We start from the raw sequence: 144,179 nt of genomic DNA, 5'->3' as shown, positions 1-144,179 counted from the left end.
ACCTAAAAATGGTCATCTAGACTATTAGCCCCCTTCTCAGCATTTTGGCTAAATTAATTTAATCATTTACCTAGACCAAATTGCTAATAATCAATTTATTTGATTGTAACCTATAGTTTGACTATGCTATCCTAAGTTCATTATTTGATTAAAAGAACATTTCCCCTTTTAGTTAAATAAAAGACCCCATTCTTCTAACCCACTTAAAGTGCACACATAAAGTCCTTTTTCTATTTTGCAATTAAAAGAAAAGGCTTTGTGACTTTTGTCTTATATGAAAAGTCAACTTATATTCTATTGGTTGATTTGTGTGTGCACATGGATCACTCCTATTTTTGAATTCAACAGTTGATCATCCACCATCTTCATCTTGATCTCCACCGTCCATACATCTTTAAAAGGGAGAGAGCTTTCCCCCTCAATCATCCATCTTTTGAACATTGTTATGCTGCAAGTTTTCTAACAGGTTTCTTTGGAGCTTTGTGGAGAACTTCTATTTCTTGTCTACATTCTCTCATCCATGGCATCATGGCATTCTAGCTTAGCTTAGCTTTCATTTTTACATGTAGCTTAAATCATATAGTCTAATAGTTGGATTGCAACACTCTCATACATGCTTAGCATAGCTCCACTTTGCATCTCATTCTAGCTTAATCTTTATTTGCATTGCATCCTTGAGGAACTCCTTGGGACATTTGCATTCTTGCATCTTGTCTTTGGAACCTCCCATTGCATGGTTTACTAGCAAGAAGAGTATCTCTAAGGCTCATCTGAGAGCCTTCTTATTCTTGAAGTATACTCTCTTGCACTCCATGGATAGGGAGCTCTAAGCCGGCATCCAAGCATTCCAAACTCATGGAATCGTTTGGATAGAAGGGTTTAGAGTGTGACACAAATCAAGTGTACAACAAGAGCTCAATATTTTAAAGAATCATTCACATATAAATATTTCACAAGAAGGATGGAATTTAGATAAGATGTTAAAGGGAATGCTAACATTCACGATGTCACAACTTCAAGGCATTTTTTAGTGGCTAATATTCATAAATTGGCTAATTTTAGAATTTTTTGGCTAGTGGTTTGGCTAATCATTTAAGATTTTATACTGTTGGTGTTTTATTTTGATGTTAACAGTACTAAAACTACTAAGCGACAAAAGGCTTAGTACCTAGATATCAGTACATACACAACCTAAAGAATAGCCAATTCTCATTATCACTTGCATATGCAAAGTATTAGGGCCCAACTTCAACAAAACCTTAGACGGTTTTCTACTCTTTTGGCTCTGTAAAACCAGGGCGGGTGCACCCGGGGATGGTTCAAAGATGGAATAATTGTATGAGAATTATCCTTAGTTTCATTTTGATTCTCATCTCTAAATCCTCAAACATATAGGTAAATAACTGATAAACACATCCCTTGAACAGATATGGCCAAGAAATCTTTTATAGCTCTGCAAATGTTTCCAACAACAATGGCTAAATGAAGCTAAAACAATCCAGGCAGGCAAGTGCTGGCCAACTTTGAAAATCTTACAGGAAAGATAAATGAAAATTGATTTTATGATGTATTTTGAAAAAAGCTAGTTATAATATACTTCTCTTTTGGGCTGAAATACTTTTGATCAGTGCCTAATCCATTGGGAATTCAGAGTCAAGTAAATTCTTAGATCTAATTTGTTGCCTTGCAACGAATTTTCATCAGCAATTCTTACCCGAATTTATCATTCAAAAATCCTTATTAACACCCAAGCAACCTCATCACATTCATCAAAGCCTTTATTTAATCCATTGAATTAACAGCAATAACAAATGGATGTACAATCTTACTAAATTGCAATCAATTGCATAAGCTTTTACTCACACAACATCAAGGTAGTTCAGTATTAAAAAGGAGACAAAATTCAGAGAAGAACAGATATGGGGACAGTTCATAATTTGTATTCATTTCCTTTGAAAATGATATATCCTTTACAAAAGACCCAGAAAAACCTTCAGAGAAGAAGCACAGTTCTTTTTACATTCATCCATATCTCAGAAATTTTGACAGAAAAAGTATACTATAAATTTCTTTCCCAAAATGTTTGGACCAAAAAAGAACTAAGCACAATACTTAGTGAAAACCAAATTCGGACCCATCTTTAGCCTTGGGATCTCACTTAAATAATGTGAGATGCAACAAGCTTCAGGCTACAGTAGGTGACAGGTGTCCTTCTTTTGAAAATCAAAAAACAAGAATAACAGAAAGGTTGATTACAATAGCACTTCTTGGCGGGTCCCTTTCTGTTATGCTTCTTGGTTGTTATGATTTTCTCTCGCAATCATTCCTCATCTTCAGAATACATACCCATAAGGTCTGTAAGTGATGTATCATCTTCTGTTACATGCAAAATCACTTTAACCTGGAGATTTTCTATGTCATCATTGCTGACTACAAGAGTAACTATTACTCTTACATCTTCCTCGTCATCTTCTCCTGACATCTGTTCACTAAACTGGTCTTTCCATCTGTTGAAAGTATCATCATCTGGCCAATCAAAACTTAGGGTTTCTCTTTGTATCTTTATTAAAGAATTGGCATTTTCTTCTAAATCATCGAATTCCTTTCTTATATCAGCATAATACAATTGTATTTTTACCAGCTCTTCATTTGTCTTTGCCCAAAACCAATAGCCAGTCTCACTGATGATGTTTGTTATTCTGTTATCAAATAATTCATCCATTTCCTTTTTCCATTTGTCCTTTTCCTTTACTGTATCAACAGATTCTAAGGCACAAGGAAATAGGGTGAATTTTTTAGCAAGGTATCTTGAAAAACAGAGTATCAATTTCCTCTGTAAAGAATCTCTTTTATTTTCAAAATTATCTAATTGATTCAATAAATCAAAAATCCTCTCAACCTGATGATAAGGCATTTGAACTGTAGATATACAAATAATTGTAACATCATTATTCCTCTGTCTCCACTTCTGTGCAAGAGAGTCTAGTCCATTCTTTTCTTTATTTAACTCATCTATGAGGGTTACAATCCTTGTCAACTGATCATAAAAATTTGACCATTGTATTTTATCCCTCAAGTATGTCACACCCTGCCTCCATTTCTCTTCCTGCTGATTTCTAAATTCTATCTGCCACTCATGCAATTTGGTTTTTTCTGCTTCAAATTCCTCTGCAGTATAGAATTGGGGTCTTTCAGGGGTGTCAGGTATCTCAATAATAGGGGTTAATCCCACAGATGACTGTGGGGGATATTCAATTCTTAGTGTACTGGATTCTCCCACTTTTCTCTTTCCAAGTACCTTTTCCAATTGAGATACCCTATTTTCTAACTCAATTCTCCTCTTTACCTCTTGATTATAGGCTTCCACCACTAGTTCATATTTATTATGCATATCCATCATTTCCCTCTCTTCTCTTTCCGCAGTAGCCAGGGCAAATTTAGAATAATCCACATTCATGTGGGCTACCTATACATTTGAAGTGTCAGCAACTCTTCTTACAATGATATTCCCTATTAATCCTGAATCATCAGGCTGTGATGAAGTAACTCTGGATCCTCTTCTTAGGGACCACATAACAAGGGAAGCTTGATCATTGCTGAATGTTGTACCCAAGAATTCTTCTTTATTTGGATCCTGGAGGCCTAAATTATTTGAAACAGAATTAAAAATTAATGCGTCAGCAATGTCCCAATTGGGCAATAATAAAACATTAGCATTTTTTACCATCTGTCTTCCCTCATCAGGGGTTATATTTTGGAACTCTTGAACCATTTGTTCCTTTATTAGATTTTGAATGGAAGTCTCATCCATTTCTGGATGTTCTGCTCTCATATTATTGCACCTTTGCTCAAAAATGTGCATGTTTACTCTCCACGCAAACTGATGGAAAGCCCTAGATCTTACAAAATTGTTATCAGACAAAAAATGCTGACTGGCTTGTTCCAAAATAGGGTCCAATTCCCTTCCTCTGAAATCTGCTGTAGTTAATTCAAAACTTGGTACAGGGGGTTCCTGAGGGTTCCCTTCATCAATCTCTGCTTGTGTAACAAAAATTTCTCCTTGTGACCCCATTTGTTCGAATTGCTCATTGGTGAGCTGTTCTTCCTCAACTCTTATTGGGGTTTGAGAAGGTGAGCCACTTTCATCAGGGGATTCTTCCTCCCTTATTATTCTCCTTCTTTTGGGGAAAGGTTCAGGGGTCTTTCTTCTAAGACAGTGCTGGAGGATCCCACAATCTGTTTTTCTTTATGCACAACGGGCACCTGCTGTCGGACAATAGTATATCCTGTTTTCTTCCGTACCACCAGTGGACCTATTCCAATGTTGGGAGTGAAACCCAATTTTCTCATAATTTCTCTGGCTTTATCTGGAAAAGAATTAATAAAATGCTGTTTCTTCTCATTCATTACCTCCATTATCTCAGAGAAATTACTCATGAGCTTATGTATTTTATCTGCATTGTTTGCAGCATTACTAAGAGGACTGAAATTTTTATCAAAACAATTAATGAATTCCAAAACTTTTGAATAGACTCTCCATTTTTCTTTCTTTATTTCTTGCTCATGGAGAGAATATTCATTTCTTATTATATCTTCAGGAAAATAGAATTCATGCTGAACTGGACGCAACTTGATTCTCAATCTAAGGGCAGAGTTAAAGAAACCTTCTGTATCACAAAAACGAGAGTGAGACACTGCCATTTTGTATTGATCCAAAAATTTATGGAGAAAGACCCACCCTTCTTTAGTTATCACAAACTGGTGGGGTATAGTACAAGTAGGAAAAATTGATCCTGTCCCCCTTTTGTGCAAAAAGGCCTCCTCCACTCCTCCCAAATGCCACAAAAATTCAGCTATCCCTACCTTTAAAGGTACCTGATAGGGTAACACATGGGGTGTTCCTTTGAAACCATAGACCCTGATGACCGTTGAGACTGAATATGGGATAATATCTCCCCAATTATGTGAAACTTTTAGATTGTGGGTTTTGTCCATAGGCCTGATAAGGTGCATTAATGCCTTAGGGATTCTGGGATTGTCACTCAATATGAGGCACCTTAGTTTGGAAGCAAAGTGCCTATCAAATCTAACGAAGCTAGCATTTTCTGCTTCCCAGGTCATGTCTGCACTCCATAATTGGACTGGCAGTGCTTCCCCTTCTTGCTCTCTATTTAAAACCATTTCTTTACCAAAATAAGTGGCCCCTTTAAAAAGAAACATATGCATCAGTAAGGAATACTGACCCCAAACCTTTTCCACCTTGCCCTGTGCAATCCCCACCAATCCATGATGGATCTCATTTGCCAAGTAAGATGCAAAATAAAAAATTATTTCCACACCAAAAGAAGAGATTTGGGTGATCATATACATGAAGCTCACCGGAATAAAGTCTTCTTCGCCCTCTCCGAAGACTCTGCACAAGGTCCTATATATCTCCACTGCCCTGGCATTAAAACATGATTTCTTGAAGGGCTCTTTAGAAGATGATGTTATGGTTGGGAGGCCTCCAATTCGGCCTATGTGGGCTTTCAGTGCACCCTGTCTAACTACATCCCTCTTGGATATATATTCTTTTTCTAAATCTATCAGATTAATGGGCACATGATACATGGTGAGGGGTCCCAGACTGAAAACCTTCCTAATCTCCTCAGGACTGATGGTAACTAAAGCCTCACCATCTATTCTCCTCACTACCTTAGTGGCTTGGTCATAGTTTTTTGCTATGGCTTCAAGCAGGTCAAAATCCATAAACACACTGGGGACAACAAGCTTCCTAAGATCAAAATTCCAAATGTTGGCATGAGGGGCATATAACTTTCTCTCTACAAACCATTTCTTGAATAAACTCAAACCAGTTTGAGCAGTTTGAGCATCTCGGACCCAATTACCCTTATCATACAATCCATCAGCTACCCTAAGCCTAGGGTTGAGTGAGGTTAACCTCTTAACTTGCACCGTTTCTACAGTGGACTCAGGAAGTAACTCAAGCAAATCATCATGCACATTTCTATCCAGGTAGTTTACTGCACCTGTAAATCCCTTCTTAGGAGGCATCTTGGGCTATCCTTTTTAAAACTTAAAAGCTCACAAAGGTGATGGCAGCTTTACTTACTTGAATTCTGTCTCAATTCTCCTTTGAATTCCTGCAAAATTTCAGCGAACAGATAACTTGACAATTTTTTATCAACCTTGGCACACTTTTCTTTCAGTAATAGCTTCTGCACAAGAATGGCTTCAAATCTTTTCTCGCGTGAAATGAAACTGATGCAATCTCTCTGTATTATACTCTGTTTTTCCTCACGGACGAAGCTTTCTTGTCTAATTAATACAGAGAGTGGCACTACATTTTTTATTTAAAACTGCGCCGTCGATCTTCAAAGATCCTACGATCATGCGGTACAAAGAGAACAACTAGGAGTTATATTTGCCATGTCAGTTATTTTACCCAATGAGAGCTTGCCACGTACATAATTCTTTCTTTTGATGGCGTTTACCTTTAGACCCACTGACGTCGGAGAACACGTGTCAGCATGTCGCTACTTCGTTATGCATAAAGAACAAGCACCTTGCCATGATGAGGCGGCGACAACCGTTGATCGGATCAAGAAATGATCGAAAGATACGCTATAGGACTTCTTAAGAAAGAAGGCAGTGGGCCCATCTCGCTATGTCGCGGTAATTATCTTCCTTGCAACTCTTCATAGCGAGGTAGCGAGCTCCGTTGATCCACTTCAAGCTGACGTTCCAGATTTCTTGTACATTTGGTCAGGTAGGTATTAATGAGAATCGGATCTCTGCATAGCTGGCACATGTCAAAATTTATCACAGTCATCTGTCATTACACGTCATCAAAGATCTTGCCGATCTTTTGCCATTTTATGGGGCCTCGCTAACTCGCTAACGGTGAAGCATCTGAATTTTTTGATAGCGAGGTAGCGAGCTTCGACACTTAAAAGGATTCCGTGCCGAAAAATGCAAGGGGTACCCAGTAATTACTTCTGTTAATTAAAACTGATTCTGACAACGGTATTTATGACTGGTCATGCCACCTGGTGTAATTATGATACAAGCAAGATGCAATGTCATCATTTTTAGATTTTCACATGGCCTCGCTACTTCGCTAACGGTGAAGTGCCTGAATTTTCCGATAGCGAGGTGGCGAAACTTCCGGAAAGATCAACATTCCGGCTCTGATGTCAGATATTCTAGTGGGTCCTTCTCCTTCCCTTTTTTATGGCGAATTGCAAAGTGTACCTGCACACTAAAACATTTAAAGCAAATCTCCGATCGCCGCACCTTCACTTCATGGTCCCACCGCTTAAAAAACACAACACTCGCTATCTCGCTATACTTAATGAGCATGCAACTCTTAATAGCGAGGTAACGCCAGCGGTAGATCTAATTGGATCTGACGGTTGGGACAAATAGGAAGAAAGGTAACCCGGGAGAAAGGAAAAGGAATACGAAAGCATATTCGCTTCTTTTGAAATTTGAAAATTTCGCGCCCGACCATTTATGAATAGGGATGAATATAGGGCTTATATGGCGAATATTTCTTACAGATGGTTTATCCAAAACCTTATACTTCACTTAGACATAGAACATCTGACTTTTCTATGGTTTAACTGAAAAAAAATTTTACTGCAGAAAAAGTCAGACCAACATATACAATATAAATCGCCATAGTTTTATATAATTTAGTTTTTTTAGAATATTTAAAATCACTCAATAATTTATTTTATTGAAAAATTTAAACCCAAATATTCACCACAATATTCGTTACATGATTAGATTTGAGTCACCTAAATATAATATATTATTGGAGAAGTTTAATTGAACCAACCATTAATTATCATAATTATTAGTTACTTTAGGGATATATCACCAATATTTAGTTTTCACTATTGATTTAAAGTATGTGTAATGATCCTCATAATATTCCACGAGGTAAAAAAAGTTCAATTTGATCTATAATATTCTATGGTGATTAATGAACTTCCTATTATTATTGAGATTCGTCAATATTTTATACAAAAAAATTACGATTCCAAAATAATCGCCAATATTAATCATATTTAAAACAAAAATTGAGAGATTCGCCAATAGAAATAATTTTTTTTTTCAAAATAATGAAAGATTCGCCAATATTTTATATCTTTTTTTGGAGGCAACATTCTTAAAGTTTACCCTGTACAACTTGAATGAATTAGAGTATCTCGACTTGTAATCTACATGAATAGTCAAATTTTCACTTGTAATTAAAATAGAGATAAAATCCAGGGATTCAAAGAGAAAATCTCAAGAAATTCTATCCAATCAGAAGAACTTGAACCATGAGAAGACACAATAAGGGTTCTAAGATTGTTCCTTCATTTAGATTTCAAAGGTCATTGACAACATTCATCTAGATTGACTGTAAAAATAAAGTGATGTGCCAAGAAAGACATGAAGGACTTTTGAGAGATCTTGACAATACTATCTTGCATAAGACTTCAAAATTGCTAGCCTCTCTCTCCACATCTTGGGAATCCTTAAATAGACTAGGATTGCAACAAGCTTTAGATGGGAGAGGCACATGTCATAAAATTAATGGAAAAGTAAAGATATCTTAGAGAATTACATTCATCATTAAGTTTGACACCTCTATTATGGGCAACACCAAGAGAATAATCATGAAAAAGCTAGGTGCTACATGTTGCAGGAGTACCTTCATTGCCCTTTGCTCCTTGTGGCATTCAAAGATCAAATCCACAACCACCCTGCCGACACAACATTAACAATCAAAACTTGAAATTAAGAAAAGATCATATATTTCTTGGTGATTGTCCCACTGAAGCGATATGATCTTATCTCCACCATCCCTATACTCAAATAAAGATTAGACATTTATTAAATTAGGCCATCTGGATCACCAACTTGTCTCCTCAATCAATGCCAACTTGTGTTGCTTCATTTTTGCAATGTTATTGTGACACCTTGGGGCAAAACCTTAACTGACTATCAAGATGTGTCCATGTGTTGTAACCTGATAGGTTGGGTATGCCACCCTTGGTTAGTTTAGCAAGGTCATATACATAATTGATAAGTCAACCTTAATGTTGACTCCCAATCTCTCAACATTATGACCTTACTACATGCTGGGAGAAAGACCCCTTGTAATATCTTTCCATGAAAACTATAGCCTCACAATCTTACGATCGTGAGAAATTATCCTTGTATCATAGCATCGTGAGCCCATGAAAATGGTTCCATGACCATATGATAAGTCATGTGTTGTAGTATTAGAACATGCCCTTTTGGCCCCTTATGACCTTATAACTACTCCCTTCCTTTGCTGGTGTAGCATTGGCAGCTTGATGTTTAACCTCCACGATCTTGCAACAAACAACAATTGTAAGATTGTAACCTACGTGAATGACCCTTGAGATCTCATGACACACCACTTATCATAGTATCAAGGTCTTATCGTAACACATGCACCTTCTTTTGCTTAATGTTCCTGGGCTCACCTTGCCCTGTCACTAATGATCTTATGACAATGCATTGTCATGCCATCAGACCTCTTTGTTCTAGCATTCGTAATCCTACGACAAACCACAACCATGACATCGAAACCTGGACACATGTCACCTCCTTGCTTTTTCTCTATAGATAAGGATCTTGTAGCTTCCCAGAGTAGTAAAGTGACCATTTTTTATCTAATGAAGATTGAGGGCCATCGTGATCTGTCTAATTTCGTGGCACAAGGAGACCTGTAGGCATTAATAACTAAAGTTTTCCATAACCATAGGACATGTAGATTTATAAGATTAAAACCTAGGATATAATGATGAGACATGGTCAATATTTTATGTATCTCCTGATTGCATGGGTATTTAACGAGCTAGAAAATTTATTCTCACCACCTTAGGGAATATGGCTGGTCAACTTACGCATTGGTGCATGGTGATAAAAAAGGGTAACATTTCCCTTGTAGTAGCAAAAGGTATGAAAGTAGACACCTTATATATTTGTATATGTCATATTGTTCCTTCTACTTTAATTGTTTAAGAGAAAAATGAAAGTTCGGGAACAGTTGCTGCAGTTGAGCAAGGAGAACAAATAACTGCTATAGATTCTAATATAGCGTTGTGGCATAACAGACTTGGGCACGTGAGTGAGAAAGGTATGAAAGTACTTCATTCAAAGAAAGTTTTACCAGGTTTGAAATGTGTAATATGGATTTCTGTGAAAGTTGTGTGTGTGGAAAACAAAAGAGAGTGAGTTTTGTGAAGATTGGAAAGGAAAATAAAAGTAAGAAATTAGAGCTTGTGCATACAAATGCATGGGGACCGACTCAAGTATCTTCCATTAGTGGCTTTCATTATTATATTACATTTATTGATGATGCAACTAGAAAAGTATGGGTTTATGTCCTTAGACATAAATCTAATGTATTTCAAACTTTTAAGAAATAGAAATGCTTGGTTGAAAATGAGACTGGTAAGAAATTAAAATATCTTAGATCTGATAATGGTGGTGAGTATTGAAGTCATGAATTTGAATATTATTGCTCCACTAATGGTATTAGTAGACATAAAACTATTCTAATGACTCCACAGGAAAATGGAGTGGTTGAACACATGAACACGACTATAATGGAGTGTGCAAGGAGCATGAGGTTGCATGTTGGGTTGCCCTTAAACATGTGGGTAGAGGCTATTAATATTGTTGTATATTTGATTAATAGAGGTCCCTCTACTCCTTTGGGTTGTGGTGTTCTAAAGTAAGCACAGAGTGATAAGAAGGTGAGTTATTCTTTTCTCAAAACCTTCGGTTATGAAGCATTTGCTCATATAGCTTTTGAAAATAGAACCAAGCTAGAAGCTAAGTAAAATAAATGTGTATTTATTGGATATGGCATTGATGAATTTGGTTATAGGCTTTGTGATTTTGAAAATTGTAAAATTGTAAGAATCAGGGATGTCATATTCAATGAGAAAGTGTTGTACAAAAATCTGTTGCAGCAACATGAGAAGAAAGAAAATGATTATTTAGTGCTAGATGATACTCCAAAAATTCCTCATGATGTGTAACAATCACAACAACAAATACCACACACACCAATGAATGTTAGATGACCAACAAGGCTAAGTAGACCTCTAGAAAGATTTTCTCCCTCTTTGTCTTATATTTTACTAACTGATGCTGGTGAACTTGAATGTTATGATGAAGCTATGCAGGTAGATACTAAGATTCAGTGAGAGTCTGAAATGAAAGATGAAATGGACGCTTTGCTAAAAAATAAGACATAAGATTTATGCAAATTTCTTGTAAGTAAAAGGGCTTTACAGAATAAATGGGTTTACAAGTTGAAAGAAGAGGATAGAGGTAAGAAAAGGTTTAAAGCCAGGTTAGTTGTAAAAGGATTTGCACAGAAAAAAGGCATTGATTTTGATGAGATATTCTCTCCTGTTGTTAAAATGACTTCTATCTCTATTGTTTTAAGTATTGTGGCTACTTAAGATTTTCATTTGGAGCAGCTTGATGTTAAAACAAACTTCCTTCATAGTGATTTGGATGAAGAGATATATATGGCTCATCCATAGGGATTTGAGGTTAAAGGTAAGGAAAACTTAGCGTGCAAATTGAAGAAAATTTTATATGGCTTGAAGTAAGCACCTCGACAATGGCATCTAAAATTTGACAGTTTTATTCATGGGCATGGATATAAAAGGTGTCATTTAGATCATTTTGTTTATTTTAAGAGGTTGGATGATGAAAACTACATTATTTTATGCTCATATGTTGATGATATGCTTGTAGCTAGGTCTAAGATGGATCATATTAAGGGGTTGAAATGCCAGTTAGCACATGTATTTGCTATGAAGGTTTTAGGGGTAGCAAAAAAAATCCTTGGTATGAAGATTTGCAGATATAGGAAGAATAGGAAATTGACTTTATCTCAGGTTGATTATATTGCAAAGGTGTTGCAACGTTTCTCAATGGAGAATGGTAAAGTTGTCAGCATACCTTTACCTAGTCATTTGAAGTTGACTATGGAGATGTGTCCCAAGATACATGAAGAGAAAAATAAGATGTCCAAGGTACCTTGTGCTTTAGCTATAGGAAGCTTGATGTATGCTATGGTATGTACAAGGCCAGATATTGTACATGTAGTGGGAGTCGTTAGCAGGTATATGAGTCATCCACAAATTGAGCATTGGAAAGTAGTCAAATGGATTATTAGATATTTGAGAGGTACATTTAATAAGTGTTTATACTTTAGGGGCTCTACTACTAATTTATAGGGATATGTTGACTCAAATTTGGCAGGGGATACTGATACCATGTGGAGTACTACAGGTTATGTATTTATTGTTGGTGGGGTAGCAGTGAGCTGGGTCTCTAGGTTATAGAAGATTAATGCTTTGTCCACTACATAGGCAGAGTATGTTGCTACTATAGAGGCAGCCAAGGAGATGATATGGCTTCAGTTCTTCTTAGAATAATTGGGACACTCTTAGATGGATAATTATTTTTTTACAGATAACCATAGTGCCATTTATTTTGCGAAGAATTCTGCTCTGCATTCAAAGACAAAATACATTCAGTTGTCGTACCATTTCATTTGGTCAATTTTGGATGATGGACAGTTAAAGCTAGACAAGATACATACAGATGGAAATCCATTAGATATGTTTATAAAGATAGTGACAAGGGAGAGGTTGAATTCTTCTTCAGCTTTGGTTGGTCTTCTAGACTAAACAAAATAAAAGAATAGTAGAGTCCAGGGTGGTTTGATCCAGTAGGAGCCCCATGTGGTTGTGGTATTGCTACCAAATCAGTCTCTAAGTGGGAGATTTTTGTCTAGTGTGGAGTCTGATCAGTCCCCAAGTGGGAGATTGTTAGTTTGTGGTGATTGATCAGGGAAGTATTATACATACTTCATAATTTTTTTGGCTACTATTTTCCAATTGGCTATTATTTATTCACCAATTTATGGCCAACATGTTTTAAGTAATTCTAACCCTAAAGTGACAAAAAATTTTGTATAAAAGGGCTTAGAGTTAGGGATTGTTTCATAGTGTGTGATGCAAAAATTGCTTCTTGTGGTAGTATTGAGCTATAAGGGTTTATAGATTGTAATCAAGTTGTAATCATTGGATTGTAATAATATTGGACTTTTTGTTTGGTAGACATAGTCCATGGTTTGGATGAACCACATTAAATCTTGGTGTCTTGTGTTCTCTTCTATGTGATCTATTATTTTCTAATATTATTTATATTTGCATGTAATTTTTATTTTTTTTCCATGGTTGAATCCTAACATCTTCTACAACATTGGTACCCAACCCCATGAACCATCTTAGAGCAACTTCTTTAAGGGTAGAAGGAAGCAACTTCAATTTGTGGGCATCAATTGTACAGTCATAACTTCTACACAGTATGTCAAACTCAAAGAGAAAGGTTTCAAGGTCTTCAGTAATCAAGCCATAAAACTTGGGGAGTGTAGTAGCAAGTATGTTCTTCAACTTTTGGTTACCTTGTTGAGGAGGGATAGGAAAAGGGAATGTTAGTTGAGGCTGAGACTGAGTCATTCTTGGAGGGGAATTGACAGCGGGATTTGATAGATGACAAGAGCAAGTGGATTATCTTGGTATTCAGGTTCAACAAAGAGATCATTCAGATGCAAGGATTCATTAGAAGATGAGGGTATTCATTCTTGAGTAGCGATGAATGGATTTTCAAAAGGTTCTTTATTCTCATTGTGAGGTTCTTCAAGTTTAGGATTAAAAATGTCTTCCTAAATATTACAGGGAAGAAATCTCCCAAAGGGGTCTCTTCTTATATGCATGTAAGATAATGTGAAATCTAATATAACACAATGACTTTAGGGTTGAATTAGATTGACACCTTCCCTGACAATGACACAAAAAAATGGTCAGTTAGCTAAATACCTTAGTAACAAAGGATTGAACATCCTTTCACATTGGCTCTATGATTAGACAGAATCATGTGTTTTCCTAAGAATAACACACTAACTTCATTTTATTTGTCAACTTGGGAGTGTAAGCTTGAGAGAGTAGTTGCAAAGTATATGCTTTGATTCCTCTTTAAGTCATTACAACTAAAACATAAAAGAAATGCTAAAGGAAACTAAGCTAGGAACTAAACTGACATCTTGTCTTAAAGCTTAGAGTAATGTTGCAAATAGTAATTCTATCTATGCACCTATGCTACAGGAATAGTTCAATGATTCTATTATCAATGGCTATAGGAACAACATAAGTCTACTTTGATAAGAAACAAATAAGGAAATGAAATCTATTCTAGAAAAGCAATTCACTCACCAAGCAGGCCCCCTTGGATGAGTGAATAGAAAAGATGGTAAAGACAAAAGGTGGAAACTTGAACTTTGTATTCTATTTATTCATAATAAGAGATTACATCTGATTAAAAATAAGATTACACACTGTTGATATGAACAAACAATCTATTATATCTTCCTCCCTAGTAAAAAACTTCTTTCAAAGCTACAGTGAGCATTATTTAAAGGAAAACTATAACAACTTCCTACTTCTATGATCACTCCATCAACAAGGATCAATTACAGATGATAAAGTTTACAACAAAAATATCATTAATTGTGATTTAACTTTTCCAAGAATATAGAAGGTTGAGGAAGTTATATTTGTGCACTGCCATAACAAAAATCACACAATAATTTGCTTATTGCGATGATTCATCAATTTGGTCGATTTGACTTAGTGTTGAAATGTTGACTTTGAATATGCATGGCAAGTACCTACAAAACATTGAACACAATGACTTCCACATACATATATATTCACTTCATCAACAATGTTAGAAAAGATATATTGTTCAAACTATCACTCTTCACAAATCCTATGGCCGTAGGAAGGAAGAAGGAATTTACCCAAACATAGCATGGATGAGGAAACATTTATCAACATGTAATATTCCTTCATTAAACCATATAAGTCCATAGATTCAAGCAAACACAACATATATGAACTATCTATACTTCAATCTTCATGTCTTAACATACATATAACATATTCATAAAAACATAAGTTCTTTTGCTTAAGCCATAGAGTCATAAAATGCTTTTGCAGGATAATTGTCTAAAAACAAGGTAGAAGGTTCTCAAAATAATGGCCTTTTAGAGGCTCATTAGATATGAAAAAGTAAAAGAAGAGGACGATGTAGAATAAGTTGCAAAATTGTTGAGGAAATCAGGCAACTAGTAGAAGGGTGTGAACAACAAGATGTTGTTACCATTGTAGAAAATCCCTGTTTCATCATCGCACGATCAAAATGTGTTTACAAAAGATGACTTGAAAAATGTTGAATATGATACATCTCCACCTAGCACCAATCTAATTTTGTTACAAATCATAGATTATCCAAAGGTTGATAGTGCTAGGACTGATAGTTCTGAGGTTACATCAATTACTAAGGATACAAATGTTGAGCAACAAGGCAAGGCTATAATTATGTTTCCACAATTCACTTGTATGCCTATATTTCAGACAAAGTGAAGATTGCAGAAGTCAAGGCAACAAAATTAGTAGAAGAGGATAAGAAACTCAATGAATAAGCAGCTAACAAGTCTCTTATATAGTTTCCAAGTGCAAAACCATCAAGACCAATGATTGGAACACTTGAAAAATAGGTAACAACTACTCAACAAGAGCAACAACATGTATCTAGATCGATCAATAAGGGTAAACAATTGCAAATATCACTACCTAGTGTTACAACCCCACAACCTTAGATTATGACTCAATTAGCAGAGAGGATAGATGAGTCAGTAAGTCTAGATGAAGTAATCACTTTACCCATGTATGACTTGAACAATTTGACATTGCAGCAGATGCAGAAATTGCAAACTTTGCTGAGCTGCAAGGCAAAGCAAGAACAGCTAAGGCAATGGCACAAAAAGAAATAGGTACTACATACTGTTAAAGATATTTTTGTTGATGCATTTGGAATAATTGATTTGAACAATCAACATTATTTTTTTTAATCAAATAGTCTATATAATTGATAAAGTTCAATCAGAATATATTGAGACCAATGAAAAATTAATGTAATGGTCTAAGAGAAAATTTGAGCACAAAGTTTTGTAGAAAGTCTCTCGAGAACTTGTAATTAGACTAGTAGAGATTTCAAATTTAGTCACATAGTTAGAAGCAATTTTGAAGACTATTCGTTGATTGTATATGAAGCTTTGTGATGTTGAGTTCTTCACATTGGAAAATCAATGATCTATTGATTTAATACACGTTGACATAAGGGCATGTACAATATCATTGAGCAAGAACATAAGTTTAAGATTACCATCATACAATAAATTAGCATTTGGACAACAAAGGTTAGTCGAGCTCATAGCTTGAGATAGTGACATGAGGAACAAATTGATATTAATTCAATTCTACTTGCTACCACATTTGAAGATTATTTAGAAAGAAGTGTCTATAGCATAAAATATCATGAAGAAAGACACATATTTCTCAAATATTGAAAGCCTAATTGATCTAGCTATCAAGTTAGAGATTCAAATTCAAGTTTTGGAGAAAGTAAAGGAGCAATGGAATAAAGGCTTAGCATAAATTTTGGCAAAACATGAGAATTTTTTTGACAAATATATGATAGCCCCAAAAAACCCCAGTCCATAAGTGACAAAAACAAGGGGAAAATATGTCATAGATTCATCAAATGGAATAGTATCAACAAATTCAGATTGTAGATCTAAATTATAGTCTCACTGTGAGTACTATTTAATGGTATGATAATTCATGAAAAAGTGCTTTTGCCACTAATGTCAAAGGGGGAGATTTTTGATCTCTATGCCTAAGTTTCCTATTAGTGTCCAAACACTTAGTTATTTACTAGGCAAGGTTGAATGATCATCACTGTGACTGAGTCATCTAGTAAAGGATGAGTATATAAGGACTTGTTTATTTTTGCATTACATGTCAACCAAGTTAGATATTGCCAAGCACCCTAGTAGAGACCAAGCACATATATAAGTCAAGCTTATACAATTGAGGCTGAGTGAATTGTAAAATAGTTTTTGTCAAGTGAACAAAATAGATCTAGTGTGTAGAAGCTGAGTGCCAACAGGAATGATAGTTATGACTGAGTATCTAAACATTCAAATGTTGAGCAATCTAGTTTTTCCATATGAGTTTGTAATTACACAGACACCTATGTAAACTATTTTTGGCCAATTTATTTATAATAATATTTAATGATTATAGAGACAATTAAGATGGATTTTATGCATCTTTACATAAGGCAATGATCCCAAGGAAAGCAGATCAATTGATCAAAAAATTAGAAGGAAAAAGACAAAAAGGATGAATTGTGAACCATTGATTATGATCTAGAACTTTCAAAGATCATCTATTTAAAGAGGGTTCTAACCTTGAGATCATAAGTATCTATGAAGGGATTGAAGAACAAAAGGATGAGTAATGAATGGGTGAATACACAAGTGAAAGAGTGAACAAGGATAGAACAAAGCAAGAAAAGCCAAGTTTGAAAGGAGATCAAATAAATCAATCCAAGCAATGAAGGACAAGAATAGAGATATCAGATTGAAACATTGAACATAAGAGATCCAAAATCATCTTTTAGAGTAAATTGAGGGTCAGATACTGAATCATTTTAACAGATTGAGTTAGGAAAAATCATTTAACAAAGTGATCCTAATAGATCCATGCAAATCTCCTAATAGAGTCTTTACTTGATTGTAAGTGTAAAATCCTTTAACAGGGTAATACCTAATAGTCTTAAAGATTTTAACAAGGTAGGCCACTCACAAGGTAGATCATCTATTATGATCAAACATTGTAACCCTAATGGGTTAACTTTATTATTGCAATAGTGAAGATTTGTGGGTTTTATCCCCACCTCAAATTTACCTTCACATTGAAGTGTTTTTGGGTAGCTAAATCATTTGTGTTATGCATTGAAACTTTTCATGGATGTGATCATTAATTTCATTTCAACATTACAATTTTGATGTTAGATCCAAGATAGGAGATGAATCAGGCACAAAATTAGTAATTTGTTTTTCCAAATAAAAGTCTAAGATTCTAATTCACCCCCCACCCTCTCAATATCTTGTTTCCCATTAAATCATTCCAACAATTGGTATCAAAGCACATTTCTCTTGGAAGAAATCTAACAACTTGAGAGGATCATATCTTGAAGATGGAGGAATACTTGATGGGAAAAGTCATTAAGAACTAGATGATTGAAATCCATATCATATTGCAACAACTAGAAAGAGTGAGATAAGAGTTAAGAAAATCCTTGACGAAAAGGAAAGACATGACAATTCAACAAAATGACACACAATACTAGGAAGTTGATACAGAAGGACTATTTAACAATGGAAAAATTGGTGATAGTAATATAGAAATAGAAAAATAACTAGAGAAGAACAACATTCTAAGTAGAGAGGTAAAAGGACTCAAGAGAGAACAAGAAGCTCAATCAATAAGACTTTGTAAAGTGACAGAGCAAAATAAGAAAGTTGAAGAAGACAAAATCATGGCTGGTGAAGATAAAAGATAGAGGGTAGCCAAACCTAAAGAAAGATAATTTGAAGTACAAAAGCTCACAAACAATCAGTTAGATATGATGAATATGTTGATAATTGCTACTTAGGTAGCAAACGAGAAGGAAATGGCAATCAAAAGTTTAAGGTTACAAAATGAGCAACTAAGAAATGAGTTAAGGACTGAAAATGAACTTTTGGAAAGAATGAAAAAACCAAGTGAAGCTATAAAATACTTTAAATAACTAATGAGATACACTAGATCAACAAGAGATGCTGCTAGACTAGGATACATCAAGCACTTTTCATTTATCGAAGAAGGAGAATCATCAAAGAATGAAGAATGAAGAAATGTAAAATTCAAAGGCAAGCCTACATGTAATCATTGTGGCAAACTTGGACACACATCCAACATTTGCAGAAGCAAGGATGGTATGCAAACTTCAAAACCTAAGTTCTTTAGTAATTTTTTTAATTGCAAGAAGGTAGGACACCAAGCACATGAATGTAAATCAAAGAAAGGTGATTCACCCACTACATCTAGATGTGAAGGACATTGCTATAATTATTTAAAATATGGACATAGAGCTCATGAGTGTAGATCCAAGACAAAATCTAAATAGACATCTGAAAACATGCACCAAAAAAAAGGTAACTCTCATAATTGGGATTACAATACATGGTACAATTATCATCATTGTGGAGAATATGGGCACATTCTAGAGAATTTCCTTAATACACATTTAAGAGGAAATTACAAGAAATGGTTGAATGGAGAACTAGTTTGTTTTAGTTGTCTCAAAGTTGGACATGTTAGTAGAAATTGCATAACCAGAGCACCGACACCAAGCAATGGAAATGAAAAAGGTAAAGGAAAGGTCGAGGTAAAGAAAACATGGAAAAAAATAGTGGAAGCTAGAAGTATTGGATCAAGAAAAGTTGAGATAACCCAATCCAATGGATCAAGTGATCACACCACAACCAAGTGAAGAAGGTATGTAGGAATTGTATATTCAATGATACATCTTACATCAATTCCTAACATAAATGTGCTAAAATTTCATATCTACATAAGAAAGATGTATCAAGAACATATCTATAGAGACAAAAGTGAAAGAATCATTTGCAACATGAAGTAACAAGCATCAACAATACAATCTATATTGAACGAGCATTACTATAAAGATTGAGTGATTGACTGAGGTGATGTGTTGACCAAAAGAATTGGTATTGTCAAAATAAGGTAACGATAACCAAGTGTTTTTAGGTAAGCATGGAGACCAAGATAGTTGTCATGCACTTGCTGGATATGAATACATTTATTGCAGACCTAAGATGGCAAATTGAATGCATTTTATCAAATTCAAGCATTCATTTCAATTCACCAAGTGATTTTAGAGTTCACAAGTGATTCAAAGGTGATCAAGGCAATTTTAGTGACAAAAGAAGCGAATCATAATGAAGCATTGGAAAATTTGATAAATTTAGTAAGTATTACTTTTACTGCTGAGTTAATTATTTTCTATGGCTATCATAAAATATATTTTTTCTTCGAAAAACCTTAGATTGAAATGGTATAGCAAGTGAAATGTTGAAAGTAAGAAACATTTAAATTATGAGTGACGAGAGGTCACATCCCATTTTATACCATACTTTAGATAATTTCATACACCTTGACCCTCATTTCCACATTCTATTTCTATTCAATATCACTATTTTAGGTCGCATACGATTAAATATTAGTAAGTAGTATTTTTATACTTTTGAGATGAAACTATGAAAATTAATTATTGATTGTTATTATTAATAGAAATTATTATCTTCTCTCTTGGAAGATATATTTTACAAGATGAAAGTTTAAGGGTGCAGGTCCTCCTATCATTTTCTAGCTAGTAGATGATGCGTATTAATTTGGGACATGTATAATTGCTTTCAAGATGGCATAGTTGTTGACTATACAGTATTGGTAACCCTCCTTTGGTTCTTTTTGTAGCCATTCTATATCCACGTTGGTTTCTCTTCATCATATCTTATTATGGACAATGCAAACTTGTGCAAGATGTATTTTCCAACTGCATAAAGACCTTTAGTTCATTTGTTGTCAGGAGAATATATTATTTTCATGACCAATTGAGATCCCATGATTTTCTATAGTAATTAATGGATCTACATGGATAGTGATGTGTGGGACATGTTCTCTATAAAGGAAATGATAGTACTAGTTTGGGGTGAATGTATATGTTTGACAAAATCACATATCTCCTCGTACTATTCCTGCTCATCATTATAATAGATCTATTTTTTTATTCATAGATAGAGTTCATCAAGTTTTCTAAATCATTAATATTGAAACAAACTCTTTATTATTCCACATATTTGTTGTTGTAAATTGTGTGTACATAAGTTATGCAATACAAACTATGAAGGGAGGGTACTATGGAGAAGATTTACGAGTGACAATACTATATCAAAAACTATATTTTTTTTATGAATAAAGTGATATTTTACATGAATACAACAACATAGAAAATCCATTCCACTCACTATGCAAGCCAGGGAGTAAGGGCCCACTTTTTGGTAAAATAGGGTGATTCATGTTTATTAGTATGTTTACTTTATTTATGTAATTGTCTACTTCTTTCTTTCGTCAAATTATATGTTTATATCTATATTAGTTAATGAGTTTTAGATTAATTTCCTTAGAGACTTTAGAGTATAATAGAGTATTTCCATCAATATTTATGTTACTATTATTTCTTCTACAAATTGTTGTCTTTATTGTTTTTATAGATTGATGTTTATTTCTATTTCTGATGTTCCTACTGCTAAGAAGTGACAAGTCCTATGACTGGGATTTATTTGGTTTTTCATAGGTTCAATTTTGCATGTTGTAGTTGCATTCATGATCCCTCATCTTGTAACCAACATCCCTTGATGGCTTATTGCCCAGACACCTTTCAAAAGCTTATGCCCCCAGATTAACATGAATAGACCAAGCTCAAATTCATTATAATTTATGTTAAATCTTTTTTATTATTTGCCCTAGTGTTGGCCTACCAATGAAGAATGACCAGTGTGCTCCACCGAATTTTAGAAATGGTGTAAATTTTAAGGAGACTAAAGATGATATTGGTGCCCACCAAGGTTTTGACTATTTGGGATATGAGATCCTGTTAAATGTATAAAATAGAGAAATTGGAGATTTTGAGATAAGATCAACTTATGAGAAGCTATGCAACAATGGAGTACTAAGGGATGAATACAAGATCATTGCTAAGAAAGGGCTTACCTGTGCCCTAGGTTTTCCAAAGGTTTTCAAATTTGAGTGAATAAAGATTGTCCTAAGTCATGTTCATGATATGAAGGTATGGTTAGGAGGACCAATCAAAATTAACAAGGCCATAATACATCAAGTTACTGGATACCCTACCTTGGACAGACTGGAGAGCATAAGAAGCACAACACAAAATGAGATTCAAAAATCAACTAAAGCAAAGTGGAATGGTCGTGGAATGTCAATTGATAGGTTGAAGATCCTATGATTGAATTTTCAATATAAGTAATTGCACACAAATCTTCTAGTCTAACAGATTGAACAGTGTGCTTTGTGTTGTAGTAGACCTAGGTTACAAAATTGTCCAAAATGATCATACTTATGATCTTACCGAGTTGCAACTACAACAACTAATAGAGAATTTGGGAGCAATCAGAAAAGCAAAGACCACATCATGCAAGTTTGGATCTTTGTTAGTTTGTACTTTTTTATGTACAAAAATCTTTTTCATTCAATTGGTACAATACTATGAGATAAGAACAAGCCAGCTATAGAACAAATAAATGATTTGATAAGCCAGATGGGAGAATTTTGAAGAAATTATGGATAACTATTTTGAGGAATTCAAAAGTAAAATGAAAAATCGAATGAGGATTCCCAAATTTGTGGTAGATAAATATTTTGAAGAGATATGCTTCATGGTAGACACTAATTTTGTTTATGCATAGGAAATAATACCTAGAATTGCATGGTTAAGGCCTATGCCTTATGAAGTTAATGTTAATGAAGTCAGATTAGTGGAGAATGCACTTTTATTAGAATATGTTGATGAAAATGTTGAGCCATTCAACACATATGACTTAGTAAAAGATCAAATGAATGTAGAGTCAAGTGAGCCCAAGATACGAAAGAAAAGGAAGAAGAAAAGTCTCGAGGAAAAGGATGATGCAGAATAAGAAGAATCTAAAGATATAGCTGGAGCCAAGGAAAGAAAAGGCAAAGAGCTAGTTGTTGTTGAGCCTAAGGCAACCAAGCAAAAGAAAGTAATAATTTGTTATCACAAAGTTAAAGCTAATCTCAACAATGACATGTAGAAGGTTGCTACACCTTAGAAGCCTAAAAGAAAAATTATAATGAGATCAAAGATAGTCGAGCCCCCAATTGTCAAAGCAAAAGGAAGTCAAGAAAAGATAAAACATGTTAGTTCACCTCAAAAGAAAATTTCTAGGAGGACAAACAAAAAAATAGTTGTAGCAGATGAGGAAGAAGATTACGAAGAGACCAAGTTAATAATCTGAGTAAATTTTAGATTATGCTGAGATCACCTCTTATAGTTGTAGATAAGGTATATCAAGAAATTACTAAACTAGAAAGCTTGACAGGATTCAAAGATGTCAATTTTGATTCCTTAAACAAAGAAGATCAAGAAAAACTTGAAAAATCTTTGATAGAAATGATGATACAATCTAAGACTACACCTATAGAGTTGGGAAAAGGCATTCTAGAAAACTTGTATAGTAAGGTTGATGCTAAGTGGAAAGGGGCATTATCTACAGAGAGACAAATCAAGGAGACCACTTTAGCACAGACAATGCTAAATTTAGGGAAGACACATATGTCTATTACCCTAAGATATTTTGTGAAGAAATACATGCCAAAAGAAAGGGCATACAAAATTTTGTTGAATAAAGCTCATTAAATTGAACAGGAGAGCATTAGCATATGGAGAGAAGCATTTGAATTCGTCAATCCATCAATTAATAAATAAGATTAAGAGGAAGAGGTAAGAGATGGAAAAGTAAAAGAAGAAGAGGATGATGTAGAAGAAGTTGCAAAACTTGTTGAGGAAATCAGGAAACTAGTAGAAGGGTGTGAACAAGAAGATGTTGTCACCATTAAAGACATTCACGTTTCATCGCCACATGATTAGAATGTATTAACAAAAGAAGATCTAAAAAATGTTGAATTTGATAGATCTCCACCTAACATCAATCCAATTTTGTTACAAATCACAGATTATCCAAAGATTGATAGTGCCAAGACCGATAGTCTTGAGGTTATATCAGTTGTTGAGGATACATGTGTTGAACAACAAGGAAAGGCTATAATTGTGTTTCCACAATTCACTTGTATGCCTATATTTCAGACATAGGTGAAGATTTCAGAAGTCAAGGTAACATAGTCAGCATAAGAGGATAGGAAACTCAATGAACAAGAGCTATTAAGCTCTTATATAGTTACCAAGTGCAAAACCATCAAGACCATTGACTAGAACACTTGAACAACAGATGACAACTACTCAATAGGATCTGTTGGTGTTTTAAAATGCTGGAAGTTTTTAAATTACCTTGATGAGAATATGACACATCTAGGGGTACCTAATTCCCATTTTTGACATATCCTTTTAGACACTGAGCCAACTATAAGGCTAGACTCTTCTCAAGCTCTACAAAACCTAGGCGGGTGGACCTCAGATTTAATTGATATGGTACTAGTGCAAAAACATATTCCTAAATCTCACAAAGCAAATTTAATCCTTATTTCTCCTAATAACTCATGTAATGACATAGATCTATAGTAGCTAAATGCAAATTTATGACATTCATAAGTTGAGTGAGGGCATTACATTTAGGTTCTTCAACATGAAAGGGGAAAAATGTTTGATTAATGATGTTGAGTTCAACAAAACCTCAAATATGCAGTAGTATGACAAGTGATCCTATAACTGATCAGTGCCTTAACCATTGGGTAATTTCATGGATTCAACACATATATATGTGATATCAAGACATATTTCATATATCCAAACATCAGATCTATCTAATCACCTTGTGATGCAGATATCCGTGTTCATTTAGACCTCATTCCCATGAAATATCCTTCTCAACATAACCAACAATCCTGTCAAACACATCAAGCATTTACTTGGTTCTTTGTCCCAACAACAAAACCTATTTGACATACAACTTTAAAGGGATGCAAATGGATCTCAGATCTTTGTTCCTAGACCACATATGACTGCAAATTATTGAGACATGAGATGAGAATCAGAATGAAACTAATGGAATTCTTGCTCACTTGTATTTATTTCCTTGAAACAATACAATCAAAAACATGAAAAACCTAACAGATCTGAACTATTTGTATTATCTCTACAACTGCTATTCATACAAGAAGAAATGCTGAAGAATGGTGTCACAGTATTGGGAATACATCAAGACTGGAACCATAACTTGGTATCACAGCAATGAGCAATTTTTCTCCAAAAATTGGAACCCTTACAATGGATGAAAGAAAGAAAGATATAGGAAGAAGATGAATTCCTAGATCTTATCTATGCCTGACATGTGTCTACTTGGAATTCCATCTTCTGCTCTTGAAAACCTCTTTCATCTTTCTACCATTTTGATCTAATTTTGTTTTCATCATTACTTTTTAACAAACTTGTGTATATCTCTACTCAATGATGAAAATCATTCTGCAACCAAAAAATATGAAAACCTTATGAAATGCTAGTGAAATCCCCATCTAACTGACTCAAAAGTGATAAAATTTGATCCCAACTACATTTTCACTATCTTTTATGCACATTCGGGTTATTTCTATGTTTTTCATTTAATGTATTTTATTGTATTGTTTCAAGGAAATGAATACAAGTGAGCAAGAAAAAACCCTGCGCCAGTTCAAATAGGAAGCCACGACATTCAAGTAAAAACCCTGCGCCAAGTATGAACGAAAAGAGATTCATGTTTTGAAAGAGGAATGTGAGATTTCAATATTGGAAACATTAGTCGTGTTTGAGTTTCTTGCATTGAGATGATGAATTTGAGCGTGTGAGGAGGGAGCAGTTCACATGTAATGAAGATGGAATCTAGCTAGGAAGAAGGCTCACATCATAAAAATAGAGCAGTTGGCCCATAAAAAGAATAGAATAGACCGTCCCATAGCTAAGTCAAAGGAAAAAGTCATCATGACTGCAAGAAACCTCCAAATGAGCAAGAACAACTCACACGTTAAAGGCAAAGTGCACACCACATGGCATCCACAGATAAGAAGAGGCAGGGCAATTTTCAAAATGTAAGCCACATCCAAGAAAAGAGGCATACCATGCAAGCCTCCATGCCATTTAAAAAAGGGCATCTCTACGCTAAATGTGAAAGAACCCATGCCATTGTTCAAAGAAGGAGCTATTTCAAAGAAGGAGCATGTAAACAAATAAAAGAGCATCCACACTCACATAAAAGGGCAACCCATAGTACAAAATGTGAGCAGGGGCAAGAAAAAATAAAAACAATATATCCCACATGGGTCGTGGGGGAGAAATTTCAAAAGTCTAAATACAATTCCACACCGCAAGCTTAATGTCTTAAGACAAGCGATTTTTGTGAAAGCCAACTTGTGTGCTTGGGTCCCAATTGAGAGTTGGACGATGATGTCAGCTGGAGGAAGCATGCATAATTTTAAACAAACCAGCAAGGATGATGACATGGTGGATCCATACAATAGTGCATGAGATTGTGACATGTGTTATGATCTGACGGTGGGCGCATGCATGAAAAAGCAAAATGCTCAAATGTTAGATAATGTGAGATTGTAGGATGTTGCCATGTGGCACAAGTCCCAGTTGGTGATGAGGTGGCACCATAGATTCAAACCTACATGGATGTACCAGATTGTGACACGTGTCACTATCTGACGATTATCACATACCCGCATTTCGAAGATGCACACTAGTTAAGGAAAGTGAGTAAGCGGGTTGCTGACACATGTCAACGGGCCCCACCCAGGCAATGATGTGGCAGATGCAATGGGTGGGCCAATCACATCGTGACATGTGGCACTCACTGGCAAGGGTTGACCAATCAGAGAGTGCCATGTAGTGCTCGGTCAAACCATGTTTGACTTGAATTCAGAGGGGTAGGGAGAAATTTGAAAAATAATAAAAAATATTATTTTTATTATTTCTCAGAATAGTGGATGCATGTCACTGAATTTTAAATTCAGAAAGGGCATTTATTTTCTAAAGTTTTGACTTTAGAACATTTTAAATTTTTGAAAATTTAAAATTTAAAGGTTGCAAACTAAGTTTTCTAGCAGAGGGGGACATTTTCAAACTGGCTTTCAGGGGGTTTCTGGTAGGCTAACATAGCGATGTTATATATCACCAGAACTGAGAGAAACCAAATTTTCCAGTTATGGAGTTCATTTTTTGCATAGGAAGCCGTCTGTTTGAGCTATAAGAGGTTTTCTTCCATATTCTGAACTTGTAACTATATTCAAGTGTCGAAGTTCAAAACTATTTTATAACATGGAAATAACATGAATGTGCATAAAAGACAATGAAAATGTAGTTGGGATCGAATTTGATCACTTTTGAGTTAGTTAGATGGGGATTTCACCAACATTTCATAAGGTTTTCAGATTTTTTGGTTGCAGAATGATTTTCATCATTGAGCAGAGATATTTACAAGTTTGTTACAAAGTAATGATGAAAACAAAATTAGATCAAAATGGTAGAAAGATGAAAGAGGTTTTCAACAGTAGAAGATGGAATTCCAAGTGGACACATGTCAGGCATAGATCAAATCCGATAATTCATCTTCTTCCTATATCTTTCTTTCTTTCAGCCATTGTAAGGGTTCCAGTTTTTGGAGAAAAATTTCTCATAACTATGATACCAGGTTCTGGTTCCAGTCTTGATGTTTTCCCAATACTGTGACACCATTCTTCAACATTTCTTCTTGTATGAACAATAGTTGTAGAGATAATATAGATAGTTCGGATCTGTTAGGTTTTTCATGTATTTGATTGTATTGTTTCAAGGAAATGAATACAAGTGAGCAAAAATTCCATTAGTTTCATTTTGATTCTCATCTCCTGTCTCAATAATTTGCAGTCATATGTGGTCTAGGAACAAAGATCTGAGATCCATTTGCATCCTTTTAAAGTTGTATGTCAAATAGGTTTTTTTGTTGGGACAAAGAACCAAGTAAATGCTTGATGTGTTTGAGAGGATTGTTGGTTATATTGAGAAGGATATTTCGTGAGAATGAGGTCTAAATGAACACCGATGTCTGCATCACAAGGTGATTAGATAGATCTGATGTTTGGGTATATGAAATATGTCTTGATATCATAGATATATATATTGAATCCATGAAATTGCCCAATGGTTAAGGCACTGATCAGTTATGGGATCACTTGTTATACTATTGCATATTTGAGGTTTTGTTGAACTCAACATCATTACTCAAACATTTTTCCCCTTTCATGTTGAAGAACCTAAATGTAATGCCCTCACTCAACTTATGAATGTCATAGATTTGCATTTAGCTACTATAGATCTATGTCATTAGATGAGTTATTAGAAGAAATAAGGGTTAAATCTGCTTTGTGAGATTTAGGAATATGTTTTTGCATTGGTACCATATTGATTGAATCTAAGGTCCACTTGCCTAGGTTTTGCAGAGCCTAAAGTAGAAGAAGGGTCTAGCCTTATAGTTGGCCCGGTGTCTAAAAGTATATGTCAAAAATGGGAGTTAGATACCCCTAGATGTGTCATATTCTCATCTAGGTAATTTAAAAACGTCCAAGGTTTTAAAACACCAACAAAATGGTGACTCTGCTGGGGAGTGCATACAGAAGAAGCTAAAATCTCTGGCATGAAATAGATTGGATACAACAAATATATAGCAAGAGGTGTTTCTTATTTCCTTGTTGAAGTTTCATGCACCCCAGTAAGTTTTTATCCATTTGTAGTAGTAATTTCAAGGTTGAATCCAGATTATGTTACTAAGTTTTATTCTCAATCAATTCAGTTGGTTTGGTTTTCAAAATACTACTGTAAAATCAGAGTCAGAATTGTTTAATGGTGGTTTCTCTCTTCTAAGTTTTTGAAGTTTTGTAAATTCTATAAAGTAAAAATCCAGTTCAAATCTGTCATGTCATAAATCATATGTTTTAAATCTTTCTCACAATTGTGAGTGGCAACTCTCTAAAGGATCTCTGTATTAGTGTAGATCGGTTATGTATAAATGCTTTCAAAGAGTTTTTAGTTGAATTAGGTAGATTTGAAAGTTGTGTTTTTTAAACAAGAAGAGAGATCTATATGAGTTCTTGATTGATGAGTTTTAAAGTTTTGTTCGATCTGTTGTCATAAGATTTTTGAATGAAAAATGAATCACATCAGTGATTTCATTTAGTTCTCCTTAAGGAGATGGTGACTCTATAAGGATTTGATCAGTGGTGTAAGGAATTGAGATCAGCACCAGGCCAATCAACAGATCAATGTTTTCATACATCAACACTAAAGGTATTTTATACTTTCATGTGATTTCTTTTCCATGAAAATAAGTTTTACGAAATATGTTCTCCGTCAAGTGAAGTTTCAATACTAAGAAGAGGAGAATAGTTTTAAAGGTTGCATACACTTCATTGGATCAGTTTTAGCTTCTTGTATAAAGTTGTGAAGTGTATTTGAAATATTTATTTGGTAGAAGGGTATAGATCTACTGCAAATTACAAATCAGCATTTAATATAGGTAAATGAGTTTCATATTTTGGAAGGATGTCAAGTTTCATTTCATCTAGTGTGCAGCCAATCAGTGAAATTGCTAGACCCATTTCTACCAAGCGATATATGCCATTATGTTTTAATGGTATTCATGGTTTCCCAAATCTCATTCCTAATGATATTAGAAAATGTTTGCCTAAGTCCAATGGAAACCATCTTGTTTCAGCTAGTCATCATGTTGAATTGTTTAGTGATTTGATGGCTGACTATGAGATTGCTCACGAGGACGTGCATATGAAGCTATTTGTTCAAACCTTAGAAGGTGATGCTAGAGACTAGTTTTCTTTTTTACCAGCATGTTTCATTTAATCTTGGGGTGAGTTGCATTCCTCCTTCATGAAGCAATTTGGAGAAAGAGTAAGCATATATGATTCTTATGATAAGTTCTTGAAGATTCACATTGAGTGTGACAAACTTGTTCCTCAATTTAACATCAAATTTGCAAGAATTTTGAATGAAATCCCTGAGAGTTATAGACCCGATGATCAAATGTGTCTATCTATTTACTTTGATGCATTTGACAAGAAAATAAACTATCTACTAAGGGATAAAGAACCACAGACATTATATCAGGCTTTTATGACCACTAGGGATATTGAAAACAATTTGAAATATGGATTGACTAGAAGTCATTTTGCTAAAAATGTGTGTCGGTATAATGTATCTAAAAGAAAGGATGAAGGTGGTATTGATGCTTCAATTTCAAATTAGAATATCAACACCCCTGTAGTAAGTTTTAATTAGATTGAAAATTCAGATCAAAATGTATGTATGAGGAAGGTTTGTTCAGTTACAAATGAAGATACGTATATTTTTGATGCTACAGTAGTAAGATGTATTTCAGAATTTGATAAAAATGAGCAATGTGTTGATATTGTAGATCAAGGATTAGGTGTTGGAAATGATTGAAAAGATCATAAGGAAGATTTTTGGAATGATCATATGGAACTGGTAAAGAATGTTCTCAATCATTGTTTTGTCATTGATGTCAAACTTGCTACTTGCAGGAATGACAATTGCTTTAGTGATCCAAATACTATCAATTAGTTGATTAACAAGGAGGAGGAAATCAATAAGATGTAACTAGAAAACCTAGAGAAAGGTTGAAGTTATGATGTTGGAATGAAGTAGAAGGATCAATCAAGCCATTGATGAAATAATGTACTGATGACATACTCTAAGCCACAGAGAATGGGCACACTGAGACATATCAAAGATATAAGGTTTTAGCTAAGACATCTGTAAAGCCTAACTAAAGTTCATTAGAGAGAAGGAGCCGAGCAAGCTAGTAGGTGTCGAACAGATTCTTAGTTGAAGCTGAGCAAGTTCAACTTCAAGTGCCGAGTGATACAAAATTTATCAAGTGCCGAGTGAACTTCAGATGCTGAGTGATACAGAGTTTATCAAGTGTCGAGTGATCTAGAGTAATCAGGTGCCAAGTGATACAGTTTTATTTAGGTGCTGAGCTATCCAAGAAATAGATGTTGAGCATCAGAAAACCAATAGTGTTGAGTAACACAGAGATTCCGAGCATCACTAAACAAATAATGTCGAGTTGCTGCATTATTTTGATAATCGAAGATTTGCTAGATCTAAGTTGACAAGGTTGTTATCTAGAAGTCTATGAATTAAATGGAATATAAGAATGATGAGTTGGTGGCACAGAACACCATGTAGAACATTTTTGAGGTTACAACTGGAACCTAGATGAAGTCTCTAGATAAGAACAAGATATGAGGTAGATACATTGTATCCTACCTAATCCATTTGAAACCCTACAATTGGAGAGGGAGAATTGAGCGAAAAAGGCAAATTATATTTCTATTTAAGGAGTCATAAGGTCATGAAGCAAAGAGAGAGAGGTGGTCAAGCATGAAAGCATAATTGCTAAAGAAGGTGCTAAGGAGAAGAAAGCACAGAAATACTATTTGGATAGACGACCACAAGGATGATTGCATTGGCATGATGAGTAAGAAGACTCAAGGAGAAGAAGCTTGAGAGGAAGACAAGTTGTCAGAGCTGAAATGATTAAAGCCAAGCAATAGGACTAAACTGAAGAAGTGATCTAAAATATGCAAAGTATGTTGTAAGTTGTATTAGATCAAAAAGCCATTATTGTTACTCTCTAGCAATTGTAACAAATAGTTTAAATCCTATGGACTTAGGTTGGTTTAATAGCCATGAGGTAAATCCTTTAACAAGGTGACACTCCAAGTGAATGTTTAGAAGTCCTTTAACCAAGCCCATTCCTAACAGTTTGGTGAAATCCTCTAACAAGGTCACATTTAATAGTGTGTTGTAAGCCTTTAACAGGGTAGGCTTTTAACAGGGCATCACTTTAGAAGAGTGAAAATCAAGTAGCATGTTACTGGTGGTTTTTCCCAAATTGGGTTTCCACGTAAATCATTGTGTCATGTGTTGATCTTGCATGTTGATTTACTGTAACTTGCTAATATGGTTGATTTAAGTCTGGATGAATGAAAAGTGTATGGATTCATTAAAAGTAGTGAAAAAGTGTTATTAGGGCATTTGGACCTTGGATAACTGATTCACCCCCCCCTCTCAGTTATTCTAAAAGAATTCTAACATTAGCTGCATTAGTGAGTTCTTGTAATGTTGATTATGTACCTAATGATGTTGCTAATGAAATTGTTGCTTCGAGATCTCAGTCTTGTGCAAGTGAGAAAGATGAGAATTATTTCTTTAATCATGAACCTAATGTTGTTGATCTAACATGCCATGGAGAGATAACATAGGATGAAGAATGTAAGTCACATTCATCTTAGTCACAATCAGAAGAACATAATGCATATGTTTATAATGTTTCAACAATAGATGATAAGGTGGGTTCACTTGATCAGTTGGATATGCAAGAAAAGCATTATCTTATTCATAGGTTACATCATGTTGAGAATATTATTAAATCTAAAGTTGAAAGATAGTCATCTCAATATGAGGATGAAGAGGCTAGAATTGATTTGTTAAGAAAAAAAGGTGAATTTGTTGATCTGACATATTGTGAAGATGCATCATGTGAAGACAATGGCAAGATTTATTGCTCAAGTAAAGAAGAAGATCATGATAGCATATGTTCATCTTCATGTGAATCGGATGCAAATTGGGAGGAAGAAATTAATGACATAAGTGAATACTCTTACGTGGGTAAAAGTATGAGTTCTTCTCTTAAATCTAAAAGTAATGTTCCAGTTCAGAGTTATGTAAGTCAGCTTGAGGTTGAAGCTTGTGAAGAAAAAATGTCTACACAATATGAAGATAAAAGGATTGTTTATAAGGATGGATTGACTAGTTGTGTGGATAAATGTCATAAGGGTGCATTCAGGAATAATTAGTAGTACATGAGTGATCCTAAGATCAATGCATCAGCACCTATTGGCAAGATATATAGTGATAGGTTTGCAAGACATTTGAATTATCTTAATGGAGACAATGAAAGCAACTTTGATTCATATTCTGCATGCTTCATTGATGGAGTTAATGATGTGTCTTTGAATGATGATTCTGATTCTTTTTCTTCACATGATGAAAGTGTTCTTAACAGTGGTGTAAGAAGTAGTTTTAAAATGTACACTAACACTTTGTATGATGAAGATCCTGATGATGATCAACTTATTTTTTGTCAAGATGTTCAACAAGGATCACTACATGAAGTTATTAATCCATTGTTTGAAGAACACATGGAAGTTTCAGATTTAGTTGAGAATGATCTTAATAATGATACATTATCCTACTATTGTAAGAGGTTAGATGATTCTTCTTCCAATCGTGATGGTAAAAGTGTTGATGAGATTGCATCTCATGAGGTTGAGAATAAGGTGTTTGATGAGGTTGTCAATGAAAATTTGATGCACCTTGCAATGAGTTTTATGATGAACTTTCTAATGTAAAGACTAATCTATTTGCCTATTGTGAAGAACCATTTGAATATTATGGATTAGTTTCAAATTATGATATTGATGGCATGTGTGAGTACAAGTCAGAGTGTTCATTTGAGTACCATCTGGTTATGCATAAGGATACATTTTTTCAAGGTATGTGTGATCCCTTTCCCCATGTTGAATATGAAGCCTTCATATTCAAGAATGATAGCATGCATGAGTTATTAAATGAAGAGAATTTTAGTTTCAGTTTGATATTTTTAAGCATGCTGATTAGAACTTTCGTAATGAGCAAGTTGAAGAAAGAGAATCAAATTTTTATATGCATTGTGAAAGTCAAGGTTTACATTCAGTTTTGCTAAGTGAGTTGATTCAGAATGATAATCTAACTAGTGAAGCTGATGAGGGAAGTATTTCCAGTTTACCTCATGAAATTTTAGATGAGAATCAAATTTACTATAGAGGTAAACAATTTTGTTAAATTTCGATGGCTCGGGGTCATCATGTGTACATAGTAGAGGTAGTACTTTCTTGTTTTCAATAGAGTTGTTCGAGAGAATTTTTTGAAGTTTAGGTATGTGGTATGCTTCTCCTAGATCTAAATCCTTGCCATGCCCGCAAGGGACATGCATCCCCAAATAGAGCCACTGCTGGGACTAAAAATTGCATGTTCAATTTTGTGTACCATTGAGAAAATCAAGCCCTTTAAACACTTTTAAATGCATGCGTACCCGACTGTCAATATGTGGCCTAAGAGGTGTTTAATGTTTCTAATACCCTACATTCAACACATCTACCTATTCCATGAATTTAAATTGTCATTCTGAGTCATTTCATGAAGTCCCATTTTGAGCAATCATCAAATCTACATTTTTGCCTATGTCAAACAGTGACAGGAGGCTGTGTTTGCAAGTGAACATCTCGCACCTAGGAATGTTTCATGATTCACCACTTTGGGAGTGTCTAGTGTCCATATCTAAGAACCTATGTTTCAAATTTTGAGTTGTTTTGAATCTGTTTGACTAGGTTTTGAATCCCTCAAAGTTGGTCATTTATTGTTTTCATGCTGATATAGTTTGTTCAAAATTCTGGGAAGCCTTGTTTGACGAGTTATAATTTTGACCTAGTTGATCAAAATGCTAAAATTCCTTTTGGGTTCCATTGTAGAGGTCAGAGACTTGTTATGTTTCAAGTTTTAGCTTATGATGAATCTATTTGATTAGTTTTCAAATGTGATTCCAAACACAATTTCTAACTTTTACTAGTGTCAACATATGCAATTTTTTCGGAAGCCCTATTCATGATGTTATATCTCCTCATCTGTGATAGGTGAGATCAAATGGATTGTACCACTATGTTGTACTCCAAAAATACTTTTAAGTGTGCCAATTTTCAAGTCATGATGAATCCATTTGCACACTTTTCTAGGTCAATTCAATTTGCAAAAATTGCTTTTCTGTCGTGTTTCCAGTCTGCAATTCTGAGTACCTCATTTTGACTGCTTTCCAAACGTGTCTTGTTATTTTTCATGAGCCCAAATCATAGATCCATACTCTCCTCATGATAGTGAACCAACATCCCAGTTTTTGTCCTCCCAAGTGTTAGTTTGTCCTATTTTTAAAGCCAAATTCGAACCTAATTTATTGTTTTCTAACATGTTTATGTGTAGGCAATTCTAAGAGGTCAACTTTGATGGTCAATATCTTTTGACCCCGAATTCATCATGAGATAAGATTTGAAAAAGTGCAAGAGTGTGGAGCAAAGAATCAGTGTTCCAGTTTTCAGAGCCCAATCAGGTGTTCTAGTCAATTTTTAAGGCTAATCAAAGGATCTCCTGACACGAAATTGACAAGTTGTAGAAAGAGGTGAATTAGAGTTTCAAATGTTGGTTCAGTGATTGAACTTGATTCTAATTAGTTCAAGATGATCAACAGATCAATATGAGATTTTAGTTGCTTGGAAACAATTTTTTTTATAGCCGGACCCACTTTGGGGCCCGACTAAATTCATCAGATTTGTTACACTTGAAGAGGATTAATGATGTTTTAAGAGGACTAATTACAATGATGTGGATTTTTATATGGTCCTAATGTATGGTTATTGTCATGCAAAACCAAATGGATATGCGGGAGCTCTACACTCTGAATTATAATACAAACAAGGCAAAAGGTTCAATGAAGAACTAGATATGAAATTTGATCATTGATAGGGATCACATAAATCATTTTAACATGAAATCAATATGGGCTTTGTCATGATTGATTATATTGCCTAAACAACTGATATATCTATTGATTTGGTTCATTGTGAGGCACTATGTAGAAAAGGCCATATTGGTGATATATAATTTTCCTTGCTAAACCCCAAACTTACATGGATCTGAGTGGAGAATCAATTGGCTCATTTGTAGAGTATCATTGAATACCTCTTCACAATGTGCTTCTGATGTTTTTAAGGTATGATTGAGAATGTTTTGGATTTCAAGGGAACTGGTATAGAGCTATTGGAAATGTTAACAGGTGGTCACCTTGCACATGAGCATGCTTATTTTGTTCCTTATTTCATGCAAAGCTGGAAATTACCGAGGGAGTTCAGGATGAGGAAGGTTCACATGGAAATTGTTCTTAATGAGTATGGGGATACATAATAGGAAAGTGAACAAGAAGAATGAGAAGATGAAATTTTGCAAGGTTTAATGGATTCAAGTGTTGTTAATGGTAACAAATTTTACCCCAATAACATATCCTGTTCATGGATTGTTTATGGTGATTTGAAGTTTATTTGGGGCATCTATCTGCGGTAGTTAAAAAAAGCCACCTACAAAGAGGCATCCCTAGAACAACAACAATATAAAAGAGCCTCCATACTAGGAAATGAAGACAGAACAACAACTGGGCAATCATGGAATCCCATGTTGTGACCAGAAGCAGAACAAAGGAGCTCTCACGCAATGTAAAAGGTAGTCCATGCATTAAAGGTAAGCCATGACTTATAAAAGGGATGTTCTTTTCATTTATAATAAGCCACCAAGTTCAAAAAAAAAGAGGCCACAGGGCAATCCAATGGCATGGTAGTCCACGACCAATCAAGGAGCTCTGCCCATGCATGAACCAAGAGAAACCCAACACCAAAAGAAGCAGGAGAGAGTCACATTGAAAGCGTGGTTAAGAGGGCTCATAGTAGATAAAGAAATCCACAAGGAAAACTCCCACGCAAAGGTAAAGAATGTAGGCAATATGAAAAGGAAGTTGCTCAAGAGTATGAAGATGCTTATGAAATTGCACAACTCACTCACGCCAAAGAAAAACACAAAAATGATGCCACTGGAGATAAGACAAAGCCGTAGAGCATCAATCAAAGAAGCACCATTAGCATTCAATGCCAATTCAAATAGGAAGCCACAACATTCAAGTAAAAACCTTGCACCAAGCATGTACGGAAGGAGATCTGTGTTTTGAAAGAGGAATGTGAGATTTCAATATTGGAAACATTAGTCATGTTTGAATTCTTACATTGAGATGATGAATTTGAGCGTGTGAGGAGGGAGAAGTTCACATGTAGTGAAGATGGAATCTGGCTAGGAAGAAGGCTCACGTCATAAAAATAGAGCAGCTGGCCCATACAAAGAATAGAACAAACCGTCACACAGCTAAGTCAAAGCAAAAAGTCATCATGACTGCAAGAAGCCTCCAGATGAGCAAGAACAACTCACATGTTAAAGGCAGAGTGCACACTATATGGTGTCCACAAATAAGAAGAGGCAGGGCAATTTTAAAAATGCAAGCCACATCCAAGAAAAGAGGTAGACCATGCAAGCCTCCATGCCATTTTAAAAAGGCCGTCTCCATGCTAAATGTGAAAGAACCCATGCCATTGTTCAAAGAAGGAGCCATTTCAAAGAAGGAGCATGTAAACAAATAAAAGAGCATCCACGCTCACATAAAAGGGTAGCCCACAATACAAAATGGGAGTAGGGGCAGGAAATAATTAAAACAATATATCCCACATGGGTTGTGGGGGAGAAATTTCAAAAGTCTAAATACAATTCCACAAGGCAAGCTTAATGTCTTAAGACAAGTGACTTTTGTGAAAGCCAGCTCGTGTGCATGGGTCCCAATTAAGAGTTGGATGATGATGTCAGCTAGAGGAAGCATGCATGATTTTAAACAAACTAGCAAGGATGATGACATGGCAAATCCATACGATAGTGCATGAGATTGTGACATGTGTTATATCTGATAGTGGGCACATGCCTACAAAAGCAAAATGCTCGAATGTTAGATAATGTGGGATGTCACCACATGGCATGAGTCCTAGTTGGCAATGAGGTGGTGCTATAGATTTAGACCTACATCGATGCACCAAATCATGACATGTGTCATGACTCGATGGTTAGCACACACTCGCATTTTGAAGATGCACATCGGTTAAGGAAAGTGGGTAAGTGGGCTGTTGACATGTGTCAGCGAGCACTACCCAGGCAATGCTGTGGCAGATGCAATAGGTAGGCCAATCACATCATGACATGTGGCACTCATTGGTAGGGGTTGACCAATCAAAGAGTGCCACGTAGTGCCTAGTCAAACCAAATTTCACCTGAATTTAGAGGGGTAGGGAGAAATTTGAAAAATAATAAAAAATATTATTTTTATTGTTTCTCAGAATAGTGGATGCATGTCACTAAATTTTAATTTTAGAAAGGGCATTTATTTTCTAAAGTTTTGACTTTAGAACATTTTAAATTTTTGAAAATTTAAAATTTAAAGGTTGCAGACTTGAGTTTTCTAGCAGAGGGGGACATTTTCAAACTGCCTTTCAGGGGGTTTTCGGTAGGCTAACATAGCGATGTTATATATCATTAAAACTAGTAGAAACTGAATTTTCTGATTATGGAGTTCATTTTTGCACAAGAAGCAGTTTGTTCGAGCTATAGAAGGTTTTCTTCCAGATTCCCAACTTGTAACTATATTCAAGTGTCGAAGTTCAAAACTATTTTATAACATGAAAATAACCTGAACGTGTATAAAAGATAGTGAAAATGCAGTTGGGATTGAATTTGATCACTTTTGAGTTAGTTAGATCGAGATTTCATGAGCATTTCATAAGGTTTTCAGATTTTTTGGTTGTAGAATGATTTTCATCATTGAGCAGAGATATTTACAGGTTTGTTACAAAGTAATGATGAAAACAAAATTACATCAAAATGGTAAAAAGATGAAAGAGGTTTTCAATAGCAGAAGATGGAATTTCCAGTGGACACATGTCAGGCATAGATCAGATCTGGGAATTCATCTTCTTCCTATATCTTTCTTTCTTTCATCCATTGTAAGGGTTCTAGTTTTTGGAGAAAAATTGCTCATTCCTGTGATACCAGGTTCTGGTTCCAATCTTGATGTATTTCCAATACTGTGACACCATTCTTTAGCATTTCTTCTTTTATGAACAATAGTTGTAGAGATAATATAGATAGTTTAGATCTGTTAGGTTTTTCATGTATTTGATTGTATTGTTTCAAGGAAATGAATACAAGTGAGCAAGAATTCCATTAGTTTCATTCTGATTCTCATCTCTTGTCTCAATAATTTGTAGTCTTATGTGGTCTAGGAACAAAGATCTAAGATCCATTTGCATCTCTCTAAAGTTGTATGTCAAATAGGTTTTTCTGTTGGGACAAAGAACCAAGTAAATGCTTGATGTGTTTGATAGGATTGTTGGTTATGTTGAGAAGGATATTTCATGAGAATGAGGTCTAAATGAACACCGATGTCTAAATCACAAGGTGATTAGATAGATCTAATGTTTGGGTATATGAAATATGTCTTGATATCATAGATATATGTATTGAATCCATGAAATTTCTTAATGGTTAAGGCACTCATCAGTTATAGGATCACTTGTTATACTGCTGCATATTTGAGGTTTTGTTGAATTCAACATCATTAATCAAACATTTTCCCCCTTTCATGTTGAAGAACCTAAATGTAATGTCCTCACTCAACTTATGAATGTCATAGATTTGCATTTAGCTACTATAGATCTATGTCATTACATGAGTTATTAGGAGAAATAAGGGTTAAATCTGCTTTGTGAGATTTAGTAATATGTTTTTGCACTGGTACCATATCGATTGAATCTGAGGTCCACTCACCTAGGTTTTGCAGAGCCTAAATTAGAAGAAGGGTCTAGCCTTATAGTTGGCTCGATGTCTGAAAGGATATGTCAAAAATGGGAGTTAGCTGCCCCTAGATGTGTCATATTCTCATCGGGATAATTTAAAAACCTCCAGCATTTTAAAACACCAACAGGGTCAACAAAAGGTATCTAGATAGATTGATAAGGGTAAACAATTGCAAATATCACTACCTAGTGATACAACCCCATGATCTCATATTATGACTCAATCAAAAGAAAGGAAAAATGAGTTAGTAAGTGTAGGGGAGGTAATCACTTTACCCATGTATAAATTAAACAATTTTACATTGGAGCAGATGTAGAAATTGTAAACTTTGTTGAGTTACAAGGCAAAGCAAGAACAACACAGGCGAGAGCACAAAAAGAAATAGGTACTACATATTTTCAAAGATATTTTTGTTGATGTATTTGGAATAATTGATTTGAATAATCAACATCAAATTTTGGATCAGTTAGTGTATACAATTGATAAAGTTTAATTAGAAGATATTGAGACCAATGAAAAATTGATACAATGATCAGAGAGAAAAATTGAGCACAAAGTTTTGGAGAAAGTCTCTTGAGAATTTTTAATTAGATAAGTAGATATTTCTATTTTAGTCACATAGTTAGAAGTAATTTTGAAGACTATTCATTCATTGTATATGAAGCCTTTTGATGTTGAGCTCTTCACATTGGAGAATCAACGATCTATTGATTTAATATACACTAATGTGAGGACATGTACAATATTATTGGGCAAGAATGCAATTTCAAGCTCACCCTTAAATAATAAGTTAAAATTTGGACAATAGAGGTTATCCAAGCTCACAACTCAAGACAATCACATGAGGAACAAACTGATACTAATTCAATTCTAGTTGCTACCACATTTGGAGATCTTTCAAAAGGAAGTGTCTATAGCACAAAATAAGGAAGTGTCTATAGCACAAAATATCATGAAGGAATACACACATTTCTCAAATATTGAAAGCCTAATTGATCTAGTAGTCAAGTTAGAGATGCGAATTCAAGTTTTTGAGAAAGTAAAGGAGCAATGGAATATAGGGTTAGCAGATATTTTGGCAAATCATGAGAAGTTTTTTTTTATAAATATAAGATAGCCCAAAAAAACCCCAATCCATAAGTGACAAAAACGAGGGGGAAAATAGAAAGAAATAAGAGAAAATAAGTGAAATATAACAAGGGTGAACACAATAGATCAAGTGTGTAGAAACCAAGTGCCAACATGAATGCTAGTTATCACTGAGTGTTAGAACATTCAGATGCCGAGCAAACTAGTTTTGTCATATTAGTTTGTAATCACATAGACACCTATGTAAACCATTTTTAGCCAACTTCTATAAAAATTTAATGATTTTAGTGATAGTTAAGATAGATTTTATGCATCTTTATAGAAGGTAATGATCTTGAGGAAAGAATATCAACCAATAAAAAAATTAGAAGGGAAATGACAAAAGGGATGAATTGTGAACCATTGATTATGATCCAGAACTTTTGAAGATCATGTATTTAAAGAGGTTTCTAACCCTAGGATCAAAAGTGTGTATGAAGGGATTAAAGAACAAATGGATGAGTAATGAATGAGTGAATGTGCAAGTGAAGGAGCAAACAAGGATAGAATAGAGCAAGAGAGGCTAAGTCTGAAAAGAGATTAGATAGAGCAATCCAAGCAGTGAAGGACAAGAATAGAGATATCAGATTAAGAGATCAGATCATGATGTTGAACAAAGGAGATCCAAAATTATCTTTTTGAGTAAACTGAGGGACATGTACATAATTTTTTTTAACTGATTGGGTTAGGGAAAACCTTTGAACAAAGAGATCCGAACAGATCTATGTAAATCTTTTAACATAGTCCTTACTTGATTGTAAGTGTAAAATCCTTTAACAAGATAAGACTTAACAATCTTAAAGCTTTTAATAGGACAAGCCCCTCACAATGTAGATAATCTATTATGATCAAATATTGTAACCCTAATAGGTTAACTTTATTGTTGCAATAGTGAATATTTATGGGTTTCATCCCCACCCTAGTTTTAACTTTACATCAAAGTGTTTTTGGGTAACCAAATCATTTATGTTATGTGTTGAAAATTTTCATGGATGTGATGTTTTAATTTCATTTTAACATTACAATTTTGATGTTAGATCTAAGATATGAGATGAATTAGGTGTGAAATTAGTAATTTGTTTTTGCAATCAAAGTTTAAGATTCTAATTCACCCCCCCAGTATCTTGTTTCCCATTAAATCCTTCCAATAGAGACAGGGCCAATCATAAAGGAAAGATCAGGATGTGTGTGCATTAGGTACAAAAAACTACCCATAAGTTGTCTATATGAAGTGGAATCCACTAGAAGAGTAGAGCAAGTGGTAGATAAAACAACACCTGATTGAAAAGGTGTGAGAGAAGGCTTGAAATTAAGCATGTTCAATCTCTGAAGCATATGAAGACCATACTTCTATTGGAGTATGGCCATTTCATTTGAAGACTAAATAACCTTTATGCCCAAAAAATAGCTTAGAATTCCAAGGTCTACCATTTCAAACTACTATCTTAAAGCTTGTTGAACAATTTGAATCATAGAGGGTGAGCTACCTACAATAATGAGATCACCAACATATAGCACAAGTATCAATAGATTGGCTCCATAACATTGAATATACACTATAGGATCAAAATGATAGTGTTTTAAGTGTGATGCAAGAAAGAAGCAATCCATATTCTCATACCAAGCCTAAGGAGCTTGTTTGAGACCATATAAGGACCTCCAAAGTCTGTACACCATAGAAGAGTCCTGCACAAAACCATGATGCTACTCCATATATATCCTCATGTGGGTCTCCATACAAAAAGACAATATTCTTATCCATATAAAATATTGTACATCCCTAAGAAACTACAAGAGTCATGAAAAGGTGAATAAAATTTATCTTGGCAACATGAGTAAAGTGTTAGAAATAGGTAATACTGGGGGGGCGGGGGGGGTGTGAATCAATTTTTTTTCCCACAATTGAATATTGTTAATTACTGTATATATTGAATATTAAAGTAAACCAATAATGTTGAATAGTAAGTATAACCATACACATAAAAAACTCATAACACCATTATTTTTTAACTAGGGAGACCATAGCCAAGGGAAAACCCTGGTGGGGATGATACCCACTAGATGATTCACTAAACAATAAGATCCAGTTATGGATATTGACCCTGTTAGCATCTGATGAGACTATAAAATTTCATATCTATATCCATTTATTATAATACTTCATCCCATTATTTCAATATATTCCCAAGTCATTTTCATGTATTAACTTGATTTGTGAAGCATTAACTATGATAAATGATTTATTGATTAACATTTGTATGTGTAGCTAGTTGATGCTAAATTATTATGATTTATTGTGATAAATGGTTATTATTGAATAATAATAATTTTAAGGTGATTAAAATGTTTTTTGTGAGGTATTTGAGTCATTCATGTAGCTGGAAAGAAGGAGAACCAAGTTGACACTGTCAACATTTTGCAGTTGTAGGAAATGGAGAAAAGTCAAAAGTCAATTTCAATAAAATAAGCATATCTATCTAAATTATTAATGAAATTAAGAATAGATTATGGTTTTGGAAAGATGAATACAAGGATCACAAACCATTTTGGGAGTTTGTTCTAGTTTGGAATAGTTAATGAGCACCATGGATCAGAAGTTGACTGAGTAAAAGGTGGCACATTTTCATGCAACATAAAACCACTTTCAGTAAAATGGTCATAACTTCCACATTTCCTAATAAAATTAATATTTTCAAAATGATCTAGAAAGATGAAAAAGAGTAGAATAACATGGTAAAGGAGTTTTATCTAATTTATAATAATGAAGGAGAACCATGCATTTGAGTGGACTGATGAAAATGTGGAGCAGAAAATTAGCACACTTAGTCATTAGTTTTGTAATAAATTTCTTCCTTGTTTAAAGGAATGATGAGACGCTTGTTAGATGTTTGTTAGAGAGTTAATAAGTTTATATATTCAAAATTTTAATCAAGCATTTGATAGGCAGACATAAATGAAAAGTTGTAGTTTTTAGTCTATAGCTCCTACAACCATTACTGTATTTTTAGATTTATTTCTAGCATTGTTATAGTTTATATTTTGCAATTATAGAATAGCTTAGAGAGTTTCATGGTGCATATACCTTGTAGACTTGTTTCAAGTATACATCCTTGGGTTGACAATTTAAATGAACCTTCTCTATTAGAAAGATAATTGCTCATTTTGGATGTCCAATCCATGAGTTGTGTTTCTAAAACCAAGTCATTGATCTAATTGGGAAGCCGACATTTTTGGTGCCGTTGCCAGGGACAAGTCAAGCTATGAGAGTCTCTAAGTTTTTAGCAGCTCTTTGTAATTTTTATAGAATCTTAGTTTCTTTTAAAAACACTTAGGATTAGAAAATTTTGCAGCAACACAAATGGGTTTTAGATCCATGGAGGATGAGAATGAAGATCCAATATCATTTTCAACAAGTTTGGAAATCAATGAAGACATGTTCTCTAGCATAATAGAGGAATTTTGTTCACATATTGATGAAAAAGTGCTGATTTGTGAGGAGAAAAATGAATACAACCTTATTTTGCAAAATGAAGAAATCACCATACACGGAGTTGTTATTGAAGATGAATGTGATGTCAAATCAAAACTCCTACTTCAAGAAGAGAGTTGTAATAAAGTGAAAATCAGTCCTCTCATGTATAAAGGTAAATAAGATATTGAAGAAGATCAGTTTTGAGATGATTTAGAGGATTTTTTCTTAACATTAGATGTAAAACCAACATTTTTTGTAGAGAAAAACTATGAGCCTTATGAAGATGGTGCAAAAATTCTTGTACTTTTAACAAATCAGCCACACAAATTAGTTTTTCAAAGTCAAGAAGAGGATGAAAAAGTAGCTCGTCTACACAAGCCAGCAAGGAGAGTTCAAAATTTGTGCTTTCACGAGGGTGTCCTATTAGAAATCTCATTCATATAAAGGAAAAGGTGCTATCACAAGCTATGGTTGCAGCAAAGGAATAACTTACAATTAAAGACAAAGCTACATATGCAACTGCACCTAAAGGGGAAATATTTCATCTTACTTATGCACTTCAAAATGACAATATAAATTGTCAAGATGGAGTAATAAGTGATTTTGTTAATGTATTTCCAAAAGTATTGTTGTTTGTGAAGTTTCTATTGATGTTGCAACTATTTCTCATTGTTCATAAGCATGTGAAGCATTGGAAGATTTTGAGAAGAGGAAGATACTTCAAAGAGCCAGTGAATGGTTTTGTTTGAGTGGGTCTTGTAATCAGGTTAGTGTAGGTTAGGATAGGTTAGAATAGGTTTCTCATTCAATAAGTGTTGTTACACAATGTCTTAGAGTTAGTAGCTGTCTAGTTTAGTTTGTTTCTTGGTTCTTCTTCTCTCAATGACTATTTTGGAGGAGTTTACAATTGGTTGGTTGCTCATATCTCAAATCATTTTCAAGGGTTTGAGTGAGTCAAGTTTCTAATTCTAGAAGAGAGTCTTTGCATACATTTAAAAAAGTTCCATTGAGTAGTTGAGTCTTCATGATGTCAGGAATGTTCTATTCAATGATGGTGTCTAGTTGGTCTTATCTATAGGTTTCATGTTGTAACAGTCAATCCTACAGTAACTACTGTCTAGTTTTAACAACCAGTCTTGCAACCACTACTCTTTGATTCAATAGACAATCCTACAACAACTACTATGCGATTCAAAAGATAACTTTCAGAAAGTATGAAGATAGTACTCATATTAAATATGCATCACTCTTGGAGGGACATGAATATTCAACAATAAAGGGACCTGTACTTTCGACTATTTGAAAAGTTTGAATCTTCTCACGACAACAGAAATGGTATTGTATTTATGATTTCCATTTATTCATAATATTTATTAGTTTTAGTAATTGATTATCTATGCATTGCATTTTGGTTTTCAATTATCATTTTTGTAATTATATGCTTCATAAGTAATTTGATGCTACCCTCATCCATACATTCTCATTTGAGGACAAACAACCTTTTAGCTAGGAGGAGCACATGTATACTTGGTTTTATTGTCATAGACCATAGAAGGATGAACTTTCATGTATAATTTTTATACCACCTTTGAAATTCTTGATGATTGATTAAAATTGTCACAAGATTTCATGCCAAAAGCTTTCATGACTAACTAATGCCTATCCCTTGCTTAAGGACAAGCAAGATTTCAGCTAGGGGGAATGATGAGACTATAAAATTTCATATCTATATCCATTTTTTATAATACTTCATCCCATATTTCAATATATTCCCAAGTCATTTCCATGCATTAACTTGATTTTTGAAGCATTAACTATGATAAATGAGTTATTGATTAACATTTGTATGTGTAGCTAGTTGATGCTAGATTATGATGATTTATTGTGATAAATGGTTATTATTGAATAATAATAATCTAAAGGTGATTAATATGTTGTTTTTGAGGTATTTTAGTCATTCATGCAATTGGAAAGAAGGAGAAGCAAGTTGACACTTGTCAACATTTTGCAGTTGCAGGAAATGAAGAAAAGTCAAAAGTTAGTTTTAGTAAAATAGGCATATCTATCTCAATTATTAATGAAATTAAGAATAGATTATGATTTTTGAAATCTTAAAATGAGGAGTAAAAATCCTTTTGGGTGTTTGAGTTAGTTTGGAATAGTTAATGAGCACCATGGATCATAAGTTGACTAAGTAAAAGGTGGCACATTTTCATGCAGCATAAAACCACTTTCAATGAAATGGTCATAACTTCCATATTTCTTAATGAAATTAATATTTTCAAAATTATCTAGAAAGGTGAAAAGGAGTAGAATAACTTGGTAAAGGGGTTTTTATCTAATTTGTAATAATGAAGGAGAATCATGCATTTGAGTGGACTGTTGAAAATGTGGAGCAGATTATCAACACACATAGTCATTGGTTTTGTAATAAATCTCTTCCTTGGTTAAAGGAATGATGAGACACTTGTTAGATGTTTTTTAGAGAGTCAATAAGTTTATATACTCAAAATTTTAATCAAGCATTTGATATGCAGAAATATATGAGAAGTTGTAGTTTGTAGTATACAACTCCTGCATCCATTACTGTGTATTTAAATTTATTTCCAGCATTGTTATAGTTTATATTTTGCAATGATAGAATAGCTTAGAGAGTTTCATGGTGCATATACCTTGTATACTTGTTTCAAGTATACATCCTTGGGTTGACAATTTAAATTAACCTTCTCTATTAGAAAGATAACTGCTCATTTTGGATGTCCAATCCATGAGTTGTGTTTCTAAAGCCAAGTCATTGATCTAATTGGGAAGCCAACAGGATCTATAAAATACATATAGTTCCTCATGTCCTTGTTAGAGGACTAGGCATTTTTAGAAGCCTCAACCCTTTTATTAGTTGTTACAACCCTGTTAGGAGTTGGTAGATCAATTACAATATATGCAAGAAGAGTCCACGGCCCTAACATGCGATTATACAATTTAGTTCTTTCGCAAGATAGATATACATACAATACTTGCGTTGCTACTATAACTCACACTTTCTCTTATTTTACATCAGATTTCATATCACAATAGTTTTCATTTCACATCTAATCATGCAACTTCCACAATATTTGTGAATCACACACATTCACTACACAACTCACACTCACTCATTGCACATCATAAGATCTTTACTTATATCTTGTGCATTCACAAATTATTGTTCAGTCGGCTTCTATGTCTTTACATGCTTGACATAATATAAAATGATATCCACATAGTCAACTTAACATGACTTAGTAATTATTTTGAAACCAAAAATAAAACCCAAATCCGTACAACTTTGTTTTCTACTATGATTTATTCTGCACTATTAAATACCATCACAGTTAAACTTACTGTACTTTTGTTGTATAGACCAACACACATGCACACTAGTACATGTCATCATGATGATATCACAAGCCTTTCCTCAACTATGCATAAGCTAACTCTTTGCACATCATCTATACTTTTAATATCTATTCACTATATTGCTGCAAACTGTCTAATACTTAGACAATTTTCTGTCTCTGAATGCATAAATGAAATGCTGAGTATATGTTGCCATAAATGAAAACCATCAAGACATCTATCTGACCATATTTCCAAAAATCTCCCCCTTTTTCATTGATGGCAACATTTGGGAAAAAATGGCTAAGTCCCAAAATGATGTCATACATAACAAAAACAAAAAATATAACTATACAAAAATTGCCTTCAAAACATAACAATTTTATTCATGTTTTGATGGATCATTACATTCCTTATTGCTCCTTTACATTGGTACATACATAAGCTCCCCCTTTACATATACATTTACATCTATACAATTTCCCTCTACATAATAACATAATACTCCCTCTTTGACATAAATGACAAAGGTGTCCAAAACTGTATCACAAAAACTTGTTGCCTATTGTTGATCAACTCATCATCCTAGAAATGTAATATGCAAAATCAATATTTAGTATATCAAATTCCTTCTTCTAGTTGATTTTGAGTGTGTCTGATATACTGATGAGTGCACAAAGTGCATAGGATGCCACTTCAACTGGGCTCAAGTCAGTATAGGCAAATTTATCTTAGGAATTCTTTGCTAGAAGACATTCCTCCAATTGCCTTTGAAAAATTACAACCTTGGGTTCCAGATATTTTCTAAGAATAAAGAATCTTCTTATTTCCTTCTCCTTGTCAAATTCAATGCTTTTGATATCATTATGGATCTTCTCAATCTCATTCATAGAATCTTCAATTCTGATCTCAGGTTGCTACAATCTTGTAGTGAGTGACTGAAGCCCACTCATATGGCCTTTGATCTTTGTATCAAAATCAAATAAGTAAGTGTAATACATTGTGCACTATCCATATAACTTCTTACCTTCAACAATACACAATCTAAGTTCCTCGATGTTTTCATCAAGTGCCTTCAAATCATTGTGCAAATTGATGCACACTATGTTAAATAGGGTTGCATCATGATTATTATGTGCTTATGTTGCTACTACCTCAACTAAGGTTGTGAATTCCCCATCAAAGGTCTTCACCAACTCTTTTTCCTTGGCTTACACATTTGGATTTTCTGTAGTTTTGGAAACTATCTTCTGCATGCACTCCAAGACTTTAGCAAGGGTCTTCTCCAAAGACTTTATAGATTTGTTTTTCTCAAACAATTTGCTCGAAGTGCCCATTAGCTCTTTCTAATCTTCATCATTAGATAGAATAGGTACTACTATTGATGTTCTAGCTTTTAATACTACTAAAGATATAGTAGTCTTTATCTTCTGTTCCTCTGCCTTTTTCTTTTCCACAACTTCTTTCTCTCTTCTTCTTTTCTTCTATCTTTTTATTTTCTTCTTTTTCCTTCTTATCTTCTTCTCCCTTCTTCTTTTTCATGTCTTCTTCTTTCTACTTCTTCTCCTGTTCTTCTTTTCTCTTCTTTTCTTTTCTTTTCTTCATGTTCCTTTCTCTTCTTTTCTTCTTCTTCCTTCTCCTTTTTCTCTTTCTTTTCATCATCAGAATTAGTATAGGCAGTGATATTGCCAACAATATTTGCCCCATACACTACAAATGGATTCTTCTTTGTATCCATAGTTATGTGTATACTATTTGTTAGTGTAAATAATTATTATTTACGCTTTACTTAAGTTTACTTAGGATAAATGTATTATTTTACTATTTCTTAGGTTAGACGCCTAGGAGTTTGCGTACTCATTTGAGTTGTCATGTTGACAACATTGGAGTAAGCAACTCTAATTTAGCGCATGGTGTCTATGATATTGGAGTTTGCATAAACAACTGAGTTGTCATATAAACAATACAGTTGTTCGCACTATTCTTCTAGCACATGTTGTCTACAACGTAATTATACGCACTACACCTTTGTAGGCTTATCCTCTCACCATCACACTAACTCCTATGCTTAATAGAGGATAATCCACACCTGGTGGACATGTGCTTGGTTGTAAGACTTATCATGTTGCTAACTCCTAGGCATTCTAGATGCATCATAGATGCCTTTATATACAAGCACCTCTAGTGTACTATACAAGGAATCCAATATCCAATATCTAAGAACATTATTCATTCTCATATCATTATTTTGATCATACTTTTTTGGTCTATTTCGTGCTAGCTATTGTGCTTCTTGGTCTTGGGTTAATTTTTCCCTAAGGAAAATTCTTACATGGTATTAGAACCATAGGAGTGTCATTTCATAGCCATTAGAGATCGTTCTTGCTTCACCTCTCTAAGGATAACTTGATCTAGATCTAGAGTATCCACATATATTGAGTGTCTAAAGTGAAAGTGGACATTGTAATTGCATCTAGAGCATCGATTCAATGAAATTTGGCTATAAATTTGTCTATATTGGGCCATAGTCAAAATTGAGGCAATTTTTTTTTTTTTGCAAACTGACACCTAAAGGCTGGATTTGTAGAATTTGGTATGATCATTTCAGATCTCTAAATTTAAATTTCAAATTTGTATACTTTATCATATCATTTAAATCTCTATTTTTTTTGGATCTGCATTATTTTTCATAAAGCATTTGGCCATCAGGCCAATAGGAGATATTTTTTGCAAGTAAGTATTGGAGCTTGCTGGTGCAAATTAGATATTTGCATCACATTTAGAAGGTCCAAAAACCCCCAAATTGACTTTTGTTTCACCAAAATCGGACATTTGAGGTGAAATCTAGAGTCATTTCATTTTTGGAGGCGCGACAACAATGATTCAGGAAAAATAATTATAGCAACAATTTTCAAACAACGATATCTCCCTCATACGAACTCCTTTTTGCGAGCAATTTTTTGTTTTGTTTTGGGATAGAATTTCATAATCTACACATTGCTACAAGTGGTTTGAGATTTATATTCCTAAATTTTTTTGCAACTCGCAAATCCCAATTTTTGCCTCTTCAAATGCTTAGTACAGGCTCATTTGGACACATATTCAAGTTCCATTTTTTTAAAGTGCATATTCTTTTGTCTATTTTCTAGATCTGCAATTAGATTATAGGCTTTTGTGTTTCTAAATTGGCTATTGTAATTGCACTAACTATAAAGTGCCAAATCATACATTAGGGGGGGTTGATTGATTATTTCTGCATTTTGGGGGGTGCATACATACATTAATCTCATGGTGTTTTGATTCACATGTCAGTGTGGAGTTAGACCCCTGTTGACAAAAAGGAACTATCACAAATGGAGTGCTTTAATCATTGATCATCTAGGAAGAGAGCATAAGGAAGTATTTCCTTATTTATGTTCCAATGAACTAATCTCTTCTGCTGAAGAACATCCACCTATTAATAGACTTTTGGATATCATTATAAGGTATGTCATTAAAAAGCTCATTCACCCTTATGATATTTGGATGGATCTTTGGAAAGAATATGGAGATCCATGAGTCCCTCCATTTCTAGAGAACATTCTATCTTTAGTCGCTTCAATAATGGTTCCTTCAACTCCAGATGAGATCTCACCTCTTTATGTTCCTATTGCTTCAACTAATCTAGTTCTAGCCATAGATGCTTCTGATTCAGTGTAGCAGGTATTACCATGTTTTCCTACTTCAGCTTCATAAGATGAATTCCTTTTAGACATTGTAGGGTTGTTCATGGAGTCTCACATTGAAGATGTGGGAGACATCATCGATGACATCAATATTCTCTTTGTTGAGGAGACTGCTTCACTCATTGTGAGGGAATACTTTGACCCTCAACCACTTGATCATTCTGACATGATTATGGCTTCTTTACAATAGTTGGAGGAGGACTCATTCACTTATGAGGAGACAAATTAGTCTATGGAGATTGTATTCTAGTTTCCTCAGACATCATATTTTCTAAGGATTCTTCCTACCTGTTGGGGAGCATTCTCTACTACACCTATGGCACCATTTCTTCCTACAGGAAGGACCATCATTGAGCTTTCATGGTGTAACTTCTTCAGTCATCACAAAGTTTCTCTCATAGGTGTGCCTACATTATTAAGGGGAGGTGACATTGCTTCTCTTCCTCCATTTTCCTATCTGGATGCTTCCTCATCTATGGAGTTTGATTTAGCTTCATGCATGGACATGTTACCTTGCTTGCCACCTTATTTTGGGTATCCACTAGATTGGTTTGTGGCATCTTCATTCATCAAGGACTTGTCAACATTTGAGTAGACTTCAGAGGTAGCATCCACAACATACTACATCTAGATCCCTCTTCCATCTTCCTATCCATAGTGGGAAGCATACTTGCACCTATAGTTGGTGTTTCTTCTTCTAAAAGGGAGAAACGTTGTTTATCAACATTGGATTTTCTTCTATCTTTAGACACTTATCATTACGAGATCCTTCTCTAAGGGGGGGATTTCATCGAGGGACTCTCTATTGTATATGCATGATGTATGCCATAATGGGGGGATCTTGATTACTCCATCCATACAGGCATCTTCTATATTATACATATCTCTCTTTTTAGGGGAGGGTTTTTCCCATGAGGCTTTCCCTCTTTCTTCGATTGCAGAGAGATTTCATGCATTTCAGCATTGCATTGTACTTGGGTACCTAACATGGCCTAGTAGCTAGGACCCATTATGCATTTCATCATAGCTTTTGTGAGCTTAAGTGCATTCTCCTAAGTTGCACTTAAGGGGGGGTGTTAGTGTAAATAATAATTATTTATGCTTTACTTAAGTTTATTTAGGATAAATGCATTATTTTATTATTTCTTAGGTTAGACACTTAGGAGTTTGTGTACTCATTTGAGTTGTCATGTTGACAACATTGGAGTAAGCAACTCTAATTTAGCACATGGTGTCTACAACACTAGAGTTTGCATAAACAACTGAGTCATCATGTAGACAACATAGTTGTTCACACTATTATTCTAGCACATGCTGTCTACAACATAATTATATGTGCTACACCTTTGTAGGCTTATCCTCTCATCATTGCACTAACTCTTGTGCTTAATAGAGGATAATCCACACTTGGTGGACATGTGTCTTTTGTAAGACTTGTAATGTTGCTAACTCCTAGGAATTCTAGATGCATCATAGAGGCCTTTATATACAGGCACCTCTAGTGTGCTATACAAGGAATTCAATATCCAATATTTGATAAGATTATTCATTCTCATATCATTATTTCGATCATACTTTTTTGGTCTATTTTGTGCTAGTTATTATGCTTCTTGGTCTTGGGTGAATTTTTCCCAAAGGAAAATTCTTGAACTATCCACTTGCATGAATTCAGTACCCATAACAATGTGAGGTGGACATAGTGCTTGTTGTGTTTTCTCTACTTCTTGCTCTTTCTTGGAATGTGTATCTACTTGTACATATACTGGACTATTAGCCTTTACTTGCACACTCTCCTTAGGCACTAAGGACATGTAATTTACTATAACCTCCTTTGTTCCTTGCCTAAGCTCTTCGCAATTGCCTCCCATCAGAAGAATTAATCTTCTTTTGTTCCTCAACAAGGGCTCAATACCCTTCAAAACTTTGTCAGATTCCTCTTTTGATCCAACATCACATAACTTATTTATGGATGTGATCCTCATATTCAAGTCTTCTTCTACTACTCTTCTCTTCCTATTGATCAACCTATTGTATAAGTCTTCAAGAATTTTATTATGAATGCTATCAAATCTCTTATATCTCAGAATCATGTTTCTTATTATAGCATTCTCTAATTGCCTCCTATCCATACTGCTATACATGCTATAAAATTTATTCAACTGAACAAAATTGTTATCATTTATAATCTGCATGTTTAGATTCTCTACCTTTGGTTTCCATGCCTTCTTGCCTATGACTATCTTGGCTTCCTACGCATCTTTCTCAATAGGTTTATCTTCATCAGCATTTGAGCTTTTAGAACTTCTCACTTGGATGGTTTTCCTCCTTTTTCTAGGCCCATTGTTGGTACACTTTACTCTTTTCTTTGCTTGAGGTGTAGGTTCTTGCTTAACCTTCATCACTCTCCCTGACTTCCTTTATGTAGTAAGTGCTTCCACCTCATACAACCTCCTTGATTGCTCATAACTGACTCTAACCGATTGAGCTTGTGCAACTGCTACAGATGGTGCAATAGGAGCTTATGCACATGGTTGTGCCATTGTTACACCTTTTGAAGGTCCTACCAACCCTTCTATCTTCCCACTAGCCTTCATTTCTAACACAATTCCCTTTAGCTCATTTCCTGCCTTGACATGGCAGATTCCTTGAGGATAGAATCTATCTCCTTCTCTACTTTCTTCTTGCTCTCTTTGTTATGAAACTCAAATTCTACAATCCTTAATCTTTCATCATATTTTCCTCATCTAGGACATTCTATGTCTTTCTCAGACTTGAGTATGATCTACACATACCCTTCAATTAGTTTTACACTCATCTCATAGCCTACAGGTTGAATAAACTTCACTCCAGGTATCACTACTTCCATGCAGATGTTGTCAGTTTCCACCATGAAGCATAAATCATCCTTATATTCCTCTACCATAAAGGGAGGTATCATATACCTCAATTTTATCTCAGGCTATAAATTCTTCATCCTATCAACATCAACATCAATGTCTCTAACATTCTTAGGTTTAGATCTATAGCTTTGAGTTACAATCTTCACTGTGTACTCACTACTATCCCAATTTATCACTCCAGGAAACTTCCTTGTAACATAGAACAACAAATGAGTGAATAGGGACTAAAATCCAAATACTGTGCTCTTTGTTTTCTTTATCTTTACAATATTGTCCAATAACTGTACTTTGATGATGTCGCACAAATTTACTTTTCTCCTTTCAAGAACCATTACATATGCTAGATGAAGGAATCTAGTTGGTACAAAGTTTACCCTTGATCCATAGTTCAACTTATACCCTAAGATTTTGGTCAACAACTTGACTCCTTTATGACTAGTATCCATATCCTTCTTTTTTCGTGTGTTCTTACCAAAATGTTTGGTAGGTGGCATGAAATGCTGATTTTCCTAAGGATGGAATGCAAGAAGGATGATGCTAAATGTATATGATGAAGTGATTTGCCTAAGTGTGACTAGGGTGGATTGGTTTCTTGAGATACAAAAAAAAGTAGGTACAAGTGTGTTTAATGATACCCAGGAACCTAAATGATATGGTTCTAAATGAAGGAGACTATATTTCCCTTAAATGTGATCTTGAACAATGTGGTGGTGGTATTAAACTCTAAGGTAGCCAAATGCCTATTTTTGGAAGATAAAGGAGGATCAAGTGTGTAACCTAACCTTTGGCTCAAGGTGATATGGGACACAAGTGACAACCTTATTTGATAAAATGCTTAGTTTCAAGGATAACTATGATGGTGAGATGGATAGAAACTATTTTTAGAGAAACAAAGTTTTAAATAAATGATGCTAAATGTTTCTAAGTAAGTGAATAAATTGTGGAAGGTGCTAGGTCTTAATGATGCATGCAAAGGATTCTTTGAAAACCTAAGGTTGATGCAAAAATGGGAGGAGGTGATCTTATGTTAAATGCTTGTATGGGGTAGTGGTTCCTACATGAAAGACTAAGCCTATGAGGAAATAAGTGCACAAGCATGTGTGGAAAAATAAAGACCTAATTAAAGTGAGTAAGACTAGAGTTGTTGATAAGGCTATGGTTGATACCTCATTGGAGAGTTAGGTTCTGAATTTTGTAGTCCCACTTAGTTTGTAATGCAATGTCTGCGCCGTCTTTCTCAATTTGGTCCAGCTGGGCAATCCTTGGGTTGGGGGTATGTTTTTTGTGTTCTACTTCTATTTCCTTGTAAACTGGTATTTGTGGAAGTTTAGCCTTTTTGAACTTAGTCTTGGGTTGGCCTGACATGAGATAACCTTAAGAGATTTGATTGCAACTATGGGGTTTTATAGGTAGTGACTACGCTAAGTATACCTTTTTGACCTTGGGTTGGGAACACAAATCAATTGAAAATAGCTAAGTTTCTAAAAATAATGGTAAAGTAGTGAAGTGGAGCAAATTAGGCTTTAGGATTTGTTGTAAATGAACTTGCTAACAATCCTTTGGTCAAGAGTAAGGAGTACCTATTTTGAAGACAAATGTGTTATTTTTGGTCAAGTAGGATAGGTAATAAGGATAGTTTGAAAGAGACATATGTAGACTAGGGAACAAAGGTTAAATTGCAACTGGATTTTACTCAGTAGTGTGTTGTTGAAACAACAAGCATAGTTTGGAAAAGGTAAAGGTAAACCAAGGAGACAAAATGTTGTTTTGAATGGACTTGTTAACAATTTCTTTTTGAAATAACAAAGATGGGATTCTTTTGATATGAGGGATTTATGAGCAAACAATTTCTCAAAGGACAAAGCAACTTTGAGAAAGACAAAGAAATGATCTCTTTAGCAAAATAATTTGATAATAACCATAGAATTGTGTATGTTTTACAAATCTTTTTCATAGGTCTTGAGCATAAATAAGACAATTCAAACACACGCTTTATCCCTAAGGTCAATTTTTTTGGTTGCAATATGATATTCAATAGCCCACAACTTGGTGTCTCCTGATTCTAGTGCAACATGTCCCTCTAATTGAAGAGGTGAGTTGATACAAAAGTCACTCAATAAATAATACACATCAAGAATATTCAAGGCATGAAAAATAAAAGTTCCCCTTCTGCAGGAATAATGACCCTTGGAGATGAAACCCTAGTGGCCTTATGCCTCTACTAGGGGAGCACAATGGTGAGTAATCTTGAGGGATGCTATTTTCCTTGCACCATGAATAAACTGACTAAGAGGGTTGTAAATGGGTCTGTGGCATCTCACCAAATGGTTGTTACATATGTGATCCAAGTAAGAATCTATTCTAGACATGCTAAAATCATGGAAAAGTATTCCCACCTCAAGCTACCCCCATAAACACACTGCCCGAACTTGGGTGATAAAGAAAGAAAGTTTACCTTTCCCCTCATTTATATACTGGCTAGAATTTTTACTGGTTTGAGCTTCTCACCAAAGGCGAAGTGCTTCCCAGAGGTGGATGAACTCACTAGAAGCACTCCTAGGTTGTTGCAGATGATCTTGCTAACAACTTTTGGTACATGCATCACATATTTTAAGGTCTTAAGATACAGGAAATAGAGAAGACAAAGATGTACTAGAGGGCACAATCTTAGAACACACAAGGCACTTGGTTCATTTCTATTGGACACTTTTAGATGCACCATTTTATGACTTGAAGACACATGTGATTAGCATTCAAAGGTTATTTCCAATTTAACAATATCGCCAACAAAATAAATCGAGTCAACAAAAGAGAAATCAAGCATGAAAGATTTAAAGAGGAGGGAATAAGAGCAAGTTTATCTTTAAGGCATTTGAGATTTGATGGATTTATTTTAAGCCCCAAAATCAAAGTGTTTACACATAATGTTCATTTGCACCTTATATAGAGTGTTTATCACAGTGGTTCAATTTTAAGGATTTGTCATTCAAGAGTGGATTATTTACTTAAGCTATTCAAGCATTCCAATAATAAAAAATGCCCTAAAGAATGAGTCATTCATTCCATGAAAAAGTGAGATTTGTTCAATTTTAAGCCTTGAAACACATTTATGATGACAAAAACCTACAAGAAACTAGTTAGTGTTCTACTTCAGAAAATACCTACAATAGAGAAATGTCAAAATTTATTACAAGTCAGTCAAACTTGCAAACCCGCAGGTTTAGGTAGCAATCTCATAGGCATAGGAATGTGGTCAAAGATTGTAGGATTGATGTACAAGGACTGGTGAAAAGTGCAAAGCAATCTCACAAAAAGGCAATCCCATGGATTCTTGAAGGAGCGTTCTTGTAGAAAGGTGTGTCGACAGGTTTGACTGACAACAGGAAAAGTGGGTTTTTGAGGGTTGGCTAATAGGATGACACATTCCCATTGGTATTTTGCTATGATCTCACTGGTAAAGACTGACATTCTCGTGGGATAGGGTCAGCGGGGATGTGGAGGTTATTTTTGTGACATGTGGTGATAAGGGTTTTGAGGTAAACGACGATCTCGCTTTTGCAGGTTCATGTTCCTGCTGGTGTATGATTTTAATTCTATTATCGTGGGTTCATGTTCTTGGAGTGGTAGGATTGCGAACAAAGTGGGTTTTGAAGTGTTCTAAAGCAAAAACCAATTATATGTCTAGGAGCACGATTTCTAATGAGAGACCTATGTACCTGCAAAAATATTAGCAAACCACCTGCACACACCCACAAGCACAAAATGTCATTTTGGTTATTTTTAGCATAAAAACAAAAAAAAAACATGATTACAGTGATCCAAATGTGGGGTCCCACTAGGCGTGCCAAAATGTATCACCTAATCTAGTTAGTGTAAAAGGAATACTAATACTAACAAGAGCATTTACACAACTAAACAAGCTAACACTTAAGATAGGACCAAAGAAGACAATATGGAGGAAAGTAGACCAAGGATGGTAAACTCCTTAAGTGCTGCTCATGATGACAAAGCTATATCCTTGATGAGAGGGGATGTATGCTCACAGTGTGCTCAAGATTCAAGTGGATGGGTGATTATCAAATGTGTGTATGGATGGGGGTTTCAAGAATGATGGTACGGAGGGGTTTCAACATTATGATGGTATTTTGGTAGTTTTTAGGCTCTCAAAATAGTATTATAACTTTGCATGAAAAATGGATGATGTTTGTGAAGGGAGAGGGTTTCATTTATAGGCCAAGGAGTAGTGAAATGGATGGTCAACATGCAAGGATGAAAGGATGGTGAGGGAGGGCTGAGATGCACTCAAAGGGAAGCATAAGGATTGTGCTTGTTTAAATCCAATAGGGAAGTGACACTTGTCACAAGGAGGATGAGTGTGAGAGGATAGGATAAGGATTGGTCAAGGGAATAATGAGGGAGGTTGAGTATGTAAGAGGGATGTTGTTAGAGTAATTATTTGTTCTAACTTATTAATTAAATCACTTTGATTTAATTAATTAAGTTGCCTATTACTCTAGTTTGCTTAAGCTATCTTGTAGGTGCATATAATTAATATTCTATTAATTATATTGTGCAACCCTAGCTTTTTTAGGCTTTAGGTTACCCTTTTCAGGTTTCGATCTCCTTTATAAGGATTGATCTCTTTTTATTTTTTAATTAATGAAGATCTGTTGAATAATATTTTCTTTTTCTGAGTTTTTTCAGATCAAACCCTTACCTCTTCTTGTCTTTTTCTTCTCCGTGACAGGTTTTCTTGGGCTTCGTGGATTTGTTGTGCACTTTTGCTCAAATCCTACATGGTATCAGAGCTAGATCTGCTGTAACTTGTTCGGTGTTTCAAGAAAAAGGGAGAACAAGGGTTTGGCGAATCAGATCTGGTGTTTTTTCAAGCTTTTTCTAAGAAAATAGGGGAGTCACTAATTTTTAGAGTAGTTTGAGGCCAAACAGACCTCACGGATGAATTCAGAAGATGTCAAAACCCCCATTTTGATATAAAATTTGTCCGATTTGGACAACGTTGATTTGGGAGGCAAAATTTTTTTTGCTGTACAGGGCTGTACGACCTTTGCACGCAATCCGAGACATGAAAATTTTTAAAAAAATCCTACCGCAGTTTAAGAAAACTATTAGTGATCACCACAACTGCTTGCGGTTGGCAGTAACCGCTTGCGAGAAATCGCTGGCGGTCCCGTTGACTGCAGCGGCCTCTGGTGGCCTGCCGGCGGTGTCCGCCACGGCTCCACCGCAGCGGCTCTGCCCTGTAGCAACATCAGCCCTCCTGCCACCCTAGCCACCACTCCACCGGTGGTGCGAGGGTGGTGGAGGTTTTTGTTTTATTATTATTTTTTTATTAAAAATAAATAATTTTTTCTTGCATCTGGAGGCCCTGGAGGTTTTTTCTCCGTAACTTGAGCATACAGACGTATTTTTCCGATTTGAAAAATGCATCGGAAAGCTAGTTCCGAAATGGAGATGCTGGTATAGGTGTTTTTGGGTTTTGATGCAGTTTGGTTGCCTATTTTGGCAGTCAAAGCCAAATGTTCTATTTTGCACTCCAGGAGGCGTATCTTGAGCTTTCGATCTCCAATTTTGGACCTCTTTATATCGCTGGAAAGATCTTTCTATGCTCTTTCCAATGATGCTGGTTGTTGTTCCAGATTTTTTTCCAAGCACATCCTATTTAGTCTTTTTCATTTTAGCATTCTGGTGGATATCCTGTTTGTTTCAGGTCTAGAGATCGATTTTGTTGCTTCAGTTGCTTCATTTTGGGCTTTACCTTCTATTGTTTCAGCCTTATGTTTTTTTGATCATTTTTGATATTCATTGTAAGCATCTTTATGCAACGCACTGAGATAAAGTGCCACTCTTGCGTTTCGGGATCCTTTTCATCATTGTGATTCGTTGTACTCGCACTATTTTATAAAGTGCCATGGGAGGGAATAGTTGTTTGCCACTTATAGGCCCTATTTCTCTATTTTCTCATGCAGTGTCGATGACACGTGCCTTTATTGGTGTTTGTACCTCACTCTCGATGTGTTTGGCTCTTGTGTTGTAGGAGATTTTTGGCCCATCTTTTTAGCTGCCTGTCACCTCACCTGCCTTAAGGGGAGGTTATATTGTTGTTCTATGCTTCTTTGGTTGATGGTTCATGCCTTCTATTTCCATGGAGGTTCTACAGATCAGCATTTTGACAGAGTTTTGCGGTTCTTCATGCTTCAATGATTCTCTTCTGATCTCTTTGTTCCTTCTTCTGGAACATTATTTGCTATCTCTTTTTGGAGTAAGGTTTTTCCCATGTGGTTTTCTCTATTTCTCCTCTTTATAGAGATTTTTTTGTGATTGGGTACTTGATTAGGTCTTGTTGCCGGGACCCAATTCTACTTTCATAGCTGTGCTAGGTTAGCTTACCTCTTGAGCTTCGCTTAAGGGGGGGTGTTAGAGTAATTATTTGTTCTAACTTATTAATTAAATCACTTTGATTTAATTAATTAAGTTGCCTATTACTCTAGTTTGCTTAAGCTATCTTGTAGGTGCATATAATTAATATTCTATTAATTATATTGTGCAACCCTAGCTTTTTTAGGCTTTAGGTTACCCTTTTCGGGTTTCGATCTCCTTTATAAGGATTGATCTCTTTGAATTTTTTAATTAATGAAGATCCGTTGAATAATATTTTCTTCTTTTGAGTTTTTTCAGATCAAACCCTTGCCTCTTCTTGTCTTTTTCTTCTCCATGACAGGTTTTCTGCATGCAGGTTTTCTTGGGCTTCATGGATTTGTTGTGCGCTTTTGCTCAAATCCTACAGACGTAAGAGTCATTAATGGCATGTAAGAGCCATTAATGCTCTTGGATGAGGATGGAAGATGATAAAGGAGATATTTTGACTTTGGCTTGGGTTAGCAAGTCCTAACCCTTGCTTAAAGTTGTGCACATGTTTAGGAGGGGGATTAAGATTTTCTTAGAAAGGGGGTTAGGGGGGCAAGTGGCTTAGCTTTGATGGGATGGGTTGGTTAGGTGACTAAGTGAGGTTAGTATGGGTGAATGGGTTGGATTAGGAGAAAAGGTTGGTCTTAGGGATGTTTTAGGGGTTTAGATATTTTATTAAATGATTTATTTAATAAAATGAGGGTATGGAATTAAATTAAATAGATTTGAAAATTTATTTAATTTAATAGAGGAAAAGGGTTTTAATTGATAAGTTGATTTTGGGTTATCATTTGATTTTATCAATTGGACTATAGTTAATTGATTTAATTAATTAACTAGGGGATGCCAATTAACTAATTAAATAATAAATATTAAACCAGTAATGTCCTAAGAGATGACTAAATATGATTACCTAGTGATGTAATTAGATTTCGGGGTCTACAATTATAACAATAAAATTAGTAATAGGTTTAAAAGACTTACCTATATAATCTCTCTTAATATGTCCAATTTCATTGCATAAGTAGAATCTACCTCTGAATTCATGTCTTACCTCTTTAGATAATTCATCTTGCTTAGGTTCTTCAACTTGCTCTATTGTTCTAGGTTCATCAAATTTCTCTGTCAATTTAATTTTCTCAACTTCATCGGACCACTTGAAGTTTTCTTTAGGGATTTCTGTTACAGGACCTGGTTCTATCCTAATCTCATCTTTCTTTTCTAACTTCTTTTCAAGAAGATATCCAAGGCCTATCTTGTCATAAGAAGGTCTTTGATGAAATATTTGTTCATCAATTTTCTCAAAACTTCTGTAAAGTTTCTCTAACTATTGTTTAGCTTGTGTCAACTCTCCTTTCATGATGATGTTGTATTTTTCCAACTCTGCATGCTCTATCCTAATATAAACTAATTCAGATGTCACTTGACTTGATTAGAATCTAAGGTCTACATTCTTAGATTTTAGACCAGGTTCACTCTTATTGCCACTAGTCTTAATAGTCAACTTTAGTTCAATAATTTTCAACTCATGTTTCAAGATCTCATTCTCTTTCTTGAGATTTTTCATATCATCATTAACACTAATATGCATGAAAGGTTCCTTGCTAGATTTAAGATCATCAATTTAATCTTTTAGTTTACCAATGTAAACTTTTGCATCTTTGTATCTATCTTTCAAGTTATCTCTTTCTTCAGTAGGAAGGTCAATCTGTTCAAGGGCTTCTTAGATTCTTCTTCAACTATTCCATATTCATTGGGATCTTACTTAAGTTGTTAAGCCTCTTTAGAGTAACTAGAATCTGATACCAATTGTTAGAAATAGGTAATACTGAGGGGGGAGATCAGTATATTACAAACTTTTGCCCACAATTGAATATTGTCAATTACTTTATATCTTGCATATGAAAGTAAACCAACAATGCTAAACAATAAGTATAACCATATACATAGAGAACTCATAACACCATTATTTGTTAACTAGGGAAACCTTGGCCAAGAGAAAATCCTGATGGGGATGATACCCACTAGATGATTCACTAAACAATATGATTCAGTTAAGGATATTGACCCTGTTAGGAGTCTATGAAATACATATAGTGTCTCGAGTCCTTGTTAGAGGACTAAGCCTTGTTAGAAGCTTCAACCTTGTTAGGAGTTGCTACAACCTTGTTAAGGAGTTGGTAGATCAATTGCAATGTATACAAGAAGAGCCCATTGCCCTAACATGCAATTATACAATTCATTGCTTTCACAAGATAGATATACATGCAATACTTGATTTTCTGCAATAACTCACGCTTTCTTTGATCTTACATCAGATTTCACATCACTATAGTTCACATTCCACCTATAATGATGCAAATTCCATAATATCTACACATGACACACATTCACTACACAACTTACACTCACTCATTGTGCATCATAAGATCTTTACTTATATCTTGAGCATTCACAAATTGTTGCTCAGTCAGCTTCCATGTCTTCACATGCTTTATATAATATAAAATAATATCCACATAGTTGACTTAACATGACTTAGTAATTATTTTGAAACCAAAAATAATTCCTAAATCCATACAACTCTTTTTCTACTATGCTCTGTTCTACATTGTTAAGTACCAACATAGTTAAACTTACTGTAACTTGCATCATACAAACCATACACACATATGCACTAGTACACATCATCATTAAAATGTCACAAGCCTTTCCTCAACTACACATAAGCTAACTCTCTATGCATTGTTCGTACTATTAAGATCTATTAATTGTACTACTGCAAATTGCCTAATACTTAGACAATTTTTTGTCTCTGAATGCATAAATGGAATGTTGAATATATGTTGCCATAAATGAAAACTATGAAGACATTTATCTAACCATATTTCCAACATAAGGGTCTTAGAGTAATCAATACCCTCCACCTATGAAAAACCCTTTGCAAAAAGACATGCCTTGTACTTATCAATATAACCATCTGCAACATACTTGGTACAATACACCCACCTACATTGAACTGACTTTCTTCCTTTCAGAAGAGAGAAAAGATACCAAGTGTTCAAATAAGAATACTCCTCATCCATAGTCCTATCCCAATTCAAGTGTCTTGTTGCCTGTGAAAAATCATGTGTATCCTCTAAAATAGGAGGACTCAATAGTCCAATACCAGATGTCTAAGCACAAGTGTGATGAGAGTTTGAAGGATCTCCTACCATAGCTCCAACTACATCAATACTATCACAAGGCCACTTAGGAACTCATGAAACATCTGGGGGAGGTGGATCATCATCAAGATCTTCCTCAGAGGATAAAGAATCACGTAGAGGAGAAGATAAAATACTAGGTAGTGAGGGAGAAGGTGGTGATGGAAGCTCCATCAAAGGATAACGCTTATTAAACTAGACATCTCATCGAAATAAGACCTCTCATGAATTAGGATTAAAAAACCTATACATCTTTGCATTCTCACAGTAGCCAAAAAATATGAGTGGTCAACTCTTCCTCTCCATGGTTTTCCTTTGAGCATCTAGAATAAATGTCGAAGTCTCACTACCAAAAATATACAATGTAGAAACATTTGGCTTGACACGAGTCCAAGCTTCCTCAAGGATCAAATGTTACAATGACTTGTGAAGCATCTAATTTAGAATATAGTTGGCATAATTGATAGACTGATCCAAAATGAAGGAATCATATCTCAAGACTGTATCATGTAATCGACCATCTCCCATAATGTTTTATTCTTTCTCTCAACAACCCCATTCAACTAAGGGATATGAGGAATTGTGAACTAATGATGTAAACCATGCTTGATACAAAAATATCTAAAATACTAAGTCACATATTCCTTGTCGTTGTTAGTGCATATACACCTGATAGAAAGACCAAACTGCTTCTCCTTAGATGTCTTAAAGATTCAAAATGAATCAAAGACATCAGTCTTTTACGTCAAAAAGTATACCCATGCACATCTAGAGAAGTCATCTATGAAGGTAAGAACATATTGGGAACATGAAAAATATGGAATGTGGAATGATAGAAGATCACTGTGTATCAACTCTAATGGTGCCTTAGCACATGTAGATCCACCTGTCGAAAAAGGAACTTTGTGATGTTCTCCAAGTACACAATCTCAACAAACACTATTAGTACAAGAGATTAGAGGTATCCCAATCACTATTTATTGTGTACTCATCTATTATAGATATATGTAGTTGACATGGCCAAAACATTCCTTTCAAAGTTTGCTCACCATGTCTGCATGAGCAACAAGAGAAACACCTATAGAATTGGAGCCCTCAAAGTTATCAAACTGATACAACAGAGAATTTAAATCAAAATTCAAAATAGCAAAAACCAAATCATGATTATGGAGGTCTCAAATAACTACATCATGTGGTGAGAACTCAACTATCTTACCTGAGCTAGAATGAGAAATCTAATAGATAGACAAGAGGTTCGTAAAAATGGACGAAACCAATAGAACATCATGTAGGGAACTGTTGAGTTGTCATTTTGCACAATGCTTAATGATAGAGATCCTCTCAAATATCTCTTTTGAAAATTTGATCAATGACCAAATCCAAGGTTCTAGATGGCTATTTTTATCCTACTGGATAACTCAATTGAAGATAAATGTGTATGTTCACAAAGAGGCCTTTACTGGTACCCACCAATATGCAAACTTGTTGAAATGTAACCACAAAAGAGATATATTTTTATATTTTCTATTTTAGGACGAATGTAGTTTATTAATACAAATACATGAATTCCTATTTTAACTAAGTGTTTTGAAAAGAAAATAACAAAGATAGAGTAATGAGAGATTTTAAGAAAATTATTGAAATGGAAATTCCTAATAAGCCAAAGTAACATGTTTGTGAATTAAATTATTAAAAGGATCTGGTAGGAAACCAATGAAATTAGGAGGAGCACTTTCTTAACTCCATAGATGCAATTGTCGAGTAGAACTTCAATAATAACTAAACGATGTTTCATGTCTCATCAAATCATGAGGCCATAGAAAGTGCACTCACATAAGATAAAACACTATGCAAGGACAAAGATGATCCTTTCTCCAATTCATCACAACAATATAATTTGTTAACACAAGGCAAACACCAGAACTAAAAGATCGTACAATCATAATAACACAATAAAACCATTGGCTCCATTATTATTCATGAACATGCATTCAAAAAAATAACACACTCTAACAAGAATAACTGTACTCAAAATGAGACCAATAACATATATTATTGCATCAAAATAAGGACCTCTAGTACATACTCTCCTCCCATTGTGTTAGGAGAAATCCTCTCCTCCCTTTGTGTTAAGAGTGAGAGCTATATTAATACAAACTCATGCTAAAAAAACTAATAAAATAAAGCTATTTGCATACAAACTGGCTCCCTAAATGGTGCTAAGTAGGTCTCCACCCTTGTTTATACCAATTAGTGGGTGCATCATCCTTTACATGACTTAAAATAATTAAAGAAGGAGATAGGAAGATAGAAGCCATGAAATGATTTGGGAGTTAATAAGAGCTCTAAAAATTGAAGCTTGACCTTCTCTAGGTGTTTCTAGGAGTTGAACTATTGTCAAAATACATTTTTATGCATGAAATACTTTAAAATAGTGACTAACAGTTAACTATCGGTGCACTACTTCTCCTTCAAAATTGTTCCCACACCTCTGAGAAAAGCACACTTTGAAAAAGCACACCTTGGTGACAAAACCCAAAAATCCAAAATTCTTCAAAGTGTCAATTTTCCAAAGTAAAAAGTTTTCTAACTCCATAATTTTCCAAAGTGAGAATTTTTCTAACTCCATAATTTTTCAAAGTGAGAAATTCCCTAAGTCCACAATTTTTAGTTTCCATCATCTAGGTCTTGTTTGTTAGAGTATTAAGCTATTGCTTTATTAATTAAATCATTTTTACTTAAGCTAAACTTTAGACATATAATAATTAATTATTTTATTAACTATTATCATGAAACCTAAAATATTTACCTGTTAGGGTTTTGATATCCTTTATAAGGACGATCTCTCTTTATAATTATTGATTCACTTTTGATAATGGAAATCTCTATTTTTGCTCATCGAGAATGTCTCAACTATGGATTTGGGAATTCTAGCCTCCATAGCTTTTGCTCCACTCTTTTGGTGACAAGTTTTTGCATGTGAGTGATTCTTGGAAGCTGTGGGGTTGATCTTTCATCAACTTCAACATGGTATCAGAGCTCCAAATCTTCATGCCCTTGCTCTGTTTGTGAGAGATTTGGCATAAATTTTCAGATTTGTGGCTTTTAGAGGGTTTCTATTTTTAGAGTTTTTTTTTTTTTTTTTTGTATTAGATCTGGGGGTCACCTTTTTTCGGTGCACTTTGAGCCCAAGCAGACCTCACTGTTGAGCTCAGAGCACTCAAAAACCCTTATTTTCATATAAAATACATCTAGTTTTGACGTTGTTGAAATCTGAGGCAACATTTTTTTGTACCTAGGTTGTATTGACCTATGCACACAAAATGAAGTGACTATTTCATTTTTGGGGGAACGCTACCATACCTAAAATTTGTATGGAAGTTGTATGATTAATCAATGAGGCAACTTTATTTGGTAGGGGATTTACGATCACATTAGCATTTTATGGCCTTCCTTTCCTTGTGCCTTACTAGACCCATTTTTTGGCTTCCAAATTTGCAGAGCCATGTTTTTGGACATGCAGGCTGCTCAATGCCTTTATTCCCCCTTAGGCCTTTTGGGACCCATGATCTCTTTTGGTTGGAACATTTCCTTTTTTGGGTAGTTTTAGTATCAAAGGTGTTTGTTTTTTTTGTGCATAATCAAGCATGCTCAGCTCCACACTTCTTAGGCATCCAGTCTTGTGAATGATGGTCTTTTTTTGGGGAGAAAGTGTAGGCTTTGGGATCTGCCCACCCCTTCTCACTCACACATTTTTGGATTGGGTGTGCATGGGTTTATGTGTGTATGGGCCTCTACACCCCATGTCATAGATTTTTCCACTTGCCCAGCCTCCTCTTTGATCCCATACAAGCTCATTCACATTTTTTTTGGCCTGGTTAGTGCCCAATCCCACCTCAGCCCTCCATGATCAAAATGTCAATTTCATTTCATGTGAACATGGGGTTTTTAAAACTAGTTTGGCCTTCTTGGGCCCAACTACGATCTTGTCATCGGTTGACATTAGCTTAATTTGAGGCATTTTTTTTCTTTGAGGTCTACTTTTCATGCACGAGCTATGGGTCCCAAGAAAAACTCATTTTAATCAATGGTTTGGTGATTGGTGTCCCGTCTATCTATACACTCTTTTTGGTGCTAATTGTAGGTGGGAGAACCATGGTTGATTTTTTGTGGGTATTTGTGGTCTCAACCTCTCCTAATACATGAAAATAGCATGGTTACAAAATGACTCACAAAACAATGCCAATTATTCTAGCTTATTTCACAGAAAGATGGAACCACATGTACACATATGCTCACAAATCATGTGACATTGACCAGCTCTATAAGCCCCTCTCCTCGCTTCATACTTGGACTCTCACCATGCCACATCATTAGACATTTTTTCATGTAGTAAAGAGTTAATTTTTGGGCTATCTTGACATGACAATGGACTTCAGCCACTTGAGGGCGGTTTGTGGCTTGGAACAATATCCATTGGTTGTATGTCTGGCTCACCTGCTTTTTTCCAGACATTTTTCATGGAAATTTTGGTAGTGTCTTGTGATCCACTGTTTGACTGGCAATAACATCAATGTCTCCTATGCCTCATTGAATCTACTTGTGCCACATGGTTCCCTTGTGTTACAGGTTTGGGCCCTTTATCGTTGGTTATTTTTTGTCTTTTTAACTGGCAATTTTGAAACCTTTTCTAGCCGATTTATTGGAAATATGGTGGTCTTCGGCATAATGGGTATTTGTATAGATTTTAAATGAATTTTTTGCCCATGTTGGAGGTTTCTTCCTTCCATGGACAATTTTTTTAATATTCTAGAGAATATTCTTGCATATTCTCATTATTGGCCATCAGATTTATTTCTCTAGCACCGACCCTTTGATCCGATCCTTGTTATCGATGACTGGATTATTTTTTGGTAGGGGTAATTTTATGGCATTTATTTTTGCCTTGACAACCATTTTCTCATCAAAATTATGCTTGTCACTTGCTGACATCAGCATTGCATCAACATCATGTCACCCTTTTTGGCTCTATTTGGACTTAGCTTTGCATTTTTGCTCATATCCCATGCATACAAACTTCATTTTCCACAAACAAGATATCATCATAAATCTAGTTTCAAGTCCATCATAGTGGTATAGCTAATTTTTAGATGTGATGCTTATTTGATGGTGTTTTCTACTATCAAAGTTAGGGGTATAGTTTTGCACTCTGGGAGACATATCTTGAGCATCTGATATTTGATTTGGGAATTATTTATATTTTTGGAAAGGTCTTTCCAAGCTCTTTCCATTGATGCTAGATATTTTTTCAAATTTTGCTCTAAGAACATTCTACTTAGTCTTTTGCATTTTTTCATTCTGGTGGATGTCTTGGTTGTTTCAGGTTTGAGGATCAATTTCATTGCTTTAGATGATTCGTCATGGGTTGTACTATATTTTTTATTAGCATTATGTCTCTTCTAGTCTATTTAGACATCATTTGTATGCATTCTTACAAACACACTGAGATAAAGTGCCATACTACATCTATATTTTCATTTCAATTATTTTGCCTTGTTTTGCCTTTTGATTTGAGCAGTGCGATTTGAGGACATTCATGCAAATTACTGTATTCTTGGGATTCATTATATCTTGTGCCTTATTGTACATGCATTAACCATGATTAAAGTGCCATGGGGGGTTGATGTTTTGCCTTTGTTTTCCATATTCCTTTGTCAGTGATTATTCCATCCATGACATTAGCCTCATGAAATATTTGAGATTGATCACCTAAGTACACACATATGCATTCTTTTGTGCATCTTGATCATGGTTCCTTGACATGTTGTTTTATTGGCCCACTTTTCTAGTTTCTTGCCACCTCACCCTTGTCTACATTGGGGGGGAGGGGGTTCTTTTTTTGTTTCTCATACTTCCTTGGTTTGATGGAGTGAGCTATGTATTTAGTATTTATTCCTATGTACTAGGCTGATGTAGTGGCTGGGTACCTATGCATTTTGGTGAGATGGATCATTTACCATATAGACACTTTTCTTTTCGTTCCTAATTTGGTTGCATCCTTCCATGTTCGATTGATTATCTCTTTAGGATTTGGTGTTTCATGTCATCTATATCTTTGAGTTCACTTGTTTGCCTTTGTGTGCCTCTTGATTTGATGTATATTATAGTCTTCTCTACCTAGTAAGGTTCTATTTTAGTAGAGGTTCTTTAGATCGGTAGTTACTTTTGACAAAGCTTTACAACTTCTACATGCTTCAGTGGAGTTCTTCATGAAAATCTTTTGTTCCTATCTTCTAAGACATTCCCTAGTTTGGAGGCTTCTTTAGTCCTTCACTAGTTCTTTTCAGCATTATTTCCATCTCTTTTTGGATTGTGTTTTTTCTCATATGGTTTTTTCTATTCCTCATTTTTTTAGAGATTTGGTTGTGCTTGGGGTACCTCATCAAGCTTTGTTTCTAGGACCCAATTCTACTCTCAGTGATAGTTTCTAAGTTTTTACCTACTCCCTAAGCTTATCTTTTGGGGGGGGGGGGGGGGGGGGGGGTGGTGGGGGGTATTAGAGTAACAAGATATTGTCTTATTAATTAAATCACTTATTATCTCTAGTTTACTTAAGCTAAACTTTAGCCATATAATAATTAATTCTTTTATTAACTATTATCATGCAACCTAAGATATTTACCTATTAGGGTTTTGATCTCCTTTATAAGGATGATCTCTCTTTGTAATTATCGATTCACTTTTGGTAATAGAAATCTATCTTTTTGCTCATCAAGAATGTCTCAACTATGTATCTAGGAATTTCAGCCTCCATAGCTTTTGCTCCACTCTTTTTGTGACAATTGATTGCACGTAGGTGATTCTTGGGAGCTGTAGGGTTGATCTTTTATCAACTTTAACATTGTCGACCTTCAACCAAAATGATGTGTGGATGTTTCCTTTTGAACCTTTGGATGAAAAAGGTGATTTCTTGAGGAGCTAATAAGTCTAAATCTTCATACTTTTCCCTCATTTCCCTGTGGAAATCATGAAGTGTGACTTCTTGGGCATTCCCTGGAGCTTGAAAGTCATGGGTTTGAGTGTCATACTAGTTGTTGCAGAAGACAAGGAAGCCATGGTAATGTTTAGAACCTTGGGGGGTGTCTAGATTTTTAGATATGCACACATTTAGAGACAATTCATTCACCAAATCTTCAAATTGCACACTTGCACACCTATACACCTTCACACCTACATACTTTTAGGGAATTGTGCAAGGTGCTCAATTCACCAAAAAATAAAAGTTCTTAGTTTTGATGTTTTTATCAAATGGGGTTTTAGATCACTCTTATGTACTTATGCTTATATTTTTGATGATTTAGGCCCATTTTAGACCTATGCACTTTGCTCTTCAAAACTTTGTAAAATTACGCACTTGTACAACCTAGCATCTTTCGAACTTTGGGAATCTTCATGACTTTAGAATTATGCATCTCCAAACATGTGAACCTTCTAGAGTCCTTCAACTTATAAATTACAATATGCACCTGTGCACCTTGCACACCCGTGCAACTTCTAGATAAAATTCCTTCACCTAATCATCAAATTGCACACCTTGCACACCTGTACACCTTCTAGAGCCAATTCCTTCACCTAATCATAAAATTACACACCTACACAACTTCTGGAGACAATTCCCTCACCTAATCATGAAATTTCACACCTTTGCACCTTCAAGGAAGTGCATAAGGTGCTAAATTCACCCAAAAATCAAAGTTCCCAATTTTGAATACGGTTTCTAGGTTTTTCTTAGATAGAGTTTAGGAGCACTCTAGTTTACTTATTCTTGATCTTTTTGATGATTTATGCCCTCTTGATAGTCCAAAATTGTCATAGACTTGAACTCCTTTTGCTTCTTCTATATGAAATCCCAAGACACCTATTTTGAAAATGCACATGTAATACCATGGTAATGTTTTATGCTATGGATGATGAGGATGTCATGATGACCTACAAAAAAGATACATATCAATATATTGGTGCTAGGGGTTAAAAATGATGCTAACTAACTAGACTCCTAAACCCAAACTACAAAACTCTCTAAGGCACCTTAGAAGACACCCTATTATGATGAACAAGGTTTTGTGAGACAAAAAAAGGGGGTCCCTATTTTTGAAGTAAATAATAGTTCATGTGCTGTGGAACCACAACAAATAGTGCTGACAAAAGGAAAAATGACAAAGACATTTCTTTATCAACAAGCAATTTTTAAACCTGTATCAAGTTCGCAACTTGATTTCAAATGTCACCACTAGATTTTAAGAACTTCAAATAAGAAACTTGAACTTTTCAACTTTCACACTCAATGTGTGTTCACTGTCTTAATTCCTTTGATGCTCCTAAGTGCCAACCACCACGAGTGTGCAACAACATAGAAACAATCTTTCACTGACCAGTGAGAGTTTGAGAAATCCCCATCAGCAAATTTCCAATCATTATATGACCAGATGTGAGAAACCATTTAGAGGGCTCTTAATGACTCATTAATTACTTGTCTTTTGTATTTTTGGTGATCCATTTTTCAACTTCATGGAGCTCATGCATTTCCACTTGATTCTTCCTTGAAACTTTTGTTTGTTTGAAGTGATCCAATGATTATATTATGCTAGCTCTCGTTGATCACCTTATTTTGGTTCATACCAAGTTCTGGAATCCTATTTGATGAGACCATTTTTTTCATTTATTTTTTTCTCTTGACAAAGATTAGACTGTGTGGTCAAGGTGTTGGTGTTCCTTTCTTATGGATATTTTTTGATATGATGACTTGTGCATTCCTCTTTTAACAAACTTTGGAAAGCTCACATGCTAACAAGTGATTTTTATAAGCACCAAAAGAAATCCTCTATTGAAACTAGAAAGTTTTGGACTATCCCTTAGCCACTGTCCACTTGGGTTGAAAGCAACCTAGATGACCAATTCTTTAAAATTATAAAGTGTTGAGAACAATCAATCTAGAATTTGATTTTAAGGTTGAAAGTCCTCTTTACTCACAAGAAACATATGTATTTAGTCTATACAAGAAACAAAGTTATTCAAATGCTTTGACAAATAATCACGTCTTCTAGAAATCAAGACTAGTTGGAATAGACCACATGTTGGGAACAACCCTGACAAAACATAGTGACTACTCGACTGAAAGACTAAAAAAGAAAAAGAAGTAAAAAGATGGCAAAAATCCAAACAAAATAGACTAGACACAAAGAAAACTAACATCTAACTAAAAAGACTAAAAAAACAAAAACTTATATACAAAAAACCCTAAATAATAAAAATATGGGGTGGTTGTTAGTATATTTCTTATGATGTGCAATAGTAATGACCCCAACCCATATAGTTCTAAAAAATGTTGACTTGTCTTTGTGCTTAGAAAAATAATTTTTGGACAATCTTGGTTCAAATTCAGGGTACAAATCACACAAAATAAGAAGTTGTGGTAACTCTCCATGGACATGATTAATCCAAAAACAATTTCTCTTACCTTTGGCATCGTATTCAAATTGAAAATCATCAAATTGAGAGGGACAATGGAAAGATATCACCTAATCTAGCAAGTCCCCCACCATAGGGGTACACTTACGCATTGTAATTTCTTCTTTTGGTGGTTTTATCTCATGGTACACAACTTCACATACACATTGAAACACTAATGCCGATGATGCAATATAGCTATCAGAACAAGACCCAAAAGATAGAACATTCTTTTTATGGTCCTTATTATCACCATCATTAGCCTTAAACCATGAATTGTCACCTTAGGCTCCTTGGGACTAGAAATCTCAATCATAAGCCTTACTTTTGAATTACAAGGTTCATTAATATCATTAATCAAGGTTTTTTGTCCTTGATATCCCAAAGAAGCATGTTCAAAATCATACTTACCTTCCATTGTGATCTCCCAGGATAACAAGAAATCATGACAACTTACTTTTGAATGGAACCCAAATGGATGGATTCTACATGAATTAGTTATTGCATGGTTTGATATATGTGTAGAATACCCACAAAGTGACATTTCATTAGTTGTGCTTGAGACCAAATTAAGCACTCTATCCATCTCATCTAATAACATATTTTGTTTTGAGGGAGGCATCTTATCATTATCCAATGGGGGATCAACATTATAGTAGGAAGCATTGGTATCTTCTTCTTGATGCCTTCCTGATTCAAAACTCTCACCAACCTCATAATCTTCTAAATTTCCATCATTTTTTACAACTTTAAGAATTTTTACAACTGCATGGAGTTTTAGAACTTCAAATTTTTTTTCATCCTCAAATTTTCTTAGGATATCCACACTTATTGCAACATCAAAACTTGAAACAATTTCTTTACTTCTAGCAATTTCAACAAGCTAATCTATCTATGCTAACATATTATATATTGCATCTTGGGAAGTAGCACATTCCAACTCTAAATGAATCTTTTGATGGAGGTTACAATAATTAGAAAGCAAAATGATGTTTGGATTATGATATTCTCTAAGATAATTCAAATTTCTTGTTATGTTATCCATAAAACCTTTTGAAACCTCATCTTTTACATTTTACATGTAATTCCTTCTGAACTATTGGGGTAATGTTGGTTGGAGCCTCATAATGCATTGGAGTGTTGCAAACCTTCATGTATGGAGGAGTGGGATGTGACCATAGAGAGCCATCATCCATTAGATATTCTTCTCTACTTTTCAAACTTTGTGTGTTCATATTATTGCTGCAATAAACATGTATCCTAGAGTGTCCATGCTGTTTCTATTCATTCAATGGGAACAAAACTCCTCTTGATCATCTTCATCATTTTTTCCTCCTACAAAATTATCATATGTTTTAAGCACCATTGTACTAAATTGTAAAGGTTTTTCTTCCATGATTTGGGGAGGGCGATCTGAAACATCGTTATACCCATATCCATTTTCACTTGAACTCATACCTATAATACCATTATTCTCATTGTTGATGTTATTGTAGGGGCCATAATTTCTGCTTTGATTTTGCGAATAATTGTCTTGGATGATTGCCTTGGTTTCTTGAAGAATTCAATTTTATTTAGATGAGTTCATTGGATAAAAGAGACATTGTCTTCTTTATGGCCTCAAACTCACTAGCCATATTGTTCTTGAGTTTAGCAGGTGGAGAAGTCTTTTGCTCAAAGAATACGATCTTTTGGGGCTCAGAGCCTAAATATGTAATTATTGGCATTGGAGAAACAACAACATGTGGTAGTAAAGGTATTAGATTTAATATGGGCATTTGATTGGGCATAATAAACGCTCCTTCTAGAAATGGTTATATGGCTATTGTATTATTCAAAGTAAAGGAAAACACAAAGTTCCCTCCACCATGGGGATCTACCTACTTCATGAATGTAACTGCCTATTTGAAAACCTTTTCAATGGTATCAATGTCTCTATGTGGGAGCCTTCTTAGAAAAATATAAGTTAATGAATCCATTGTTCCCAAATTGATCTAAATGGCAATTTTTGTTGGTATAGTGTAAGGAAACTCCATTCTTTGATACATCCTATAGAAGCGATGATTAAACTATGAAACATTCTTGTGGATACCCTCTTAATTAAGATTAACTAATGATGTAGTATAGATGGATCAATATAGATCTTGAATTGTGCCAAAAAACTTTCTCTTAAAAGAGTTCTAATCCCTTATTGATGCTGGTGGTAGATTGAGGTACCAATTGAATGTCGTTTCCCCCAAAGTGCAAGGGAAAAGATAACTGACTGCATCCATATGCTAAATTTGGTTTTGATTATAGATTTCATTGAAAATTTTAATATGATCTTTTGATTTTCATGATTCTCCTTAGACAAACCATGAGCAAAAAAATTTAGGACTTTTTGGCAAGTCGTGTAATGAACGAGATAGGTTCAAGGGTGAACTTTGGGCATTAAAGAAAGACATGGTGCATAATGATGGGAATGGGTGAAGTAGAATGTAGAGTGAATGATGATGATGGAATTTTCAATGTGAGTGGGTGGAGCCTAGGTATCCCTTTATTGCTGCAAGGCTTGCAAAAAATGACCAAGTTCTAGGAAATTGTGTCCACTGGGTGAAGACCTTAAAGCTCACTGAAATGGAGATGGTGGATTAGGATCTTCCAATTTTGTGTTTATTTTGGAAAATCACACCTCTAAAAAATGCACCTTCAAAAAGCACATGTGCGCACGTGCACACCTTCTGATAGTGACAAATTTGGAAAATTTTTGAACTTCTAAAAACTATAGAATTTTTAAACAACAACTTGGGTTTTTGGGAAGAATGGTTTTAGAGTCCTCATTATAGCCACTTCTATTGAGCTATTGTTTTGAACAATGCTTAATAACAAAGATCCTTTCAAATCTCCCTCTTGAACAATGGCCAACTCCAAAGTTCTAGATGGTTGTTTGTAAACCTGCTAGGTAACTTAATTGAAGATAAATGTGTATGTTCACAAGGAGGCCTTTGCTGGTACCCACCAATTTTTTGATAATTGGCTAATAGTGATATGTAATTTTTGTCATTTATGGCAACACATGATGTACATGATCATAAGAAACCTTAGAAATAAAGATACTTAGTGTTTGGTAATCAAAAAATTGTTTAAGTATCAAATTTGGTTTATAGCAATGTATTGTTTTGTTTATAACTTGTTGATGACATCATATTATGACTAGTGAAGTTAGATGGAGATAGCATACATGTTGATGATGACATGTATAACCTTAGAAGTGAGTATAGATTGTACAAAATAGAGATAATCATGTTTGAAGCGAAATAAGACAGCAAAATTGAAGGAAAGGATTGTTTTGTTTACAAGATAATTACATGTCTAATTAGGGCTGACATCCTAGATGTTTACTCTAAGTTGGAAAAGTAGATTGTGGTCTTAGTCAACCCAACATAAATTTATTTAAAGGCATGGTATTTATGCAAAGGACATCTTGCGATGAGAAAGTGAGCGATTGTGATTGCAAGTGCTATCTTGTAATTGTGATTATATGTGAACTTTTTGTGAAAGTGATATATGCAAAGTTTTATATGAGATATTTTGTGATCCAAGATCAATTTGAAGATCAGTGATCAGTCAAGGAAGAAGATACAATACTTATATTCTAGAAGTCTAATTACTTGTTTGGGCAGTGAGCTCTTCTTGTAATTGGAAGTGCATATTTGGGCAGTGGGCTCATCTTGCATTTACTGTACTCCAACTCCTAACAAGGTTGGAATCTCCTAACAGGGATTGAAAGTCTCCTAATAGGGACTCCTTATATTGAATTTTCTCATTGACACCTAACAGGGTCCATCCTCTAACAAGGAACTTATATATCAGTATATTATCTAGTGGGTATCATCCTCATCGGGGTTTTCCCTTGGCTAGGGTTTCCCTAGTTAACAAATATGGTGTTATGAGCTATCTTTGTGCATTGTTATTGTTACTGTTCAACATTAATTTATTGATTTGTTATGCATGGTTTAAAGTAAGAAATAATGTCTAGTTGGTGACTAAAGTTTGTAGATTACTAATTCACCCCCCCCTCTCAGTAATCCCTATTTCTAATAGAATCTACACACCTATTGCTGAAATAAAACCACAAAAGTGATATATTTTATATTTTATATTTTACGATGAATGTAGTTTATCAATGCAACTATATGAATTCCCATTTTAACCAAGCATTTTGAAAAGCAAATCGTAAAGATAGAGTAATGAGAGATTCTAAGAAAATTATTAAAAGGGAAATTCCTAACGGAAAAGTAACAACAGATTTGCAAATTAAATTATCAAAAGGATCTAGTAGGAAACCAAAGAAATTAGGAGTAGTGCTTCCTCAACTCCACTTATGCAATCATTGATGGGAACTTTAATAGTACTTGAAAGATGTTTCGTGTCTCATCAAATCACAAGGCTACAAAAAGTGCGCTCATGCAAGACAAAACTCTATGCAATAACAAAGATGATCCTTTCTCTAGTTCATCACAACAATAGAATTTGTTAACACAAGGCAAATACTATAACTAAAATATTGCAAAATCATAAGAACACAATGAAATATTGGCTCCATTATTATTCATGAACATGCATTCACAAAAAAACACATTCTGACAAGAATAACAACATTCAGAATAAGAGCCCCAATAACATATATTATTGCATCAAAATAACAACCTCTAGTATATACTAAATCCATATATTTAAAATAAATCCTCTCTTCCCTTTGTGTTAGGAGTGAGAGCTCTTCTAATGCAAACTCATGTTAAAAAACTAATAAAATAAAGCTATTTACATACAAATTGGTTCTTTAAATGGTGCTAAGTAGGTCTCCACCCTTGTTTATATCAATTAATGGGTGCATGAACCTTTACGCTACTGAAAACAATAAAAGAAGGAGATAAGAAGATAGAAGGCACGAGATAATGTAGGAGTCATTGAGAGCTCTAAAAATAGAAGCTCGACTTTCTCTAGGTGTTTGTGGGAGTTGAATTGTTGACAAAATGTGTTTTTGATGCATGGAATATTCTAAAATAACAACTGGCAGTTAACTGTTAGTGCACTACTTCTTCTTAAAAACTATCGACGCACCTCTAAGAAAAGTGCACCTTAGTGACAAGACCCAAAAATCCAGAAATTCTTGTGTCAATTTTCCAAAGTAAAATTTTTTCAAACTCTACAATTTTCCAAAATGAGAATTTTTCTAACTCTAAAATTTTCCAAAGTGAGAATTTTTCTAGCTCCACAATTTTTCAAAGTGAGAAATTTCCTAAGTCCACAATTTTCAGTTTTCATCATTTGGGTCTTGTTGACCTTCAACCAAAATGATGTGTGGATGTTTCCCTTTGAACTCTTGGATAGAAAAGGTGATTTATTGAGGAGCTAATAATTCTAAAGCTTCATAATTTTTCCTCACTTCCCTATGGAAATCATGAAGTGTGACTTCTTGGGCATTCCCTAGAACTTGAAAGTCATGGGTTTGAGAGTGATCTTAGCCACTACAGAAGACAAGGAAGCCATGGTAATGCTTAGGATCTTAGGGGCCTTTAGATGTTTTAGATATGCATATATGCACACCTTTAGAGATAATTCATTCACCAAATATTCAAATTGTGCACTTGTGCACCTTTAGGGAAGTGCGCAAGGTGCTCAATTCACCAAAAAAATCAAAGTTCTTAGTTTTGAAAATAGTTTCTGGGTTTCGTTCGAATGGGTTTTAGATCACTCTTACGTACTTATTTTGATTTTTTTGATGACTTAGGACCATTTTCATACCTATGCACTTTTCTCTTCAAAACTTAAAATTGCACACTTGCACACCTTAGCATCTTTGGGACTTTGGGTAGAATCAAGACTTTAGAATTGTACTCCTTTGCACATGCGCACCTCCACATCTTTGCACCTTTTGGAGTCCTTCAGCTTATGCATATTTCAAAATTACAATGTGCAACTATGTACCTTTTGGAGACAATTCCTTCACCTAATCATCCAATTGTGCACCTGCACACCTTTAGGGAAGTGAGCAAGGTGTTCAGTTCACCCAAAAATAAAAGTTCCCAATTTTGAAAATAGTTTCTGGGTTTTTCTCAAATAGGGTCTCAGAGCACTCTAGTGTACTTATTCTTGATAATTTTAAAAAAAGATTTATGCCCTCTTTATAGTCCAACATTTTCATAGACTTGAACTCATTTTGCTTCTTCTATATAAAATCCCAATGTGCCTATTTGAAAATGCACATGTAATACCATGGTAATGTTTTGTGCTATGGATGATGAGGATGTCATGATGACCTACACAAAAGATAAATATTAGTATACTAGTCCTACGCTAACTAACTAGACTCCTAAATCCAAACTACAAAATTTCCATTCCCTGAGGCACCTTGGAAGATACCCCATTCTAATGAATGAGCTTTTGTGAGCCAAAAAAAGGGGGACCCCATTTCCATATTCAAAATTGGTGTATGTGTTGTGGAACCCCAATAGGAACCACCCTCTAAAGAGATAGTGCCAGAACCTGAAACTGGAAGTTGTGCAAAGTCACCAACTATAATTTGTGTAGTAACACTTTGAGCAAGTGAGGTAACCAAATTAGGTGAGTGTGTCATATGGTATAAATAACCTAAATCAATGATACAAGTAACAAGAGAAGAAAAAGCTCATGCACAAAGAGCATGTCCTTTCCCTAGAGGAGGAGGAGGTGACTTTAGAGAAGTAATACTTTGCTACTACATAGCCTCCTCTAGAGCCTCAAGACATTTCCAACACTTGGAAACTAGATGTCCTTCCTTACCACAAAAATTGCAAGGATCGCATGTAAACTTCTTAGTCTTGGAGGAAGTCTCAATAGACTTAGAATGTTTACCCTTCAAATTGGATTTTCATGTTTCTAATCTAGGAGATGGCTTGGAGGAACTCTCACTACTAGTTGAATCTATTTTGGTCCTTGGTTTCAACTTCAACTTCACTATATATTTTTGAGTAACTAATGTCTATTTCTTTGATCTTGTTAAAGAATCCAATTGTATAAGCTTGGCCTCCTCTCTAGTCAATCGATCACATAATGTTAGAAACAATAGTCTACCAAGATAACTGAGAGGGGGGGGGGGGGGGGGGGGGTGTGAATCAATTATCCAATAATCAAAACATTTATCAACCTTAAATAATCTTAACAATTCAACCAAAGTAAACAATAACCATAACAAGACACACATACACAATTACAACAGATATGTTAACTCGGGACCCCCTTGATTAGAGGGAAAACCCCAGTGTAAATGATGCCCACAAGATGATGTACTAATATAAATATTCCTTGTTAGAAGATGGACCTTGTTAGGAGTCTATTACAATATTTAGTACATATGAGTCCTTGTTAGGAGACTTTGAATCCCTGTTAGGAGATTCCAACCCTATTAGGAGTTGTGCCACCCCTATTAGGAGTTGTGAAAGATAAAAGGACCCACTGTCCAAACAAATTTTGGGTCTCTCAACTATTCCTTATGAAATAATTGTGTGTACTATACTTTAACTTCTTTCCTCTATCTTGTCAACTGGAATAATCACTATTAGACCTTGTAGACTAGGTCATGAATGTCGGATCCAAATATTGAACCTCAAATCTCACAATAAAACCTCAACAACAAAGTTATTTCCAAATTCACTCGGCTCTACTTATCTTCACATTCCACTCTTTGTGTTTCTTAAAATTATTCACTTGTATCCATACATGATAAAGGAAAATATCCTTCCTTTATACAGAATCCATAAAACAATTCCTTGAGTCAGTTATTACACCTTCTCAATTAATTATTATAGGACCTCATTAAGAACATGTTACACTAACATTGATCTTTCACCTTATAACTTGAATAAATTTTTATACATGTAACATTATGACAAGCAAGCTTAGCTACATCATCTCCAACAAGTCTTCTACACATCTATACCTTCAACTTCTTAGAATAACAAATTTGCTAGAGATATAATAAGTTTACTAGAACATGCTTCTATAAACTCTATCTTAGACTTAATATATTATGCTTTTGAGGTTAGCTTCATATACTAGACACTTAGTATTATCTCCCTTTAATATTGATTAGTGAAAGTACTCAACTATTTGTCCATACCAACTTGATCTTTCCACTGTTCTTTTGTCATATACCACAGAAAACTGCTATGTTGACATCAACAAAAAAACTCTATCATGAATGTAATATATCATCATGATAACGATCTAATCATGTTTCTACAATACTCACCCATAGAAGTATCATCAAAATTCATGCTTCCAACAATCTCCCCCTTTGGCATTGATGATAACATAGATGAAAAACATCTAGTTCTAAAAGTACCAATTGTAAAAGACTTTTAACCTTTCTTTTCAAATCCTCTTCATCAATCATTCTCCCCCATTAATATAACTCAATGTGCTCTATATCATGCTATGATATCTCCCTTTAATGTACTCTATATCAAATTTTTTTTCATGTTGTAATCTCTCCCCCATTGACATCAATGTCAAGGGTTTCAACAACCATCAATCTTTGCAACAATTGTCTCTGACTAGCTCGAGTGTCCAAAGACACTATTCAAACTAACATCCAACAAGAGTCCTAGATGACTTTGTCCATCATAGATACTCCCCCATGTAGGAAGAACCATCATTTAATCCAGACAAATAATAGTGCTTTGTTACACTGGACTATTGCACTCTTGCATCATCTATTCTAATCTAGGAAGGGACATAACCCCTAACACAACTCACAAATACTCAAAAGTCTCTTTGGGAAGAGGCTTAGTGAAAATATCTACATTTTTCTTTTTGGTGCTTACATACTCTAGTCTAATTTCCTTTTCTACAACTTTCTCACTCAACATGTGATACTTGATAGAAATGTGCTTAGTCTTAGAATGCAACATTGGATTCTTTGACATATTCACTATACTTGTGTTATCACAATGTATGACTTTAGGTTCACTAAATTCTATCCTTATATCCTTCAACATCTACTTCATCCAAACAATACTTCTTTCTTAACTAGGAAACCAATCTTCCTCCAAGAAAGAAGGCTCCACCACTGGTACTCTTTCTGTCATCCATATTGTCTACTCAATCAACATTAGTATAACCATATAAAGTGAAATCATTAGATCTTTCATACCACAATCTAAACTCTGGTGTTCCTTTAAGGTATCTAAATATCCTTTTGACTTCTGCATAATGTGCTTCTCTAGGATCAACTTGAAATCTTGCAACAATTCCACTATATTTTCTATATCTGACCTTGTGTTAGTTAGATATTGCAACCATCCAATCATATATCTATATTTTTTCTGCTCAACAGTGGGTTTCTTATCCTTTGAAGATAACTTGTGTCTAGTTACCATAGGTGTTCCAACTGGTTTACATGTTTCCAAACCAAAAAGTTTTAGTAAATTTTTCAAATACTTAGTTTGAGAAATAAAGATTCCTTATTTATCCTGTACAATCTATAATCCTAGGAAGTATTTCATCTCTCGTAGAATTACTCATTTCAAATTTCTTAATTTCTTCTGCAAACTTGTCACTTTCATCATCATTTCCTCCAAATATGATATCATCAATAAATATTACCAAAATAATCAATCCATCATCTATTTCTTTCCAATATAGATTATTGTCTTCCATACCTTTGCTAAATCCAAGCTTTGTTAAATGCTTGTCCAACCTTGTGTACCAAGTTCTAGGTGCTTGCTTCAAGCCATACAATGCTTTCTTTAATTTGCATGCTATGTCCTTGTCATTTGTTAAAGGAAAACCTTCAAGTTGTTCTATCTATACCTCTTCTTCAAGTTCTCCATTCATAAATGATGACTTGACATCCACTTGATACACCTTGAATTTCTTATGTGTTGCATAGGCTAAGAATAACTTTACTAATTTTATTCTTGCCACAATAGCATAGGTTTCATCATAGTCTATTACTTCTTACCATGAGTAACCTTTACATACCAATCTTGCTTTGTTTCTTATAACTTCACCTTGTTCATTCATAGTGTTCCTGAATACCCATTTTGTTCCTATCACATTCTTGTTTGGTAGTCTAGAGACTAATTCCCATGTCTCATTCTTTACTATATGATCTAATTCTTCTTTCATAGCTTACTTCCAATAGTCATCTTTATATGCTTCATCTGCATTCTTTGGTTCAACTTGAGATATTAGACATAGTTATTCATTGATTTCATTTCTTGTCATCACACCTTTATCTTGACTTTCAATGATCTACTTTGGTGGATGGTTCTTTGTCATATTCTTACTAGAAGTAGGAGTTGTTATCTCAACTCTTAGCTTTGTTGAAGATTCCGAGCTTTTTTCATGCCATTTCTCTCCTTCATTCTACAAATCATTGTTAGTCTCAAAGAATACTTCATCATTCCTTAGTTTAGTAACAACATTCTTAGATTATAACATCTATAAGCTCTGCTTTTCAATGAATAACCAAGAAACATACCTTCATCACTTCTAGCATCAAACTTACCAACATCATCATCTCTTTGATATAACATTTGTTAACAAAGATTTTGAAATACTTAATTGTAGGTGAGTGACCAAACCATAGTTCATAAGGTGTCTTGTTTGTGTCTTTCCTGACTTGCACTCTATTCATATTATAGACAGTTGTACTCACAACTTCTCTCCAAAAAATCTCGGATACATCATTCTCAGCTAACATAGCTCTTACTGCTTCTATTACTGACATGTTTCTTCTCTCTACAATTCCATTTTGTTCAGGGTTTCTTAGAGCTGATAACTATCTTTTGATTCCATTAGCTTCACAAAATATGTTAAACTCATTTGAAGTAAACTCTCCTCCTCTATCTGATCTTAAATATTTAATCTTCATACTTGATTCATTCTCAATTCTATTCTTGAATTTTTTGAACTTATCAAATGCCTTTGATTTTTGTTTAAGAAATGTAACCCACATCATTCTAGAAAATTCATCAACTAAAATCATGAAACACCTTTCACCTTAGAATCATTTAGTCTTTGTAGGACCACTAAGATTTGTATGTACAATCTCTAATTTTTTTGTAGTAGTAAACTTCTTGCTGGGAAAAGAAGTTCTGGTATGCTTTGCCAATACACACTCCTTGCAAATTGTGTTAGTAGGCTTAACAATCTTAGGCAAATCTCTAACTACAAACATACTACTAGTTTTCATAATGTTGTCAAAGTTTATATGACAAAATCTCTTATGCCATAACCAACTATCATCTACCTTAGCAACCAAACATGTCATTTCAGTTGGATTAAGATGAAATACATTACCTCTAGATTTGGGTCATGTTCCAATTATCTTTTCATCTTTATCTCTGATCATGCATGTCTTCTCTATGAATTGTAATTGATAACCTTTATCCACTAGTTTTCCAACACTTAGAAGATTGTGCTTCAAACCATCAACAAAATATACACACTCAGTGTTATTTTTACCATCAAGAGTTATAGATCCAATACCTTTAACATGGCACATTACATTATTTCCAACTCTGACAATGCCTCCATCATGGCTTTTGAAGTCAACAAACTTGTTCATATCACCAATCATATGATGTGAACAACTACTATCAATTATCCAATTAGATTTCTTTACAACCTATTATACGAAAGCCATTTTCTTTGGACTTTCTTCTTTAATTGCTACAAATCATATTTTATCATCACTAACACTTACTACTTTTTCATCAAAATCATCTTCTTCATTTGCATACAAACACTCTCTATCTCTTCTAGGTTTGAACTTTCCTTTATACTTTTTCTCTCTTTTAAGACACTTAGATGAATAATGACCAAACTCATTACAAGTCCAACATTTAAAAAATTTCTTACCATCCTTTGATCTTCTTACTAGTAGGGCTACTCCTTCTATCTTTATGTCCTCATTAGATCTGCTACTACTAGCAAAGTCTCCTCTAGCACTTGTACTCCTTGATAAACTAGGTCAAATATTTAGGGCATAGGAAGCTGCTTCTATTCTAGTTAATTCTCCAAATTGTTTAAGCTCATTCTCAACTGCTTCAAGTCTTTGAAGTAACATTTCCTTTGTGAAATATTTCATACAAGAGATAAACAATTGTATCATTTGAATTGCTTAAATGGTTGGCATTAAGCTCTTCAATATCTTCCAAATCAGCCCATCATCTTCTTTGGTTCCTCCTTGAGATCTGATATCTGCAACAATTTTTGATATCTTGCTTACATATGTTCTTATAGATTCATCTTCCATCATTTTAAAATTTTGAAATGCACAAATCTAACTTTATATCCTCAATTTCTTAGAATGTTCATCAACTTCAAAACTATTTTCCAAAGCTTTCCAAATCTTATGAGAAGTATCAAGTGAATTTACCTAGTTGTACTCAATTTCAGGAAGTGTAGACAATAGTGCTTCTCTAGCTCTCATGCCACACATGAAAATTTCTCTCTCATCCTCACTATAAGTCTCCAATGAACTTTCAACAATAATTGTCTTTTTTTATTTTGTTAAGATCCAATATCCTGGACCCATACACAAAAAATGTGTCATCTTTTCCTTCCAATTATCATAATTTGTTCCATTGAACTTTAGATTATCTTTTCTCAATATGTTTACCATGGATCTTGCAAAGCTATTAAGCTTTATCTTCAAGGACTTGATTCTCTAATACCAATTGTTAGAAACAATAGTCCACCAAGATAACTGAGAGGGGGGGTGAATCAATTATCCAATAATTAAAATATTTATCAATGTTAAATAATCTTGACCATTCAACCAAAGTAAACAACAACCATAACAAGATGCACATACACAATTACACCAGATATGTTAACTAGGGAAACCCTTGATCAGAGGAAAAAACTAGGTGGGAATGATGCCCACAAGATGATGTACTAATATAAATATTCCTTGTTAGAGGATGGACCATATTAGGAGTTTACTAAAACATTTAGTATATATGAGTCCCTATTAGGAGAATTTACATCCCTGTTAGGAGATTCCAACCCTGTTAGGAGTTGTGCTAACCCTATTAGGAGTTGTGGAAGATAGGAGGACCCACTGTCCAAATATCTTTTGGGGCAAGACCACTGAAGTCACTATCCAACTAATCTCTAAACCATTCCTTATAGAATAATTGTTTGTACTGTACTTTAACTTCTTTCATCTATCTTATCAACTAGACCAATCACTATCAGACCTTGTAGACTAGATCACGAACCTTGAATCCAACTATCAAACCTTAGATCTCACAATAAAACCTCAACAACAGAGTTCTTTCCAACTTCACTTCGCTTTGCTTTGCTTATCTTCACATTCCTCTCTTTGTGTTGCTTACAATAATTCACTTGCATCCATACATGATAAAGGAAAATGTCCTTCCTTTATATTGAATCCATAAAATAATTCCCTGAGTTGGCTATTACACCTTCTCAATTAATTATTGTAGGACCTCATTAAGAACATGTTACACTTAGCGATAACACTAATATTTTTCCTTGTAACTTGAATAACTTTCCATATGTCTAATATTATGATGAGCAAGCTTAGATACACCATCTCCAACAAGTCTTCTACACATTTGTAACTTTGGATTCTCAGAACAACAAATCTGTTAAGAGATATAACAAGTTTACTAGAATATGTTTCTATAAACTCTATCTTAGAACAATCTTCACCAAAACTTGCATAACTTCTTCTAGACTTAATATCTTATGCTTTTGAGGTTAGCTACATATAGTAGACACCTAGTATTATCTCCTTTAACCTTGCTTAGTGAAAGTACTCAACTATCTATCTATACCAACTTGATCTTTCCTCTGTTCTTTTGTCAGATACCACAAAAAATTGCTATGTTGACATCTGTTGGTGTTTTCCAATTATTGAACAACAAAAGCTCAATACCAAGATAATAATATTCATAAATTTAGGAACTAGCTACTTCCCACTAACAATTATATGTGCATATTATTTGGACCCAACTTCAATAAAACTAGAAGTAGTTTTTTACTCTTTAGGCTCTACAAAACCAAGGTGGGTATACCTAGGGGATGATTCAAATAAATGCTATTGTATGAGAATCCTATTAGTTTCATTTTGATTCTCACCTTCTATCTCTAAAATATACATATTTTATCCATTCCTTGACATTTTCAGATGATATACATCCCTTATAAGTAGATTTGGTCACAATTCTTCTCAGATTCACAAGTATTTCCAACAATAGCAGCTAACTAAGGCTAAGAGATTACATGCAAACAAGTGCTGACCATATTTGAAACTCATCAAATAGTAAAATAAAGTTGATTTTGATTTTAAGCTTGGTGCTTATTCACAATCTATCTATCTGCAGATTTGATTAACTAGATCAGTGCCTCTTCCATTGGGTTCCAAAGTCTAGTTCAATTTATAGATCTAATTGATTGCATTACAACCAATACTATCAACAATTCTTACTAGAATCCTTTCTTACAAACATCCTTTCTATTACCATAGCAACCCTATCGGATTCACTAAAGCATTTACCTAATTCCTTGAAACAATAGCAATAATGAATTGACATATAATCAAAGTGAATTGCATTCAACTGGACAAGCTTTGCTCACACACTATTAGAATAACTAGGTAAGAACAATGGAGACAAAATTTAGCAAGAACAGATATGAGGACAATTCAATTTTGTATTAATCTCCTTAGAAGATTTGCATATAATTGTAATAAGACTCAAAATGACTCTAGAAAAGACATTAGACCCTTGTAACATCAATATATTCCCAAGTATTTGCAGAGAGAATACATCATAAGTTTTGAACCCATAAATTGGACCAAACCATACTTAATATAAACTAAAATTGCATTAGAAATTGGACCCTTCTCTAGCCTTGGAATCTCACTTATATAGTGTGAGATGCAAAAAGCTTTAGGCATAGAGAACTGACAACTATCCTATAGACAAAATATTTTTTACAAGTGTTTGCTATCATAAAAGACAAAATTTTGTGTAACAGAAAGGTAATACATCATATTATTCTTTTGGTAGGTCCCATTTTTGTTACATCTTCACGTGCTACTAATTTTTAATTGGCTACTATTTCTAGTTTTTAGTATATGCAACTGCTAGATTGGCCAATGATAAAGTTTGTTTTAGAAAATTTAAATCAATCTCAACTCAAGGGTTTTCACTATTTTCATCATAAACTGATAAAAGCACTTTTATTCTTGTTTCTTCCTCTGTCATGTCAACATCTTGGGCCTTTGGACCTACAACTAAAATTGGTTGCTTGCCTTTATCTTCTTCTTCCCTTTGATCTTGTGTAATTGTATCAATGACCTATACTTCATCTTCCTAGACCTCATCATCAGTTTTAGCTTCTTCCTGTTAGAATCTGAAAAGATTGATAACCCAAAAAACTAGTGCAAAGAATAGATATCTAAACTATGAATGCAAATGATATAAAATCAAAATAGCAACATAGAGTTAGTCTCCAAGAGATTATTGCAAATAATGGAAGCAAAATGGCATTAAGAGGATGCAAAAGAAATTGATCCCAAATACAAGCTAGGTAGCATGCTTATATAGACTAGGAAGAGGAAGGAGGTGGCAACACCAACCAATGAGGAGCAACCATCTATCAGACTAAAGATAGCAAAGTATCTTCCTAAGATAGCTAATGGATGCTCACATGTAGGAAGGTGACACCTCACAACCACTTTCTAAATAAGACATGCTTTATTAACCTATGCAAGATTATTAAAAGTGTAGGGAAAAAACTAGCAATAAAGGGAAAAAAATAACCCACTAAGAAATTAAAAAACTACACTAACACCCCCCCATAAGTGAAGCTTAGGTGGATGGAGAAATGGGTCCTGACAAGTTAGGCTAGATGAGGTACCCATGTACATAAAATTCCCCCAAAAGAGAGAGAAGAGACCCCCAAAAATAATCAGGACTCCAAGTGAGAGGAAGAGGCCCCCCCAAAAGATGAAGCATCCTGTTCCCCTAGCAAAGCTCGCAAATGAAGGAACTTGCTCTTAGTGAAGGGTTTGGTAAAGATATCAGCAACCTGCTTGGATGTTGAACAATAGCGAAGGTCAATGACATTTGGATCTCAATGTGTTTGGTTCGTTGATGATGGACTAGATTCCATGAGATCTGAATGGCACTCTAGTTGTCACAAAATATGACTGATGGCCATTTGATTTGGATACCAAACTTAGTAAGAAGATGTTGAAGCCAAATGGCTTTAGTGGTGGCATTCACAACCCCCCAATACTCAGCCTCAGTAGAAGATAGAGAAATAGTAGACTGCTTCTTGCTCGACCAACAAACATGACTAGAACCAAGTGAGAAGTTGTAACCTAAAGTAGACTTGCAATCTTGAGAATCACCTGCCCAATCTAAATCTATGTAGCCCACCAAATCAAGCTCAATACTAGATGCATAGTGAATCCCATAACTATGAGACCCCTAAATGTAGTGAAGGATCTGCTTGGCTGCTTTCCAGTGCAACTCATGAGGCTCTGGCATGAATCAAGAGACCATGCCTATAGCATATGAGATGTCAGGTCTCGTATGAATCAAATAAATGAGACTCCCAACAAGTTGGCAATATAAGTGGAGAAGAACACTGAGCCTCAAGTTTGACTCCAGAAAGGAAGGGAGTCAGAGCAGGCTTATAGTCAGCCATATGAAACCTTGAGAGTAAATCTAGAGCATACTTGGACTGTGTGATGGTGATCCTAGAAGGAGACTGAAAGATCTCAATTCCAAGAAAGTAATGCAATAAGCCCAAGTCAGTCATCAAGAAACTATCTTGAAGGGCAACTTTGATAGCCTTAATGGTGGGTGAAGAACTTCCTGTGATCAACAAGTCATCAACATACAAAACCAAAAATAGGAGTGAATCACCTTGTTATAGAATGTAGACATTAGGATCAGAATGGCACTGAGTGAACCCAACTGATAGAAGAAAGGAGTCCATCTTGGCATACCATGCCCGAGGAGCCTGTTTGAGGCCATAGAGAGACTTTCGAAGATGACACACAAGTGAAGAATCTTGAAGGAAACCTTATGGCTGCTCCATGTAAATCTCCTCATGAAGGTCATCGTGAAGAAAAGCACTCTTCACATCCATCTGATGTACTTCCCAATGATTAGTTGCATCAATGGCAAGAACAAGTTGAATGGAATACATTTAGGCAACTGGTGCAAAAGTATCAAAGTAGTCAATCCCAAGAACCTGGGAGAATCCTTTAGTGACCAAGCAAGCCTTGTGTTTGTCAACTGACCCATCTTCTACAAATTTTTTTTGATAGATCCACTTACATCGAACAAGTTTTCTTCCCTTAGGAAGAGGGACAAGATCCCAAGTGTGGTTCCTCATGAAGGAACTATACTCTTCCTACATAGTTGTATCCCACTCAGGAATAACAAAAGCCTCATGAAAGGACTGTGGATCTAAGGCAATAGTAATGAAGACATGTGGAGCATCCTAGAATTGTGAACAAGTTTTCCTGGTGTCTGATGGATCCCCAACCCAATCACCTGCAGATTGCAAGGTCTATCTAGCCCAAAGTGGACTGGAAGATGGAGAATCTGGAGGAGAATCATCAACCTGTGAATGATGACTAGGAGAGGAAGGAGGTGAGTCCTCTATATCACTCTCTGCATTAGAAGTGGAGGTAGAAGACTATTCAGGTGAATCTGACCCATCAAAAGATTTGTCATGTATTCCAAGTGACTCCAATGTCAAAGTTGGAGAAGTGATAGAAAGGGAGCTTGAATGTCCCTCCTCAAACTGAACACTCCTCTCAATGAAAAAATCATGTGTAGTAGGGTGGAGCAACCGATAACCCTTCACACCATCAGGATAACCTACAAATATGTAAGGTTTGCCCTGCGGATCCAAGGCCTTGCATTTCTCTGCAGGAATGTGGGCCCATGCAGGAGAGCCAAAAACTTGAAAGTGCTTAACTGATGGTTTTTGACCATTCCAAGCTTCAAAAGGAGTAACTCCCTTCAAGGCTTGGTGAGGAACACAATTTTGGATATAACAAGCATAGTTAATGGCTTCTACCCAATACTATGGTGCAAGAGATCTAGAGTGAATCATACAGTTTTCCATTTCCTTCAAGGATCTATTCTTCCATTCTGCAACACTGTTCTGCTGAGGATTGTATGGAACTGAATGTTGTAAATCAATCCCCTCTTCTATTCTTCCATTCTGCAACACTATTTTGCTGAGGATTGTATGGAACTGAATGTTGTAAATCAATCCCCTTTGAAGTGCAAAATCTTTCAAATCGATGGTTGACATACTCACCACCATTGTCTGTGCGCAACACTTTGATGGCTTTCCCAGATTGCTTCTCTACAAAAGTTTTGAAGTCCTAAAAATGATCAAATACCTCTGACTTCTATTTGAGAAAGTACACCCAAGTATATTGAGAAAATTCATCAATGAATGTGAGGACATATCTAGCCCTATTGAAAGAAGGATGCTAAAATGGACTAGGCCAACCACTGTGAACTAACTCTAGTATTTGTGAAGCTCTCCAAACCTTACTTTTGTCAAACTTTTTCTTAGGATGCTTACCAAGAATGCAACCTTGGAAAACACCACTTGAGAACTAAACCGAAGGCAACCCTATGACCATGCTTTTCTGGTTGAGCTAATGCAAATAGCAGAAGTTAAGATGGCCAAATCACTCATGCCATAATTTACTCACATCATTAGAGTGAGTGAGCAAAATAGATGAAGGAGGATCATGAACAAAGTGAGAAAATAGATAGAGTCATGACTGATGATTTTCTCTTCCAACTACAACTGTAGAATCATTATGCAACTCACGTATCTCCACTGAATTAGGAGTGAACTCAACCCACTTGCCTAAACCTGTGTGACTGATCTGGTATACCAATAGGAGATTAGTTGATAATGAGGGTACACAAAGAACATCATGGAATGTGCCATCCCCCACATCAACAGACCCTCTCCCACACACTTCAACAGGAGTGTCATCACCCATCAAAATAGAAGGCATAGTACACAGCTCCAAGGATGCAAGTTCTTCCTTAGATGAAGCCATTTGGTGTGAAGCACCTGAATCAAGAAACAAAGAGGATGGTGAGGAAGCAACTACAACAAGGGCCTTGCCCTTTCCTTTCCCCTTGCTATTTTCTTTTTCCTTGTTAGACCCTTCATTAGAACTTTGTTTGATGGACTCAAGAACACTGATATTCTTCTTCTCAAGAATGTATGTCAAGTGAGCAATTTGTTTCTTCAAACATTTATGTTCATCATGACTAAGTTTTTTACAATAGGCACATTTGACCTTTTGTTTCTTAGGCTTATCACCCTTGGAAGATGGGGTATCAATAGTTGCTTTTGAAGCAACCAATATCTAATCCTTCTTTTCCTCACTATTATTTTGTTTCTCATCCTTACTATTGTTGTTACTACTTTGTCCTTTTTGTTCTTTTGTGCCTTGGTTGGCAGCTAAGGCATGTGACTCAGAGGACTTAAGAGTGCCCATCTGGATTAGCTTGTCCTATTCTCGAGTGAGATTGATAGCAAAATCATCTAAAGATGGAATGGTGAATTGAGTACCAAGTGCACCCTTAGTAGCATAGAAGGTAGAGACAAACAAAAAATATTTCAAACTTAGCTTAGAGAGAATACTAAGAATCAGTTGTTCATCTTTCTTTTCAATTCCACATTGTTTTAACTGCAACCTTAGTGACTTCAATTGAGTGAAGAAATCTTGGATTGTGTTGAAATTGCCTGGACTTAAACTAATTAGTTCATTTTCCAACATATGACCCCTCATTGAATCTTGTATACCAAATAGTGTTTCTAGCTTTAACCATATTTCATTAGGTGTATTCAAAGATTCAATATGAAATAGAAAATTAGGAGAAACAGACAAACACAATGTTCCATATGCCTCATCACATTTGTTAAACTACTTAGGCTTGTCTTCATCTTTAGCAGGTTTGGTTTCAAGTCCCATAGTTATCCTATTTAATCCAGCTTTCCTTAAGTGAATTGTCATGCATGATTTTCACTCAAAGTAATTGTATGGAGTTAGGATGGGCATATTTTTTTGATCCATGATGAAGAAATGCAGAGAAGAAATGCCAAAAAAAAAGGAACCCAGCCATGACAATGCCCCCCCTTTTTACTCAATCAAAGAACCCCCCCAAAGAAATATGATTTGGCACTTTATTTTAGTGTGTTTACAACTACCACTAGAAAGAAATACTTAGTGGTCTTGATTTCAATGCATTACAAACCCTCATGAAGAGCATATGCTGAAAGTGAAACTTGGGCACAATAAACAAGGAAACAAATAGCACTACTGAGATCTACTAAAAAAATCATGCACTTTCAAAAAAAGAATCACCTTGATACAAGGTTGTATGAGAAAGTTACGATCCTCTGAAGTTTCCAAAATGAGAATTGTTCATAGTCACAGCCAAGAATCTACAATTTATGAAGAATTCATGCATGAAAATCAAAAAACAACTCCACTAGTGGATAGAGTACAAAAAAATAGCCAAGGTCATAATAAGAATCATCAAAATCGGAGTCTATATGAGCAAGAATGAGAAATTTGAAAACTGCATTCAAATCTGTGACTGCCAATGGAGAGGGGTATGGCTGTAGCTTTTCATGCTTGATTTTGCAAAACATAGAGCTTACATGCAAAAAATAAAAGATACCTAGATAGTTTTTTGGTGCTGCAAACAAAACCTAGAAAGCGATTTTCTTGCTGATGTACAAAAGATGTTGCTGTAGTGTAAATCAAACACCTTTAACAGTAAAAAATGGCTCCAAAAATCAAGAAATTACCCCAGCAACCAAAATATGACATGCAAATGCTAGATCAACTTCCTAAGTCCATCAATGGCATGTTGGAACCTGCAATACTGATTGAAAACTCCAAATATGCACGTCGGTTGTTAGATTTGAGATTGAAACCCCAGAGATTAAAAATGTTTTTGTCAAAACTTTTTTGATTCTCAAGATCATCCAAAGATGCAAGAGAAGAGCATACTTCATTTTCCAAAAAACTACAATAAAATTTATTAGCCCCCCCTGAATCTCTCAAATAAGGAAACTAAAATCTACTCTTGCACATAGAAAAGCTCTGATACCATGTTAGAATCTGAAAAGATTGATAACCCATAAAACTAGTGCAAAGAATAGATATCTAAGCTATGAATGCAAATGATATAAAATCAGAATAGCAACATAGAGTTAGTCTCCAAGAGAGTATTGCAAATACTAGAAGCAAAATAACATTAAGAGGATGCAAAAGAAATTGATCCCAAATACAAGCTAGGTAGCATGCTTATATAGACTAGGAAGAGGAAGGAGGTGGCAACACTGACCAATGAGGAGCAACCATCTATCAGACTAAAGATAGCAAAGTATCTTCCTAAGATAGCTAATGGATGCTCACATGTAGGAAGGTGACACCTCACAACCACTTTCTAAATAAGACATGCTTTATTAACCTAAGAAAGATTATTAAAAGTGTAGGAAAAAAATTAGCAATAAAGGGAAAAAAAAAATCCACTAGGAAATAAAAAAACTACACTAACACTTCCAACTATTCAGCAGAAGCAATATCTGCCATCCACTTGTCAAAAAGTGTATCATCTAACCAATTGAAGTGCAATATGTCATGTTGCTTCCTAATCACATACCCAACCTCTTTGTTAATAATAACAAAATCTTGTTTCAAAGAATCAAATAATAACTGGACCTTCACCAATTCCTTTGTTGTGGTGGTTCACCATGCATGCCCTTTTTCATTCATGACTTTATTCATTCTCAAATAGGACAAGTCATCCAATTCCTTGGTCCATTCATCTTTGTTCTTTAATTTTTTTTTTTTTCTATCTAGAGCATGTGGGAATAAATCAAAATTTTCACTTTTATACTTAGATAAGCAACAACTTTAAACTGTAATGCAACTCATCTATAATGCAATTCCCATAGTTTTCTCTTTTCTTCTTCAAAGTCTTCAACAGTGTAGTACTGTGGCCTTTGTGGAGTCTCTAGTATTTCTATGAGAGGAGTGGATTTCAAAGGTTCCACTGGAAGGTGGGGATAAGTGATTCTTGGCCTAGAAGACTTCCCATTACCTTATTTTCAAATTCAATTCTTTTTTGAACTTCTTTATTATATGCCTCCAAAACTCTCTCATACTTGGCTTGCAATTCCAATCTCTTATTCTCATCTTTCTCTACAGTGGCCAAAGTTAACTGAGATGTCCCAACATTTAAATGTGTAGTCTCTATAGAAGTTGTATCCTCTACTCTTTTTACAATCAAATTACCAATCAACCCAGTATTATCTGATTGCAAAGACATTGTTCTAGATGCTTTTCTGATGGACCAAATAACCAAAGCATCTTGTTCTGTGCCAAACTTAGCACTTGAGATATCCTTTTTATTTTGGTCCAATGTCCCTAATTTATTGGAAACAAAATTAAAAATTAGGGCATCTGCTATATCCCAATTGGGAAGCAATAGAACACCCGATGCTCTTACCATTTCTCTCCCTTGCTTAGGGGTCAGGCTTTGAAACTCCTTTATCATTTCATCTTTTATTTGTGTCTGAATGGCTGCATCTTCAATCTCTGGATGCTCAATCTTCAATTTATTGCATCTTTCTTCATATTTTCCTATGTTTGTCCTCTGTGCAAATTGGTGGAAGGCTTTGGAATTAACAAAATTATCATTTGATAGAAATTGATGACTGACCTACTCTATCATAGGGTCTAGTTCCCTTCCCTTAAAATTTTCCATTGTCAACTCAAGGTTGGGCATAGGGGGCTCTTGGGGGTTTCCCTCATCTAATTCTACCTGAGTGATAAAAATTCCTCCTTGGGAACCCATCTATTCAATCTGTTCTCCAGAAAATTGTTCCTCTCCAATCCACAAAGGGGATTTTGTAGGTGAATATTCTTCAATATGAGGACCTTGTTCTTTCATTATTTTTTCCTCTTAGGAGAGGGCTAATCGGGTCTTTCCTCTAGGGCAACACTAGTGGATGCTATTATTTGTTTGCCCTTATCCAAAGTGGCCTTCTTATTTTTAATTATATTATATCCTAGCCTTTTCTGGACAATTAATAGTCATGTCCCTAGATTGGGAGTAAATCCTAGTCTCCTCATTACCTCTTTGGCCTTATTTGGAAAAGTATTAATACAATTTTATTATTTTTCATTCATAGTTTCCATTGTTTTAGGGAAAGTAATCATGAGTTTTTTTATCCTATTTGCCTCTGTGCTGGCATTACCCAGAGGACTATAATCTTTATCAAAACAATTTATAAACTCCAAAACCCTAGAGAAAACCCTCCACTTTTCTTTCTTGGTTTCTTGCTCCTACAATGAGAACTCATTTCTTATTATATCCTCAGGGTAATATGACTCCTATTTTATTTTACCAAGCTTGATTCTGTGCCTAAAGGCCAAGTCATAGAATCCCTCAGTGTCACAAAAATGGGAATGAGACACATCCATCTTATACTGGTCTAAACATTTATAAAGAAAAAGCCAACCCCCTTTTGTGATCACAAATTGGTGGGTTGCAGTGCAAGTTGGGAAAATTGACCCTCTTTGCCTTTTCAACAAATAAGGTTCCTCCAATCCTCCTAGTTGCCACAAAAATTCAGCTACCCCTATCTTTGATGGCACCTGGTAGGGCAATACATGAGGGGTTCCTTTAAAACCATAAATCCTAATAACAGTGGAAATAGAGTATGGGATAATGTCTCCTGAATTATGTGGAACTTTCAAACCAATAGGATTATCCATGGGCTTGATAAGACTTACCAGTGCCTTAGGCACTTTGGGATTGTCACTTAATAAAAGGCACGTCAATTTTGAAGTAAAGTACCTATCAAACCTGACAAAGCTAGCATTTTCAGCATCCCAAGTCATATCTGCACTCCATAATTGAACTGACAGTGCTTCTTCATCTTGTTCTCTATTTAATTTCATCTCCTTACCAAAATATGTTACTCCCTTAAACAAAAACATATGCATCAACAAACAATAATGACCAAAATTTTTCTCTACCTTGTCTTTTGCAATTCCTACTAGGCCAGTATGAATTTCTTCTCCTATATATGAGGCAAAATAAAAAATAACATCCACACCAAAAGAGGAAATTTGAATGATCATGTACATAAAACTGATGGGCATAAAATCCTATTCATCTTCACCAAAAACTCTACACAGAGTCCTGTATGCCTCCACAACCCGAACATTGAAATTCTCCTTCTTGAAAAGTTCCCTAGAGAAAGTTGTGATTGTTGATAAAGTTCCAATTGTGCCTATATGTGCCCTTAGTGCACCCTGCCTAATTGCATCATTCTTTGACATATATTGCTTTTCTAACTCTAGTAGGTCATGATATTTTGTTAGAGGCTCTAGACCCAATACGTCTCGAATCTCCTGAGGGCTAATTGTGATCAAAGGCTCATCATCAACTCTTCTCACTACTCTGATTACCTGATCATAATTTTTTGCAACAGCCTCCAAAAGGTCATAATCCATAAAAACACTAGGAACTACTAGCTTTCCTAAGTCAAAGTTCTAGATATTTGCATGTGGGGCAAATAAATTCCTTTCAAAAAACCATTTTTTAAAAAGTGAAAGCCCAATTTGAGAAATCTTGGCATCCCTAACCCAATTCCCCTTATCATATAACCCATCTACAATTTTGAGCCTTGGGTTTAATGAGATTAATTTTTTCACTTTCATGATTTCAATTGTGGACTTGAGGAGCAATTCTAGGAGGTTGTCATGGATATTTGTGGCTAGATAATCTTCTTGCCCAAAGAACACCTTCTTTGGAGGCATATTAAATATAGGTTATAGAAAACTAAATTGCTATAGAGATTATAGAACACGGGGACTCACTTGATGCTTTTCTTATTCTTCTCTGTAACTCTACAATGTCTTACGAACAATGGGAAACTACTTCACATTTCGATCAAGCCCAACACAAATTCTCACTAGCTTCTTCTACTTTGGAAGCTTGAAATCTTGTTCATGTGGGATGAAAATGGCAAGATCTTTTGCAATATACTCTATTTTTTGCTTGCACACGAAGCTTACTTTCCTCATGAATGAACTATAAGGGAAACATAGTGGCACCACCTTCTATGTTTAAATTTGCACTATTGATTCTCAGAAAATTTGACGATCATGAGTGGAAACAGGGATGACTCATTTTCTTCTTGCCACACTAGAAGTCAATCCAATGAAAATTCCCCACATATGCCTTTCCTTCATCACTGGCATTATAGACTGAACCCACTAATCCTCAAGGACAAGTGTCACTAAGTCACTACATCGCTATGCATAAAGAGCAAGCATGTTGTCTATGTGATATAGCAAAAACCATTGATTCCATCCCAATCTGATGGTGGTTATTTAATTCATTTTTCAATACCACTGTGGTGGGTCCCTCCTTCATTCAATTTTCTTGCTATGTTGCTATCCTTAAAACTTGAGCAACTCCTCATAGTGACAAAGTGACTACCATTGATCTGAGATTGACCTAATGGTGAGGAAACTGCACTAAATTTATACAACTGCTATGGGACCCTTAGTCGCCATGTCACATTGAGTAAATAGTGTGCAATTTTCTATAACCACTTGGCGATGACCTTTGATTTGATTTAATCCAACGATCAAAACCTTTCATTTGGTCTCTTGACATGGGTGTGGGTCCATGTCATTGATGATTTTGAAATGTTCTATTGAACTGGAAAGTAGTTTAATATTCTAATTCCTTTTGCTAACATCACATAACTGGGCCTGCATGTTTTACATTTTCAGGTCAAGTGCTGTGTTGCTACCGGTGAGATTAATTATTTTTCTAGTCAAGACATGGTGACCTCATGAATATTGTTAAAATTTGGTGTCAAGAAGATACATATTTTTCAATCGTGATTATCATAATTAATACCTCTGACAAAGTGATAAAGGCACATGTCCCATGTTATCACTTGGGCACTTTATGGTCACTATCATTTTCAAAAAAGTTGCTACCTTCTTCATTCTTTGGTAAGGCACTATGTCACTACCAGCAAGGTGCAAGGATATTTGGGTCGCAACATAGTGACTCATCAGAAAAACTAGATTCTAGTGACACTAATTGTAATTCATTCCAATTGGTTCCTTTTCTGGCATTGACAATTCTGACATGAAGCACGTCACCACACTTTTTGAGGCAAATACCATTTCTTAGTTCTGACCAACCACTTTACGAAACTGCCAATCCATTTCATGGTAGTCATTATGTCGCATGCATTAAAACCCTTGTATTTCCCTATAGCGACATAATGATCACCGTAGATCTTATAAGGATCGGATGGTGCAAACCACTTCAACATCAAGCACTTGGCAAAGTGGAAAATTTAAAAGGGTCAAGGAATATTCAAAATTTAAAAACTTCACGCCTGATTAAATTTAAAAAGCACAAGACTAAGGGCTTAAAAGGGTTTTTCCTAGGTTTTTCTTTTTAAATGACAAAAACCAAAACCTTAGTAGGCAAGACATGGAATTAAATCTGATTTTTATAGCTAGTATTGAGAAAAATATATTTTTTAAAAATCAAGCCAACAACATCAATGACAAAACATAGTCATGAATGTAACATATCATCATGATAACGATCTAGTCATGTTTCTATAATAGTCCCCCATAGAAGTATCATCAACATTCATGCTTCCAACACATTATACCTCAAATGTTGGCATGATAAATTTGGGACCCAAAGCATCCATAGTGGAATGAAAGGTAGAAGAGCAAATCTGAAAGTTTCTTTGAAACTTTGATAGAATCAGATAAATGCACTCCTTATCAGTATTCACTTTCCCACAACCATGTAAGAAAGATCTATGTTGTTTGAACCTCATCAAAAAGTCCTTAATGGAGGGAAAAGCATCAGGTACAAGTGATGTAAGCTCTACCTCAATATGAAGTGCTTTGAACTCATTGATGGTACCAAACAAGTCCTTGAACGTGGCCCACATCTCTTGAGGAGTATCACACCCATCAAGATGAAACTACAAGCTATCTAAAACACTCAAAGAAATCAAATCCATAGTCTCATCCATCTCATTCTTATGTTGCAAGGTCTGATAGGAAATTTGAAAAAATGGGTTACACTTAATCTAAACAAGACAACAAACCCTTTGAATAGAGAAGCCATGTCATGACATTTTTCCATGTGTGGTAATTATGCGAGTTTAGAGGAACTAGACAAGAAAAGGTATCAACCATTTTTTAGGCATTTTTTTTGACATAGTTTTAGTTTAGTGATGTAAAGGACAAAAACAAGAATAAAAAACATCCCCATAATGTAAAAAATTGAACCCCAAATGCTAGAAATAATGTGTATACAAGAGAAGAGAAAAAAAAAGGTTCTAGTTGAGTATCATGTGTACCTTTGAAAAAATTAGATGAAAACAACATAGAATCTTGAAAGAGCTCAAAATGAGCTTTCTAATAGTTATTCCATATAGAAAATTGGAACTAAAATGAGCAATCTAGCCCCCCCCTAGAATGCAAGTACGATCACTTGGCTTTAACAACAAAAATGAGTACCACATTGGAAAAATGCCAATAAAACCTACACCATCATATTTGTCTTGGAATCAAATTTCTAATGATATCTCATTTTTCCCAAATACGCCTCTGTATGCTCAAGTTATCACAAAAAAATGAACATGGCCTCCATAAAGTAAAAAATAATTAAAAAACCTTTATGAGCCAAAAATTTAGCTCCCTAGACTCTAATGTGACCATAAACAGGTAGGAAGGGGTTAGACAGGTTGCTAGCGGTGTGACAACGATGTTTCCCAATAAAGGTAGAGGCCAATTTGGGTGCGAGCGGTGACCTGGAGATGGACTTTGCCCATAAGAGTAGAGGTTGCTCAATCAATGGTGGGGAGGGGGTGCTACAAGATAGAGTTGCTATTGGACCAAAAGATTGACCTATTAATGTCTGATACAACCACTAGACTTAGAGAACATAGGAGGTAGTAAAGCCATGTCACAAATCTTAAAGGGGAAGGTTGGCAGTTAGTCCAAAAATTTCCCCCTCAGTATTACTCGAGGAGATTCAAACCTATGACCAAGCTTTGATACCACTTATTACAAGCTAGAGTTGCTGTTGCACCAAAAGATTGATCTATTAATGCTCCTCTAGACTTATAGAACATAGAAGGTGGTAAAGCCATGTCATGAATCCCAAAGGGGAAGGCCAACAGTTAGTCCAACAGGGGGATCTCGGTGGTGTGGTATCCATTGAGTAGCTAGGAGGCTGTGCGGTTTAATAAACAATGCAAAAAAAAATTAAACATGTTTTTTTATAAGTTTTTTAATACTCTACCTTGAAATACAAGCCAAGGGTTGTATGACCCTGGTTAAAAAAAATAATGTCCAAAATTGAAGTGTTTTATATGGAATAGGGGTTTTGACATGCTTTAATCCAACAACGATGTTCGTTTGGACTCAAAGTGCTTTGAATTTTAGAGACCCCCATATTTCCACATAAAATACATGAATAATGCTAGATCTGTTCCATCAAACCCCATTCCTCTTTTTATTCAAACATGAACAAGCTACAACAGATCCAACCTTGATACCATGAAGGATTTGATAAGAACAAATCCACAAATCTTGTAGAACACTTGCATGCAAGAACCTATCTTGTAGAAGAAAAAGATAAGAGAAGGCAAGGGTTTGGCTTTGAAATATGTAAAAATATATTATCAGACAAAAACAAGAGTAAAATATACAATGAATCAATCCTTATCGAAAGAGACCATAAAACCTAAAAGGAAAACCCTAAGAGGTAAATGATATTTTAATAATTAGGATTTAATTATTAAATGGAAATGCATGTGCATAAAGTGAAATCTTAAGTAGGTAGTAATGGTAATTTAATAAATATAATTAAATTAATCCTTTACTCTAAGAAGGTAAAAGGTAGGCAAAGGGAGAAAACCCTAAAAATGTTAGACATCATTTGGGCAATTCTAATTTTGCGATCTTCATATTTAGAAACTAGGTCCAATTGCATTCCCCTAGCGGCTAAGACATCAAACCCTAATACCCCTTCAATCAAGCAACCTCTCTATTATGATTTCTCTCTTATGGTAAACTTAGGGTAGGTAGGAAGAAATGAATTTGAGGTTCTATTGGCTCTTTTGGCCCCTCTATTGATTGTCTTGACCCCTAAATTTTTTTGAGCCCATGTTGATAATAAACCCCAGACCCTTATTACAAGTAATATCTGCAATGAAGTAATGTGGGAGTATAGTAGTAATGGTTCAATTTCCAAATGGTGTCATCTTGGGTAATCTATAAGTCACATTGAAAAAATGGGTAAAAGATAACTTTGGCACATAGGTCAGTACCTTTATCCTCGAACAAAGGTTCCTTATTGTTGATAATAAAATTTTATCTCTTAGATAAAATTTGTTAAGAAGATAATTTTCCTTTGTGGATGGATATCATCTAAAATTCTAGAAATGGGTCCCTAATTTTGACCCTAAATCATTTGTTGAATCCAAGGTTTTCAAATGGGTCTTGATGCCAAACCTTCCAATTGAACTTCTTAATAGGCATATTTTATCCAAAATTGATAAGCTTATGGGAGGTTTTGAAGGTCTCGAGAACTTTTTCTCTCCCTTTGATGTAAAAATATTAACCTATATGGAGTTAGGCTTGGATAATCTAGACTCTACTAAACTTGTTACAAAACTTTTGATCTATTATTTGCATCTTGAAATCTTCCAAGGTAATATTTAGAGAAAAATAATTTCAACTTCAAAGTGCTTATGTAGGAAAAGAAAGGCTAGCCCAATTCATCCCATTGAGGTTCCTTCTAGCCACTCTAGTAAAGATCCTAATATCTCTGTCCAATTTAATGAAGAGGGAGTGGGTTTTATAATTTTTGAACAAGATAAATTTTGTTGGTCAAAAGAATAGTCTTGAAAATTGAGTGTCAACACACTTGACCATTTTCACTATAAATGCCAAGTACACAATGGATGTTGAGCCAAAATTTCAATAAGTGTCGAGCCATAGTTGGTACTGAGCAATACAGAATATACATGTGTCAAGTAATCCATAAATGTTCAAATACTGAGCAATACGAAATATACATGTCTTGAGCAAACTAGGAAAGTAACAGGTGCCGAGAAAACTAGGAAAGTAATAGATGCCAAGCAATCCAAGAATTAGTTCATGTCGAGCATCAAGAATGTAATGAGTGCCGAGTAACTCAAGATCAGCATAAGAGTTTTTGCCATCACAAACTAAGAAGTAAAACAATTTTTGCATGACTCATGAAGGGATAAGAAGATAAGATCAAATCCTTACAATTACCTATGAAATCAACATGCAGCCAATTAGAAAATTGGAGACAACATGCAACCAATAGGTGAAAACAAAGGATTTGAGTGAGAATTTGAGATTTAATATGGATTGTAGATCCATACCTAACCCTAAGTCTTCACATTCTTTAAAAGAACTTCAAAAACCCATTGCATGTGTGAATGAGAATAGTGTATGGGGAGATTATAGTAAAAAAATAGAGTGAAGAAGGAAAGACTTAGAGGAACAATTTCATATCAAGTTGATCAGAACAGTACAAGGGACAAGGAGCACATATAGAGATTAGATAGCGCAAGGATCAGAATGAGAAGAGCAGATCTAGTACCTGAATCCAATAATTAAAGATTACACTATATCAGGTCAAATGTTCTAACACTTTCTCACCATTGTATTAGATGCTGAAATCCTATGTTGATAGGTTAGCATAATAGCTAGGTAGGAGAACCTTTGGAGAAGGTGAATGAAAATCTGATGTATTAGGTGGGTTTAACAACATATTGTAAATCCTTTAACAGGGTGGCACTTCATGTAAGTGTTTGTAAATCCTCTAACTAGGTCACTATTGACACAGTGTAAAGCCTTTAACAGGGCAGGCCTCTCATAGGGCAGACCATCAGAAGTGGTTGAACATTGATTGCTGCAGTGATTTTTGTGGGTATCATCCCCACCCCAGTTTTACCTTCTTATTCATGGAGGGTTTCTGGGTTATCAATTCTAGTGTTATGTGTTATTGCATGTGATTGATTATATATCCTTTTATATGTTTACATGCATGCAATTTTTTTTTTAGTTATGTGTTAATAAGGACATAAAAATGGGTTAAAAGTTGGTACTTCTGAATCCCCCCCCCCCTCTCAGAAGTACTCTTCCCATTTGAAAATTCCAACAAATTATTCTTCCCCCCTTTCTCATTTTTAGAGTGGCATCTTAGTATGCAATATATATTTCTTCTTGTTGGCTCTCTTCCATCCCAATGATGTATTGAGTAGTGTGATTTAGAACATTGATGGAAAAATATATACACAACCATACGTAGAAATTCAATTGATTAAAAATAACTCTTCTCAACCAATCCTAGTACTTAAGTCCCATCCTTCTCAAAGTAAGTTAGGTGTGGAGAAGATCTTGGAAGATGAAGGTAAATCTTCCTCAATCTCCCCTTCTTCTATTTTATTAGAAGCAAACTTAAAAGATGAGATCCAAGAAAAAAAGAAATATTATGGATAATTTGCCCCCAAGCTCTAATAATAATATATGTGATAGGAACCCTTCCATCCCTAATAATCCTCATGGTATGGTCACCTCTGCCTAGATGAGGCTTGACATTCTGACATGTCCCCAATATGAAAATGAGGATTTGTAAGCCCATAGCCATGAACATAGTAACATTGAGAAGCTTTGTAATGAGTAAAATAAGGCTCTTATTGAAAACTTTACTAATGAAAATCTAGATAAAGAATAAATTTTGATTTAAAAAAATGTGATGGTTGAAAAACTCATTGATCAAAACATAGTCTAGGAAGATGCTGAGGATGTTTTCATACGTAAAAATGGGAAAAATCTTATTTTTCTTTTGGTATTTTCTATGTTCTAGTATTTTACAATTTGGAGGCCTCTGGGGCATTTCTAGGCTTTGATAGAGGGAAGAAGTCATAGCAATGCTTAAGACTTCAAATAATAAATGTAGAACTCGAGAAGATCTTTGCAAAAATTTTGATGGTTCATGATTTTGAGCTACGAGTAAATGTAAATTAAAATTTTTTATAGTTGTTAGAATTTATTTTGTAATTAATTAGCTTGTGGACTTTTTTTTTCATTTCCAAGGGATAATGGTGACCCTCATATAAACTCTATTTTTTGAAATGAATTGATCACTTTTTTGGCTTGCATAAATATCTACTATTTCATTTAATTTATTTCAATTTAGTCACAATACCATTGGTTCTACACTAGGTATTATAGTTTGAATTCCTAATTGAGATCACTCATTGAGATGGGGGAGAAAAATGTTCCAACGAAGACCTAATTAAGGATCTTATTGACATTACCAATCAATAAAATATGAGAGGGATTGATCGCAATGATGAGAAGTTGGCATCTCTAGACCATGTCTGGGTTAATGAGAAAAGATGGACAAAATCTCTCTTAGAATTAAGAATTGAAGATGGGGAAGTTGATAGTCAAATCAAACATACTGATATCTTTTATGTAGTGAAGGGGAAGCTCCTTCCCATAGAACCATGAAGCTCATGATGTGGAATGTTAGGGGTTTAAGTGCTCCTAACAAAAAACATTGAATTAAGCATAGTTTGATCCCCCTTTAGCCAAAATTATGCCTTATTTGGTTAACTCATCTAAATAAACTTGTTTAAAAGTAAATTGGGCATTGGAGATATTTTTGATAGCCAAGAAAAAGGGGCATCGGGTACTAGCCATCATCTAGCATCCTAGAGTTATTCTTCTTTCCTCCCAAAAGGTTGGGAAAAGATGGACCAACTTCTTTATTAAACACATCAATTTTTTTTTATCCTTCTTATTGATTAATGTTTATGGTCATATCCAAACAAATGAAAAAATATATACTTGGCTAGAAATTGAATATTTCCTTAAAACTCATATAGATCTTCTTGGTATAAGAAGATAATATTTTAATACAACACTCAATAATAATATTTTTTTTTGGAGGAAGACATAATATTTCTCAGGATTAACTTTATTTTAATTCTTGGGTAAATAGATCAACTCTTTTCAAAATCACAACATCTAATAATGTTTATACCTCAAATAATAGGAGGAAAGGTTTCAATTTAATCATGGAGAAATTAGATAAATTCTTCATCCATTGTAACTTCAACTCTTTATACTTAACTCTACAAATTGAAGCTTTTCCTCCTTTAGAATCAAGTCATTTCTTGGTCTTGTTTAATTTGTCATCTGATGAAACTCTTAGACAATGCCCTTTTAAATTTGAAAAAATATGGTTCAAGGATGACTCTCTTATCCACAAAATAGAGGAGCAATTGCATAATATTGTGGTTTCAGGGTCTAAACTCTACCAAGTTGCCCAAATACTCAAAATCATCAAACTTAACCTTATTCAATGGAACAAGGATCACTTTGGCAACATATTCAAATTTGAAAGGTTGCTGGAAATTTTTTTGAAAGATAACAATGAGGTAGTTTTTAGTTATGGAATTAATGAAAACATATATCTAAAAGAGAAATAATTAACAACCAAATATGAAGACATCTTGACCATAGAAAATTTTTTTTGGAAACCAAAATCTTAGGAAACATGGTTGGAGGAAGGAGACAAATTCTAATTTATTCTATAACAACACCAAACAGAGAAGATCAATCAGTAGAATTACTAAGATAAGAAGTAGAGAGGGTAATCTCCTAGATGGCATAACCTCTATTGCTTTTTTACTGGGATATTTTAAAGATATCCTTAATAACTTGGAAGGTTCTAAACTGTTGGCCCAAGAAGAATTCCTTGTTATCATTCCAAAATAATCGGACACGATGATAACTAATTATCGATGAAGAAGTTTTCAAAAGAAGAATTAGAATACCCACTATTTCAAATGAATGTAGATAAATCTCTTGGTCCTGATGGGTTCCCAACTCTCTTTTTTTAGAACATTTTTTGCTTCATGGGGGATGTTATCACACAAGTCTTAGAAGGGGTTAGAAACTCTAATAGACTCCTCAGAGAGATAATAATATCTTCCTTATATTGATTCCCAAATAATATAAAGTTGATAATTTTAATGACTTCAAACCCATAGCCCTATGTAATACTCTTTATGAGTTATTCTCCACACCATTAGCAAATTGACTTTAGAAACTAGATATTAGTATTTCTCAAGAGGCCATTCACTCCCTCCAAAGGAACAAAAACATTGGAATGTTGATCAAACTAGATATTAATAAATCTTGTGATAAAGTATATTGAAGGTTTTTTTGTAAATGCCTAGAAGCCTTTGGCTTATCTAAAGCTTGGATCAATTTGATCTTTCAATGCATTTCTACCCCCATAATGTGTGTTTTGATCAATAGTAATCAAAAAGTTTTTTTCTCTATTTCTAGAGGTCTAAGACAAGGGGATTTAATTTTCTCTTTCTTGTTTACCATTATGGTTGAAGCATTGGGAAAATTTATTTCTCATCAAAAGAATTTAGGATTTTTAAAAGGATTAAGCATCACTAATAATTTAGATCCTACTACCCACTAATAATTTGTGGAAGATACTATGTTACATGGTAAGGGAGATGTCAAGGAGCCTTAGGGAAAGACATTAACCATAATAAATCTAAAAGTTTTTTCTTCAACAAAACTAAAAACAACAAGAAAAAAAATCTATAATATTATGAATTTTAAGAAAGGATTTCTTACCTATTAATACTTAGGTCAACCCTTAGACTTAGGTGTTAGATCATCAAGTATTTGGGATGACCTATTCAATAGGATGTGCACTAGAATTAGCTAATAAGAAGACACATGTATTTCATTTTCTAGCATAATTAAAATGCTTAATCAGTTTTGTCTTCCTTTCCTATCTTTAGATTTTCCTATTTTAAGCTTCCTATAAATAAATATAAAGGCTTCATAAGATTTTAAGAGCCTTCCTTTGGTAGGGCTTATCAAACCAAAATAATTTTCTTTCTCATGGTTTAGGATGATGTCACCAAGACAAAAGAGGAAGGAGGTTTTGAGATCAATAATTTGCAAGATAAGGTAAAGCCTTGGGAGCAAAGCTCATTTGGAGAATGTAAAAAATACACATTTAAAATGGGTAAGAATCCTCAATCATAAATATTTGAAATGTGTAGATCATATTATTATTATTCAAGTAAAAATCGTCCAAAAGGCTCCCAAATTTGGAACTTTATGTTAGAATGCAGATTCATCATCCAAGATAAACTAACTTGGAATTCAGGAGATGGTCAAAAGGCCAGGTTTTGGACTGATTCTTTGGGAGGCTTTAAACCTATATGTGAGGAGGCAAGCTTCTTCTCAATCTTTCATTTCCTTGAGTCCACTTAGAGAATTTTTGTTAAAGACTACATTGACCCTATTGATGGTGTTCTTTCATAAGGATGGCAATGGAAATATTTCAAAGTCTTAGAGGAATCCTAAAAGTGAAAGAGTTCACCTTGAAGATGTCCTCAAGAAAAGGAGTTTTTCCTTCAACTTAGGGTCATATATCTTGGTTAGGGATGGCTAAAAATTTGGCATTTATAACACAAAAGATGACTACTCCTATCTTCATAATAATAAGTTAAGACTTAAAAGGGTTCTTATCTATTGGGATAAACTATGTATACTCAAAGATGGTTATTTTTCTTGGCTTTCTCACCTTCAATAGACTTAAAATTATGGGCTTTCAAGGGCCTAGTATTTTCCTTTATGTAATCAAGTAAAAGTAGCACAAACCACATTTTGTTATCCTATTATCACTCCAATCAATGTTGGATCTGGCTACTTAATAGGCTTGGATTAAAAAATTCCTTCCCTACATCTTATAAAAAGTATGTTATGGGCTTGGCCTTTACTCATATTTGATTATTTTTTCAAGGGTTTATGGATCACCTCCCCTTCTAATTTGATTTAGGAATTATGAAAAGTGAGAAACCGTAGAACCTTTAAAAACAAAAAGCTAGTTAGTGATCAATTAAAGATCAAAGTTGAAGTAGTAATAGTTGAGAACCTCAATAGTAAAATTTCCCACTTGGGAAGCGATCTCAAAATGACCTCTTGGGATGATAAAATGAGACTAAGATGAATGGGTCTAAGGATTCCTCCCTCTAGTAGTCAAGAGAGTACCAAGATTGATAAAAGAAAGATTTGTATTTGGCAACCACCTAATTAGGCTGGTTTAAATTGAATTTTGATGGGGCTTCAATAGGTAATTCTAACATTGCAGATATAGGATCTTGCATTCATTGTTGTCAAAAGCAAAGGAGTGGCTTTTTTATCTATACCTAAAGGAGTGGCATCTAATAATGAAGCATAATTATTATCCCTAACTGAAGTGCTTCTCCTATGCTCTAATTTGGGGGTCCAAAATTTAAAAAGTGAAGGGGACTCAACAATTATCATTAATGACCTTTGAAAAAGCTTTATGCTTAGTTGGAAACTTGATTCTCTCCTAGCGAGAGCCATATTTATAATGAAAATAAATAAAAATAAACTTTTGATCATACCTATAGGGAGGAAAATTGAAGAGCAGGTGAATTAGCTAATAAAGGGGTTGATGGGTTAGCTATGTGTCAACCTAACTTGCTATCTTACTATCCAAGTTCGGCCTTTCTCTTTCTTTTAATATTTTTCTTTGTTAGTTATGTTATTGAATGCTTGTTGATTCTTCATGTTTGAGCTAGATTTTACAAAAATTTGTTTCAGGTTGAAGATGTTATACCCTCTTCTTGTATGAATAATTATTCATCTTCACTTCCTAAGGTTCTTAATGAACATTTTCTTATGGATATTTAATAAATGATCAATAGAGGGACTCACTCTCAACCAAGCTTATGTTGAGGCCATAATTGATCTCAAAGAACTTATAAGCCTTGGGAATTACAAGTTAACCATTTTTCTTAAGTAGCTCTCTAGTATTGATATAATACTTTTATAACTCTTGTATTAAATATGTTTTCACAATACATTTTTTTAATAAATTTTTTGAAGCTTAACAAGGTTGACCTATGTATTTACTGAAGTTTAATATGTGAAGGATTTATTCTCTTATACCTTAAGGTGATATTTTTTGTTTGGGTTACTATTATAAATTTATCATGCTATCTCCTTTAAAATTATAGCAAGTCATGTATCACTTTTGTATTTTCTTACTTGGCCCTTTTGTGTCTTATGGTTCAATTCTGATGGGGTTGGTAAGCATTCTGGTTCTTTTTACTCTGATGCTCCTTCCTCTTTATCCTTCTTGGTCTGAAGCCCACCCCAAATAGCTTATGATTAAGTCATTGAGTATTAACCTTCTACTAAAATTACCTAATATTTTAAAGTTGTTTTGGAGCTACGATGATGAATTATTATGGGTTTCAAGTATAAAATTTGTCCCAATGTATTTATAATTGGTCTAGTTTAGAAAACTTACTAGATGTATGAAGTATTATGCACTCTTGGCTTTTTCTCTCTACATAGATGTGGAATGTGAGTTATTAAATACTTTGATTTATTCATGTATGGCTCAAGATTGAAGGGGTCGATTTGTATATTCTAAATTATCATCTCTTCATGGTTATAATCTTTATAAAGAAATAACATCATATTTAATATCCCCTAGATTTTCTTTGACCCTCTAGTCATCTATTACTCAGATTTAAAACACTTAACAAACATACCTATGTTTCTTAACTATATCTTTGTTAGATTTTGCTTTTCAAGAGTAAGCCAAGAGGGTTTCTCTAGCTTTGTGGATTCTCTTTGGTCCCATGGATAACATTTTGATATTTGAGCTATAATACCATAACAAGGGAGAGACATGAAAATGGAATCTAGTGCATTGATACTATAGATTTAATAAACCATTATGCTTTAATTAATGGGGGGCAGATGAAGGACTAAAGTTTTTAAATTTTCCTCAGCCAAACTTGGTCTAGTGATACTCTTACTATGGCTTCTCTATTCCCTTCAATCCCATCTATTATGCAAAACTCAAAGGATGATGTTGTATCTTACCCTATCTTGTATGAATATTATGGTTTTCTTTCCTAATTCAGTTGAAGTGGTTTTTAGTTAATGGAATTTCGTTAACCTTTTGGAAAGCAAGTATTTTTGCATAGTTTTTAGATCCTTCTGGGTTTCAAGATTGAAAGTGAGTGTGATGGATGATCCATAAAGATTCAAATAAATCCATTAGTGGCTCTTAGAAGCTTTCAATTATGTATTTTCTTAATACTCTATTATAAAGATAATTGACAAAATAATTGTTAAATGTATCTTAAATTTGGACATGTAATAATAATTGAAGATTATCAATTCTAATTGTGTGTCCAACACATTTACTTCTTTGTAATTAGATCTCTAGCTAAATAAGTCTCACGCTAGGCCGAAAGTTTTCTTCCCCTCATTCTTTCCTATTGGTGACCACACTAAATAAGATTGTACTTGTACTTGTATATTATCTTTTATTTAATTAATAAGGTTTGGACTTAGGCCTTCTACCGATAAAACATATAAAAAATAATCATAATTCTTCCATATTATTGTGCTAAAAATATTAATTCTAAATTAAGTTATAATTATGCTTTTTGAATGCATAATAATTAAATAAGAAATAATAATTAATAAGTATTTTCAAGTTGAGAAGTTAAGTGATTATTAGTTGAGTTTTATATTATAAACTAATTAAAATTAAATAATACAATTTAAAAAGTACCTTATTATAAAATTATAACTTAGTCTTTTAGAATAAAGTTTAGTTAAGTGACTTAACTAAAAAAATTAGTATTAGTTCGTTTGATAGGTATCTTGGGAGCTTCTTTGGGAACAATAGAGTACTAACTACCCAAATATATGTGAAGGTATTGAATTGAATGTAGGAGGCACCAATCTCTATGATTTTGACTAGTGCCTCTACTAACATTCTCTCTGCATAATTACCTTCAATAAACTTGATGATTGCAAAGATAAACCTCTCATTCACCACTCTATATTACACACTTTTTAGTGAGATCTTCTTTTTAACTAATTGTGGGTATACCACATAGGGCCAAGCATTTGCATCCTTCATGCTTCCATTTCTAAAGAGGCCTAGGTAATTTGTGGTTCTAGTTGCTAGAAAGCACACCATGTATGGTGTCATATAGAAGTGAGAGTTTTCTTTGATGACTACTAGTTGCTCATCCAAGTTGTCATTTAGGATGGTAGCCCTATTAATGGGCATATTTTCCATTCTAGTGGTTTCAATGAAATAAACCATCCAAGTTTGAAGGTGACCTACTACTAAGAGACCTATGCCTCTTCTAAATAGGACAATCACATATCTGATATTATCCTTCATGTATCCCCTAGTCATATCTACCTTGCCCACTTTGTAGCCAAAAGGTGTCTTATCAATGAGGAGAGAGGATTGCACTATTTCCTGTGCCTCTTTCAAATTATCCTTGTACTATCATTCTACCCCTTCATATGAGATTTGTAGATATTGCTCTACCCTTGGAAGGTGAAATAATTTCTCAATGTTTCAAGGTTGGAGGTCCAAGACAATTTCTCTAGTTATGCTCTTGACGACCTTTTCTTAGTCACATAATGCTCAGCTAAGGTCATTATCAGTTCTGAAGATTGAACTAATGTCGAGTGAGATGGTCCATTCATAAGACCTGACTAAATCACTATAGATACCATTGCCAAAATTTCCCTTGGTTTATTGTAGATTGTCAAGAATGCATTCTAATCTATGTGTCCTAGCTTTATTTCTTTGATGTTTGCAGTCTTTCTTGGAACCTTGACTTCTTTGGTGCTCCTTGATACTTGAATGTGGTAGCTTTTGGAGCCATTTTCTCCACCATGGAAGATGAAGAGGATGCTATTTGATCTACACAAAAAGAGATAAACATCAGTCATAATACAAAACTTGACAAAAAAAAGACCCTAGACTAACTCCCAAATGGTCAAAACCATTCAAAACAAGATAAAAAAGTAGCCCCCTACAAACACCCTATTATGCACTTTAGCACACCTAGTGCACGCTTACAGGTGCGCTAGTGCATTGCATTTAGCCTTGAAATGGATTTTTTCATAGCTGCGCTCTTGTGCACGTGCACACCTATGCAAGGTATGCACATGCACACATGAAAAAGTGGTAGTGCAAATGGGGGGGAAGGGGATGCTTTTTCCCCTCTTTGAGTGTTGAGGTGTGCACATGCACACCTCATGGAGGTGCACATGTGTGCACCTTCATAAATATGTTGAAGGTTTGTGCATTTTTATTTTTCTTTTATTTATGCAGAGGTGCACACATGTACACATCATGGAGGTGTGCATGTGTGCACCTTCATAGATCCTTAAGATTTTTTTAGCTTTTATTATTATTAGGTTTCCTTTTAATGTGTGAAGGTGCACACATGCACACCTCATGGAGGTGCACATGTGCACACCTAATGAAGTGCTAAACTTGTTTGTTTGTTGTGTATATGGGACCAAGGAGATGGAGTTGCATGGGGAGGCAAGGTGTGGAGGTGTGTGCTTAGGAGGGAGGAAAATGTGAATGAGATGAGGTGAGGGGGTTGGGGTCTTATTTAGACCCTAGAACTAGTGTGCACCCCCATAAGTATGCATCCCCAGAGTGGGATGTAGTACACATGTGTGCACTTGAAGCACTTTAGAGTACAAAAACTCATTTTCTCTAGTTTTTGACTACCTAGACCTCCCTAGTCAGACACTAGGGTTTTTCCCAGACCCATGGGAGGGTCCAAAATGACCAATGCTCTAGATTAAGTGCCTAGTATAGAAACTTTAACTAGTGGGTCACCATTTTGTGTGCAAACCACAACATTAGGGAAGGTTGAAATCCACCCTAACTTACAACACAATCACCATAAATAGTGGTTTAAGAACAAACATTTAAGAAAAAGGTAACCTATTGATTCCTCTTCTCATTCATAAAGGGGGCATCTCCTAGGACCCTGTAGCTTGTTCTCCTAAACCTATATGTTTCTAGGGCTCTATTATGAAAAACAAATCTAGGTGAACACTCCTGCCTTGGGGAGACAAAATTTATCCCAATAAAGATTAGTAGAAAGAGGACTCTTAGAGAACCCTAGAGAAGATTCTATAAGCTTCTAATCCATCCTAGAACTATAAACACCACTCTTACACCCAATGCAAATAAGGGAATCTTTACCTCCCTAAAATGAAATTTTCCTAGACGATAGCATATTCTTCAAAAAGTCCTTCTCACTTAAAGTAATCTCATCGTCATTCAAGATTTTCTAATGCCATTTAAGAGTTACTTTTTCAAAAACCATAGAATCCTTAACTTTACAACCCCACTTGGACTCTAAATGACCCATTGAATGTAGGAGAGAAAGAAATTTGTATAAGGCTTTGTAACCACCCTAAGAGTCATGCCAAAATAGTACATCCTCTCCATTCCCTAAATGGCATGTTAACTTATTATGAATGATAGATCTACACTTAAGCAAGATATTCCAAATTCTTGATCCTTTAGGGGGATTGACTTCTCTAAATGGATTAGATGGAACTAGAGAGTCAAGGTGTTTGTGACAGAGGATCCTAACCCATTTTTAGGTTTGGGAACTTTAGCATTCTCCATGCTAGCTTGGCTCCGAAAACCTTCCCTTGTAATTTGATATTATTAATACCAACCCCACCTTACTCTTTTTGTTTACAAACTTGATCCCAAGATACAAGGAGGAATTTTTTCTTCTCTTTAGATCCATGCCAGATTTTTTTTTCTAAGAAGCTAGTGTATGTGTTCCAAGACTTACTTGCACTACTACCAAGAGACCTAACTTGTTTCTTCTAGGAACCTAGTCTTCCTAGGTCCTAATTGGCTTAGGTGGTTAACTAAGTCCAATTCCAACTCTTCTCAATGATTTCTTAATCCTTGTGCTTAACCTTGCTTAACCTTGAAAGACTAACATCTTTATATAGTACAATCCTTCACCTTCACTTAGAAAGCTCTAAGTGCTACCTTCTCACAAACTCTACTCTTCATTTCAAGGGTATCTATCAACATGAGAACATTCCATTTGGTTCCAACTAAATCCATTTTGAAATATCTTTAAGTCTTTTCCTTATCGATTTCAAGGTTTGGTCTCTAAGAAGCCTATTGAGGCCTAGTTCCAATTAGCCCTAGAAAATGACTAATTCCACTTTCTTGACTAAAATTTCTAAAAAAATAGGGAAAAAAATAATATACTTGAGTAACCTTTTGGATTTCTCAAAGGATTATGTAGGTCTTAGATTCCTCAACTATCCATACAAGGGGTTCCTATTATCTAGGTCAAATAGGACTAAAAAGGTCTATTTCTTAGGAACTCACTGGTTTCTTGTTCAAAACCAACTCAAATGGATTGATAATCTCTAGATCCTTATAACATAGCAATATATGTTCAAAAAAACCTCAAAATGTACTTTTTTTGTACTGTACTTCTTTACGCGCTACAAGAAATATTCACTTCCTCCTATCCTAATCCTCTAATCAGACTCTGTTTACTTGCCTAGGCCTTAGTAGTAAAAATAGCTCCCCATACTCCCATGAATCCAAATCCTAAAAATATGTACAAATAATGACTCCCCTAGCTTTTCCATCTACCTTTAGGTATTTTTCATTGCTGGATTTCATGGGGGAGCCATTTCTATACATACTGGTCAACACAAAACTAGTGAGATCTCTAAAACAAAAACAATTTATTCAACACACTATAAATACTCAAATCAATTTTCCTATCAAATGAGAAACTCTCCAAACTAATCTAATAAAGTGCCACAATCATCAAAATGGATTCTTCAATCCATCTTAAGGCACTGTCATTACTAAAACTCAAGAAATTATTGGAAATGTTGTTGCGGAGCTATATTGCACACACCAAAATATTACAATGCATACTCCCTCTTCTAAATTTGAGTCTTTACTCCTTTTTAGATTTCATCTTCAATTTTCTAGGCCTTTTGGTTCATTTACCACTTCCTATCCACAAGGGAATCCAAGATATCTAAGTTGCATGCAACATTTGCAATAATTGCAAATGTTGTCATGACAACTTCTTGACAACATTTGGCATCTTTGCCATTATGCCTTCATCCTACATTTTATGACCTCTAACCTCTGTATTTTGAGGAACCAACATCATTTATGGCCACTAAGCACCTTTACAACATTATAATGTGTTTAGAACAAATTTAAGACTCTAACCTTACCTTAAACTTCTAACACTAGGAAAATTAATTAGCAACTAAAAATGGCTATTTGTGTGACCTTAGTACTAATCACTAGCTCACTTAGCCCACATAGAAAATGTCCTTCTAAGGTCTTAAACCAACCTAAAATAAACAACTTGACTTGGATAGAGTAAAAAAAAAGCCAAAATAATAGACATGGAGAGGTTAGCCTAGGTGTGCGCCTATGCCAGAAACCTATTAATTTTATTTAGTTTACTATCTGGAAGGTCTGGACAGGAAAGTTGATAGATAGGTAGTCTTGATAAGACTAATTAGATTAGGATAACTCTTCCTCTAGATGAGAGCCATTTGTCTTTCCATCTTGCCACTCTTTTTTGAAGATTCTCTAAAATGGGATCCCATAATTTGGTTGATTGGGTATCAAAGTTTCAAGGTATCCCTAAGTATTTATAGGGAAGGGAACCCTTGTTGAAGTAAAAAATATCATAAATCTGATCCTCACCACTTAGTTGGGTGTTCAAGAAAAAGATGTTTAATTTATCTTTGTTGATCTCTTGACCAAAGGACAAAGAGTATTGAATTAAGATTCCACTTCCTCAATCATTCTCTCACCATAAAGCATGGTATCATCCATAAAATGTTGATTTGTAGTTAGTTCTAAATCACTAATAATAGAAATTATTGAAAACAAATTGATACGAGTATGGGAATGTGTTTCAATCATTGTTTTGTCACTAACGTCAAACCTACTAATTACTGGTAAGATAATTTCTTAGATGATTTGAGTACTATATATTTTTTGATTGATGAAGAGGATTTGATCAAATGAGGTAACAATAGCACCTAGAGGAAAGGTTGAGTTATGATATGGAAAAGAAGTAGAAAGATTAGTTAAGACTATGCCATTATAGTGCATTGATTATTTACTTAAGGTTGTACAGATTGGATACACTGAAAATGTCTAGAAGAACAAGAGAGAAAAATTGAGTCTACCAAGCTTGACTAAGAGGATAGTAGGTGCCAAGAAAAGATAGTGCAAGCCAAGCAAAAAATTATTTGGAGCCAAGAAAAGTAAAATTTTATTATATGTTGAATGATACAGTGTAAGCTGAGTAAATTTTAGTTGACACTGAGCAGGAGTAAAATTTAGTTCATGCCGAGTGTTTTGATAGTGGATGTTGAGTAATGCAATTTGTGCCAAGCATCATAAGCAAGTTAATACCAAGTGTCAACATTATGAGAAAGATCATGAATTTGATGAATCTAAGATGATCAATTTGATTTCTTGGATTGTTTGAACCATGTGGAAGATAAGCTTGATGAGCTAATGGCACAAAATTCAAGATAAATCATTTTGAGGTAAATTCAAAGAGGATTGAAAAAGTTTCTAGAAGGGAATAAAATGAAAAGATGGGTAGATTCATTAAATCCTACCTAATCCAACCTAAACCTAAAATGGACAATAAAGGATGAATGAAAAAAGATATAATTTCTCTTTATAAGGGAGTGCAAGGCATGAAACAATAGTTGGCATGTGTGAGAAACCAAGAGAGACAAGGAGTCTAGGGTGTTGTTTCATATGGTGGAAAAACTATAGATTTTGAAATTGGCATAAAAAGTAAGAAGACTTAAGGGTATGGATGCTTAAAGGGTGAACAAGCTATCAAAGATGAAGTGTGTGAAAGCCAAGAAGAATGGAGGATTGAAACATAGATCTATAAACTACAAAGTGAGTTGTAAGTTGTTATCAAATCAAGCATTACTATTACTCTCTAATCATTCTATCAGTCTAGGGTAAATACTTTGGATTACCTAATAGTCATTTGTAAATCCTTTAACCAGGTGACATTCCAAGTGAATGATCTAAGATCCTCTAACAAGGATCAATCCTAATAGGGTGATTGAAATCCTCTAACTAGGTCACATTTAAGAGTGTACATTGTAGCCTTTAATAGGGTTGGCCTTTCACAGGGCATCACTTCAAAAGAGTGAGAATTAGTAGCATGTTATTGGTGGTTTTTCCCAAATTGGGTTTCCACATAAAGTCATTGTGTCAAATGTGTTATTGAATCTATTATGTTTCATGCTTACATTTTTGCACAATTGATTTGACAGTAATATACAAGTTTAAGTGAATATATGATCTAATGGATGCATGCATGATGAATATGTTATATGGATATGGGTTCACTAAGCCATGAAAAGTTTTAGTTGTACATCTAGACCTTGGATAATTGATTCACCCCCCCTCTAAGTTATTCTAAAGAATTCCAATAGAAATGCCTCTAATTTGGCCTAAATATCTAGTCTTAGACAAATATTTTCTAAAAACATCGACCATAAGGATAAAGAAAAGGGGGATATTGGATTCCCTTACTTTAAACCTCTTGAAATACTAAAGAAGCCCTTTGGAGATTTATTAATCAGGATATATAATTTTGGTATCGAGATGAATTTAAAGATCAAGTTTACCCATTTCTTGGAGAAACCATAACCTTCCTAACATTTATATAGGAGTCTCCAGTCCACTTTATTATATGCCTTTTTGATGTCTAGTTTGATCAATGTACTTAGTTTTTTGTTAACTTGGATAGAGTGTATTAGTTTGTACACTATAATAATTCCATCTTTCATTGATCCACCAAGGAAAAAACTAGTTTGATCCTCACTAATAAGGTTAGGTAAGAGAAACTAAAGTCAGTTAGGCAAAGTCTTGGTAAGAAATTTGTATTAGTACAAAGTGCTATAGGTCAAAAGTTGTCAAAAGATTTAGGTTACTCTTTTTTAGGGATGACAGCAATAAAGGTATTATTTATTTCTCTTAGAAGTTTACCCAAGTTCCTAACTCCTTCTAGAGCACTTTTTATGTCATCATCTAAAAAATCCCATCATTTTTGAAAGAAGGCTATTGGAAAGCCATTAGGCCTAGGTGATTTATCTGGGTTCATAAGATTTAGAGTTGTCTTAATTTCTTTCTTAGTGAACTTTTGAATTATCTTTTTGTTTTTCTCCCTAGAAATAAGTTTAGGGTTAGAGGCTAAAATATCCTTCTAGACCCTAAGGTTGGAGATTTATGTATATATATATATATATATATATATATATATATATATATATATATATATATCTGTGTGTGTGTGTGTGTGTGATCAAAATATGAGATGGTTGTTGAGCTAATATCTTTTGGAGAATCCCTAATTTGATCTTCAACATTTTTGATGATTTTTTCACAGTTACTCATTATCCTTTTTTTGGTACTATTGTGAAATAACTTTGTGTTCTTGTCTCATGCCTCTAACTATATTTGCCAAGATTTCTACCTCTAAAAGAGTTCCTCCTTAACTAGGATATCTTCTTACTATTGCATATTACACCCTTAACATTGGTGTATATAGGATTATTAATAGTCAACTTGTGGCTATCTTAATCCTTAATTAAGTTATGTTATCATTATTATATTTTTATTTAGGTAGGTAGGTTAACATAGGTGTTATGTAGGGTTGTGTCTATTCAATCTAAGCATAATTAGGTATACAAAGGAGGTTGTGAGTCTTATTTCCACATCATATTGTGCAATGTGTTCTCATTGGAGATATGTGGAGGTTTCCCCCTCAAAGTGGCCTATTAATCTCTATTATTATCGAGTATTTATATAATATTTCATATTATTTTCTCTATTGTGGAAGTTATTTCATTACAAGCGGTATCAGAGCATGATCTTGGTACCATAGAGGCAAATTTTTTTCTCAACATTAGGGCAATTTTGGGAAGAACATAACTTTCAAATTTTAGCAAAATTTTCAAAGATTTTTAAAGGGTTTTTGAAGACCATATTAAATAAGCTGTAGTCCAAAATTTAGAGGAATTGGAGAAAATTTGAGAAAATTATCGTAGAATTACTATTTCTACACAATTTATTGAGATCTTCATATCTCTCACTTCCTACCGAATTGGAGTATAACTTGTATTGGGTTTTTGAATACATAGTAAAGAAGCCTAAATTTTAGACATTGGAGGAAAAAAAGAGAGTAAGATATTGCAAAATTAGGAAAATTCTCTCTCAAGGCAGCAAATTTGATATTTTTTTGGGGATTTTTTCCGAGTAAGAGTATCTTGGCCCTAGTAAGTTACAAAAAAGAAAAGAAAAAAAGAGAATTTACATTTCATTTGTGTGATTTATTTCAAAAATATTGGTTTCCATCATGATGGGGCCTTCAACAAGAGGCAAAAAGAATGCTACCATATCGGGGAAACCCTTTGATCAAGATTGGGAAGCAACAGAGGATAGTAATCCAATGAGGAGCTTAGTAAGTTCAAGGAAGAGGTTAAGAGGCATATGTGTGAACTATGAGGATATATATCATATATATGAAGCATGTTAAGCACCTATATGAATGAAACAAGGAAGGAGATCTCAAGAAATCAAGGCGAAACCTTCAAGTCGACTAATAATGATATAAATTTTATTAATCCTACAAGATCTAATAATTTTTTTCCAAAGGTGGATATGTGCAAATTTGATGGCAAGGATCCTCTAACATGGATAAATAAAATGGAGGATTTTTTTGAAGTACATAAAATCCCATATGGATAAAAGGTCATGATGGCTTCCTTGTATTTAGAACAAGATCAATTCATTTGGTATTGTTGGATTTGTACTCATAGGAGGAAAAAGGGTTTCACTATATCATGGTCAATTTTTATAGAAGAACTCCAACCACAATATAGCAATAGTGTGATAGAAAACTTCTTTAGCCAACTTGGTAAGCTTCAACAAACAAGATTAGTTAAGCATTATATTCAAAAATTTCAAAATCTATCCTTAAGAGTGGATACAATTACAGAGGAGAACTTGAATGATTTATTCTTGGGTGGTCTCAAGGATCAAATTCAACATGAGATACACATGTTTTGTCCCAGCTCAGTAAATGAGTCTTTTATATTGGTACGCAAGGTAGAGGAAAAGTTCTTGATTCCTAGAAAGCAAGGGGCTAATGTGATAATAGAAAAAGGTTATTCAACACCTTCTCTTCCTTAGCCTACTAGGTTGACTCCACAAAAAATTGAGGAGAAAAGAGCAAAAGGGTTGTGTTTCAATTGTGATAGCAAATATAGTCGAGGACATAAATATAGTGAAAAGAAATTGTTCTATATTAAAGGTCCAAGTGAGGAAGAAGAGGATGAGCCCATACTAGAGGAGGATAGGGAGTTAGCTGAAGAATCACATGATTCTCAACCAACCATTTCTTGTCATGCACTTTCAGGTTTTGGTGCACCACAAACTCTCAAGGTAGTGGGTTTCTTAAAGAAGTAGACAGTAATAATGTTGATTGACTCAGTTAGTACTCATAATTTCATCAACAAAAAGTTTGCAACTCTTCTAAATTAATTTATATATCCCGTCCCAGAATCAAGTTTTGATTGCAAATCGGGGCATAGTTAGTATTTTAGGGAAGTGTCATAGCATCAAATTATCCATTATAGATTATCAACTTGGTACCCCAATGTATGTGATATCCATGGGTGCAACAGATATTGTTTTGGGAGTACGATGGCTTACTACATTGGGAACAATTGAGATGAACTTCCAAGAACTATTCATGTGATTTCAAATAAAAGAAAAGGTAGTGGAGCTAAGGAGATTGAAGGCAAAATCCCCACAGATGGTAAGCTCTCATTAAATGCAAATATTTCTTAAGAAATGTGTGGATAGATTTGTGGCCCAACTATGTTCATTAGAAGTCTCTCAATGTAATGCTCTTACTCATCCAAATTTACAAGCAATAATTGATCGTCATTTAGTGATTCTTGGAGATATTCCTAAAGTATTTCCTCCTAAGAGGGATCATGACCATTCCATACAACTAGTTCCAAGGAGCCAACCACCAAACATCAAGCCTTATAGGTACCCACACACACAAAAAAGTGAGATATAAATAAATGTTGAGGAAATGCTAGAGGCAGGAATTATCAAGCATATCCAAAGTGCTTACTCCTCACCTATTGTGATGGTGTATTAGAAAGATAAAAATTGGTGCATGTGTCTAGATTATAGAGTGCTCAACAAGTACACTATTAAAGATAAGTTTCCTATTCTAGTCATCAATGATCTTCTAGATGAATTAAATGGAGCTATGTATTTTACCAAGTTAGATATTAGATCAGGTTATCACCAAATTTGGATTAAGGAGGAAGATATTTGTAAGACAAAATTTCAAACTCATGAGGGTCATTATGAATTTTTGGTGATGCCATTCGGTCTTACCAATGCACCATCCACATTCCAAAGTTTGATGAATTCCATTTTTAAGAAGTTCTTAAGAAAGTTAGTGTTAGTGTTTTTTGATGATATATTAATTTATTGCAAGACTTGGGAAGAACATTTGTAGCATGTAGATCAAGCATTACAATTACTCAAAGTTCATCAACTATATGCTAACACATCCAAGTGTTCTTTTGGTCTTAAGGAGGTGGAGTATTTGGGACACATAGTTTCACATGAAGGAGTAAAGGTGGACTCTAACAAAATTAAGGCTATCATGGAATGGTCTATTCCAAAAACTATTAAGAAGCTGAGGGGTTTCTTGGGATTGATGGGATACTATAGAAGATTTGTGAAGAGTTATGGTTGTATAGCGGCCCCCCTTAGAAATCTATTGAAGAAGAATTATTTTCATTAGAATGAATATCCTAATGTATCATTTGAGTAATTGAAGAAGGCTATGGGTACAACTCCAATGCTTGCCACTCTAGACTTCACCAAGGAATTCATTATGGAATGTGATGCTTCTAGAAATGGGATAGGAGTAGCTCTCATGCAAGAAGGTCAACTAATTGCTATTGAGAGTCATCAATTAAAAGGTAAAAATCAAATCAAACCTATTTACGAGAAGGAAATGCTAGCAATCCTTCATGCAACTAAAAAATGGAGGCCTTATTTAATGGGTCAACACTTCAAGGTTAAGACAGATCATGATAGCCTAAAATATTTTTTGGAACAAAGACTATCGTCAGAAGAGCAACAAAAATGGGCCACTAAGATGTTGGGATATGACTTTGAAATTGTATACAAGAAAGGGAAGGAAAATATTTTGGCTAATGTACTTTCTAGGAAGGATGAAAATGATGAAGCCTTATTGTGTGCCCTTTCAATATTACAAGAAAATTGGGTGGTAGAAGCCAAAGAAGAGTGGCAAAATGATGTTACAGCAAGTAATCTCGTCCAACAAATAAAAAGTGATTCTAGTAGTTCATATAAGTTTTTTTTAAAGGGGGATATTATTTGGTATAGAGAGCACTTGTATCTTTGCAAGAATTCCACTCTTAAACACAAGATTCTCAAAGAATTACATGAGTCCCCAATTGGTGGTCATTCTGGATTTTTGAAGATATATCATTGGGTCAAGCAAGATTTTTTTTGGGAAGGGCTAAAAGGTGATGTTCAAAAATTTGTGGCTGAATGTTTGGTTTGTCAAAGAAATAAGAGGGAAACAATTAAGACACCAAGTCTCTTGTAGCCTTTATCTATTCCTAGCCAACATTGGGAAGAGGTATCCATGGACTTCATCATAGTGATTCCCAAATCTAAAGGTCATAATGTCATCATGGTAGTAGTTGATCGCCTCACTAAATATGCACATTTCATTGCATTATCTTATCCCTTTGCAATAAGTATAGTGGCAAAGGTTTTTTTTAGAGAATATCCAAAAGCTACATGGTACACCTAAGGTTATTGTTAGTGATCATGATCCTATCTTTACTAGTTACTTTTGGAAAGTTTTATTCTCATGTTTGGGTACTCAATTGGCTCATAATTCTTCATACCATCTTCAATCAGATGGGAAAACTGAGGTTGAGAAAAAATAATCTCAATGGGTAGATTGGCTACCTCTTGTAGAATGGTGGTACAATACTTCTTTTCATAGTTCATAAAAAATGTCTCCATTTTTGGCACTTTATGGATATCATCCTCCTTCCATCACATCATCATTAAAGGTGTCACCAAGAGTTTAGGAAGTAGAGGACCACTTGCTTCATCAACAATAGGCAATTTCAAAACTCAAGGACAATTTAGCTATGGCACAAAATTGAATGAAACAACAAGCAGACCAACATCGTAGTGAAATAAATTTTGAATTTGGGGATTGGGTCTTCTTGAGATTGCAACCTTATAAAAAAAAATCTCAATGAAGCAACAAAAAAAGAATAATAAATTATCTCCAAGATATTATGGACCATAAAAATCATGCAAAAGATTGGTAGTGTTGCCTACAAGCGTGAATTGCCACCAACAACAAGGATACATCCAATTTTTCATGTTTCTTGTTTGAAGAAGGTAGTTGGGCAGAATATTCCTACCAAAACAATACTACCAGAACTTGATGAAGAAGGAAGAATAATTTTGGAACCAGAGTGCATTCTTCAAACACACACAAAGAAGATGAGGAACAAAACCCTAACTCAATATCTCATCTAATGGAAGAACTTACTAGTTGTAAAGGCCACATAGGAGAATGAGGAGTTCATTCAAAAGAATCCACACTTGGTTAACATTGAGGACAATGCTTCTTTCAAGAGAGGGGACATGCTACACCCTTAATATTGGTGTATATAGGGTTATGAATAGTCAACTTGTGGCTATCTTAATCATTAATTAAGTCATGTTATAATTATATTATTATTATTTAGGTAGGTAGGTCAGCCTAGGTGTTATGTAGGGTTGTGTCTATTCAACCTAAGCATAATTAGGTATATATAGAAGGTTGTGATTCTTATTTCAACATGATATTGTGAAGTGTGTTCTCATTGGAGATATTTGGAGGTTCCCCCTCAAAGTGGCCTATTATTCTTTGTTATTATCAAGAATTTATATAATATTTCATAATATTTCTTGTATTGTGCAAGTTATTTCATTACATTGCATGAGCTTCTTCCCTTCAAGGAACTAGGGTATATCCCATGTTCAAAAACCTCTTTGTTGAGAGATTCCAATTTATCTTCCAGGGTGATTTTGTCCTCAAAGATATTGTCAAAGAAATATGAGTTCCATTCTTTCAATTTTAGTTCAATAATCTTCAACTTACTAACCACTTGAAAAACTTTGGAGCCAAATACATTGGTTTCATCCCACCATTGCATAATCAAATTAAGGTAATTATCATCCTTAAGCCACATTTATTCAAAATTAAAAGGGCAGTTACTTGGTCTTTTATCCTCAATAATTTGAAGCTCTACAAAGAAGTGGTCTGGCCTTCAAACTGGTTTAAATTTAGATACAAATGAAATAGAAAAGGTAGATAAATCCCCATGAATGAAGACTCTATCAAGATTTTCAAAAATATTGCTAAAACCCTTCCCCCTATTATTCTAGGTGAGTGAATCTGAGGAGCATTCAATTTCCAACTGACCAACCCTATGGACCCAGTCCATAAAATCTTTGGATGCTAAGGAGAGATAGATGCTACTGCCTTATTTATATGAAGGTCTAAGGACAACATTAAAATATCCTCCTAAAGTAGAAATCTCTGACCCCCCTAGACTAATCCTATCTTCTAATTCTTTTCACACCGTCATTGTATCTTGGTTTCTAGTTAGACCATAAACATTGAAGAGTTTGAAAGGGACATTAGATCTAATACCCTTTACTAGCGCACACATCCAATTCCTATGAAACTTCAAGGAAGATATTGAAACATTCCTAGGATCCCACAAAATGGAAAGCCCCCCTGAGGCACCCTTTGCTGGAGAGTCCTTAATTTCCTTCCAACCTAAGGATCTTCTAAATTTATCCATCTCTTCCTTAGCTATTTTGGTTTCTTGGATAGGGATGATATCAACTCTAGTCGACAAGATACAACATTTTAGAAGGCATTGTTTGTTAGGGGCATTAAAATCCATAAAATTACAAGTTACGATATTCATGATGTTGTGGGAAGGATCTTCCCCTTCCCAACATAAAATCAATCCATTAATTTTGATTTCCCATGGGGTGCTCCATCTACAAATCTACACTCTTGAAAAGGTTTATGAACAAATTTCTTTAAGGATTTGGAAAAATCCAGGTTGGTTCAACTTGGCTGGTGGAAGGCAAGCCCTAGAGAATCTTGCTCCCTATGTAACACTATATCTTGATCTAAGAAAACCATCCCATAATTTGGGCTTAGGGGCCTCCACATGCTCCTCATCATTTTTAATAATTCAATTAATAAGAAATGATTTTTGTCTTTTGAGTTCTTCTTCATCACATATTTCATCTATAAATTGATTCTTGAGATCATCAACTGATGCAGAGCCACACCTTGGAAAACTCAGGAGGAATCTTTCACTCAAGTAAGTTGCTTCAAGGGGCATCTACAACCTTCAGGATCACACACTAAAATCAGATTCAATAAACAAAACTTTGAAAATAAAATCTCCCAAAATATTTCTTCTTGCTGCCTTCAGATAGACCCGTGAACAGACATGTATAAATTTTGAACCAAACAATATTTTCTCAATCCAACCATTGATATTTAGCATAAATAGGTTTCAAACAACCTATAAAAATTTGAGAGAAATCCAAAGTTCAAACTTGAGATATTGACCCCGCATCAGAGTACATTTTTCTGCAAAACATTGTTTCTTGCTATCTCTAGATAGACCTGCACTCAGACATGAATAAGTTTTGAACCAAATCAAAACACTTTGATCCCTCCAGTGAAGATGGGCATAATTAGGCCTATAATAACATATCCAAAGCTCATGAAAATCCAACGGTGCATTTGGGAAATATTACCCATGCACTAAGACTAATTTTCTATAAACATACCGAATTCGACCCAAAACTAAAACTTTTAAAATCTTCTGCAAACTATCAACTTGCTTCCAGTGAGAAGATAAGAAAAATCTGTTCAAAACTCAGACCATCAAAAACTTGCACAAAGACAAAATGAAAAAAAACATTCCATATCTCTCCAAATTCGATTCGTGTCTTACATAGCCGACTGGCTCCCCCTTAAAACTGACTTTCTTTTTCCTATTAAAGGATGTGAAACGTTTTCTTCTTATTTAAGAAAAGAAGAATGTCTTCTATCCAAAAAAAGGATAAGAATCTGAAACATTTTTCTACCAATATTAGACAGTCGTTTTCTAAGTCAGGAATATTCCAAAAACTGCCTACTACCTATTATTGGATTCTAAAAATCATTAAACACTCCACCTACGAACTAAAAAAAACTATTCTAATTTAAGATCCACACACTTGGTCCTAGGTGGCTATATCTGGAGAGCTTATCGAACTGCTACTCTAGGTATGCCACCACATGTAGGATGTTATTACAAAATTCAAAAACTAAAAGAATTTAAAACATAACATTAAATTCCCTATTACATTTTCAACAATATTGCCTACTATAGCATTTCTCTTCTCTGCCACTGCAACATACTCCCCTATAGAATGAATCTCAAGTCCTCTTGAGATGATGTGTTGTAGAAATGAATCTCATTCTTCTTTCGAGCTTTCCAATTTCTTTGAACTAGGATGAGCATATCTACAAGAAAAACAAAAATAATATCCAACTTCTCCACCTTGTAGCTTTGATTCTTTAATGCTCTAAATGTCACAGAAAATTCTCCAGCATGATTCACTATACATGAAATCTGCATCCCTGCATAAAAATTATTAGAAGAAAACATATCATCAGCATTAAGATTATTTGAGTTCTCTTTTTGAATATGAGCTTCCTTATACACCATGTAATGTGCATCATATCTATCTTCATCAATAGTAACCATAAACTTATCTGCTTCTTGACTATCAACCAGTTTCACATCTTGAATCTTAAGAATCGTATTTATCTCTTCTTCCTTTATTAAACATTTATCATCATCTTGATCTTCTGTAGTAATCTCACTTTCAAATATCTCTTTCTTATTACAACTTTGCTCAAGAACAATAACAGTATTGTACTCTTTCCTTTCTTCTTCAAGCTGAGTTTCTGTACTACCGCCATGCCTTTTCCATTCTCCCACAATGGCTGCAAATTTTTCTCATAAATCAGATTCTTCTTTAGAACTTTCTATTACACATTCCTTAGCTTCATCTTCATGCCATTCCTCTTGACATTTTTCTTCATTATGCATATTTAAGGCTTCATCAGTTGCCTCCAAAATCTTTTCCATAGGAGTACCTTCCAACATTGTGCTCTTCTCTATTTTCAAAGGACACATTATTGTTCCAACCATAACTTTATCACACTCAAATCCCATAGGGCTTTCCTCTTTATTTTTTTCATCAACATTTACTTGCTGCACTCCTTTCTGCATTTTATTTTCTCTCAACTTAGCTTCATTCTCTTCACGTTTCCTTCTCAAATTTTTTATTTCCTCTTCTATCTTTCTTACCTCTTCTATTTGTTTTCTCATTTCTTCTTCCTCTCTTTTCTTCTTTTCTATCACTTCCACCTTCAAGTTTGAAGACTCCATCTCTGAATTTTCTTCCTCAGTCTGATTTTCAGCATCATTCTGTAATTTGTCTTTGAGTACCGGAACTAGTGCAAAGAGTGGCCTCTTCTTTCCTTTCACCTCTTTCAAGAATTCTTTCTTACCCATCACCATAACTTTGGCTTCTGCGGCTTTTGATTCTTCTTGACTTGGCTCAACTAAAGGTATCAGTTTAATGACTTTTCCATTCTTTGTAATGGTATATGTATTCTTCACTCCATCATGATGTGCCTTGAGATCATATTTCCAGGGTCTACCGTAAAGTAAATGGCATGCATCCATATTAACAATACCAAACAATAATCTATCCTTATAGGCTCCACTATGAAATTCCACCCAAGCTTGCTCTTCCACTATAGTCTGTTGTCTTTTATTTAACCAAGATACTTTGTAAGGATACGGGTGTTGTATTCTTGGTAGCTTTAACTTTTCCACCATTTCAAGAGACACAAATTTTTTTGTAGAACTAGAGTCTACCAGTACCTTACAAACTTTTCCCCCAGATTTACAGGTAGTTCTGAAAATGGACTTCCTTTATGGTGGTTCTTCTTTGAAAGGCATTTTCAACAGTGTTCTTCTCATCATAAGTGCTTCTCCCTTTTCTGGATAACCATAACTTTCTGAATCTTCTTGTAAATTTGCTTCTTGTGCCAGGTGTATTCTCCTTTCGCCATGAGTATGTAACGCCCCGCCAAGGGATCCAAAAGAATTCACCTAAAGTTTCTCTAAGTTTGCTAAACATTTTTTTTTTAAAAGTAAGAAAGTATGACATACACATCAAACACATAGTAGCGGAAGCAATAACATGTAATCATCGACAAACATACATTGCAAGTTACATTTCTTAAAGATCCCAAGACGTTGAGTCACGTTTAAATTTAATTAATTCTAAGTCTAACAAATACCACATAAATATGAAAGAATAATCAAAAATCCCATGTCCATATTATACATTTGTTCCGAATGCCTCTCGGCAAATTAATTCAGAATGCTCAATCATCCACTGTACAAGTCACAAGGTATGAAAGGCTTAAAAGAATATACATATGTAAAGATCAAGATACGACATCCTTAAATCCATGATACAAAGTACAATAAAAATATATGAAACTATTCACCATACATGATACATCCATACATCCATAATGATAAAACATCTATCATAAAATCTAACCATCCATCATAATAATCCAAGAACATAGTGAAGGTAAATGCCAATCACAAAAATTCCAGCCACGGTGACCACAGAACAGATCTCAATGGTAAGAGTAAAAGCACTACCACCCGACCGCATGGAACCTAAATGGTCCACTCCCACCGCGCTGAGGAGATAGTCTCAAGTCCCCAATAAGATAACAAAACCTATAATCATAAATACTCTCTAAGTCCAGGAAATCCTATAAGTATGCTAACTCAAGGGTTCCTAAAAATATCGACATCTAAATCCCAGAGGTACCACAAGACACGTAGGAAACCTAATATGCAAGCGGGAAAGTGTCATCACAAAAGTCACGTAGAAGTTACCCGAGCAATCCCTTAGGAATCCCGGGTCCCTACTGATCCTACGGCCACTAGTATCCTCTCGTACTGACGAGGCATACTATGGAATGCAAGGTCGTAACCAAGCGTTCTCTCTACCCCATCCTAGTCTGTACTAGCACTCATGGCATGGGAGAGAACATACAATTATCTTGTTAGGTTCATTTTCTCTCATTTAGTGTAAATTTTTTCACTTATTAAAAATGACTTACAATGGGTTTCTCAAGGCAGCCTCTTAGGGCTCCGACTCCCATTGCAAGCCACTTCCCGACTCTACACATAGATAACCTACCCTAGCTCATGAACTCGTAAATCAAGGAATCATAATAAAACTACCTCAGCCCTATACAAGCAACTGAAAAACATCATAAAAAGATAATCCACAAAATTACATCAGTTCTTCATGAGCAATGGATAACATCAAATAGTAATCATGTAATCACGACAGTCCTCTATCAGCAACTGAAGGCATCAATGATAAGTCACAAAATCCAATGGTTCTCTAATGAGCAACCAGAAAGTAATACAAGTATAACTGATCGAGACTCAGAAATGGTTATCAAATATAACTGATCGAGACTCAAAAATGGTTAAGTTAGGTATTCTCAAATACATACACCTCAGCTTCACACAAGGAAACTGGAAAGAAATAACAAACAGTAAACACAATCATGTCATAGAGCACTTCATCACATTACCATGGTCAGGTTAAGAAAGATCGAGACCAAATCATCATGACATCACATTCACAACCCCGAGCCTCTGGTAACAACCTGAACTGGTCAACGCTAAACCAACCCCAAAACATTCAAAGTACAAAGACAACATCAAAGTCTCAGAGATTGGATCTGAAAGTATATTATTTGAGTTAAGGTAAGGTTTATGTTTTAGTTTAATGTCGAATTCAAGTAACAAAGTTTTCACAACTACCCTTTTACGAATAACCCATTTCTATAATAACTTTCATTAAATCAATATCCAAATTTATAATTTAGTCAAATAAAATTCATTATTAATTAACTTAATTAAACTAATTTTAATTAAATTAATCAATATTCATTTGATCTAATTACTTATTTTAATCTACCCATTAATTGTTAATTTATTAATATTTAAGCAAAATTATTAATAAATTAAAATTTACAACTATATCTATGTATTTAATATTTATTTATTAAATATTAATAAAGTTTAAACTATTATAAAATTAAATATATTATAATTTTATTATTTAAAAAAAATTCTAAATAAATAAAATTTGTTTTAATAAATTAAAAATTATATAAATTAAAAAAAAATGAAATCAAAATCGAAATCGAAATCAAAATTTTATATTTTTTTTATCACTCAACGTTTATAGCCCGTCGGCTTTGGCCGCAGGCCTGCGGTCGCAGGGCTTGCAGCGACAGGTACTCTGTACCTGCCGTCGCAATACCTGCGACGTAGGTACTGTCGACCTCCGACAGTGGGGGGCGGGTACGGGGTGATTCCCTTCCCCCCCACTATATATATTATTATATATATATATATTTTATTATATTTTGTTTTATTTTATTTTAATATAAATAAAATAAGTTTTATTTTAAAAATTAATTTTATTTAATTTTTAATAAAAAAAATTTCTTCCAAAGGATAAATATGTAATATATATATATATATTTAAATTTATTTATCTAAAACTTTTCAATTTAAAAAAAAAATCAAAACCCCTACTAAATTAAATGTTAATTTCTAAATCAAGAAAACAAGGGTTCTAATAATTCATCCAGTCTCCATGGATACAGAAATTATTGAAGAGCAATTAATAAATTCACAGTATTGAACTCTTAAAACTTTCATCACAAAGAATTTAGATCTACAAACCCCAGACACGAAGAAGACAGGAAGGGATAATTGCATATTTAATGGATAGTCAAAACACAAGACCCTACCTGATCCTGATGCTATTATGCAATCTCCAGGAACTGTATGCGAATTCGCTCCTCTCAATAACCTTCCCCTCTAAGACTTTCTTCGTATCAACTTTCTAAAATTTGCTTCCAAAAATTGTCCCCCAAAAATTCCCGTCCAAATTCCTCCCCCCTCCAAAAATGAACCCCCAAAGTTGTGATAAGCAATTTCTCCTCAAGTCGGGGCACTAATTGTGCGTTTACCCGAGAAGACTCTTTGCATAACTCAGTTAACTCCAATTTAACTTTTATTATCTTTTCTTATTCTTTTGCATTCAACTTTCATGCACATTAAGTTGAATTATTAAATAACTTTATTTAAAATTTCACTTGACTTCAATTCTTAATTAATTTATTACTTTAAATCTTATGTGCACTTTTAAGAAATTAAAATAACATTATAAATTTTTATAATTTAATCTTTTTAATTTAATTCTTATATTTAACTCATGTTTAGATCATGCGATCTAGAATTCTTAATAAATTAATATCTTTCAACTTTTTAATTTATTTTAGAACTTAATTGATAACATATTTAATAACAATAATATTTAGCATTTATTTAAAAATGAACTCTAAATATATATTATTATTAAATTAAATTAATATTATCCTGTTCTAAATATATCTTTGAACTTTAATCTCCAACTTTAATTCTTTTATTAAATGAATTAATTAATTAAAAATATAAAGATATCATAATAATTCTTTGTTAAATTAAATCATTAATTAATCTTTTTAATTAGACTTAATTAATAGAAAAATACACCAAGGACTCATAAAGCAATATACGAAAACCCATCATAGAAAAATACATACCAAATCGAACAAAAGGGTTATAATCACGAAATTACATCATTTGATGCATTTGGAGGGTACTTAACTCAGATACTTGTCCTAATTATCAATTAGGACAATTGACTAAAGGGTTAAGGATTTGGACTTAAGAGTTTATCTCCCCTCTCTTACCATTGAGACAGTGCGATAGGGTACGCTCATCCTGACAATTCAGGGAAGTAGATACCCGATACCTGCAACCTGCATAAAATCCACGCATATACAAACACAATATTCTAAGCTAAACAGACAATGGCAGGAAGTGTTGCATCGTGTAGATCCCGACTAGCAGGTGACTAGGACTCCCTTCCTTAACCATATCAGAAACACCATACATAAATAAAACAACACGCACACCATACACATGCAGTATGGGGTAAGTATCCATAAGAAACACATGGAATAATGAACCATCTAACTAATCATCATCAATAACTGAAACCATTGAATAATCATCATACATGCATGAAATATAGAGTACCAAGTAATCTCATCATATAATAAACTGAGTGTAAACATCATCTGATAATCTCTAAAATAATAATACTACTCATCAAACATAAATTGGCCTAAAAGAGTTTGGCAATCATATCATAAATGTAGCTCAAAAATGTAAACAAGGGGCAGGCACTACAGAGTACTAGAGCTTGCTTTTGCTGCACATTTGTGTGCCATATGACTTTCTTGATTACAGTTGTAGCATCTTATTGGTCCATTCGTCCTTTCTGGTGATCTTCCTCTGAAATTTGGCCTTCTACTCAGGAGGAATCTTTCACTCAACTAAGTTTCTTCAAGGGGCATCTACAACCTTCAGGATCACACATTAAAATCAGATTCAATAAACAAAACTTTGAAAATAAAATCTCCCAAAATATTTCTTCTTGCTACCTTCAGATAGACCCGTGAACAAACATGTATAACTTTTGAACCAAACAATATTTTCTCAATCAAACCATTGATATTTGGCGTAACTAGGTTTCAAACAACTTATAAAAATTTGAGAGAAATCCAACAGTTCAAACTTGAGATATTGACCCCACATCAAAGTACATTTTTCTGCAAAACATTGCTTCTTGCTGTCTCTAGATAGACCTGCACTCAAAAATGAATAACTTTTGAACCAGATCAAAAATATTCGATCCCTCTGGTGAAGATGGGCATTATTAGGCTTATAATAACATATCCAAAGCTCATGAAAATCCAACAATGCATTTGGGAAATATTACCCATGCACTAAGACTAATTTTATGCAAACATACCGAATTCGACCCAAAACTAAAACTTTTTTAATCTTTTGCAAACTATCAACTTGTTTCCAGTGAGAAGATAAGAAAAATCTGTTCAAAACTCAGACCATCAAAAACTTGCACAAAGACAAAATGAAAAAAAACATTCCATATCTCTCCAAATTCGATTCGTGTCTTACATAGCCAGCTGGCTCCCCCTTAAAACTAACTTTCTTTTTCCTATTAAAGGATGTGAAATATTTTCTTATTTTAGAAAAGAAGAATGTCTTCTATCCAAAAAAAGGATAAGAATCTGAAACATTTTTCTACCAATATTAGACAGTCCATTTCTAAGTCAGGAATATTCCAAAAATTGCCTACTACCTATTATTGGATTCTAAAAATCATTAAACACTCACCTACAAACTAAAAAAAAACTATTCTAATTTAAGATCCACACACCTGGTCCTAGGTGGCTATATCTGGAGAGCTTATCGAACTGCTACTCTAGGTATGCCACCACATGTAGGATGTTATTACAAACTTCAAAAACTAAAAGCATTTAAAACATAACATTAAATTCCCTATTACATTTTCAACAATGTTGCCTACTATAGCGTTTCTCTTCTCTGCCACTGCAACATACTCCCCTGTAGAATGAATCTCAAGTCCTCTTGAGATGATGTGTTGTAGAAATGAATCTCATTCTTCTTTCGAACTTTCCAATTTCTTTGAACTAGGATGAGCATATCTACAAGAAAAACAAAAATAATATCCAACTTCTCCACCTTGTAGCTTTGATTCTTTAATGCTGTAAATGTCACAAAAAATTCTCCAGCATTATTCACTATACATGAAATCTGCATCCCTGCATAAACATTATTAGAAGAAAACATATCATCAGCATTAAGATTATTTGAGTTCTCTTTTTGAATATGAGCTTCCTTATACACCATGTAATGTGCATCATATCTATCTTCATCAATAGTAACCATAAACTTATCTGCTTCTTGACTATCAACCAGTTTCACATCTTGAATCTTAAGAATCATATTTATCTCTTCTTCCTTTATTAAACATTTATCATCATCTTGATCTTCGATAGTAATCTCACTTTCAAATATCTCTTTCTTATTACAACTTTGCTCAAGAACGATAATAGTATTGCACTCTTTCCTTTCTTCTTCAAGTTGAGTTTCCGTACTACCGCCATGCCTTTTCCATTCTCCCACAATGGCTGCAAATTTTTTCCATAAATTAGATTCTTCTTTAGAACTTGCTGTTACACATTCCTTAGCTTCATCTTCATGCCATTCCTATTGACATTTTTCTTCATTATGCATATTTAAGGCTTCATCAATTGCCTCCAAAATCTTTTCCATAGGAGTACCTTCCAACATTGTGCTCTTCTCCATTTTCAAAGGACACATTATTGTTCCAACCATAACTTTATCACACTCAAATTCCATAGGGCTTTCCTCTTTATTCTTTTCATCAACATTTACTTGCTGCACTCCTTCTTTCTACATTTTATTTCCTCTCAACTTAGCTTCATTCTCTTCACATTTCCTTCTCAAACTTTTTATTTCCTCTTCTATCTTGCTTACCTCTTCTTCTTTTTTTCTCATTTCTTCTTCCTCTCTTTTCTTCTTTTCTATCACTTCCACCTTCAATTTTGAAGACTCCATCTCTGAATTTTCTTCCTCAGTCTGATTTTCAGCATCATTCTGTAATTTGTCTTTGAGTACTGGAACCAGTGCAAAGAGTGGCCTCTTCTTTCCTTTCACCTCTTTCAAGAATTCTTTCTTACCCATCACCATAACTTTGGCTTCTGCGGCTTTTGATTCTTCTTGACTTGGCTCAACTAAAGGTATCAGTTCAATGAATTTTCCATTCTTTGTAATGGTATATGTATTCTTCACTCCATCATGATGTGCCTTGAGATCATATTGCCAGGGTCTGCCGAAAAATAAATGGCATGCATCCATATTAACAATATCAAACAATAATCTATCCTTATAGGCTCCAATATGAAATTCCACCCAAGCTTGCTCTTTCACTATAGTCTATGGTCCTTTATTTAACCAAGATACTTTGTAAGGATACAGGTGTTGTATTCTTGGTAGCTTTAACTTTTCCAACATTTCAAGAGACACAAATTTTTTTGTAGAACCAGAGTCTACCAGTACCTTACAAACTTTTCCCCCAGATTTACAGGTAGTTCTAAAAATGGACTTCCTTTGTGGTGGTTCTTCTTTGATAGGCATTTTCAACAGTGTTCTTCTCATCATAAGTGCTTCTCCCTTTTCTGGATAACCATAACTTTCTGAATCTTCTTGTAAATCTGCTTCTTGTGCTAGGTGTATTCTCCTTTCGCCATGAGTACTAGAGCTTGCTTTTGCTGCACATTTGTGTGCCATATGACCTTCCTGATTACAGTTGTAGCATCTTATTGGTCCATTCGTCCTTCCTGGTGATCTTCCTCTGAAATTTGGCCTTCTACCTCTGAAACTTCCTCTAAAATTATCAAACTTGTTAACTTGATTATGCATCTCCATTTGTGGCTGAAAATTTGGACTCCTTCCTGCAAATGTACCTCTTCCTCTGAATGGTTGTCTTCCTTTGCCTTTGTTATTATTTTCTTGTCTCCTTTTGATTTTCTCTTCCACTTTCAAAGCCAACTGATAGCACTTAGCTACGGTGTTTGGACTCAGCAACTGCAACTCTTTTTGTATGTTCATCCTCAAACCATTTAGGTATCTTGCTACCTTGATACTCTCGGGTTCTGCAAATTTTGACCTTAGGCTTAACTTCTGAAATTCTTCTGTATAAGTACAGACATCCATATACCTTTGTCTGAGATTCTGCCTCTTCTAATGCAAATGTACCTCATAGTCTTCAGGGAGATACGTCTCTCTTATCATTGACACCATCTTCTTCTATGAACAAATCTTCCTTTTATCCTCTTTTACCCTTTCTTCTTGCACAAAATTCCACCATGTAAGGGCTGCTCCCTTCATTCTGGACAGAGCCAATTTAACTTCCTGTGATTCTGAAACTTTCTCACATTCAAAATGATTCTCTAAGGCTTCAATCCATTCCAACACTAATTCAACATCCATCTTTCCTGTAAACATAGGTAACTCAACGGGTTTTACCCCCAAAGCCTTTAAAGCTTTAAAAAATGGCTTCTCGTTCTCAGATATCCTATCTTCTTCACTGTCGGGTACGTCTTCCTCTTCTTCCATTTCTTCTTTCATTTCTTTCTTCTCAACTATATTCTGCATATATTCCAACTTACTGGCTAGTTCTTCCACTATCCCCTTCAACTCCCTATTCTCTTTCTAGATAAGTTCTTCTTGCTCCTCGACTTTCTTTACTAACTCTGCATTAGTCACCATCTTGCTTGACCCTATTGAGGAATCTTGATCAGGGGCGTTCAACATATAACTTCACAACCTGCAACTCTCAAGCTCTGATACCAAAAATTGATGCAGAGCCACACCTTGGAAAACTTAGGAGGAATATTTCACTCAACTAAGTTGCTCCAAGTGGCATATACAACCTTCAGGATTACACACTAAAATCAGATTCAATAAACAAAACTTTGAAAATAAAATCTCCCAAAATATTTCTTCTTGCTACCTTCAAATAGACCCGTGAACAGACATGTATGAATTTTGAACCAAAGAATATTTTCTCAATCGAACCATTGATATTTGGCATAACTAGGTTTCAAACAAGTTATAAAAATTTGGGAGAAATCCAACGGTTCAAACTTGAGATATTGACCCCGCATCAGAGTACATTTTTCTGCAAAACATTGCTTCTTGCTGTCTCTAGATAGACCTGCACTCAGACATGAATAACTTTTGAACCAGATCAAAACTCTTTGATCCCTCTGGTGAAGATGGGTATAATTAGCCCTATAATAACATATCCAAAGCTCATGAAAATCCAACAATGTATTTGGGAAATATTACCCATGCAATGAGACTAATTTTTTGCAAACATACCGAATTCGATGCAAAACTGAAACTTTTTAAATCTTCTGCAAACTATCAACTTGTTTCCAGTGAGAAGATAAGAAAAATCTGTTCAAAACTCAGACCATCGAAAACTTGCACAAAGACAAAATGAAAAAAAACATTCCATATCTCTCCAAATTCGATTCGTGTCTTACATAGCCAACTGGCTCCCCCTTAAAACTGACTTTCTTTTTCCTATTAAAGGATGTGAAACGTTTTCTTCTTATTTTAGAAAAGAAGAATGTCTTCTATCCAAAAAAAGGATAAGAATCTGAAACATTTTTCTACCAATATTAGACAATCATTTTTGAAGTCAGGAATATTCCAAAAACTGCCTACTACCTATTATTGGATTCTAAAAATTATTAAACACTCTACGAACTAAAGAAAACTATTCTAATTTAAGATCCACACACCTGGTCCTAGGTGGCTATATCTGGAGAGCTTATCGAACTGCTACTCTAGGTATGCCATCACATGTAGGACGTTATTACAAACTTCAAAAACTAAAAGCATTTAAAACATAACATTAAATTCCCTATTACATTTTCAACAATGTTGCCTCCTATAGCGTTTCTCTTCTCTGCCACTGCAACATACTCCCCTGTAGAATGAATCTCAAGTCCTCTTGAGATGATGTGTTGTAGAAATGAATCTCATTATTCTTTCAAACTTTCCAATTTCTTTGAACTAGGATGAGCATATCTACAAGAAAAACAAAAATAATATCCAACTTCTCCACCTTGTAGCTTTGATTCTTTAATGTTGTAAATGTCACAGAAAATTCTCCAGCATGATTCACTATACATGAAATCTGCATCCCTGCATAAACATTATTAGAAGAAAACATATCATCAGCATTAAGATTATTTGAGTTCTCTTTTTGAATATGAGCTTCCTTATACACCATGTAATGTGCATCGTATCTATCTTCATCAATAGTAACCATAAACTTATCTTCTTCTTGACTATCAACCAGTTTCACATCTTGAATCTTAAGAATCGTATTTATCTCTTCTTCCTTTATTAAACATTTATCATCATCTTGATTTTCTATAGTTATCTCACTTTCAAATATCTCTTTCTTATTACAACTTTGCTCAAGAACAATAACAGTATTGCACTCTTTCTTTTCTTCTTCAAGCTGAGTTTCCGTACTACCGCCATGCCTTTTCCATTCTCCCACAATGGCTGCAAATTTTTCCCATAAATCAGATTCTTCTTTAGAACTTGCTGTTACACATTCCTTAGCTTCATCTTCATGCCATTCCTCTTGACATTTTTCTTCATTATGCATATTTAAGGCTTCATCAGTTGCCTCCAAAATCTTTTCCATAGGAGTACCTTCCAACATTGTGCTCTTCTCTATTTTCAAAGGACACATTATTGTTCCAACCATAACTTTATCACACTCAAATCCCATAGGGCTTTCCTCTTTATTCTTTTCATCAACATATACTTGCTGCACTCCTTCTTTCTGCATTTTATTTTCTCTCAACTTAGCTTCATTCTCTTCATGTTTCCTTCCCAAACTTTTTATTTCTTCTTCTATCTTGCTTACCTCATCTTTTTGTTTTCTCATTTCTTCTTCCTCTCTTTTCTTCTTTTCTATCACTTCCACCTTCAAGTTTGAAGACTCCATCTCTAAATTTTCTTCCTCAGTCTGATTTTCAGCATCATTCTGTAATTTGTCTTTGAGTACCGGAACCAGTGGAAAGAGTGGGCTCTTCTTTCCTTGCACCTCTTTCAAGAATTCTTTCTTACCCATCACCATAACTTTGGCTTCTGCGGCTTTTGATTCTTCTTGACTTGGCTCAACTAAAGGTATCAGTTTAATGACTTTTCCATTCTTTGTAATGGTATATGTATTCTTCACTCCATCATGATGTGCCTTGAGATCATACTGCCAGGGTCTGCCGAAAAGTAAATGACATGCATCCATATTAACAATATCAAACAATAATCTATCCTTATAGGCTCCAATCTGAAATTCCACCCAAGCTTGCTCTTCCACTATAGTTTGTTGTCCTTTATTTAACCAAGATACTTTGTAAGGATACGGGTGTTGTATTCTTGGCAGCTTTAACTTTTCCACCATTTCAAGAGATACAAAATTTTCTATAGAACCAGAGTCTACCAATACCTTACAAACTTTTCCCCCAGATTTATAGGTAGTTCTGAAAATGGACTTCCTTTGTGGTGGTTCTTCTTTGACAGGCATTTTCAACAGTGTTCTTCTCATCATAAGTGCTTCTCCCTTTTTTGGATAACCATAACTTTCTTAATCTTCTTGTAAATTTGCTTCTTGTGCCAGGTGTATTCTCCTTTCACCATGAGTACTAGAGCTTGCTTTTGCTGGAAATTTGTGTGCCATATGACCTTCTTGATTACAGTTGTAGCATCTTATTGATCCATTCATCCTTCCTGGTGATCTTCCTCTAAAATTTGGCCTTCTACCTCTGAAGCTTCCTCTGAAATTATCAAACTTATTAACTTCATTATGCATCTCCGTTTGTGGTTGAAAATTTGGACTCCTTCCTACAAATGTACCTCTTCCTCTGAATGGTTGTCTTCCTCTACCTCTGTTATTATTTTCTTGTCTCCTTTTGATTTTCTCTTCCACTTTCAAAGCCAGCTGATAGCACTTAGCTATGGTGTTTGGACTCAGCAACTGCAACTCTTCTTGTATGTTCATCCTCAAACCATTTAGGTATCTTGCTACCTTGATACTCTCGGGTTCTGCAAATTTTGACCTTAGGCTTAACTTCTAAATTCTTCTGTATAAGTACAAACATCCATATCCCTTTGTCTGAGATTCTGCCTCTTCTGATGCAACTGTACCTCATAGTCTTCAGGGAGATACATCTCTCTTATCATTGACACCATCTTCTTGCATGAACAAATCTTCCTTTTATCCTCTTTTACCCTTTCTTCTTGCAAAAAATTCCACCATGTAAGGGCTGCTCCCTTCATTTAGGACTTAGCCAATTTAACTTGCTGTGATTCTAAAACTTTCTCACATTCAAAATGATTCTCTAAGGCTTCAATCCATTCCAACACTAATTCAGCGTCCATCTTTCCTGTAAACATAGGTAACTCAACGTGTTTTCCCCCCAAAGCCTTTCAAGCTTTAAAAAATGGCTTCTCGTTCTCAGATATCCTATCTTCTTCACTTTCGGGTACGTCTTCCTCTTCTTCCATTTCTTCTTTCATTTCTTTCTTCTCAACTATATTCTGCAAAAATTCCAACTTACTGGCTAGTTCTGCCACTATCCCCTTCAACTCCCTATTCTCTTTCTGGATAAGTTCTTCTTGCTCCTCGACTTTCTTTACTAACTCTGCATTAGTCACCATCTTGCTTGACCCTATTGAGGAATCTTGATCAGGGGCGTTCAACATATAACTTCACAACCTGCAACTCTCAAGCTCTGATATCAAAAATTGATGCAGAGCCACACCTTGGAAAACTCAGGAGGAATCTTTCACTCAACTAAGTTTCTTCAAGGGGCATCTACAACCTTCAGGATCACACACTAAAATCAGATTCAATAAACAAAACTTTGAAAATAAAATCTCCCAAAATATTTCTTCTTGCTACCTTCGAATAGACCCATGAACAGACATGTATAACTTTTGAACCAAACAATATTTTCTTAATTCAACCATTGATATTTGGTATAACTAGGTATCAAACAAGTTATAAAAATTTGGGAGAAATCCAACGGTTCAAACTTGAGATATTGACCCCGCATCAGAGTACATTTTTCTGCAAAACATTGCTTCTTGCTGTCTCTAGATAGACCTGCACTCAGACATGAATAACTTTTGAACCAGATCAAAACTCTTCGATCCCTCTGGTGAAGATGGGCATAATTAGGCCTATAATAACATATCCAAAGCTCATGAAAATCCAACAGTGCATTTGAGAAATATTACCCATGCACTGAGACTAATTTTTTGCAAACATACCGAATTCGACCCAAAACTAAAACTTTTTAAATCTTCTGCAAACTATCAACTTGTTTCTAGTGAGAAGATAAGAAAAATCTGGTCAAAACTCAGACCATCGAAAACTTGCACAAAGACAAAATGAAAAAAAACATTCCATATCTCTCCAAATTCGATTCGTGTCTTACATAGCCGACTGGCTCCCCCTTAAAAATGACTTTCTTTTTCCTATTAAAGGATGTGAAATATTTTCTTCTTATTTTAGAAAAGAAGAATGTCTTCTATCCAAAAAAAGGATAAGAATCTGAAACATTTTTCTACCAATATTAGACAGTCATTTTCTAAGTCAGGAATATTCCAAAAATTGCCTACTACCTATTATTGGATTCTAAAAATCATTAAACACTCCACCTACGAACTAAAAAAAACTATTCTAATTTAAGATCCACACACCTGGTCCTAGGTGGCTATATCTGGAGAGCTTATCGAACTACTACTCTAGGTATGCCATCACATGTAGGACGTTATTACAAACTTCAAAAATTAAAAGCATTTAAAACATAACATTAAATTCCCTATTACATTTTCAACAATGTTGCCTCCTATAGCGTTCTCTTCTCTGCCACTGCAGCATACTCCCCTGTAGAATGAATCTCAAGTCCTCTTGAGATGATGTGTTGTAGAAATGAATCTCATTCTTCTTTCGAACTTTCCAATTTCTTTGAACTAGGATGAGCATATCTACAAGAAAAACAAAAATAATATCCAACTTCTCCACCTTGTAGCTTTGATTCTTTAATGCTGTAAATGTCACTATACATGAAATCTGCATCCATGCATAAACATTATTTGAAGAAAACATATCATCAGCATTAAGATTATTTGAGTTCTCTTTTTGAATATGAGCTTCCTTATACACCATGTAATGTGCATCGTATCTATCTTCATCAATAGTAACCATAAACTTATCTGCTTCTTGACTATCAACCAGTTTCACATCTTGAATCTTAAGAATCGTATTTATCTCTTCTTCCTTTATTAAACATTTATCATCATCTTGATCTTCTGTAGTAATCTCACTTTCAAATATCTCTTTCTTATTACAACTTTTCTCAAGAACAATAACAGTATTGCACTCTTTCCTTTCTTCTTCAAGCTGAGTTTCCGTACTACCGCCATGCCTTTTCCATTCTCCCACAATGGCTGCAAATTTTTCCCATAAATCAGATTCTTCTTTAGAACTTGCCGTTACACATTCCTTAGCTTCATCTTCATGCCATTCCTCTTGACATTTTTTTTCATTATGCATATTTAAGGCTTCATCAGTTGCCTCCAAAATCTTTTCCATAGGAGTACCTTCCAACATTGTGCTCTTCTCTATTTTCAAAGGACACATTATTGTTCCAACCATAACTTTATCACACTCAAATCCCATAGGGCTTTCCTCTTTATTCTTTTCATCAACATTTACTTGCTGCACTCCTTCTTTTTGCATTTTATTTTCTCTCAACTTAGCTTCATTCTCTTCACGTTTCCTTCCCAAACTGTTTATTTCCTCTTCTATCT

The sequence above is a fragment of the Cupressus sempervirens genome, chromosome 10 (assembly GCF_028749045.1).
Source record: "Cupressus sempervirens isolate cs-2001-9-10 chromosome 10, ASM2874904v1, whole genome shotgun sequence".
NCBI lineage: Eukaryota > Viridiplantae > Streptophyta > Pinopsida > Cupressales > Cupressaceae > Cupressus > Cupressus sempervirens.
The sequence above is the reverse complement of the archived record's forward strand: the minus strand, read 5'-3'. Positions refer to the sequence as shown.